General features: G+C 40.1%; 1 long non-coding RNA gene across 1 annotated transcript in view; it reads left to right on the top strand.

Annotated features, from left to right (window-relative positions):
- The first annotated feature begins 137,634 nt into the window (after positions 1 to 137,634).
- Positions 137,635 to 144,179, top strand: part of LOC124291049 — an 8,845-nt gene continuing 2,300 nt past the window's right edge. The window contains exons 1-2 of the long non-coding RNA XR_006902130.1: positions 137,635 to 137,984; positions 144,122 to 144,170. This is a non-coding gene — a long non-coding RNA (uncharacterized LOC124291049). The remainder of the gene's footprint in view (positions 137,985 to 144,121; positions 144,171 to 144,179) is intronic.

The following is a 144,179-nucleotide window of genomic DNA, read 5'->3' as shown; positions in this document are numbered from 1 at the left end:
AGGGATAGAGAGTGTTTTGTTTACAGCCAGATAGAATGATAGATTTGTTTGTACTGAGATCAGGATACGTAATCACGATCACGAAATGGCATAATGACCATAATAATCAACAGCAGTAGCAACTGGATCACCACCATTATCATCATCATCAGCAGCAGCAGCAGCACCTTCACCACCAGCAGCACCACCAGCAGCACCACCACCAGCAGCAACCGCAGTAACATATCTTATATCATTGTGGGGATAGGCCATATTTGCATCATTACCAGGAGACGACAGCCACTGCAACAGCAGGAACATTGATGACAGCAATTTTGCCATCAGGGACACCAACAACCTATCATAAATAGTTTAACAATCTTCTTTCTTCAGTTTAATATTCCGTACATGGGTTACATCTATAATGCAACACATGCCGAAGGGTGTTACAATATCTCAGATGACCAAAGCAGTTCTGGGACCGGCATGTCAACATTCTGACTCAGTCGTGACACGTAAGGAAAGGTCAACCTTTCTGCTGTCGGTGTTATCACCAGCGTGTTTACACTGTCAAATTACCATTCACACGCACTGACAAAAGATGCAGAGAAACAATTGCATTTCAAACTGAAATTACTTGCACAAAAGGTAGTCCGGACCACTGGGCCACGTGACCTGAAACCTCTCGCGTGACCTTCAAACACACGAGGGGCCAAATCAGTAATGAATAGAATCGTGAAACGAACCGAAATTTGAGTGAATTTATGAAGTGATGGAGAGTGGGGAAAAGTGGGGAGGAAATAGTCGGAAGAAGTTACCCATGGAGGTCGGCTAAAGGAAACGGTTGGTACAAAAACGAAGAACGTGCTATGAAAACGTAAAATGGTAAGGACACGGAATGTGAATCGGAGAATGTGAATGTAAATCGGCACATTCACGTGAAAGAATAAGCAACAAGGCCTTTTTGAGAAGGTGTTGGTAGGGTAACGTCAAACTCGCCCCAGCAGGGCAGAGAAGAGGGGCGTGACAACAGAAGGGGGAGAGGGTAATCTGTTGAACGTCTCCTCTGACTAACGCCAAGGGCTACTCCACCTGAGAGCAAATCTCTCGCGGTGATAGGGTCGGTTTATTGTCTTACCCTCTCACTTATCTTGATTTGTTTGCTGTGTGTGAGAACAGATTTGACCATGTTTACCGCAGCACAAAAGCAAGACGAACCACAACACGGCGTGGGGCAATAGGACGAGGCCAGAGTTAGCGTGTTAATCCCAGCAGGTAGATGGGAACTGTAACTCCATAACACCAACAACACCTGGACTCTGTTGGCAGCTACAAAAATATTCATTACATTTTACCGTTATGGTAAACAAGATTTCATCATTTCTTGTTTTAAGCCGAGATCCGGGCATTGGTTCTTGCTTGGAAATCAAACAATGAGCTATTCGCGGATACAAACTCTTTGCCTCACTCGGCATTGTGACTTGCCACTTTCGTCACACTTTAAACAAGAAAACCCACGAAACACACTGATTTCGCATGACGAATACATTCTGTTTAATCAGACGTTAACTTCAAAGCATTCTTTGATTCTGCCATTAAATATCCTTGGCATTTCATGTAAACATTTTATGAGATATTTTCCGACCGTCTAAGCTTTGACAAGAAACAAGAACAGTTTATTCATCAACATGATAGAAATGGCTTAACATGTAAACCAGGAACTCTGTATCCCAAGGAAGACTTCAGCTTATCCTATCTTCAGAATTTCCTGCTTTGAACAAATTTCTTCCGTTTGATAGAAATAATTCCGGGATATAATGTCATTACTGCAAACAAAACGTAGAATCTTTCCATTCGTAACTGAAGGGTTGAGATTACGTTAATTTAAAACATGAATAAAACTATGTAGATTTATTCGTATATCATGTCTCGTGTCACATGGAGAAGAATTAAAGTAACCATATAAAGTAATTATCATAAGCATTCTATTTTGGAACAACTACAACATAACAACGCAGTAAAACAAAACACTATTAAAATATTTATATACAAATAATAGTATTTAAAATCTATGAAATAGGTAATTACATTCCGCTAGGTTGAGCAACGTTAAGTTCAAATAGGTTAATTGTACCATTTCTATTTATGAATACTTTGGAAAGGAGTTGTGTAAATGTGAAAAATAATTATGTGGTTATGAAAGTTATTAGTTATGATCTGATGAACATGTACCCATAGTATACAAACACGCTTATATACCTTCAGCATTTGCTAATGTATTATAAACATCCATAGTTAACAGCGACAAAAGTTAACCGTCGACATTTTGTCTTCCGCTAATATGTCTCATCTTGTCCCATCTGCCATGGAGCAGTGAAAATGTCACCGCCTCGTTTTGAGACCAATAGCTCTAATGATCGCAGCCACTAGCGCCCTCTACGGGCTCTGTCTGCCCTTGGGAACCGTGACACTCTTGTAGTGGCCAATTAAGCACTATAGAATCATCTAATCATTGGGAGTCGGGATGGGCAAATGGTATTAATTACTTGAGAAAAGCGCTAACCCCTCTGTAATACATGGGGAAAGGAAAGCGATAGTCGCTGGCCCATTGGGCTCAATGGGCAGATAACACACGTCTCTCTCATCGCTGACGTTCACGTGGATCAGCAATCATGGCTGATTTTGGGGATAGGAGCTTGTGCCGGCAAGGGGCTATTAGGGACTTGGGGTGGGTGATTTTGCTGGCTTGAGGGAGGGGTATGGGTGAGTGAGTTGATTTCTAGATGGACGGTGAAGACAATATATTTAGTTGGTTTTTTTAGCAAAACATAATATACAATGTTGAGATTTTGTATCTGTTTAACAGAAATATAGAAATCTATCTGTACTGTGATTAAATTAACTCTGAAATGTATAAGGAACGGGGTTTACGTGAGAGCTTTATACGTCAATAAACAGAAGTGTACAATCGATTCTACACAGATTATGAAAAGAATATTCACACAAGTGCACATTCTGATAAATGAAGGTTTCTTCCGTGTGGACAACATGACACGTTGTACTGGGAAAGTACTCGTTTGTATGTCACATGATTCCTGTCGATGGTCCCGAAGAACACTGTAGATCTTTCATTTGATAACCAAGACATATCACCTTATATCACATTTCCTGTATTGGGAACTATCTGTGACACAAACCAGCTTAGCTTTACCCGAGGGTGAATATCATAACATCTCTAGCAATATGTAAAATAAGAGTACTTCGATTCTATTGATGTAACCGGGTAGAAGAACAAGCGCACCTGTAAAATATCCTGCAAGTTGCCCAGTTGTCAGAGTGACTGATGTGGTTGGTGTATGTCAACTCGTCTCGATGCTCATGAGGTCAAACACTGGGAATCCTTCCCATCATCGATAAAATAAATACAGACAGGCGTATCCTGTGAAGATCAGGATTAAAACTGATCTTCAGCAACCCATGCTTGTCGTAAGAGGCAACTAACGGGATCGGGTGGTCAGGCTCGCTGACTTCATCGTATTCCAACTGTGTAGACCGATGCTCATGCTGTTGATAACTGGATTGTCTGGTTCAGACTCGATTATTTACAGACCGCCGCCACATGGAATGTTTCTGAGCAACAAACAAATCGTTCACTCCTAGAAGATGAAACAATCTTGTATAGATGTATTGTAGTAAATATCCAGATGGAAGGTACACAATATCAAATTATGCTTCCTCAATATATCAAATATCAGCTAGGTAACAAGAAATAATCTCATATAAACAACTTCAAATAGATCTGAAATAGTCATCATAGAAAAGAAACAGAGATGAAAATGATGCTTGTGTAGCACATAACGCATACACTAGTATGCTCATGCGACTAAAAAGATATCATATTTTGCATGGCTTTATATTTTGTTATCTTGACATTTTGTAATATGGAGAATATTGTCAGTGTTTCTGAACGGATCGTTTGCAAGAAAAATGTTTTATATCTTGTATCCCGAGTGAAATACAAATACGATCTTCAGCTGCAACCTACATATAGGCGTACGGTCATTCAAAATACCCACGTCCCGATCTAGGCACGTTTCACACGGTACGGAACTAAGACGGGACAGAAACCACTGGAAACAGTCGTCTATTTCAAGTTCATTGTTACGTATTGTCAACATCCTGCTTATAAGTAGCAGCGGCTAAATACGTCCTTGCGGTCACGTAACCCTCGTGGATAACATTCCCAGACATAAACATGCACATTGCCGGGAATGTGGTTAGTATTCGATTATTGTCACAGTGAATCAGGCGAGATCTCCACAGTATTTGCCTTGCCGGTACGGCGACGTGTCTCGCGCGAGGAACCCATTGTGACAGTTCTCGCAACATATACTACTATTATAACATTTACTTGCAACACATGCTACACTAACCTTTACGCGCAGGAGATACTACCATATTCGTAAAAATTAGCTAACTAACAAAAATGCTCTTCAAAGGTCATTATTTATGATTAGATAAACGAGATGATGGTGACCTTTTGAGGAGGTTTAAGAAACGTCAATTAGTCTCAAAGAGAGCCTTTATTAGTGTCCTTTTACATTTTCCAGAAACCAATCGCAGCTGACGAGCCAAAGTATTTAAGTCTTTAAATGGCAATGTCCATGCGAGATGACTCATGTGATGTTTTGATTTGACATACTTAAGCCTGAACATTTCCTGACTACACAATTCAATCATTTGATGCTTCAGCAATCATTTGATGCTTCAGCAATCATTTTCCCTGGTCTGCACTGACGGCCAAAAGAAAGTATACACCTGAAAATTGATTTGGAATTACAAAACGTTACTAAGCTTAAAACAATCGCCGAAACACGGTCGTACTTAATTAAGGTCCAAATAGCCCAAGAAATTAAACGGATTAAAGTAATGATTTCAGGATTCAGATCCAGATTTACCCAGTCATTCTAGACTTGAGCTGGATCCCCTTATCATATTCTCAAGGGTATGAGAGATAGCCAAGGTCCGAATACCTATGACACCCGTATCAAATGTATTGCCATTGAATAACCGTTTCTTGTTTGTTATATATATTGTCATACATATAAATATATGGGGCGGTGGTAGCCTAGTGGTTAAAGCGTTCACTCGTCGCGCCGAAGACCCGGGTTCGATTCACCACATGGGTACAATGTGTGTCCCCCGCCGTGATATTGCTAGTTGGGATATAGCTAAAAGCGGCGTAAAACCAAACTCACTCACTCACTCATTGTTTTATAATTAGCCACCATCAGACATACGAGTATACTTTCTTATGCCCGTCAGTATGTCATTATCTGTTGATAGTTTCATCATAACGTTTCATGTATTATAAGAAACTCATGTGTAAAGAGTCGAGTAGATGGTCCTACACGACTGTTTTGGCAACACGCAGGGAGCAGCAAATTGTCAGAAAGGAAGTTAAGGTACTACATGACAATAACCATGTACTTCATTCAGAATACCAGTTTCTATCATCTGGCCGGCGGCTTCGGGACAGCCTCGTTATTGGTGTCACCAGAGGAATATTGCTGGAATATTGCTAAAAGCGGCATAAAACTTCACTCACTCACAAGTCTGGCCGCTAACTGCATGCGGATGCTGGAAACAAACAGGGCCCGGAAATATTAGACAGTATTCATTTCTTAAATGTTCATTTGTGTAATATTATTTAACAGTTCGCTATACAGATATCGTTTATCTTGCTTTTATCCCTTTTATCAAAGCTTACTATAGCTGGGATACAGTGTATACACATGCATGCATGCATGCATGCATACATGCATACATGCATCCATCCATCCATCCATACATACATGCAAACTTACATATTATATTTTCATTAAAATTTTAGTGCTTATCAACTGTGCTATATGAATTTCCCTTGGGATAATCAAGTCTTATCTTAGGTATTTCGGCATATCGCGTAGCTGATCTTCGATTCCATGGCAAATAAAAACATATTTATCGGCCCCTGGTTTGTGTGCTCCAAGCGGCAGCTAGTTAGGCGAGCATAACTTCCGGTATAAACGTACACGCACCGGTCGCTTACAACAAAGGTGTTTTGTTACTGATTGAATAGCGCAGATAAGAGTGTTCATTCAAGCATTTTTATCGTTCATCATTAACTTTATACAAGCCAGCTTCCAGTCTTGGTTTACAAGTTCAGTCTTTTAACTCATGTTAATAAATACCGCTTTGAAATGTCAAATTAAACGTGTTTCAACGTTGCTGAAACCTGTACCAGATGCTATCTTACCTTTGCGCATAAATGCAATATTGATGACAATCTATATCTAGCGCCTTATAGATTTGGTGAGTATAATACGTGCGTATTTGTACTCTCATCTGGAGAAAAGTATTGTATCATATTGTATATACTAGTCTCTGTCTGTGTCCATTTGCATACGCTTTATCTTTTTAAAGATTTACGTAGGTTTAGACATAAGTAAATTAAGTGTCTATTTATCTGTTAACATTTTACCTCACAACAATAAATTCTCAGCCTCAGTTTCCATCTCTCGTTTTGTCTTTCTCTCATAGAGGCGGTGGCATAACCTAGTGGTTAAAGCGTTCGCTCGTCAGGCCGAAGGCCCGGTTCCGATTCCCCACATTGTGTGAAGCCCATTGCTCGTGTCCTCCGCCGTGATATTGTCGAAACATAGCTTAAGAGCGGGGTAAAATCCAACTTATTCTCTCTTTCTCGCATTCTCGGTCCATCTCACTGTCCGTCTCTTCTCCGGTCTCTTCCTCCCCTCCCTCATTCTGTACAAAATGCAAGTTAATCCTCCAAACTCCCCAAACTCTCACCCAAACCTCTTGTATATTACCTACAAACTAACGCTGGGGATTGGTATTAACTGGATTACTCGTGGTGCTGATCGATTGTTTGAACGTGTAGCATCTGATTACAGGAACGTGGCTAGACTTTGATGTTCCATAGATCTCTTGAGTAGTATTGATCCTCAAGGTGTCGAGGTTAATTGTCAACACGCTGCTACTGCCAATATGGTCTTATGTTTGTTTAAATGACTTCTTGGGAGCATCATATTTATAAACACATATCTTCATGACGATGCGATTGTAATGATAACGGTAAATATGTTATAACCTACTCTATTTGTATATGATTATATTATCAATTACCTAACGCACGTGGGGCGGTGGGGTAGCCTAATGGTTAAAGCGTTGGCTCGTCACGCCGAAGATCCCGGGTTCGAATCCCCACATGGGCACAATGTGTGAAGCCTATTTCTGGTGTCCCCCGCCGTGATGTTTCTGGAATATTGCTAAAAGCGGCGTAAAACCAAACTCAGTCAGTCAGCCTAACGCACGTGCATTGCTGACATATAAGACACATGCATAAATGCTATAATCTGTTGTATCACAATATAATCCTTGTACATGACATTTTACATTTTGATATTGAACACAATGCCATTGACACATTCAATTGGTAACATTTATGATTTGGTGGCATTCCATTAGATGCACAGGCCCATATATCAACTTGTACACGATATCAAATCTCGTCAATGCAACAGCTACGACGACGACGACGACGACGATTGTGATGATGCAGATGGAGATGGGTTTTACACGCCTGTGACTGACTATATTCAGGAAATATAAAACTTAAGTGCAAAGGAGTACCCAGTCGCAACTTTCCTTGGTGTAAAAGGCAAAAGTGCTGTAAAAAGTATGTGAATGGACCACTGAAAATCAGTCCTGACACCAGGTTTTCGCGGAAAGGGGTAAGCATGTCTTGCCTTTCGGTATTACTCGCCATTCACACAATGGTGAAATATGCAGACATCTCAGGTACCAAGTTGTGTTACTACCAATTGTTCTGTACCTCCGACTCTGTTCACGGGCATTGGTAAAGTACCCGCGTTTGTTGCGGTGGACACAGCCCTTCTGACGCTGATAATGAACAAGGTTGTATTGTTAGGGGGTCTTCACATTCTCTAAAGGGTTCTTGCTGGGTTGGACAAGGCAATGCTCCCTGGGAGAAGTCCCATAGGCTGTCTGGGATACGTGCAGAGGGGCCCTGAGCTGATGGTGAATCTAACCAACTGGTTTTCAGTGTAATGTAAAGCATTGAGGATGAACGACCTTTGTATGTTCATTTGCGTGAATATTTGTATTGAAAGGTCAGTTTTAGCTATCTCGACTTCCTACAGTTATGTGATATTTATAAATATATTTTACTTTTTAAATATCATGTATATTTTACAGTGCAAACCTGCTTTTTCAAGAAGAGATATTCTATTGGTGATATGTATTATTTTATATCTACGCCTTTTACTTTACTATATGTATACTGTTTATACAGTGATATATTTAAGCCTATCGTTACCTTATGGCTCGCAATTATGTACTTATATATGCACATATGTAAATATTGTTGTAGTGTGAGAAAATAAACAATCTGTCTGTCCTCGCTTATTTTGTATCTGTCGATATAGTTTACAGAATATTGGCAACCTGTGTACAAACTAGTGTGGAATATATTTTTTCTAATATAAAAACAAAACAAAAACAAATGTCTCGATTTATTTACAAACATATTCAGCTATATTAACCATCTATTTACCTCTAATCAACACCAGGAGCTTTAAAAATATATATGAAAAATGTATTGTGTAATGAAAGATTTCATAAACTATTCGTTAGTCTACCTTTTACCAATATAACATACATTACTTTACCATATAATTTTATTACGTCGCATCCGTCGTTTAAAATACCGTCAACAAGATGACCCGTCACCATACACGCCAAAGACGGCCTGATGTTTAACCTGTACCATGAACCATCAATAAAACGTAGAGGATCATGGTAGAGTACATGCCATTCATTACCCTGAAGCTCTGACAGTAAAAATGTTCCGAGCAGACAATCTGTTTTAATCCTCTCCTAAATAACGGGGAACGGGTTTAAAGATTATGGTCTACATTCCGAATATATGAGAGCTTTGTGTACCATCCCCTCCAGTTGAAATAAACCCCTCGAGCCTTCGACCGAATAAATATCACTTGCCGAGTGTGCTTAATATCGGGGCAGCTAACATAAGATCCCAACTCTGTCCTTATCTAACGTAATCAAACGCTGGGTCTCAATCGGCGTTCTTTGCCGATCCCCCCTTGCTCTGACCTTTTACGCTGTTGTATGTGTTTTCTGAAGAAATACAGATATGTTTGTGATTTTAGTTTTTCATCCTGTGATGAAAGCCATCTTAGAGAAACTTTTGCCTTTCTTTCGGACGTTTTAAATCACTAGAGAATTCTGTCAGATGGAATAAAACGTATACTAGGTTTGAGAAAAAACAGAGATGGTTGAACTGAATACAACAGAGCTTTAATGTGGGATATATCAACGAAATTATATCCTTTATCTAACTCTGTGTGAAGGTTTTAACACATGCACCCAACATAGTCCTTTGAAATGTCATAAGTAGAAGTGAAAATATCAATGTCAGCCTTCCCGTTTGTGTGGTTGTAAATGTAATGGCGTTGTCTGTGAAGTCGCAGAGGCATAACAGAGCCCGGTATGATGATGACGTGGGCCACTGTTTCTGTTGTTCCTGTGTCTGTGTTTTTTCTCTTTGATGTAGTACAAATGATGTATGTTGGAATGTTCCGTTTTCGTTCGATGTGACATGGGACGTAACATAGTAAAGCCAAACTAAACACGATATAAAACACGGAGTTGTGTTTCTGCCCACGTTGATGTTTGTGTCTTTGTCTTTGTCTATAGCCTTGCTGATAAACTGAATCAGTACGGAATATCCTGATAACACTCCTCGTGAATTAGCTTGGGTGACCATAGATTAAGGACATATTAGTAGTCGTTTCACTTCTTGTGACGTCCGCACGTAGATTACGTCCGGTTGATAAATATGTAGCCTTCCACGAAGTATATACTGAATGATAAGCCATGGATGTATTGTTACTCTATCCTCATAGGCAAGTCTGGGTAAGCGGACAGTTTAAGAGCGGCCGTCTTTCACATGCATAACGTCTCAGAGACCTGTGCAGGTATATTGATCATGTGCAATGTGTTTTTAGTTCGTATTATCTCGTAAACCCATAAACTGATTTGATCTGACAATTCCTCCAACACCCTGAAGACGACCAAGACTTACATTCCTTAGATGACCATTGCCTACATTCCTCAGATGATCATGACTTACATTCCCCATATGATAATGATCTACATTCCTAAGATCACCATGGCCAATATTCCTTCGCCCTTCAATCCTTGGATGACATATTTCGATGAGTATTTCTACTCATACTGGCAAATTCAAAGCAAGACAGTTTTGCCAAGACGTTCAAGTTCAGGAATACCGATGACATGATATCGGTCAAACAGCCAAACCCCTACCACTGGTTTACCAACCTGAACTTGCTAAGAGGAACCAACAAAACTTCCTCCCTGTTCAAATTTGATATATTTGCCTAAAAGTTCAGAATGACAACAAAATCTCCACCAGACTGCATATGACAAGAGGAATGACTTCAGATTTTAAATACAATTATAGTTGTCAACTTTCTCTTTATGGAGAGCAATATTCCAGCAGCTTCAGCCTTTGCTTGAACAACGGGTGTTGGGGTACAAAAGAGCATGCACTTTCCACAAAGATGCCTAGGAACTTTTATACGACTCCTCCTGCTAAAAGTTGATGAATAAATTTTATTTTTTCAATTTTTAAACATTCAGTAAATCATTCAAACGTTTTGGTAGACATATGGCCATTTCCAAAATGTAATCACTGACAAATATGATATCCAGTGGAATAAACCAGATATCTCGTGTTGTTTCAGGTGGACAATTGGCTTGCCTTTGTATTTGTAATAGGTGCCACTGGTGGGGAAGAATACGTTAACCTTTTCGCCAGCATATGTTATTGATAGAGATTCATAACCATATAGTCGGAATCATACAATGGACTTCTTATGATTCTGATTATGGAAAGAGTTAAGTTGGTCATAGATGACCATTACCTACATTCATCAGATGACCATACAGGCACCTACATTCCTCAGATGGCCATGACCTATATTCCTCAGATGATCATGACCTACATCCATCAGATGACCATAACCACATCCATCAGATGACCATGACCTACATCCATCAGATGACCATGACCTACATTCATCAAATGACCATGACCTACATTCATGAGATGACCATACATGTACCTACATCCATCAGATGACAATGTTTTATGTTGAGTTATCAAATAGAAACCTTCTTGCTCCGATGCTGGACATAGCTTCGCTGCTTCTCACATCTTAAATGAATAATTCTTCAGTTTACTAGGACATTATAAAATGTAACCATTGACTGTCAAAAGAAACTCAAACTTCTGCATTTCAACGGAAGCTATTCAAATTAAGGAAGGATAAAAAATAACATGACCGACAAAAACAAGCGTGAGAACGAAATATGAGTTGTCAGTACCCAAGCTTGTATTATCTGCAGTTTATCATGGTGGCAAAAAACGTTTCTTAAAAACAAACTATCATACTTTTGTCACAAAGTTAATGACGTTATACCTGAGTGAAAAAAAAAACAACTTACGAAATTTTTATTTCTTTCAAATGTCAAGGATCTGTATCAAGATAATTGGGATTTTATTGTGTTTTTTAGGGTATTATTCCAACCAGATGCTTCTTTGGGAAGGTTCTCAGTATTTGCAGTATGTGTTTTCTATTAGGGAAACCTTGATAAACCTTGAGAGAACATTTCCAAATTTCAAGCATCAGTGACAACAATTCTGTCTTATGATTCTCATTTTGAATTGTGTCCACAATTAGCAACCATTGTCCCTCTCGGTTTTGGTTTTAGCATGAAGCATCTGATTGATTGATTGGTTGATCGGCTGACTGGTTGGTTGTTTGGTTGCTTGGTCAGTCTATTGGATGGTTATATTGGTTGCTTTCTTGCTTATGTTATTGTTTTCACCCAGACCCACATATTATAGTTTATTTTTAGACATTTATAAACCAGTTTATCGTACACGAAATGGTCTTTAAATAACCCTTGTAATGACTTATAGCTGCCATATTGATCCATTTCCGAAGAAAACGAGAGACGCTATATTGAAATATGTGTCTCAGTTCCATGGAAAAAAAAGATTGGGTTGCATACATCGATTACACATTAGTGCTGATTCAACGTTTCGAATAACATCATATGCAGTTTGGCCATAAAAGTGTTGGGGACAGGATATTAACTTATGTTATCCTCCCGCGGTCGCTTCTGAACGTGAAAGTTAATCATGGAATGAAATAGGAAGGCATTCATAACTTATTTATGTTCGCAAAACTATTAGAGCCGTGCTCGATAACAAAAACAATCCGTTCAATTTGCTGCAGACATAAATGCGTTTGTTGTCCAAATGTCAAAGTATAGAAATGTCGAAGCAGTGTATAAGTGATAAACAGTTGTAAGATAAATACTTGAAGCAAATTACTTCTTACAAAGGCGGCTGTGACTTCAAATGTGATCGCAACTGATATGAAGACGATAGTCTTTCTCGTATAAGGCTTTCGTAACATAACTCCAGAATAATTAACTGCAGATCTGCTTTGATATTACATTGTTGGAGTGGTTGTTTGCACAAAAAGGATTCGAAATGATGCGTATTAAAGAGATCATTATATCTAGGAGGCCTGATAATGCCGCTATCTTCAATAAAATCCCAGACAGAATATGCAAAAACAACAACAAACAAACACAGTTAGCGACAAATGGATTTGTGTTATGTACCTCGCTTTGCAAACATACTAAAATATAAAACAATTGTTATTATGAACACAACGTCTCCTTTACCCATTTCGAGGGGCGGTTGGGTAGCCCCGTGGTTAAAGCGTTGGCTCGTCACGCCGAAGATCCCGGGTTCGAATCCCCATAGGGATACAATGTGTGAAGCCCATTTCTGGTGTCCCCCGCCGTGATGTTGCTGGAATATTCCTAAAAGCGGCGTAAAACCAAACTCAGTCAGAGCCATTTCGATATTTGAGTCATCCAGCCTGCAATCCAACCTTAACATCATGCCAACAGTAACTTGTTGCCGCAATTGGTTTACAAAAAGCCTCCTGCTAATATCATGTAGCCTTCATAATCTGATCTTTTTATTGTTTACGTACACGAAAATATGTAGCACTATTCACTAACAGAATTGAACCAAGGACACGCCCCTGCTGTACGCCCCTATCCAGCGTCATCTTGGGAGTTTGAGATGGATATACCGACTAATATTGAACACAAAACCGATATAACACGAGTGTGTGGCCGTAAGCCCCGACATCAGTATTGACACTCTCGGGTGATCAGTTATTATAAAGTCTAGACAATCGGCAAGACATAATAGTACCACACACAAACTCAGCACGGGGCAGAACAAGATCGTCTCGCATCAAACACAACGTCACATCAGCGTAAGGCAGTCTGTGATTAGAGGGAACATGTGCACTCAAACAACCACTAAATGAAAGCGGTATTGATCTGTAACAGGGTCTATATAGAAAACATCGATATGCCATTTGATTCGCGTAGATTATAACAAAGCGCTCAGACGGTTGGCAAGTGTAAAGTATAGTGAAAGACGTGGTCCGGATACAAGTTCTTCACAGAGCATTAAGTAACAAAGCAGCTCGCGGAGATCCAGCATGTGTTCGAGGAATTAGGGAAGGATCCATGTGGGTGAGGGTTCAAGGCGGTGGACGGGATGGATATGATAGGGCATACGTGACTGGTGGTAACTCTATCACACATACACCAAAAGAAATATCACAAACCTTCAAATCCTCTCCACAATACTTTGCCAGGTCCACATAACTTCAGCTTCTTAGGCTTTTATATGAAATAGTTACCGACAAATACAAAATATCGTTAATACAGTGTTATTATTGGCTGTTAAAAACTAAATATACATAAGGAAACCAAGTGAGATCTAATTTGCCTAAGCTCAAGAAAATCAGCTATTGGTCTCCACTTATAATTTATCTTTCTATTCTAAAGATATATATCTGGGACTGAATGTGATCCTAGATGGAAATGGTATATGTTGGTTTGAACAGCGAGGGACTAACTGGGATAATGTGGTTGGTGGACGTTGGTTTATATGAAACGGGGATAATGTGTTTAGGAGATGACAATTTTCTTAACATGGTTAAATGCACACACATGAGAACGACCTGATATCAGTGTAGGGACAAAGTAACCTGCCATCCGTGCCGTTCAGCCTCACGTGTTTAACACTGTATATACATAATGCCTAGAGTAAATAAGAGACATGTTAAGCATATCTGTATACACAGCTGTATGTTGAAGTCACACCGTATGAACAACAAAACTCGTCAACCGGGGACCTAGTTTCCTGAATAAAAACCGGGCTGTATTTTGATCTATAAATCCCGTTCTAGGTGAAGGCGCTATGGAAATATTGTCGTTTTAGGACTTACAGGTTTAAGCCGGGGGAAGTGTTCTCAGAAGCATTAATCATTCTTGTTTATCGGACCCAGAATCTTAGGATTCTCCTCCCCTTCTCATTCTCGCCCCTGTGAAATTAATTCCGCCTCGCGAGGTACAGGTGTAAGGAAATTTCCACCCTGAAACTCGTTACCCATGGTTACGAAAGCAGTAAATCTCTCTTGTCACCTTGTCACATAATAGCAGGAATCTGTGATTAAAGATTACAGCTAAATGTACCATGAAGTCGGGAAATGGGGGAGTGCGTTGCGAAATGGGCTGAGGGACTGGAGGGGTGGGGAGGTTAAGAAGGGAGCGCAGTTGGGTGGCGGAATAATATAATATGAGGGGGGACAGGAACTGAAACAGACGCAATGCCAAACGATAAAACCCAGCTCATTTCAAAAACGAAAATCATGGTGTGTGCATGTGATATATACACATACATTTCTGATAATAGTTTCATTAATAGTTTCAGGCGTTGACAATATCTAACTTAATTAGACAAACAAGCGTCAGTCTGTCACAGTAATCTTTCCACCTGCTGCTGTTATGATTGAATAAAAGAACAAATAGTATCATTGTATATCTCAGTGTAATCATTGTACGAAGGAAACTCTCAAATGTGTCAAGCCTATAGTGAACGTGTATATTAAACAGCACAAATCTGCCATGTCAACTGTCAAACCTTGACATCCTTCACCACATCAAGAAAATGACCACTTCTTAAAATGTATATTTCAACGGCTGAATATCGACGGAAACGGAACATTTTGTAATTAAATCATGTCAAACGATAAGAGAGAAACCATAAACTACAGCTTAACAAAGACAGAAATTATCTTGTCGATAATACGTGCTTAAGGTGAAATGTGCAATGAAATCAATACGACAATCCATCATTATTTGTCACATATATTGTACACTGACAACCATGACACGTTGTACCTTTCAATAACGAACCGAGTCAACCGGGCTATGGGGGAGGGGTAGCTAGGTGTATTATAGCGTTCGGGGGGTATGCAGGGGGATAATATACGATCAGGTAGGTATGAGAGCCTAATACCGGTATCCCGCGGGGAGTCTGCTGACTCACAGCCCAGCTATTTGAGAGGCTAATCATGTCTTTCATGTTACTTCTGTCAAAGGGGATCTAAAACCCATGAGCGAGGAATGCCAACCTGACGGCCATAATCTGTGCGGTATGAAACCTCACTTAGGAACATTATTTGCGAACAATGTGTAATATGTATATAATGAACACATATAGAATGCCATTTTAATGGCAGTGCATCAACAACAATACTCTATTCATTGATGGCATGATATAGTGACTCGAACTTCCCGGCCGATATTATCATTACTGCTTACGTTCCCCCCAAGCATATATAATTGCACCTGAATATTTCTAATCCCTAATGGATGAATTATTAAGTATGACAGTATTTGCTAGTAGAATTGTTGACATATAAGATCGCTTTGAAAGATACCTTGTAACCAGTGTATCAGCTATATCACAATACCGTCGTTAAGGCAATGTCTATATTCAATAGACATTCGACTACAACGGTATGTGATGTACTTGTTGACTGAGGTGAAATACAATTGACACATTAACAAGTTAACCTCTGGTTTAAAGTCTCACTGACAACCTCGTCTCCATCTATCTCAGAATATTTATTTCGTAATTGTCCCAGTAGTAATAGTTAACACCTGGTGTAATCCCAACACGATTTATGCTTGCCTTTCACTGCTAATATTCATAAAACAGAAATACGAATATGAATAACCTTTCTTCTTTTAACATTACGGTCTGTCTCACAGTCCCTGAACCACATTAATTTCCCTACTGCCAAGCCCTCTCTGCAGTGCTAAAGCCCTAAATAAAGCAAGTCTAGATTTCCTCAGGTCTGAATCTCTGGTCTCCCTAGGGCTCCTTTTCAATATAAATGGGCTTGTTTGTTACTATCAAAATTATATATATTCAGAGACTAAGCCTTAGTCTACGGTTCTGTGTATGTATAATTCTAACACAAAAGACTTTGTTCACTGATAATACTAAAAACATAATTGCTTAAAACATAGCATGTAAGCAATAGTGTTTGTTTTCGACAGTACGAAATGGAAATTTTTAGATCCCGTTCTCCATTACACATAACCCTTTGTGACGGGCGTCTGACACGCGATCACTGCTGGCATGTGTCTTTGGCCTGTCCGATAATATCTCTAGCAATCATGTACACGCTGGATGAATATAACATGAGCTGGTTTAGTATTTCATCTCACTTAGTCACAGGTTAATTCAAGTGTGTATGGCTTGACTTTGTCACAGAGTAAGATTCCAACACTACTTTTACCTCTATTTCTTCAACTCCTCCTTCTATTACTACTGCTGAATTAATTTCCAAAATATGTCACCATCTTTACAACTTTGAATGAATTCACTATCTTACCATAGTCTCCTCATATATTATTTCCATGTCATTTTACCACATGATTTCTAAAAACTTGTTATAATGTACATCATTTATGTGTGAAATGTATCTATATTTCTTGTACCTGCTGTGTTTATATTTGTAGATTACAGAATATTGCTACTGTTTCTCCATGGAATGCTATGCAATAAATATCTTATCTCTCTACTACTACTACTACTACTACTACTTCTACTACTATAACAGTTGATTTTACTACTATTGCTCCTACCATTAATAATGCATACATTACTGCTCTCACTGTCAATATTGACATTACTACCACTTTCGATCGCTACTCCGACCCATCTTCCCATGTGTAAAAAAAAATAACTGAGTTATCACAGACAACTAATTGAAATGGATGGAAGTACAAGACCACCTACTTCTTTGGAGGACCGTCTCTGTGATCAATGCTCTGTCCTTGGGGATGAAGAACACTATTTCATGTCTTGTAATAAATATTAAGATATAAGACATTCCTTATTTAATTCCCTTCCCTCTCAAATTAATTACTTTCAAAGCCTATCACAGACAAAAATAGCCTCCTGTTTACAAATATTGAACCAGATAGATTAGAAATAATCTGCTACCATATGAACAAATTCAAACAAATCTAGAAGATCTCTACATTGTCCTAGGTTAATATACACATTTGTGTTAGTATATGTATTGTTACTCTGACGTATTATATACCTCGTTTATGTAGTTTATAGAATATTGTCACTGTTTCTACATGAAACGATTGCGCAATAAATATCGTGTATCTTTAACATACATAACTTAAAAGTATATTAACTTAAAAGTTATGAAACCTCTCATTTGAGATATTAGTATCAGCTAACACAGATGTCTCCTACACAACAATGCCACCCATCACATAGAGACTAATGCATCGGTTACATACATGTATCGGACATTTGTACATAAAACCCGACTCATTTTCAAAACGGGAGTCAGATAACGTGCTCTGAAACTGACAATGATCACTAACTCGAATAACTGAAATTAACACCATTAGGTTTCTGAATACGAATGACTGAAATTAACACCATTAGGTGTCAGGATACCTCTCTGAAAAGGCAACATGTTACCATGATGACAGTTACTGTGAACTGCACAATACAAGTCAGGTACAATAAACATTGTATTGGTCACACCTATCTGCATTGTTTCACCTGTAGCGCCTGTCCTTTTACGTCACCTGATAGCACTACATCCACAGCTTCAATGGCATTTGCACCTGATGACGTCGGTGTACCAGTTTGTCACACCGGACAAATTGTTCACCTTATACTCAAATTAAGTCAAGGCCAATATATACAACATTTTAAAAAATATATAAATATTAACATATTAACAGGTAGTTGTTTGATATATTATATTTTAACGAATAGAACACTGAATCATAAAATTCCACATGTAATATAAATTGCCATTTGCCATTACATAGTATGACAACAGTGTATTTAAAACTCTGAATTAACTTTGAATTAATAGCATAGCATACCTCATGAATTAAACATTGGGAATAGGAACAAGATGGTCGTCGAAAACTGCCCTGGTCCAAACTTGATGTAATTAGATGCAAAGCATGACAGAATGTTCTTGACAAAATACATAAACCTGTAGCGGTCGAATCATCACTATGTGTATGAAAGAAATCATCACTATTTGTATGGGTCAAATATTAACACAAGTGTAGTGTCTTAAATGATAACGAACTGCTTGAACAAGCTGTCGTATTTAACGAGGGTATGACACAAGGGCAAACAGGACTGCTAGTGGCTTCTAAAAATGTGATGAAAACTGTTTGAAATCCCCCTTATAAGATACATGATACAAAGTATTTTATTGCGCAAATGTCCCCTGTTATAAATAAATCCCAGATGACTGTGTGGGTATTAACTGTCAAAATACGCGTCTGTTCCTGTTAATAGTGTATGTTCAGTCTTGTCTGCATTAGCAGCTCTCGACACTGTCGTTCACACCTCACTCATACACACAGGGCCTGTCGGTGGATACGTGCAAACACATTTAGCTATACGACGGCCTTTCCATGGCGGGCATTGTTCACACCGGAAATCCCATCAGTGTTACAATCGCTCACTTCCGGTTTCGGCGCAGTGGCTGCGAAAACCTGACACGATCTCGAGCAGCACGGGGTAGACCAGACATCACCAAGCTATTCAGCGAATAGGAAAAGGCCTGGTTTTAGCAAATCCTTGTGTCTTCTTACGTCCAAACGTCACTTGATACATTCACCGCTTTTGACGCAGGAAGGAGACTAGCTGAATTGTTGTACCCAAGTTGACCTTTTATTAGGAAATTAATTTAGATCCCCTCTCGAAACTGACGAAAGCTCGTCCACATTCGTCTCGCATAACACATAAACATTTTTTTAAATGAAACGCGCCACATGACGTAAGTGTTACTGAGGTTTATTTCTCTCAAATGACTTCTAACGTTAAAGAAAAAATCATCATCTGTTTTCTAGATCAAAATAATCAAGGTCAATGTTTTTAGCATACCAAGATTGCATTTCAGAGTGTTGAAACCACATGCTCTTTATTTATCAACACACACATATATACTTAACAAAAGTGTTTAACGCGTAATGAAACAGCTGTGGACTTTGCTGGCTCACTATAGCCTGCAACTAGCCACCAGTCCCAATCCCAGCTAGTTGAATTATTTAAATTTTGACTGGTCCTACAGCAGCTTGAACTTCAGTCATTATAACCATAAATTAGAAAAAGATGAGATTGCACTAGACTAACGCTTAGTCCCTGAATACATACAATTTCCATTGTAACACATAAACCTATTTAAATTGAAAAGGAGGCCCAGAGAGGCCAGAGATTCAGGCCTGAACCTGGAGAAATCTAGACTTGCTTCATTTAGGGCTTTAGCATCGCAGGGAGGACTAGGCTGTAGGGAACGAATATGGTTCAGGGACTGTGAGACAGACGAGGACTGTTACAGTGTAAAACTAAGATTGCGCCGACAAGCAACACATTATCACGGATGACTGCCGCCGACGCGGTACAGACCGAATGTCCATAAGTCGTCATTCGCAACCTACATCCCATGTTTAGTTATACCTACACAGACACACACCATGGTAAATATAGCTGTAAGAAAGCATGTCCCTTTCCCGTGGTAACCTATAGGCATTGTGTCATATATATATATCACAGTACACAGCGAGGAACTATGTGTAATTCCTCTTGTCGTTGTACCTGTTCAGGGTTGTCTTTAAGAAGAACGTATAACATTCACTTTCATTAGTTTTATGAAAAGACGAGAAGCTATCGACACCAAGGGCGCCTAATGTTCTGTTATGAGGCTCACGGCCATGTAAACAGATCAGTTATGCACGTTGAACACTCGGGCGAAGATTTTATAGTTTCAGTGAAATTCTTATTGGATTCAGCAAGTTTCATATAAAGTTCATTATGACCGAGCTTCATTGGAGCAAGGGTCTGGTAGTCCGATTTCGTCATATGATATTTGTAATGCACGTGTTTTCCCCATTGAAGATCATTTGGTGTATACTGACAGGATTCAAATAACAATCGTAACACGAAGAAGACTTAAACATGAATTGCTGAGGGCAGTTCATGCCATTTGAAATAGTACTACCTCCTGAAGTGAATTCAGGACATCACTTATGTGATGATACATGATAACCGCGGAAGTAATTCATGATTCCATCATTTCTGTAAAAAATGGTGACATGCGTTTCCAACACTGATGAAGTCTCAAAATGTGTGAAATAGCTTCAAGATGAAGGAACCATTCATTTGAACCGGTATATCAGTCACCACACCAAAAACATTCCAAAAATAAAAATAAAACTCATCAAAATATAAATCAAAGGCATACTGGTTGCTGTATTAGCAGATGTCTCAATATTTTATGGAATTAGAGCCAGTGGAAGACGGTGACATGAGCAAAGTATCCTTCAAAGCTATTTAAGTATGGTTGCATTATTAGCATTCCCCAACGAGAATTTCTTTGTTCCCTAAAAAGAAAGCAAACATAATTTCCCCAAAATCATAAAATAAATTGCGAGATGCTCGGGGCATCCTCTAGCAATGGTTACCAAATCCTGAAGACGCAAAACGCCATCATCATCACCGCGAACCTGGAGCTACTGCTGTTGCTGTAGCTTAAGGGTCCGCTAATGAAGAAGAGGACAATGTTGTAGAGCTACTGCCCTCGGGGACCTGGGTGTATTATGTACAACTCTCCAGCATCAGCCATGGAACTCTTGTAGAAGACGAGAGAATAGCAGTTATCGACTGCCAATGTTAACGACCAGCTTGTGACAGCGCGGGGTTGTGTAGGGAGTTTCTACTCCACGGTAACTTGATAGATTTCTGTAGTAACAAAGGCGAGCGGGCTGAAAGACACTCGCGGATTTCATTAGCCTCAATGGAAAAGCGCTCAGGTTGAGGCACGGGGGATCTTTAGCCTTGGATCAATACTAGAATATGTTCAAGGGGGTGGAGGGAGGGTTAGGAGCCGGCTTGTCGTTAATGTGTTTTTAATCACGAGCTGTTTCATCCCCTTCGTGGGTCTGTTCTTTTGAATTTTCATTATTTTGGTGTAACACAAGATATAGAAAGGGTGATAAATTGATCAATGCTATTCTGGTGCGGGAACAAAGTAGCAACTGAAACGCTATGAAAGAATGCTTAAAAGAAATATTGCTTCTGTGGGAAACAACGTACAAGGAAATGTTACTTTATTGAATAAATCGGTAGATTTCTTCCAAGTTGAACGCAATTTCAATGTGGTTACGATTCTTCGTAATCATTTGTGAGACAATTGCGCATCATAAATCGATTTGAGAATGATAACTTAAAAGTATAAATGAATTATGTGCAACATTTTCATTGTTAGCTGGTACATAGTCTCCAATATTAGCCTGAGCAAGAGCGGGTCTGTTGGTGTTTTGATTTCGTGATTAAGAGGTTACAAGAGATCAGTAATATTGAATAATATGATGGATATGAGAATGACGTTTGAGAACATCGGCTGATGAGGTAAATCACACCTGCCACCTCCCGGGGGGAGACAATCACAACTTCAGCCTTGATTCCTCTTGAAGTACATTGAGTTCCCATTGAATCAAATTTGATTTTCTTGGCAAGCACGAGGCATCAAAATAAGAAGCCTTTGTGGTAAATCGTGAATCTTTAAATCCATCTAGAGAGGACAGGATTTAAAATTCTTACGAAATCGATTATTTTTTTCTCTTCGAAACGACAAATTACAGTTTTTGTCCGATAATTAGTATGTTGGTTTGTTTGCCATGGTCTGACAGAAGCTTAGTCTACGAGGCCTTCAATCACGGGCCGCGGGCGCTAATTTGAATGCCGCTCGTCTCTCAAACTCACTGGTCTCAGGAAAGGAAAGGCGAGGCTCTCCCGAAGCGTATTTGTCACTCGACAGGATAGCCCTTAGAAGTGTCTTAGGGACACGCATGGTCAACGACGCAAATGGGTTTATTTTATAGTCGTCAGTAATTTCATTACGGCTTCTGGTTGGGTCTTGGTTTGTTGTTGGCCCTAAGTTGTGGGGATAAACCGAGTCTGTTGATAAAGGAGAGGGGCTGGGGGGCAGATTTGTGTATATAATGCTTTGTATTATGGACGGTCCTAATTGAATACTGAATAGGAAACTTGAGCATGCAGGCCAGTGTATGAGAGGCTCTGTGTTATGAATTATAAAGGTTTCGAAATGTTCATATTTTAAAAATTCATTCGCATTGATCCACTTGAATTAAGTTGACTGCAAAAAACGTACAATTGATATATTGTGGGGACATCAAAGGAAAGCTGAGAAATGATTTACAGCATGAAAAGTAAAGCACCGGTGACTGTTCTTGTAAAACACACTGCCCACAGTGCATACGTGTAAATGTTTAAAAATAACCAGTCTTCAATTTGGACCGAACCGGATTCAGATTAGTGTAAAGGCCAAAGAGCGGTAGACATTATATGCTCGGGTCACTGGAAATCAGTCATGACACCTGGTGTTCGTGAAAATGTTCCGCACGTTCTGGCCAACGTAGCACGCCCATTGTTAACGCTTCTGTAGGTTGACCTCTTCCAGCCCGCGGCGTTTTCCGACAGCTGATCGTTGCGTCCATTGTATCTGCATTCATCCCAACTTCTGTATGAATATAGGAAATGATTGTAATATCTCCCGGCAGACTGATGTGATTAGTACCACCTAACATTTAAGTCGGTGGTTACACCCTTTTCGATGTGCTGAGATACATTGTATTTAAGCCCTGCGTGTATGAGCGCTGATGACACTAAAGCCATGTTTGTGACGTTGTATACAGAATGTTGTATACAGATTGCACGTATGACGTTTCGGTGAACGCAGTGTTTTGAACCACCTGTCACGTTGTTAATAGTGCTATAAACACACACACGTGGGCTTCTGGCCCAAATACAATTGTTTCTATAACAGCTGTGTGTAGCATATAGACAACGGGTCCGTGTCATCGTCACATGAAAAGAATGGAAATGAGACGGGGAAAAAACCCAGCATGATTGCTGAATGTCTCTAATAAAAACCTGGCTAGGTTATGAAAGCAGGCAAGTGAAGCTTGCTATAATTCAAATCGGTATTACCAGCCAATTCGTTGTGGACAGCGACAAAAATATGTATAATCGTTTCTTCCGTATCTGATGACTTCCACATCAAAGGCAATTCAATCTTAGTTTCTGTCTTTCTACCTACACCTGACTTACCCCTTATCCTACAACCACCTCCCCACCCCAGCCCACAATCTCACACACACAATAAGGATAACAGACACGACCCAACCTCTCCCATCCCCTTCCCCAACATCTCAGTCAATGCCGGGACACCCTTCACCCCTAACCCAATTCCCTTGTGACTGTCATCCGGTCTCTAACCCCCACGTCCCGCACGAAAACCACCCTCTCATCGTGTTCGAATCAGACCCATGTTGCATGTTTCCCCATCTTCTCCCAGCACAGCTGACTATTAGGCCAGCCCCACCCACCCCTCCTCACCCCCCGCTGGTGATTGCTATGTGTTTATTGAAGATCACCCCTGAGGGGACTGCGGCCTCCTGCCTGCAGCTAAATCAGCCCATGCTATTGAATTCCCTAATCTTTATACTTCCTAGAGGATATCGAGTAAATAATCCGCCAGTCTTTATCGTCAGACGGCCATAGCTCCGGTAAAATCGACAGGAGTCCCCGGTCTAGCTTACACAAACACTTCTCTTGATTTCGCCCTATCCCATTAACAATTCAGAGTATTTTACACCAAATGCTATTTACAACATACAGTCAAATATGCTAATTTAGATTTTGAAGTCAAAATGTGATTTCTTATCACCAGCGAGGAGGACAAAACGTGCCAAAAAGTAAACACGCTGGCTTTATGTTGTATACTTAGCAGTTAATGGAGCCCTGTTGATGGTGTATAGCCAAGTAAATCTATCGGGAACAGTCGGACGAGAGCCACTCATGGCTTGTTGAGCCAAATCTCCTTTGTGAAAACTGGTACTGGTTTTGTTGGCTGGAGTGTATCTCCGGCTCGCTGCCCGGCGAGTCATCAATCGTTTGAAATAGACAAGCTGTTATTGGCGTGTCAGTTGATCGTTGCTGCGTCTGCATATCACCATTGATTTTTTTTCTCTGTAGAAATACGTGTTATCTTTACATTTCACAAGCCTGTATTTCCTTCACAAAAGCATGTAGTTTTATGAGAATTTACAGTCGTATAGCTTCTCCTGACCTCCATCACAGACTACATGAAGACAAACTTCGGGAAGTGTATTTTGCATATTTCACTCTTACTAAATAAATCAACAAAAATGAGTGAGTTTTACGCCTTTTTCAACCAATATTCCAGTAATAATATTTTACTGGAAAACGTTAGAATTGGGCATCACTGTCACCACATTGGGAGTCGAACCCTTCTTTAGATTGTTATAAAACAACGAGTATCATCATCTGCTATGTTACAGTCGGTTAGTGCAGTTAACTTAAAAATTGATCTATTTTTGTTGTTGTAAAATGAGTTCGTTTAGCAAGGTTATTGATTGAAATGTATCCTTGCAGATAATAATAAGCTCCAGTTTTGTTTGATCTTTTGAACACCAACGCATAAATACCAAGCTCATGCTCATTTGAAATGCAACAATGTCTTTGTTTTTGTGAACAGAAGCTACAACTGTCTGCAACAAGGAACGGTTTTATTGTCATGGGGAAAATGCCAGTCTTTGTACATTCCACGATGATATAGTGAACTGGCCAAAAACATCATGTGGGGGTGCTTGAAGCACAATATACCAAGTGCTTTTTGCTGACATCGAACACTGGTAATCTTCAAAAGAATAGGAGATGAAGAGCCAGGCCCACTACCCTCCACCCAACAAACTCCACTCTCCGTCAACCAGGCACCTCCCAGTGGAGAAAGGTATTTAGAGTGAAGCCCAAAACACATGTTCTGCATGTGGTCTCAAGGATTCATAATGTGAAAGAAATTCAGGTTTTTGAGATTGTTGTTATATTACTATTTAAAATAGAATGGAATTGATGTATTCTTAAACATGTTTCACCTTTGAAGAAAAATGTTAACATGTATAATTCAAAATCATGGCCTTACAAAGTCTGTCATAAAATATTCAGTGTTGGCCCAACATAAAGCATCTTCTACAACAACAGCAACAACAACAAAAACACAACAACTCGCAAGGAGAGAAAGACAGGCGTGAGGTACTGGATATGGATGTGGTGACCAAGGATGCCCAGAGAGGACAGCACATACACGTCCTACTCTACCACACCAGTTTCTTCAAGCTAATAATCAGCAGAAATTGATATCTTCCATCAATTATTCTGAACATTTCACATGCAAAAGCAGTTTCCATCAATTTGACGCAGTATCGATTTCATTAAATATTTTTCTTCTGATGCCGCACGGCTGAGAGACATTTGGTTACTTATAAAATAATAAAGAACCATTGATGGAACAAGCCTAGTTATTTGGAATTAGATTACTACACCGAGCAGACTCTGCTTTGTATTAGTGGCACGCTTTTTAGTAAAACCCTAACTGCGATTGTTGATTTTGTTTCAACCTTTGACTGTACATCCTTATCAAAGATGTATTTCAACACAATGATCACAAGAAATGCACATTTCATCAGGAATGTCATTGATCAGTGTGTTTATTATGAAATAGACATGTGTAGATTTCAGCCGCGCTGTCTCTATAGCGCTGGGGACTCTGGCTTATCTCATGTCTGTAATGCTATCGATCTTCTACGCTCTTGACAGCCGCTTTATTAAAACCCAACAGAGGACGGGGTTCTCAGGGGCTTGGGTACGGATAACGGTTGACGTGGAAATTACATTTTGAAGCCACCCACTTCTCTGAATGAATACCATACAGTCCGAGCACCAGTGGCAAAGAAGCAGATATTTTCACGAGGGAGTTTGGATGAGTTACTGATGATATAGTGCACTTGAGAATCGCCATATTTCATCAGTTCCGTTTCTGGCATGATTGATTATGTCTACCCTACATGTAATGTTAAAAAGAATATTATTATGAGAACATCTCTATGCCTCATTTCGTATGACAACTTTGAAACGATGGAACATGTCGTTTACGTCGTTGACCGCTATGACACGCCCGTGTGGTCACATAAAGCTTATAATGGGATCAATATTTAATAACAATATCATGACTAATATGATGAAAGTTGATTCGTATTCGTAATTTGTCATATGAGGTATCATTCAATCTTAAATCAAGCATATATTGATTTGAAGATGGTGTAAAATTGTGTTTAGGGTTCGATAGGTGGGTTATGCTGTTTTCTGTTTGTTTATATACCTAAACATCACCGATGTGCCATACACTGATTCCCTAACATCATTGTGTTCCGTGCCTCATGTTTAATTGAAAGCCGCAGCAGCCTCTTTGCAGCCATTGATGAAGTGTTGAGCATCGTCTCCTGTAGCCCCAGATTTGACAAGTCTCGGCTTTAACTGAGTCGCACCCTCAACATGTGAGAAGGTCGTGGAAACCAATACAAAACATGCCATGAAATGGTTAAAAAAAGTAATTGCTAACTGCAGCGCAATGACAGTCGGAACACGCTGGAACAAGCGCGTGTCTCGAATGATGCTGAATTATTTATTAAACACGACTGAAATCAGTCTAATTCAAGTCGAGATCGTTAGTTAAAAAAGCCACGATGAGAAAGCACAAACATTGTTTCCAAGAAGAGGCGCTCTCAGCATAAATCTTTCAATTATTTCAAAATGTCTGACAGTTGGAGTCTTCGAGCCGATTTCCAAGTCCCTCCAGATCTACTCTCCATCTCGCCATTATTCGGAGCCAGTGGGGCAGCGAAAGGAAAGAAAAGCTGGTTTCCAAGCGAGTTCCAATAATTGCTAGATAATTACCCCATACCTTATAATGTAGCAAGCCCCTCACCGGGATCGCGCTTGTGCTGCAGCGACCGCGGTTCGGGCCATCCAACCGAAAGCGCACAAACACACTTATTTGCGTCTATATCGATCATTCCTAATGCCTATGTTTAAAACATGCTGTGAAGAACTATAATAGAAACGGCCGATTTAGGTTCCGCCTTGTCTTCTACATTAAATACAAGATACATACTCAGGCTTCATATATATGAAGGAACACATACCGTTGGGAATAGCACAGCGCAGGAAATATTGTCGGATACAATTTGCTAAAGCTGTTCTTTACAATGTAAACGTTGCACATGAATAATCACATAATCCAACAATAACAAAGCCACTGTGATAATGACTAGGAATTAATTAGCCTAAGTAGAATCTAATGACTTCTCCTCGATCAGGGCGAGGTGGCGTCGCTCCGCCACACCTACTCTGTTTCAATGTGGAAGTGACGAATGGGTTTCTGTGGCCGTATATGTGTATCCATGGCTACACCAATGCAATCAAATGGTATTTCACATAGTTAAGTGGCAATTAATACCAGTATACACGAACTCGGTAGCAGATGGACACGCGATGTATGAAGTCAACATATGTCAATTTCAACAGCTGACTAATCTATTTCAATCTGTCAAGTGACACATGTACATGACACTGGGCATGACAGGGTTGTTGAGTAAAACTATTTCCAACAATCGACCAAATGAACCTCTTGTCTGCGTAAGACTTCTATTTACAGTGGAATAATGACAGTTGAGGCCCTCCGTGCTTCGCTGTGGATGGTGATTGATGACGTGGCTCGCCAATACACCGTCACCTATTACATAGTCACACACAATTACAGACACAAGGGGTCTGGGGAAACACTTTTAGAAGAAAACACTGGAAACACGAGACCATCATGTTGGACGAGACCTTGAAGTAGCAGTTGTTTTCGCTAAAGTGTAGATTTACCAAATTTGATTGATTACCCATGTATCAGATGTACTGTCTTGATGCTGGGTTCAACTATGTATTTGCTATAATTTGTCCATCGTTCGAGTGTATGTTTGCGGTTACTAATGTTCTAACCAGCTGTATGTGTTCTGTTACTAATGTTCTAACCAGCTGTATGTGTACTGTTAAAAATGTTCTGATCAACTGTATGGGTACTGTTAAAATTGTTCTGATCAACTGTATGGGTACTGTTAAAGATGTTCCAATCAATTGTATGTATGCTCTTCAAAAAGTTCTGATCAATAAGATGTGTACTGTTGCAAATGTTCCAATCAATTGGATGTGTACTTCTACAATATTCTGATCTAAAACTGATGTTTTATTGTTTGTACACATAAGAGTATTTTCAGGGTCATCAAAGATAAACTCCCGGACAAAAGAAAGTACCCTCCAATGTTTGTCAGTGGCTTGAAATAAACCGAACAAAAAGTGGTTGTTCACTTGGAATGTCCATGTATTTGATACAGCTATCATTACTGTGTAACATTTTGATAACGTTTGTGATCTTTTGTTGTCAAATCCAATTTTCAAGTGTAGTCTTTCTTTTTGGCCTGCCGTGTATATTCTGAACCTACCAAACAGCATTGGTCTTGTGTTGCTTCAGAGTTTGTCTGGGTACCATATTGATCCAATTATGTGTAAAATATGCGCATTACTGACGATACACGTTATAATTATTACACATCTGTTTTCACTAACGATACTCATTGCACATACAGCCCCAGACAGTATCCCATTACCAAACCCACAGGACATTCTATACCTGAACAGCGAGGACACGAATATGGTCTTCAGGATCCTGCAATAGAAATGGTAATATTAAAACAAGAAATGGCATTGTATGAGAAAACGGCTTCAATATGAGGTCTCAGGGCCGTGTGTTTTATCACCATCAATCGTTAGACTATCTCGGAGTTAATGGCATATTGATCTGGGCTCTTCCCGCGAGATCTGATGATTAGCGTTAGCCCGGCCTTTTCCGCTTGATTAATCACAAGTGCGTGGAGACTCATTGTAAGGCTGGATTTGACAAATTCAATCCAGGATTTGAAATTTTCTCTTCGAGTACCAGTCTTGCCAATGGGGTGGTAATTTCGTACTGAGGACTTTTTTGATAGCGTCACAATGAATTACACAAGAGTGCTTTGGGTTTCGTATAATCGAATACTCAATATCTGTCGCCGTTTCAGCTGATTATTTCAAACAGAAATGCAGCTGTTGATATTCAACAGAATGGGTTTTTTTCAACCCAGAGAACAAGAAACATGTGACTACTGACATCATCCTAAATCATATTTCGTTTCAGGTATTCCCAAAGTTCAAAACGTTTTAGGATAGATATAAAATCTGAAATAGGATTTGATACAAAAATGTGGTTGTGGAAAGTGCCAATCGTCTTTACAGTGTTAAATCTTGGCAAGTCGCATCACGCTTGGCAGGAGCTGGTAATACGTCGATGTTTTAGTAAATTGAACAGTCGTTCCAGCCGCTGTAAAATTCAGTTAATAAACACTGCCCCTTGGGCATGAAGTCAATCAAACAGAACTCGAAATACCGGTGTCGGTGTAGTGAAATGAATATTAAGTAGATGAAGATTTGATGAATTCAGATCCCTTGACAAGAAGTGTTGGATTATATGTCATGTCAAAACGGACTGGGCACTATTTGATTGCCTGTTCATCGCCAGTCGCTAGGTGGCGTGTATTTTCCGAAGACCTGCAAGATAACATTTCGGGGTTGCATTGCAATGTATAATCCATCGACCTGGGAAATGTGAAGGTCAGCCAGTCGTCAAAATGACCGCTCTGATGATCGATTCAAGCGAGAGATGTTTACTGCAACCAGTCACTAAACAACTAACCAATGACGTCGTCATGTGACAGTTCAATCCTAAATAAGCCGTGTTGCTAATTGTCACTACCGAAGACAACACTTTACTAATTAGATCTTATTTGGAGCTGTTGCATTTTTTAAATATTTAGCATCGGTAAAGATGTGATGATACCCATTCATTACAAAGCAACCTTATCCTTTGTTGCCGAACCACTGTTTATCTTAATTTTATTCATAAGATTACCAAAACGATAAGGGTCGACGTTGTTCTGTAATGAAATGTTGATGATGTTGTTTTTAGGGTGTAGTTGTTCCTGTTGGCAATGCTGTTTATGTTGGTGACGTTGTTATACTGCTGATTTGTCGTCTTTGTGTTCTTATTCGTGTTTTTGTGTTCTTATTCGTGGTACCATTTATCATAAAAGCACATGCTCATACAGTTCGCCTTTGATTGTTTTTTGCGCGCGTTTATGTGCCACTTTACCTATATTCACCGTTGTTATATTGCTGCAGCTGTCAGTCAACACGTGTGACCTTTCACCGTCTCTATTAGAACCCTTGTCTATCGTTTGTCTTATGTCGGATAAAAATATCACCCCGATATCCGATAGGTTATATATCTTAACCACTTCAAATAAACTCCGGGAAAAGATTTATGTAAATCCGAAAGCCAACAGTCTCGACACGTCATGCAACTTTACCATCAGCTCAATATATCAACAAAATAAAAGTAAAGATTTATTGTAGATGACTGCAATACCCCGGGATTGATTTCATTCAAGCCATATCAAAATCACTCTCCCCGTGCTTGTTTTCCAAGACTGTAATTTCCCCAACAGGAACAAAGACTCGGATTGACGCAACCTGCCTCCCGGTTGATCCAATCGAACACGCTTAGAGGCAGTGTGTGTGTAATAACCTCATACTTTGCTCGTCCATCAGACAAATAGAGCAGCGCCCTCATTACCGCTCAGCTTCAAAGCGCCATTAGGGAACGCTTGATTTTTTGCTTTCTACTTGACAGCACATCAAATGTTGCACATTCACCGCCAATGCCCACGGACAAAGCCGCGTTGAGCCCTGAGCGGGTGGCAATGGCCTAGGTAACAGGCGAAATGTCAGTGTACTTTTTGCATGTATGATAAAATGATACTTTTTCATTTTAGAATATATACATAGAGTTGCGTTGCATTGACGCTAAGGAGAGTATGCAGTTAAAAGCGATTGAAAAAGATTAGTAACGCTTGATAAATTAAACTCATTTGCCCATTCAGTGTGTTTCTTTTAATGTTTAATGAGGCCAGAGATGGCTATAATCTGTGAACGGGTTTATAACGAGATCAACAAAGTTAATTAGGGATTTCATTTCTCCTTGGTGTCATTTATAAACAAAATGAACGTTTTTTATCCTTTTTTGTCACTTATTCAAATTAAATCAAAATTAAATGGCTCTGTGATCTCCTACTTTTATTCCTGTATAGCACAAAGGAAATCTAATATTTAAAATTAGTATTTGATAAAACCATTTTAATGGTCAGAAAATGAAAGAGGAAGTGACACGTCACACACTATATAAACATAATTATTCCAACAATATTCAGTGCCATATACAAGATATTTTATTGCGCAAACGTTCCATGGAGTGGCAATATTTTATAAACTACATAAAGTAGATATATAATAAGTCAGAGCAACAATACATATACTAATACAAATGTGTATAATGACCTAAGACCTAGGCATACCATACAGAACCTTTACAAGCTGCTGGAACCTTGTCTTGTACTACCTACTGGCAATACAGATATGGGCCACCTTATTTACCACAGGGACGATAAAGAGCACGACTTGTATACACCGAGGGATCATCGAAGCAAACACAATTTGTCATTCAGTCGTGTGAAATATTCATAATTATTGAGTTTCCTCTGACAGGACTCGAGTGCAACATAATATCATAGTGTCGTCATTTACCCTACAATGCGGCAAACGTTGAACTAAAATTGTAGGCTGTTCAGAATAGGTGTTCTACATGGGACGATTCTGTTATATGGGTGTGACGTGTCCTAGTCGTCTCAGCTGTCTAAGTAATCTGTGAGATCCTCTTTGCGCCCGGCCTGCTACAGTGAGATCTTCTATCCCCTAGGCGATTTATTCTGTGCGCGGAATTCTCCATGTTGTTTTGAAACAATGCCTGAATCATATTACCCGTGTTAATCTCTCTTTGAACTAACACGTGTTCGGTTGGCACAGCGGCAAGTGCACGGAGCATTAGACCCAAGAAAGTCTTTGAAAGTGTTTGCAAACTCATGTAGTATTTCGTAACCGAAGGCATTGCTTAATACTTTGAAGGCGGTTTCTATCATGTAATCGCGTCGAAGATTATTCGGATTAAATACATGAACGTACATGACGTCGGAGTACAAATATATAATACTCTTTAATTAATATAAGGTAGGAGTTATACACAAACTCACTGGTAAAACGCAAACAGAAGGTAGTAGACAGATAGTATCTGTATTGTAACCATTTTTTTTATTTTGAACTGGTACGAGTATGTGCGTGTGCGTGTGCGTGTGCGTGTGCGTGTGTTTAACATCACCATCTGGGTGATGACACATTCTGCGAAAGCGTAGTAAATATTTCTTTTGACTTTTTAAACCAGTTTCTGTTATCAATGGTAGATCATGTTCGGATCCTGCATTTTTAAATATGTGTGATTTCCCTCTTTTTAATCAGTGCACATCTAAATTTCAACAAATCGAAGTGGAGACGAGAAAAACATCTTTGCTGATTTCAAATTACACACGAAATGTCTTTTTAAAAACGAATCCATGCGATGTAAATCAATCCCGGATAAAAGCGCCATCTGTTGTGTATTACATCCGGGCAACTGCAGGTAGCTATTATCAGTCAATATGTTCATTGTGAATACACGAGAGATATTCAAACAACGGCGAGGAAGTTTCTGATTGGCTCACCGACACATCCATATCGAATGAGAATCTGTTTGGGGATGCGATATGTTAAGATTTATTATTGATATGAAAACAAGTACAGATATTGTTATGTTAATTACGATGCGTGATTTAGACACGGTGCCTTGTGCGTTCCTGACTTAATTAGGGTTGCTATTGATTTGGTTGAGAGCTAAACCGACATTGTTCATATCCAACTCTTCTGGACATGTAGTTGTGTGTAAATATTGATACAGTGATATAAACATGGTCGTTGCATCAGGGTCGTTGATATCAGCACTGTGAAACATCAGCATGCAATACAGGTGATGTGTTTCACGTTTACTGATGATGAGTGACACATATTTACAAATGATATGTTGCGTTTATTTACAGGGTCATCATTATAGAGTTTCACAAATGACAGATTCTCTTTGTTTACACGTGAAATGTTCTATGTGTTTACAGGTGACATGTTGTTCTATGTGTTCACAGGTGACACGTTCTCTAAGTTTGCAGGTGAAGAAAAAAATGAAATTGATTTGATTAGAACAAAAACAGAAGGCCATTTTATCAATTATGAAGAATGTTCCGGCGATTAACAAGTATTGCACTTAGCAAACCCAGCCCTGAACAAGTATAGTGGGCAAAATCTCCCTTCGTTTCCTCTTTCTCTGTAATAGAAGGCAAACCTTTCAGTTATTTCAGTTTTATTGCCCAATCACACCACTCTCAGTAAAACGGAAACAACCGAACAAAATCATTACACGCACAAGCCCACACGATAGACTCAATCTACATTCCACATACTGTCTGACTATGCATGTGTATTTGTGTACTGCATTGTATATATCGCATACAAACACATTAGCAACCTTTGACACAAACTTAAGATATATCTATAACTTATACACAGGTACAACTATATATATCGTGTATATTTTGGTTTGGAGACATAATTATGCCGTAATGAGATATCAACGACCTTTGACCCTGTATCAGGAAGGCCTTTGGCCTGAATGTGACACGGTATATCCTGCTGTGTCCGTCGGTTGATACACACACATAGGCTGGGCTAGTGCACCTGTGGGCGTTATCCACGTGCAATCTAATATGTGTTTAACTATTTACGTTTGCATGTAAACAAATGAAATTAAGTTTATATTTGATAACCTTCGTCTAAATTTAAGTCACGGTGGCTATCAAACCCTGAAATTAATCACATTGTAGATTACATTTGAAAACATTGTTATCATATTGTGAAATTTTATTCTTTTTTACTGCTTTGACTTTTCTAAACAATATTCAGGAAAGCCTGATTTTTTACCTCTGTGGTATCTTTGTATTTTGGAAAAATGAAGGACCAATTAAAACGAATGCTGCACTTAACTGAAGATTTTTCTCAGTCAGCCCCGTTCATTTTGCAATGTATTAACAGTCCAATGAAAATGTAGTAAAAAAATCCACCTTTCACTGTCCATTTCAAATCGACATAGAATTTATAATAGTCTCTCGTGTAATAAAAACACATTTAATTACCGCCGTGTTGCAATTAACAATACCATCTGTCAATTATAACCATGAACTATATCTCAAACGGTGTACATTGATTACATTAAGTTCAATAACAACTGAGAAAGCTCAACCACTTTGTTATCTGGGCGTGTTATTGATTACAAACACTTAGACTGACGTGCTCGTGTAGATGAAATACACAATGTTTCCTCGAGCTCCACATCACAGCTGTTTGAAAAAGGCAAGCTATTGAGCACAGCATGGCGTTGGGTGAGCGGTAAAACGAGGAGATGTGTTTCTTTCAGGCCATGTGGCGTTATATAGAGAGTTTCTCCTATTCATACCTACAGCAACGATAAAACTATTGTTCATAAGGTAAAGGCGATAACTCTCCAGGCTACAGATTTAAAGGGGTTTTGTTCAAGACTGAGAAACAAACTAAACGACCAGTTGATTCATAGATTCACTATGCTCCCTAAAATGTACCTCGCAACTATCTACATGTTAAGATTTGTTCACAAACTAATATTTATTTTGAATTTAAAAGTATTACACGCTGCCACTACGACAAAGGCGGTGTTTACAAAGCTGTAACACCTGTCAATCTCATTTGAAATTGCTCTCGGCTTTGATCTTGATGGAGGAATTAATATATTTTCAAATATATTCTACACAAATTGGAATGTTCGTTATCCAACTAGATGAATACTTAACATGAACCACGGTGTGTATAAACATATCTGATAATGAAATCGACAGTCACTTAGGTTTCATTACCAACATGTATATCAGCTGAATTGGAAATGGACACCACAACATGATTGCGTTACAGCTGGTGCAGTCAACACGTAAATTGGTAAATTTGGAGGCTGTATACACAAATACACCGCCTCGGACGTTTCATCGCATTATTTCTGGCATATTTTCGTTATGAAAACCGGAATTAAATCTTGAATTAATGTGTTCGGCGAAGGAAATGCGACTATTCAAACACGTCTCTGCTGTGCTATTGTGTATTGTGGCGAAAGACCTTAAAGGGTACTAGGTGCTTGTTATTGAGAGTTTTATTCACAAATACGCTAAGAAATCCGATTCACTGCGATTTTAGTGTCACCCGCGCATGGAAAGGCCTGACTTACCCCCGAACAAAGCGAACACACTTGGCCCGCCAGCTCTTGGTGATAGCGCAGCCTAGCTTTTATTGCCATGTGACACACAGTGAAATAGGAGATAATTCATTACCTCATTTGTACGGTACATTCTAGCTGTAAAAGGTGACTTGGCAGTCTGCCAGAGGACCACAGGGTAATAAAATCTCATTATCAGAAAGCACTTGTATCAAGTCTACCCTTTAAAATAAAAACTCCTTTGTCGAATGGTGTCATGGCGCGTCACGCCCTTCTGTCAAACCAACTATCTCGTTCGGGGGGCAATTAGGTCCGGTTTTTGTCAATTTCAGCCAGATTAACTCTTAAAGCAATCTACTTGGACTAATTCTGACCACACAATTGCAGAGCTTTGGCTCCAGGCCATAAGGCGTGGTAGGACCGGCGTGGTACGCATCTCAAACAACGGATAAACAAAGAACGCTGGTGTTGCTCCCTCATATAGAGCCTCACGCTAGGTGGGCAAATTCAACGCTTTGGTCGACACGGTGTCAATTGACTTTGTGTTGAGATACGTATAGAGGCGAGGTGACGACAAAAGGTAAAGTAGATGACAAATATTGCTACACATCGACCCGATCGGGGAATAAAGGACTTCATCATTGTCAATCAATCGGCGTGTTGAGTTGCATTAATACGCATTATGTCTTACAAGTGACTTCCTGTGTACAAAGAACCGGGACTCAATACATCACACATATACATACAGGCCAACAAAACAATAACCGAATATATATACACACTAATGAGCCTGCCGGTTAGTGTTTCGTGATTGGCATTTACAGTAATACAGAAATATACAGTGCTACTATAAGTAAGCTGTATGGAGCTCAAGTGTACGTGGCATGTGAGTGCGGTCTTATATCCTCGTTACAGGGTTTACAGGTTAAAGTACTAGTAATATAGACATATATAGTGCAACTGTAAGTCATATGTACGTATAGGTGGCACGTGAGTGACGTTTAAAATCCTAGTTAGAAGGTTTACAGGTTAAAGTAATACAGAAATATATAGTGCAACTGTAAGTCATATGATGTTCAAGTATAGGTGGCACGTGAGTGACGTTTAAAATCCTAGTTAGAAGGTTTACAGGTTAAAGTAATATAGAAATATATAGTGCAACTGTAAGTAAGTCATATGATGTTCAAGTATAGGTGGCAAGTGAGTGACGTTTAAAATCCTAGTTAGAAGGTTTACAGGTTAAAGTAATATAGAAATATATAGTGCAACTGTAAGTCATATGATGTTCAAGTATAGGTGGCACGTCAGTGACGTTTAAAATCCTAGTCAAAAGGTTTACAGGTTAAAGTAATACAGAAATATATAGTGCAACTGTAAGTCATATGTACAGGTTAAAGTAATATAGTATAGGTGGCACGTGAGTGACGTTTAAAATCCTAGTTAGAAGGTTTACAGGTTAAAGTAATATAGAAATATATAGTGCAACTGTAAGTCATATGATGTTCAAGTATAGGTGGCACGTATAGTGACGTTTAAAATCCTAGTTAGAAGGTTTACAGGTTAAAGTAATACAGAAATATATAGTGCAACTGTAAGTCATATGATGTTCAAGTATAGGTGGCACGTGAGTGACGTTTAAAATCCTAGTTAGAAGGTTTACAGGTTAAAGTAATATAGAAATATATAGTGCAACTGTAAGTCATATGATGTTCAAGTATAGGTGGCACGTGAGTGACGTTTAAAATCCTAGTTAGAAGGTTTACAGGTTAAAGTAATATAGAAATATATAGTGCAACTGTAAGTCATATGATGTTCAAGTATAGGTGGCACGTGAGTGACGTTTAAAATCCTAGTTAGAAGGTTTACAGGTTAAAGTAATATAGAAATATATAGTGCAACTGTAAGTCATATGATGTTCAAGTATAGGTGGCACGTGAGTGACGTTTAAAATCCTAGTGAAAAGGTTTACAGGTTAAAGTAATACAGAAATATATAGTGCAACTGTAAGTCATATGATGTTCAAGTATAGGTGGCACGTGAGTGACGTTTAAAATCCTAGTTAGAAGGTTTACAGGTTAAAGTAATATAGAAATATATAGTGCAACTGTAAGTCATATGATGTTCAAGTATAGGTGGCACGTGAGTGACGTTTAAAATCCTAGTCAAAAGGTTTACAGGTTAAAATAATATAGAAATATATAGTGCAACTGTAAGTACGTTTAAAAGTTGTAGTGAACGTGGCATGTGAGTGACGTTTAAAATCCTAGTTAGAAGGTTCACAGGTTAAAGTAATATAGAAATATATAGTGCAACTGTAAGTCATATGATGTTCAAGTATAGGTGGCACGTGAGTGACGTTTAAAATCCTAGTCAAAAGTTTACAGGTTAAAGTAATACAGAAATATATAGTGCAACTGTAAGTCATATGTACGTATAGGTGGCACGTGAGTGACGTTTAAAATCCTAGTTAGAAGGTTTACAGGTTAAAGTAATATAGAAATATATAGTGCAACTGTAAGTAAGTCATATGATGTTCAAGTATAGGTGGCACGTGAGTGACGTTTAAAATCCTAGTTAGAAGGTTTACAGGTTAAAGTAATATAGAAATATATAGTGCAACTGTAAGTACAGATGTAGTATAGGTGGCATGTAAGTGACTTTTAAAATCCTAGTTAGAAGGTTTACAGGTTAAAGTAATATAGAAATATATAGTGCAACTCTAAGTAAGTTGTAGTGAACGTGGCATGTAAGTGACTTTTAAAATCCTAGTTAGAAGGTTTACAGGTTTCAACGAATGTTGGAGTCTGGAGTGGTTATACCAGTTATTGTTCATCCATATATTGTTATCATATTTCATTGTTTGTATATCTGATATTTGGCACCAAGGCACTTAATATTCTAGGCCACAGTAAACAACATTTATTGTCATATTGGAGCCAACAACGGCTCATCAGCCAAATAAACATGTGTCATTTTCCCACTTGTTTACAAATCTGATACTTCATGTGATATTGATGTTGTCCACATAATGAGTGACTGGTTGACAGAAGCATGTACGTCAGCTTTAATTGTGTCAGTAGTTCTAGATACATATTTGAAAAGCACAATAATTTTTTTTCAATCTTGACAGGTTTTCAATTGTTTTATATGAACAGATGACGCATAAATATATTCATTCCAACACCCCGGCATTTAGGACAAAAATGTTTATAAAAATATCTATGACCTCAATCAAAAGGTGACTTCTTGGTCACCTCGGTCTTGAGATTGATCAGTCAATCATTGTGTTTGATTGTCACATTGCTGTATGCTAATTTGTTTCATGTTGCTTTCACTGAGTCAATCTGACCCGCACTTACAGCCCAACATGGTTGCTACTCTGATAAGATGAATGGACACGAGTAAAGTACATTCAAAAGCGCAAAACAAAATTGGTCCTGAAGTCCTGAAACAGACCAAGAATAATGGAAATGTAGTTCAACTTTCAGAACAATCTGGTGTACGCCCACATGTTTACAGACAAATATATAGTTACTTAACACTGATTTATACAACTTGTATTTTTAAATGAATAAAGGTTTTGTCAGTCAGCAAGCAGATCTTCTTTCCCAATCGAATTATAATACTTGTGGGGTGAATATGATCTCGTACTACTCCCTGACGACTACTATCATTTATCACACTTCTCTCTCCTCAGTTCGTCCAATAATGATGGATCATGCATCAACTTGTGAAATGCGACTCACAAGGAATTGTATCTGATAATATTTACGACTTCATCTGAATGGATATAACAAATTAGCGTTGCTACTCCCGATGGAGGTGTAAGGAGTTGCTGAAGACAAGATTAATCTAATACGATAAATGTAGACTCTGAGCAGGAGTCGACACCAACGTAATTGGACTACCTTACTGTGTTTGCCAACATGCCTGACTGTCAGCTCCGCAGAGTCGAGTTATCGCTGGTTATCTAAATGTTGTTTTTCTTTTCTTGATGTTTTAATGTGTACAAACATATGACATAAACTTAAGAACAGACGAAACTTTCATATTTTATAAATCAATATATTTTCAAAATCTTTTCGCTCTGTTTTGAAAAACCCCACAAACATACACATTACTATCAATACTAACTGCACACGCCTACCATGACGTTTTTATCGAGCGTGTTCAATGGACTGACATTCGTTTCAGCAAAACACAATATAAGGTTACAGAAAATGAATTCGACCCGCGCTTTGTATTGGTAAACAACTATACACAAAGTGTAATGGCTGCAAATACAGCAGATAAGATTACCAGTGGGATTCCCTCTGCACGTGAGTGGGATAATCACATTGTAAGTCGACGCAGTCATCAACTGTAACACAAGCACGTGGGGATACAGTGTGTACTTATTACACGTGAATAAAGCGTTAATGATATCAGTCCAGCAGTTGTCAGCTCTACCAGACTGCAGAGACGGCGAGGGGTAATTACCAACAGGTTTAGTGAAGATAACTCTATTTGTTGGCCTGTTACAACCAGCTAACATAATCAGCGGTCAGGCAGATGCTCCCCAGATGAACCTCGTGGGGAGCGGACCAGGTGGCAGTAGGGTGGGGCAGGGAAGGCGGGTGGGGCAGGGAAGGAGGTTAGGGGAAGGGAAAAGCAGGTAGAGTGGGAAGGGAAGGGTAGAGTAGGGTAAAATATAGACTAACAACTAGTCTCTGAAATGAACATATTTTACTGAAAAAAGTTCATAGTAAAAAAATATAAAATATAATGAAAAGGAGCCCTGAGATTTTCTTCATTTTCAGCTGAAGCTGAGGAAATCTAGACTTGCCACATTTTCTAGACTTGTGTGGGCTTTCTTGGATATATTTGCTTCAGGGTCTGTACGACAGACTAGGTAAAATAATGTAGGACAGGGAAGGACAGAGCAGGGTAGGGAAGGGTAGATAATAAAATAGGGTAGTGCAGAACAAAATCAACAGAACAGGACAGAGCAGAACCACAATATCACTGCGGTGAACATCAGAATTGGAGAGAGTTCAATGGATATACAACTTCTTTATCAGTAATATGAACGACCAGAAATGGGATTCACATTGTACCCATATGGGGAATCCAACCAAGGTTTTGGGCATGATGACAGATTGATTGTACCACAATGCTACTGCATCACGTAGTCAATAGTGTCATGCAGTACAAGCAACAACATAGTGTTCAAACTATTTATGTTACCAACATTTTACCCGAGTGACGGGTAGATTTATCAACTGACAAGTACATTTACCAGTTCAAATTTTAGATTTGGTTATAAGAATGATTGCCAGTATTTGGTTCTAACATCCTACAGAAGCTAAACCGCTTCAAGATTCCCTTTGAACTGCTTGCCTGCCAATACAACATTTAGATAAAACGAGGAGAAACAAAACTCTTTTTCTACCCCCGATGTAGTTTATAATTCAAGAAGTGTTGTTCCCCGCTAAACTGTGATTAAACCTTCATGGGGAACGTTAACAGTGGCCTCGCAGGAGACCAAGCCGTTCAAACAAACATTTGGCTCGTTAGATACTTTAACGATTTTGTTTGCTAAAACATGCAATTGATTCAAAGTTTATTGTCCCAAATGCTTTGCCAGTGATTTGTGAGCCACGGTCATATGCAGTATTTCTTCTCCGCAAGCTAAACACATCTTCTCCTTTTGAGTCTGAGTTCGTATTGGATTTCAGTTTATTGGTATTTTATAGATGTCAGACTGTCGTGCCAACATGCCAGTGATGCTTTGTCTGGCTGGGAGGAAGGTAGTTAAAATAAACACTCACTTTTTGTTCGTTTCATTTCCCCAGCCTTCTCCCTTAAGACACAGACAAAGTGAGGGAGATCAATTCTTGCTTTAGTTCTACATTGATCTTGGCGTGTTTTTCTGTCTTCAGATATTGCTTGAGTCCTTAACGAAGGTCCCGTCCCTAGCAATATCTGTGACTGGTGAAACAGCATGGTTGACGACGGTGTTAGATCTTCAAAGTACTGCTGTGATCGGGACGAGGTTAATTAGGATTGTTACTATGCAATCTCTACACGTTTGACCTAAAAACCTTTCTGAAGTGTCATGGCGTGAATCTTTCCGCTTTAAATTGGACTTCATGGGCCCTAAAGGTCACGGTCTTCTCTATCCAGACTAATCGACAGCTTTTAGTCTGCAGTCAAATGAACACACTCTTAATCGACCAGCTACAGTACTGATCAAAACAAACATCCCTTGATTGCAACTGGGACGTGAGTATTGTACATCATGTCACGACTGAACCGTGTGTCTTCATGGCTACTTGTCAGAATAATCGTCCTCTACATCTCGACAAACTCTGGAAATGAATGTTTGTTTGCGCTACAAGTTAAACTGCTTTATAAGGTATTTGCACAGCGACAGAACCGAGAAGATGTGACCAAACTAACAATAAGACTCACTTCCATAACGGTGAAATTTGTTGATTCGCTGAGTGTAATATTGTTTATTGAACCGTCGAGCAATCTCTTGCATTTACTGGTATATGTCTTTTGAATTAATCAATTCATGTAGTGGCAGTTATTGCGAATACCTGATGTTTAGTTATCCATCCTTTATTTGGACTTTTACTCTATACTCAATCTGATTCGACGGATTTTGCCGAATAGAATTTGTTGAATGACTTCAGAGTCGCCTGTAAGTTATACGATACACAGTGAATGACTACTACAATAATTCACTACTCAACCATGCGTGTGTCGCTTGATTTTGTTTTAACCCCCACTATTTCAGATGTATAACGGCGGTCGGTACACAATCGAAATCTGGAACAGACAGCCCCGTGGGCGACATCATGTGCATCATTGTACGCAGTTGAAACGACGGCAAGCATACACGTACAAGGAGAAATTGGGTTTGGGTTGAGTTGCATTGTCATCATATTTGTACGAATTGATAGAGCAATCATCTTTCATAACCTGATTACACCTCAACCTTCAGTCATGTAATAGCTTTTTGTACAGGACTGAGATTACTCCATTGGATTTAATGTTTTTGGTAAACAAAACAATTGCTCAACTTTGATTTGTAAAACGTTTATGCTTTTGGATAACCTTTAGTCTATTTCCGTCTCTTAACAGAGCCATCATGAGCAGGTAATCCATATTACCATACCTGTGTTTTCACACCTAGGTACGTTAAAGGTCGGATGAATGGCGGCTGTTTATCGAGGTCTTACCGCTGAGTGTGCATATGGATAGAACGCTCTTTTACCGGTATATTGCATATCGTGTATTTGTTTATCAAACTAATTCTGAATTCCGCACATTTGATTGCTTTGAAGAGATAACATTTATATGATATACAAAATAATGGTTTCCTCTTGGTATTGCTGTTACACTCTTCCTGGTGCACGTGCGCCAGCTGTGAGGGTACAGTTCCTTTTTCTTTATGACCAACATTTTTCCAGGCATATCTAGTATTTGTGGAATTCACATCAGCAGCAACCGGCCATGGTGCTCATTTGCTGACAACATTCCAGAAAATACACTTATCAAGACACAACGTCTTGTTTTTCTTACAGTGTCAAATGTGTAATCGTTGTTATCTGATTTGCTGTTTGTTTGTTCTCTAAGTAATACAACCGTTCCTTGTTCCACCCAAACAGGGTTTTACATTTTCCACGACGTGATATCGCTTCCTAGACTGGTTCCACTTCTTACACCCGAAGACGACAACAGTGTGAAAGAATAACTTTGATCCGAGAAGGAACCCAGTTTTTACCGACAAACTCCCCACACCATAGTTGAGTTGGGAGTATATACTTGAGCGTTAGCAGAACAGCTGCGCAGCAGATATGAAAAGAATTTTTCGTGGAAACAGATTCCAAGTTTCTGGCTGGTTGTTGGTGTCGGCTTGCTCATGTTCCTGAGGGGTGCCTGAGTCAGGCATGTGATGTTCCCCGCAAAGAGATGTTACATCTGTGAAGTCTGTTTCAGTTCACTTATGTCAGGGAACAAAGGTTTGGTATCTAACATCTTAAATAAACATGTAATGCATTTTCTATTTTGAAAATACTGACGCATGTTGAAAGCCTTATTGTTTGAAAATAATATCATGCACTCAATCGCAAATCTAAAAAAATAATAATAACAAAATAGAAGAGAAAAAGAGCCATGGTAAGAGTAATTCAGAAAACCGCATCCCTGGACTGTGTCGGTAAGATTCTGTATATACAAACGCGCAAAGAAACGCAACGTTGGTAAATGTTGAAGATCTAAACAACTGTAAATTCCGATCTGTTTTTTTCGTCAGTTTTATTGCATGTTTTGAAATATTAGCTAGGGAGTTCATCAATATTTGCGTAATGTTAAAAGGCGCAATGATAATATACCGAACAGGGCGTGAATCACTCGAATACACGCGGGGCGGTGCTCAACGCAAGATGGAGCATGTGTTTACATAACATCACAAACATGATCATTCAGATTATAGCTACAGAACCGACAAGATCAACGTAATCCTCTGTAAAACATGGTGAAAGATAGTAAAATGTAGTGAAACATGCTAAACGTATAATTATGCTATTAACAATATATGATAAGACAGAACTAAAACACTCGAGACGTACAGAACAGTCTCCGTTTCACTTTAGCGAAACAATCCTTTTAAAAGGCAGTTGGTTCTCCATAAGCCTTCAATCCAAACCCTGCTCCCAGTACACTGATCCATACCCTAGAGTCTCTTAGCTTTTAGACCGGCCTTCATTCAAATCGCCCCCTGGAGCAATGCACACTGTTCAGTGTTTATCTCAGACTCGGCTGTTACAATACAACTAATCTTGTATACAATAGCTCTTTTCCTCTGAACCATTTCGTTCCGGCTTTTAATGGAAGTGTCTTGATCTTTGTAGCCGGACCATGCCGGGAAAGTGCGTCTTTGATTGACGCCACGGAGTGTGTCGGCGCTTTTGATGTTTATTGATTATATCAGCATGATTTATTGCCATAATGGTCCCCTCAGTGGTCCTGGGATATCACTATTGCATTTCATGTCTTCGTATAAGAGCCTCATCCCCCAGCATACTCATCCACGGGTTCCTTTTACATTTTTTTCTATTTCATTTACGACACATGAAAAATACACCGAGACAGAGGATCTGTCACAACCTGGTTGAAGTAGTCAGTAATTCATAGACTTCCATGATATAAATAGAAGTTTTGATCTACGACTGTCGATGGCAGATATGAATCTCCTGCCTCTTCAGTAGCTATTCATTACAGGCAAAGAGTTACAATAATCGATGTCTTGGCCCGCGTTCCCCGTAATGGACATATTTACTGCTCTGTTGAACATAGAACCGTAGATGTAGACACACATTTCAACGATTAATCGACCTCGATAACAATAATTCAGAATACTCAATATCCGGTAGATTAGTGTTTATTCTTTTAATCATGGTCTGAATTAACATTAATGAATTTAGTTTGGTTTGAAATCTTGTTGCTGGGAAAACAACATGAGTATAAGAATTGTTTTCCAGATATATTTTCAAACTACTGGAAATACAGATGTCTGTCTGTCCATCCACAGGGCTGTCACGGTGACAACATTATTACATGAGTCGAGCAGTGAGTCCAGAAGCTCAAGGACTATTCAAGGACTATTCAAGGACTGTTTGTTGAATACGCTCAAAACAATCTTAACTTTGCAAATAGTAACAGAGTCATCCTTTACATCTGTGCCTCTTTGCACGAATATCTATCACCGAGTCATCATTAGAGTGTCCGTGTCGTATCATGGTAAGTGATGACCGTTCCCTGGTGGTCAGTATGTTCCCTGTGACTACAGCTAAGCTGAATGACAATGTCCACCGCTCCACAGGAAGCCATAAGTACACCGTCGGGGACCACCCAACAATGGCGTTAAAAGCAACGATTCTTTACTGTGGCTGTAAGGTGTGTCTGATAAAGGGATATTGTTGTCAGTTTCTCTAACGTGACTCTGCACGTCAATATTTGGGACATTACTTACAAATACGTTTGCTACATTATCACAGATTACCAATACCATGCATTGATTTATTGCCCCGGAATGGACACTTGGATATGAAATATTTCTTCCAAATGCTGTCTGATAAGGAAAATCTACGCCATAGACAATTCAGTGCTGGTTAAGCCGAAACAAATTCCATTTGGTCGAAATTAGTGGGGGAAATGTAATTATCACTGAAAATAAAAGATAACGGGAGATGTTCTAGAAAAGGGCAAGCATGTCCTGTTCCATCACCCATTATCACACAATCTGCACGGAACGTCTGTGTTGGTTTGCCGACTATCAGCAACATGCAATCATGATAGGAATTGATATAACGAAACGATGCATGTTCAACAAATTTGATATTAGATGATAAAGATTTTCTTTCACTGACATTTTAAAGAATAACTAATGAGGATGTTTATTTTCTTATCTCAGTTCCCTGCTTTGCTGTGTTATCCGCCAGGTTGTTTTAGGAACCTTTCTTGAGAGGAGCTGGCATATTTGACACATTGCATCAGGGCCAGAGGTCAAAGGCTATTTCGGGATGCTGAGGAAGATGATCTAAAAGATGAAAGTACACGTGTATTTCTGGGATGCGGACGCTTTATCATAGGTGCCAAAATCATGGTGCTGAAACAAGAGACATTAGTTATAATGCAATCAATGAACCAATCTGTGAAGGCTTCAAGCCACGGTCAGTTGGCGTGAAAAAGCTGAACATCACTTGCAATTGGCTAATATTTTTATTTCATAGCTGTACAAAAAAGACCTTCCCTAATTCGTATTTTTCTGCATTAATCCTCTATGTATGTAGCAACAGTTCGTCCAACTCACGAATTAATCTTGGAGAACTAAATTCTTGGCTATTTATATCGTGGTCAGATTTTAACACACCTTGCGCAACAATGAACTGGTCTTTTCGCCGTGGCAGTCTGTTCATTCATGAAGACGTCATATACTGTGGCAATTAAAACGACGATGGCGTCGTCTAACAAGGGTACCTGAGACAGATGTTGTCCAAAGACAGCGTGATTTATTGCCATTGCAATTACATCAGGAATCCTAGCGGCTGTGCACAAGCGACCAGTAATGCAAATCTGTTGTTTTTCACCATCACATGTGCAAACGGCTATTGAAACAGTGCTAGGCATCGTTCAGACCATATGTTCCCTGAAAGTTTAAAAAATAATATGAATCATTATGTTGTCATCTCTGGGAGCTATAAAACACATCATTTTCGAATTTCAGCTTTTCAAATGTGGTAAAAGATTGAAACCATATTACAACCTGCCTTCTCTCCTTTTCCCCTTTCTTCTCCCAAAAAAACTTCCCCTTGACACGAGGAACGCCATATCGATTGGCTCTTCCCGACTGCAAATCATCAAGATTGCAAAAAGCATGTGCTTGAAATCTTCAAACAGATAAAGCTTCATGCTTTGATTAGATAGGAACGCAGCAAAACCCCCACACTGATGTTTTCCCTCGCGGCAAGCGAACTTGTGAACTCGCCTTTACTGCTAATGCCCGCCTGTACAACGGTTGAAAATAACGGGTCAAGAACGATCAAATGTCTTGGAAAATCTCTTTACAGACGGAATAAACCCAGACCTGTGCTCCTGGGAGAATTATAAAATATTCCCTCTGTATCAGCTGCAATCTGTCATTAGGGGCAATGAAGACCCGAACGGATGGACGCAACATTCAAAGTTATCACAACTTAGAAGATGACAGTATCTTTTCCAAACTAAGCACGATAACGTTGTGATCTAGGATTGACACGTGACATTTTCTGGCACGCTAAGTACTAGGATGTGTTACCATCTTAAGATGGATTGGCTACCATCAAGAGCCCATCTCCTGAGCTTTGAAGTTGGTCTTCTTAGGGTCAGAGGTTGTAACTTGGAAACAAGTTCCAACACTCGTTTTGTGATCTTTCATACGATAACATCCCTCGGAATTAATGCTTACTGTTACCCTACACATGCATGCTCTTTGATTTTATCACCTGGTCAGATTTGGTTTTGTCTTTTAGACCTTGTAGACAATCTATGACAAAATACAGGAACGCATACAGCACTCAGAACTGTTAGACCGATCTCTGAGCCATGTTAAATTGATGACCCCAAGACCTTTACATCTATTGACGTTGTCTCGAGAGGAATATTGCCGGTCTCTGTTAAAGGTCCGATGTACCAAAATGTTTTGCTTTGTATATTGGACGGAGCCCTTGTAGATATGATTAAAAGCTGTAGCAAGGTACAGGGACATGCATAACGCATCATTGTAGTATTTACTATGTTGAATAGAACTTGTTTTATTCATATTGTAATACGCGACAATGTGTTCACTATATCATAATATATTATTTTTGCTCCATTCACAGTGTTATGGTGGTGGGTATCCTAGTGGTTAAAACGTTCGCTTGCCACACCGAAGGCCTTGGTTTGATTCCCCACATGGGTACAATGTATTACGCCCATTTCTGGTGTCCCTGCCGTGATATTGTTGGAATATTGCTAAAAGCGGCTAAAGGACGACTCATTCACTCACAATGTTGACCGATTCCTGTCATCCACTATGTTACATCTACTACGGTAAAAGCCACCGTGTTAGAAAGGCCAGTATGCTATAAACAACAGTATTACAGGCTAAGCTTATGGATCTTGAAACGTGTTCACAAGTATTGTCAGATCTACCCAGAACTGAAACTGTGTAAACACTTCCGCCCTGAACAATCCCAGCAGCAAGTCTGATACTTTGCAGGATATTCCTGTAAGCCCACGACCATGCATTCACACCGGCATGTACATGTCAGAATGAGGCACAACTGTAAGCCGTTACATGCCCGGGACGTTAAAACTAGGCCTCATTATCACCAGGCTCTGTCGTGGTGAGGGCTACCAGATGCACAAGCCAAGCCCCATGTTTTATCTAGTGAAAGGTCTATTAACAATCTTTCGTGTTTACTGATTCAATATTCCAAACACACAGCCCTACTGTTGGATATCTAAGTGCGAAATTAGCCCCGTCTCTCGATGACTTAATTCCTTCTATCTACATCGACGCATTAACGAAATGTCACATCGCGTAATGAGGTTTGTTCAAAGCACGATGCTAGGCGTTTCTTTGGCTGCCATTTCCACAGCTGATGTTAAAGATGCTTGTCAATTTCATGGGTCGTATGCAGCCGGAGGCAGCATAGAATAGAAAAAGCCGACTGTCAGGTTCAATTTGATATACAACAGAAAGATGGGTTTGTGTTTGAAGCCTAAAAACGCGTAACTCGGTTTGAAGTTCCTATTTGATACAAGAAGTGACGTTTGTTATCCCTGGCTGAAGTTGGTTTTTGCACTTATTCATAACAGGATGTGTCAAGATTGAAATCTACACATGATAAACACATGGCGTGTTAATATCACTTTAGTGGGATGATAATGCAAAGCCGAGTGAAATGACGGCATACATCACGCACGTTTATCCGAGAAATTTGTCTGTCATATTGAGATGGCGAGGATATTTATCTCTGAAAGAAATTCATTTCATAACCGAAAAAATCACCATGTATAAAAAATGGGGCAGTGCTCTGTTAAGAATTCATTTCCAACCTGTTCATTTCTGTTATCTCCCGCGCCTAATCGCTGTCACTATCTTTCAACATTCTACAGAATTCATGAAAATCAATGTGAATGTCGTTAATATTTGAATGATAATCGCTTTATTTAAGATTTCCAACTATGATAAAACTCGTTAATCCACATATTCTCTCTGTATTAAACTGCCTTTATTGAATTATTACAAGTTCAGCTATTTCCCCACCTTTTACATTCTTTGGTCACTGTATTTCATTGTTTTATTATATAGCCTTGACTCCCAATGAACATATCTTGGTGTCTACTACAAAGGTTATCAAGTCTATCTCCCACAGAGAATTGTTATAAAGCTAATGGACAACGTGAATAGTACTTATCAATGCTAACAGGATATAGCTGTCTTCGGTTGGAAGACCCTGTTCGCTGTACGTCTGGAGAAGACACGCACATTGTGGGTCAGCACAGATAGGAGAGGTCCATTGTGTAGACGGGGAGAGCATCCTACCATGCTTGTTGTGGGGTTTGTGTCAAGTGGACGTGAGAGGTGTGGAGATGGTACGTCTAGACACCGTCTACTCAGGATGTCCGAGGATCATTATATTTCTTCTTCAGCCAACCTCGCCAATGAAACTGGCTTTATAGTCGGGATCAATCACCCCCTTCCTTCCCCCGACCCCACGTCACCCCACCCCTCGGGTTTTGATCCGCCAGAATGTTATTTGGTTTTATCATTAGATTCAGTGACGGCTTGAGGTGTGGAGGATTACGCGTGGTGTTAACTGTAATGTTTTTATCCACTATTTTTAAAGATATGACGATTTTCACACCTTGACAAATGACATGTTTATGAAGTGTGGTAACCATGGAAACCAAGTTTACACATTGAGTATAATCTCTTCATAAGGGACCGTTCATAATTTATGGCTAGGGGGTGATGATGATATTTATGGAGAAGCGTGTACAATGTGAATGACCCCCCCAAAAAAAATTATGTACAGAGTAAGTGACCCCCCCTGCATGTCATGTACAAAATCAAAGACCTACCCTCCAACTTCCCATAATTTTTTAAGCATAATTTTAAAATACTTTTATGTACGAAATTGCTGAAACCCACCCCACCCACCCCAAGTACATGTGTACAAAATTGCTGACCACCCATCTCCCAGAACAAAATGGGTGAAACACACACACCCCAAAAATAAAATAATAATAAAAAATCATCATAACCCCCCAGGCCATAAATTATGAACGGTCCCTAACGATACCAGTTGGTCATCGGCGTTTGGGTTTGGCGTAATGACCTGTATGGAGTTAATATTTAACGTAACATCGGCAATATTGATTATCTAAAGAAATTAATGTAAGTTCTTAAATCTTCACTGACTCGGGTTCATAGATGGTTATAAGCTAAGCATAGCATGTTACCAAAATACGTCAACAAAAAAGAACTATTCATAGTCTATAGTCTTAACTTTCAAAGTTTATATTCTTGACTAAACATTTCTGGTGAAAAATAGAAATATATTTAAAATGGTATCAACATTAGCATCTGTTAGGTCACATGATTTAAACAGAACCTATATGTGGTGTTTTGGAAAATCGCTTTCTGTTGTTTAATACACCGTTTTCTTTAGTTGGCTGACATTCGGACCGCCATGTTGTTCGCCAGGTAAGTAATGTTTATGGTATCTCAGCGTGTTAACCAGCCAGTGGATAGCGAATACACGCTCGCGTTACATTCAACAGACGGTTGGTATAAGCAATATTTCAGAAACAATGTAACACGTGATTTCTAACCAGACCCACGTGTCAGGTGAAGCCATCTTTATCGTGTTATCGCGGCAACAACGAGGAACGGCGGGAGTTGGTCAAGTGTACAGTGCGATTTATAGATTGGGGACTTGTATCGCAGATTGTTTTGTTTGGAAATTTAGAAACGCTTCATGGATAGGCTGATGTACATTAGAAGACCGCTGAGTCGTTGTACATACAGTAGACATATAGACTAAACCTTTGTTTTGGTACTAATGTTTTTTGTTGTTTTTGTGATTAACCCCCTTCCCTTCTACAAGTTCCATATGAAGATAATTATATACATTTTACACTCCGTCGCTGGTGAACAACCGACTGTTGAACCCCGCTGTCTACGCCACAACAATCAACGGATTCTGTAGACTAGGTTCTGTCTATTGCTAAATTGGTAGCCACAAGGAGCACAGTCTGTCTCGGTTATCAAGATATTGAGTGGGCATCGTCTACGCAAGTGTTGTAGTTGTATAGCGCAAATGCCTCCTTTGCGAACAAGCACAAAACCAATCAAAAATACGGACTGCTTGGACCCCGGCCAAGGTATATAAGTTCTTTATATCAGAGCTTTATTTACAGCTCTGGGTTGGGTGGGGGTGGGGTTAAGGAATGAGGGTCCCATTGGTACTGCAACCTCATCAACGCAAGGACATTAATCTTACATTCAAGGTAGTCAGTTGGGGCACATCGTTTGTACTCTATTTCAGGGGACGCACAAGAAGTGGTATAATTGTTTCTCCCAATCAGCTCAATATAGTTTCTCATCAATTCCCAGCGCGGATGGTTGTTCATAAAGGCGTTTGCAGTAGACGTTTTGCCTGTAGAATAGCATCGACAGTGTGCTGTTGGGATGCTAATGTATTTATCTTAATCGCCTGTTTGCATGTGAAAACCATTCACTGGGGCCAAATATGCTCGGATTCTGGTTTCTCCTATCGAGTGAACTGAGCAGTCAGGAGTGGCCATTCTTAAGAGCTCTTTAAATTAACACTCATCTGCCATGTTCATTCAGGAACCATTTCCTGGCAATTCTCGGACATTATTGAAATGTACATACTTTTGAAAATCATTGACATGGGCAACAGATAAAACGGTATCTTTTATATTGTTCATCTCTATGTATGATTTACCTTTTAATCTTACTGAAAAAATAGATGTATGTGTCGGTTTTCTTTTTAAACACTGAGATTCTCCGGGTTTAAGAGACATAAAATGAGTCAACATAAATCTGTGTCTTTGAAATTCTCATTCTCATACAGATTTAATGTTAAATTCCTCATATTCTTGTGCATCTAAACACACAGGACGGTTAAACCTTCATCATTTGGGTGCTTCTAGGAAAACTCTTAACAACGATTATATCAAATGGCATAAGATGAATTCAGTTTCTTCAGAGGAATCTCTGCATGTGTGTCTAATACACCCAGAAATAGCCGTATCAATTAGCTTTCACTACAACTCTAACAATACATCAGCTTGCAAACAACATTTTCTAAAATGGTAAATTGAAAAACAAATACGCAAGACCAAACATCACCAGGATCAGTGTTGTTTCAAGACGAAGTGGCAACTGTTTGCCTTAACGTGTATGGAATTCCTCCAACGAACATACTGGTGATATTTGGCTGATATTTAAGCCTGAGATAATTACAAGAATATGTCTACTCGGCTCTGCGTACCCACCAGACAGGGGCTCTAACGTGTTGACTAATCGGAGTGATCTGTTAGCCTGTACTAATGGAGGGCAGACTGGCAGCAGGTTTTGTTCGGAGACTTCTCGGAATGCCATGTTTGCAAGTGGATGGCTGATGAAGCTAACAAAGTCCCTTTGTAGTCGTCTCCGGCGGCCACAGCATCGTCTCCACCGCCATCGGTCACCACCGTCTGCTCCTTGGAGGTATTCAAGTCTACTTTGCGATCAATACAACGACTATTAAAGCAGGGCGCTAGGGTTTCCCTGTTTCATCTTTCATGACCGACACAGCAGGTCTACAAAGGACCTGGATGTGTTTATACGATAGACTGTGGCGTATGTTTGATTAAATCGGTCTAGATGGCTGATCAGGAAGCATCGTTGCAGCATTTCGGTGGCACATGGCTGTAGACCTATTTGGATGCTGTTCTTAGAGCTTTGGGAATTGATTTGTTTGGATGGTGGTTTCAGTAATGGGCGAATTCCGGTTTTCCGAATCAGCCACAATTAAAACGTTTCTTTTGAAGCGGAGAGTTCAGTGATGGTCAAGGAAGTTCTAAAATACCTGATTAGTGTAGAACATGTCTGGCGGTTCTGATTGAAATTTAAAAAAAATCATCTTGAAACATTTTAATGACAATCGTGGACACCTTAGGAATCTTAGATTTATGGAATGAAATACAGGACAATCTTGGAGAAGTCATTACGTTTTATATGAGTAATGCAAGACATCTGATTACCGCGGGGAAAGCCACGTGTAAAAGTGAGCGGAGTATTTGAATACACAATAAATCACCACACTACAATCAACCCCAAAACAGATTTCTTTAGTTTCCTTCAATGATGTGATTCTCCAGCCGCCTGGAGACTGAATGTTAGTCTAGTTCCATCAAGGTAACACAAACAAGATAAAAATACAAATACCTTAAATATCTATTACAGAAATACATTGAAGGCATAATTATAACACATATGAATAAAAACCAGCAAAATACAACAATATAGATGTAAATGTAAAGAACATTGTTTTTTCAAACGAAGTAGACACTTTAAGAAGATATATGATGAAGGAAATGTTTGTATTGTGGTAAGAGATTATTTTTTATTTACCCTTGCAAACATCTCCATGCATCTACACAAAGCCAAAGTTGTGATTCGTGTTCACTCCTAACAAGATGAAGCTACTAGGTCAAAGTTCGGTTGGTTTTAAATGCAACCACCTCGACTGCTCTAGATGCGCCTGTTTTTTCTCCTAGCATTTCTCAGTGGTTGCTGTGTTTCAGCAGCCGGCGTTTACTCTGCACCGCGGTCGAGTTGAACACCCTCGGGGGCCTGCGAAGATTTATGCATAATGACAGATAATAAGGCCACCTCTCGCCACACAGTACTGCAGGCTAGTCGTTAACATGTAGGGAACAGAACAGGTGTGTTTTCATATGGTAGTCACATTCAGTTTGAAAGCTTGAAGGATATCTGTTTCAAAAATATTCATAGCCCTTCTTCGTCTTCATTTACGATATATCATAGGTGTAAATGTACTTGCACTCTGTGTACCTGTGGTGGTACTTAAAGCTTGAACCTTCAGCTTCGTGTAGCAAGGCAGCAACTTTGTATGTACTGTGAATGGTGCGTTATGACATTTTAATCAACCATGCTGCCTTAATGGCGTGTCTATATACATAGTACTTACTGCCCCATAACGACGTGTGTTGGGAGTGCCGTGTTCGAACGAGACTAACTCTGAATATACTAATATATAATTTTGATTGTAACAAATAAAGCCATTTAAATTGAAGAGGAGCCTCAGGGAGAATGGAGAAATATAGACTTGAGGGCTTTAGCATTGCAGGGAGAGCTGGGATGTAGGGAAGATAATATGTTTCAGTGTTTCAGGGTTAGAAGTGTGAGACCATGTTCTAACATCCGGGATACTTCACACGTATGCATGTATTGGTTATTGAATGAATACTTTTGACATTCTATTAAACTGAATAATTTTCGGATATATTTATTGTTGAATACTTTGACAATCATTTACACAGGATGATAAAGACTTTATTGCATAATTGATGAGTTTGACATTATATTAAACGGAATAATGTACTAGTGTATTGATTAATTAATGTTTTGACATTCTCCCAGACGGATATGGCGGAATGTATTGACAAATTGATGTTCTTGATGTTCTTGACGAGAAAAGGTTTTCAAGAAAGAAATGCAGAAACAATGGCCCCAACATGTATTTAAACCACAAGTTAACTATTAGTCTGGAGCCGCCACAATATCACGAGCGGTCGATGAACTACTTGTCAGACAACGTCTATTTGTATTTGTAGAAGAGATGCTATTCGAACCACGACTAATGTTAGCTGTACACTTATGTTGTGAGCCCCAGGCGAACAGGGCTTACCTATCACTTTATCTCTCGTTTCTCGCCAACAGCCTCTCGCAAGACTCGTCCAAATTGACTATCTTAGATATTATCTTCCAAGCGCTGGTTCCTTATAATGATTCAACTGGCCATAATATTCATCTGGAAGTCCCTGTTAACAAATCAGAATTGGATGCTTAAATATAAGTGGCATTATATGCACTTGGTATTTGATACATAATACACTATATCTATGGAATTCGCTATCAGCCATATACTGAATTGAATTGCAGTCGTAGAGCAAGTGCAGAGATAGAGAGAGAGAGAGAGAGAGAGAGAGAGAGAGAGAGAGAGAGAGAGAGAGAGAGAGAGAGAGAGAGAGAGAGAGAGAGAGAGAGAGAGAGAGAGACGCATACAATCGCAATTATTGATCAAAAGGTTCATATCGACCTAAAAGTGAGTGAGTTTAGTTTTACGCCGCATTCAGCATTATGACCTAAAAGAATAATCAAAGTGATACTCTACGATGGTGACCCCCACCATGGCTCCCACCTCTCCGTATCAGCTGTTTACAATCTACATGACAATAGATAGCCGCTACCACAATGGCGCCGAAATAACACCACTATTTATATGCATAGGGTTGCTTGTCAACAAGAGCACGTACATAATCAGCCGGGAACATGGATTTGTGTGATTAACATTTCACATCCGGATAAATATAATCTTATACTGCACTGCATCCATGGATTTTATTCCGTTCAGTAGAGTCATCATAGGCTGTAAGCAATCCTCTCACATTCATCGTCTAGGCGGTTCGGAATGAAAAACCGATAGAAGGATGAATGTCAAGCGGTGGTTGCCGTAAATAGCCGAATAACAGTAACCTTTGCTCGCCCCTTATCATGACCTTTGCTTCTTTGACGTAGTAATTTCTGTTTACACATCATGACCAAACCCAATATCCTTCCCTTGCACTTAGCGTTTTGGGGCTTGTTTTGAATGGACTATAGACACCTGTCTATTGACATGGTCGTTTTAACGAAACATTCCTCTTCACTTGAGCTTAGCTTAGTGGTTAAGGCGTTTGCTCGTGAAGGCCCAAGACCCGGTTCGATTCCCTATATGCGTACAATGTGTGAAGCCCATTTCCCTGCCGTGGTATTGCTGGAATATTGCTAAAGGCGGCGTTAAACCATACTCACTCACCACTCATTTGTCCAGGGGAAGAATATTCATCTTGTTTCCAGTACTTACCTAAAAAAATATTACGACCCCGACGAGACTCGAACTCGCAATCTTCTGATTCGAAGTCAGACGCCTTATCCGTTAGGCCACGAGGCCGACAATAACTTCGCTTCAATTATAGTAATATACCGGTGTAGTGTATATCTACTCCCATGCTCTATTGATGACATTGTGTGTAGTGTGGTGGTGTATTGATACAGGTATTGTGTGTGTAGTCGTTTAACGTCGTGTTACTGTAACGTGAGGGCAACCAGCAGATGATCTGTGTAGCTTGTATTTCTATTACAGTATGTTAATACTGTAAAGTTTTTCTTTACTGATAGACTTGTCATGCATTATAGAGCAGAGTGAGAGGTTCAGGGATGGCACTGGTGTTGGGACTTGAGAAAAAGTAACATGTATCGTGTGGGGCAGGACAATCTGTTGCATAAAAGAGAGGGGGTCGGGAAAATACGACGAAAACCAGCTCCATTCCCCGTCCCCCGTACGAAACGACCGTAAGTGATCCTGATAAATGTAATATTATGCAGATATGTCTCCATTTAGACAATGCATGTATTCAGCAGAAAAGTGGGTCACACCATGAGCAAATTACCATATCCCAGTTTAAGTATGTAAATATAACATTAACATTACGATCATGAGAGCAACATGAACCGTGTTGAATAATTCATGGGAGGTCTAATGTACCATTAACGTCCATGACAATACTGGCCATAAATCGCTGCACCGTCCACGCAACAAGGAAAGAAGCGTCTAGTTAATATTGAGCAATGTGTACGTTGTATAGTCGGTTTGTTCGGGTACAACGTACACTTGGTATAATTGTCAGATCAGACAGTACACGGCTGGCTGGTTTCTAGTCAGATTTACAGTTGGCCAAGTTGACCCAAAGTTATAGTTGGTTGGTAGAGGTTACTGTCGGCCTGGTGATGTACGGGTTACTGTTGGCTTGGTGAGGTACAGGTTACTGTTGGCTTGGTGAGGTACAGGTTACTGTTGGCTTGGTGAGGTACAGGTTACTGTTAGCTTGGTGAGGTACAGGTTACTGTTGGCTTGGTGAGGTACAGGTTACTGTTGGTTTGGTGATGTACAGGTTACTGTTGGCTTGGTGATGTACAGGTTACTGTTGGCTTGGTGATGAGGTACAGGTTACTGTTGGCTTGGTGAGGTACAGGTTACTGTGTTACTGTTGGCTTGGTGAGGTACAGGTTACTGTTGGCTTGGTGAGGTACAGGTTACTGTTGGCTTGGTGAGGTACAGGTTACTGTTGGCTTGGTGAGGTACAGGTTACTGTTGGCTTGGTGAGGTACAGGTTACTGTTAGCTTGGTGAGGTACAGGTTACTGTTGGCTTGGTGAGGTACAGGTTACTGTTGGCTTGGTGAGGTACAGGTTACTGTTAGCTTGGTGAGGTACAGGTTACTGTTGGCTTGGTGAGGTACAGGTTACTGTTGGCTTGGTGAGGTACAAGTTACTGTTGGTTTGGTGAGATACGGGTAATAGGTTACTGTTGGTTTGGTGAGATACGGGTAATAGCTGGCTTGGTGATGTACGTGTTACTGTTGGCTTGGTGAGGTACAGGTTACTGTTGGTTTGGTGAGATACGGGTAATGGCTGGCTTGGTGAGGGACAGGTTACTGTTGGCTTGGTGAGGTACAGGTTACTGTTGGTTTGGTGAGATACGGGTAATGGCTGGCTTGGTGAGGTACAGGTTACTGTTGGCTTGGTGAGGTACAGGTTACTGTTGGTTTGGTGTGATATGGGTAATGGCTGGCTTGGTGAGGTACAGGTTACTGTTGGCTTGGTGAGGTACAGGTTACTGTTGGCTTGGTGAGGTACAGGTTACTGTTGGTTTCGTGAGATACGGGTTATAGTTTGCTTGGTGATGTACGGGTTATAGTTGGTTTCGTGAGATACGGGTTATAGTTGGCTTGGTGAGGTACAGGTTACTGTTGGCATGGTGAGGTACAGGTTACTGTTGGTTTCGTGAGATACGGGTTATAGTTGGCTTGGTGATGTACGGGTTATAGTTGGCTTGGTGAGGTAGAGGTTACTGTTGGCATGGTGAGGTACAGGTTACTGTTGGCTTGGTGAGGTACAGGTTACTATTGGCTTGGTGAGGTACAGGTTACTATTGGTGAGGTACAGGTTACTGTTGGCTTGGTGAGGTACAGGTTACTGTTGGTTTCGTGAGATACGGGTTATAGTTGGCTTGGTGATGTACGGGTTATAGTTGGCTTGGTGAGGTAGAGGTTACTGTTGGCATGGTGAGGTACAGGTTACTGTTGGCATGGTGAGGTACGTGTTACTGTTGGCTTGGTGGGGTACAGGTTACTGTTGGCTATGTGGGGACTTATTCGGTTTCGTAAGTTAACAGTTGCTATGGTTGGATGTGATTTGCATGTGTCGTGATGGGAAGTTGTCAGCTTCGCCACGAGGATCAACGAAGCTTTAAGGACTGCTAGAATCAGACTGTCCTTTAATACTGGCAATCACTTATTGCTGGTGTTAAAACCGTATGTCTGTGAAGGGACATCTATGATAATAAATTATAAAAGGAGGACCCTTATATAGTAACCGAAACGAAATAAGTTATGCAAAAATAGTATCACAAACTAGGTCATGATGATATTCCGATAACGTTTCTGTGAAAAAAATACTTTGAGCAAAATTTACGAACAAAGATTATCACGACATAAAGTCATATTTTTGTAAATACCGTACCATCATAAAGGCAATGAAACTACCCTTAATGTGCTTTCATGGAGCACTGACGGTTTCATGTCCGGATTTACAGCCTTGCGATAAGAACAAGGGGTTCGTTAAAAACACATTCCGTTTCCTATCAGTTGTCAGTTTTGCCAGCGACCTATATGTCAAAGCGAACAGCGCTCCATTGCCAGTGGAGTAGACACAGCTATTACTACCCTTTCCGCCGTGTAAGATCGCCGGATTCGTTGTAATTGTTTTATGCTTTGTCGAAACTCATTATTGCCCTTGGCAAGAAATCGAGTCTCTTGCTTCGAATAGATCGGATTCATATTGGATGTCTCGTAAATGATGGTTTATTTCACATCAAAGATGAAATGAACACTGGGCTGTGTTATGAGGTTAGCGTGTTCGCTGTACTTTATCGATTTTCAAGCTGACAATGGATGTCAATATCAAAGCATTGCACGTCGTTATATATGGTCTATTACGACTAGCAGGAACATATTGCTCGTGATTGGCTGTCGGTGATATTATGATTAATGTATATTTCAGGGAGAGTGATGGGTAATACATGCTTACAGTTTTATTGCAGGTCTGACTGGGGCAACAAATCAGAATTTGGATGAAAGTAAAGAAATGAATGGGATATGATGGATTGGACTGATATTACCATGGCTTAACATGCTGAATGTGCCTGAGGTTTTCACCTTTAGCAGCACTACTACAGCACTAGCATTACACAGCACTATCATCTATAACCCGTCACTGGTACTTAACAAACACTAATGCCACTTACACTAAGAGAGTAATGCCAATGGCGCTAAAGGCACTAATTCCACTGACACTGAAAACACTAGTGTCACTAACACTAAAAGCAACGCCCATAACACTAAAACAACAATGTCAGAACAACAAAAACAACGTCAGTAACACTACGATCGACAATGTCAATAACACTACAAAACAACAATGTCAATAACACTACAAAACAACAATGTCAATAACACTACAAAACAACAATGTCAATAACACTACAAAACAACAATGTCAATAACACTACAAAACAACAATGTCAATAACACTACAAAACAACAATGTCAATAACACTACAAAACAACAATGTCAATAACACTACAAAAAACCAATGTCAATAACACTACAAAACAACAATGTCAATAACACTACAAAACAACAATGTCAATAACACTACAAAACAACAATGTCAATAACACTACAAAACAACAATGTCAATAACACTACAAAACAACAATGTCAATAACACTACAAAACAACAATGTCAATAACACTACAAAACAACAGTGTCAATAACACTACAAAACAACAATGTCAATAACACTACAAAACAACAATGTCAATAACACTACAAAACAACAATGTCAATAACACTACAAAACAACAATGTCAATAACACTACAAAACAACAGTGTCAATAACACTACAAAACAGTGTCAATAACACTACAAAACAACAATGTCAATAACGCTAAAAACAACAATGTCAATAACACTACAAAACAACAATGTCAATAACACTACAAAACAACAGTGTCAATAACACTACAAAACAACAATGTCAATAACACTAAAAAACAACAATGTCAATAACACTACAAAACAACAATGTCAATAACACTACAAAACAACAATGTCAATAACACTACAAAACAACAGTGTCAATAACACTACAAAACAACAATGACAATAACACTACAAAACAACAATAACAATGTCAATAACACTACAAAACAACAGTGTCAATAACACTAAAACAATTAAGTCCACACTAAAACAGTAACACCAATAACCCCTTACTAGTACATAACGAACACTTCACTTACTATTTCAAAATATCATTCACACAAACTTCATATAAAAAACACTAACTTCACGAACACTTAAACAATGACCCCATTAACACTAAAATATCTCATTTCAATCACACTTAAACACCGATTTCATTAAAACTAAAAACAAAAACTTCACTAACAATTAAAACACTGACCCTGCGAACACAGTCAATAAAAACACAACAAAAAGACGTAACCCGATACGAACAGCGGTCATTATAATCATTAATGGCATCAAACAACTTCATTACTATTGTTTGTAAAATAATGGCGCGATCAATAACCATAACGATAATCATAGTCACTGTCCACAGCCTAATTGTTACGTTACATATGCTGTTAGTGTGTTAGTTAACGTTAGTGGGAAATTAGACTCTTCTGGAGTGGAACATGTACAGGAGTCTTGATATGCGGGCTAGTCTTATTAATGATGGCCTATCTCGTCTTTATGACTCACTGGAAATGTGTCAGGGTGTGTGTTATCTACGTGTCCGCTGCCGATAAACACATTACACAACATCCTCTGTTTACGAGGTGTGATAAAGGACAGATGAACACGCTGACAACGGTTTCCGCGTCTGTGTTGGTGAAAGGTACATGGCGGTGTAATGGTGAAATGGACATGCCCCTGGGGTCGGAGTCAGCCGAACAAGTGACACGAGTCATCCCCGTACCGTCCTCATTAGTCAACCTTCCCAACCTCCCCGGGCATTAATCGACATAATCGTTCTTCTGAATCCTTACATATACCTCCCCTGTTCGAACAAACATTAAAAATATACATAATGAAAATACACGTGAACTTGAAGTATAGATACAAGATACAAGTCTCAGACAATTTATTGCGCACTATTCTATAAACTACGTAAACGAGATTCATAATGAGTCAAGCTACTCTTATTTCCTCCATAGTTTGAAGATTACAAATGTATATATATATTATTAAGGAACAGTCATATTAATGGTACATGATACAACAGAAATGCACATGAAATAATTTATACAGGGTTGGTAAGGTGAAATACAACAGTTATATAATATCATTTTCCATTTAGATACAGAATTTGAGACACATATTATAACATTTGCCCACACATCATAGTTTAGCTGGTCCTTTACATCTTCCGGTATTCCGCCAAGTAGAAATTTTAGAAATTCATCATCATCGTAGGTCCATAATTTTACAAACATATTAACATCAAGTAAGTCACAAATTTGTTCAAATAAGACATTTCTTTCAGCAATATTAATCTTACAAGTCATAAAGACGTGCTTTAAAATATCGTGCGCCACAGTACCACACTCACATTCCTTCGACTGAATGGGGACAGAACCCAGTTTAATAAGAAAACCAATACGTTTATAGTACCTTGGTCTGTCAAGCGCCAGTTGCCATAGTCGATTTACACCGTCCGATCTTATTGACTGATACCGTATCAATGACAGCCTTGACTGCATGGCATACTCTGCTGCTTTTCTATCACATTGTAAGACCTTTTCCCGTACCATTCTTGACCATTTCTTTTTACATAAAAATTTAGAACATACTACATATTGTTTAATTTCTTCCTGGATACCATATTTAGCTGATAATTCCAACATATGAAATATAGGAGATTTCATATCTCGTTTATGCTTTCTGCCAATCATAAGTTCATTGTCATATTGCAAGATTCTATGTAAAAACAGCTGTTTGAAAGAAAACTTAATACTGCTGTTACATAATCTGCCAAGTAGCAACAGAGAACGTTGATTTCTATAAGCTTGTAATGATAAAATACCAAGGTTATCCACAGCAACTTCATTAGGCATATGCCTATCAAAACCCTGTATTCTTTTACAGAAATAACGTTGTGTGATTTCCAACATATCATATTCCCCCATACACTGCATCCATATACGGTAGGCAGCATGGCAGTATACCTCTATCCCATATACGAATTGCAGCAATAGGATTTAATCCCCCAAAATGGAACCCTGGGTCATGATTAATATTAATCATTTTTCTCAGTTTCTCACGAACAGTACCTGTTCTATAAACAGATGATTTGGAAGTAGTAAAATACACTCCGGCATAACCAATGAATTGTTTTACGGGTACGTGGATATTACAAAATAAAAGGTCATTGGGCGATACATTTTTGTTGTTACCAAACATCAATACAGCACTCTTACTTACATTATATTTCAGCTTCCATTTGTTTGCATAACATTCAGTTACATCTAGCAAACATTGTAGTCCCTTGGGGTTGGAACTGGTAAGAGTTGTGTCATCAGCTAACAATAAGCCAGGACATTTTCCCCATGGGAGGCATAATCCACAACTTGTTCTATTGAGATCATATAATAAATCATTTATGTTCAGTGAAAAAAGCCACGCTGATATAACACGGCCTTGTCCGACACCTTGTTTAACATGAAATTGGTTCGATGTTAACCCTGCAAAACCAACATAAGAGTGCATAGACATATAAGATAAACAAAGGAGTCTCCACATTTTACCAGATATACCAAGTTTGTCTAATTTATAAAATAGACCATCAAGCCACACACGATCAAACGCTTTCTCATTGTCGAGAAAAGCACAGTATACTGGTGAATTCTTTTCATTGTAATATGCAATGGTTTCAGTAAGTGTAAGCGCTGCCATCTCAGCTCATGCGTGTTTTCTGAAGCCAAACTGGAAAGGGTGGGGGAAGGAAGTGTTATTATCTGTCCATTTCTCAATTCTATCTAGGAGCAGACCTTCCAGGAGCTTACTCAGCGTAGATGTTAACGTTATGTCACGGTAGTTAGATGGATCAATTTTGCTTTTGCCTTTAACTTTGTGTAATGGGAGAATTTCGCCAAGATTATACATAAGTGGCATGTACTCATATCTGATGATGTCATTAAACAAGGCGACAATATGAGTGATTAATGATCTCCCTGCGTATTTGATATGTTCATTGCTCAGACATTCTGGGCCCGGGGCTTTGTTGTTTTTTAACCCTTTCACTGCATTTAGTACCTCTCTAAATGTAATATCACATGGTAAGGGGGAGGTAATATCATCTGCTTCAGATTGTTTGGCTTCAGTTTCAGAAACATACTTTTCGCATTCATCTGAAAAAGCACTATCAAAGGCACTGTCTAATGGGGAATCGAAAGATGCTTGAAATATTCACCAAAAATATTGCATATGCTTTCAGCAACTGAGCCTGTATTACCATCATATACTAGTTTGTTAATAGTTCCAGAATTTCGTTTATACCGTTTACTGGCCTTAAAATATTCATGAATATCAACTTCAGCAGCGTCACAAACTTCATCAAATCTATTATCTAAAACAGATTGTTTAGATTTTCGATGCTGCCTTCGAAAGATACGTTTTGCATTTTTGTAAGATGCATAAGAACTATCATTTTGATTATGTGATTTCCCATTCTCTATCCAGAAACGTCTTTTGCAAAGCATATCATAATTAAGATCTTGTAAATCATCTTTTTTCCAGTAAGGTTAAAGATGTGGGTGGAATTTGGAAGAAGGGATATACATGATTGCAGATGCAGTAAGTGCATTTGTAATTGATTGATTATTTGACTCAGTGAAGTCGGCATTGGATGAAAAGTGGGAAGGGTTACATATATCCTCCAACTTAATTTAGATCCACCGTAGATAAGATTTGGGGTTTCTAAATCAAGACATACTAGAATAGGTTTATGATCAGATACATTATATGGAATAGTATACTACAGCGTATTGATGTATCTGCGTGTGCTGGTTGTTATAGGTGTAAATATACAGAATACGCTCGCTCTGTTCAAATTGATTCATAAATCACTTTTACAATATTTGGCTGTCGGTGTAACTGAACACCGAGATAACGGGACCTCATAACTCGTCAACAATGTTGCGCCTTCTCCTTATAAATGCCCCTAACCCCGTAATAACAACCTCAACGCAGTTCTTCCCCTAATTCGCGCAACAGTAAAAACAGGGTCCGAAATTTACAGCACAAGTAGTTTATTACTTCATTATTAATTGCTAATTTAATACGTGTCAGAATTAATAGCGCCATATTAAACGGCTGGTTCGGAAGGTAGTCAACCCAGCGTCAACGGAAGAAATATGATCGCGTATATTTCGAGCTCCGCAGCACCTCGTCGGCTTAAGTAGCTCCACACAGTGTGTTATTGCTGTGCGTCTTTATGACTGTCGACATAATGGATTCACTTAGCATAAATTGTCTGTGCCGGTGTGATAATAGTGTTATAAATTCATTTAATGTCCGTGAAAAGAGTCAACTGGAACAGACGCCTCTCAATGTCAAAATGGGTTGTGATAAGACTCGTGTGAGGAATCACCATGTACTGGAATCGCGGTACATCATTTAAGTAGCACCTAGATCTCAATGTAATGAGTGGACCGAGTGTACTGATATACATTAAACACGCAACATCCTCGACGAAACAATATTTTCAACAAAGCACACGGTTTACGTTAGGGGGAACTGGTTTACCGTTTTCCAGGAATGGCCATCGAAAACAAACTGGAGAAATTTCGGTAGTAAAATGTGTTGACCGCGCAATACATTCTCTAAGTCCGAGGGTAATAGCACCAGTTTTACCATATGCCTGAAACACATTCACCAGTGGTCTCATACGTCGATATTCTCCGCCCTTGTACGCACAAGCAGTTCAATAATGAGTTCGAATCCCGGTTTTCGCCTCGATTATGTTTCTAGGTTTGTCTAAACCATACCGGTGCTCACTTAACGTATATAGTAAACGTTTCCGACGCTGACAGCGTCACGTCACGTGACGTTTCCTCCATCATCAAGCCGACACACCGTGAGATAACAGGAATACTGTTACCACCAGCGTTAAACACAACCAACGCTCTCAAACCCCAGGACACCAAAACAGAATAAAAAGTGGTTAGACAATATTCTCTGCATATCTTACAGTCTGACAGAAAGAACTGTCAAATACGCCCCTGTTTGAAACTAATCGTCTTCCGGGACAGTATTTCATCTGCATGTTTTTGACAAACATGGACTGACATTCTCTGCCCTGTGACACGTCAGCGTTCCTGCCAGTACTCGCAGTAACCTTTAATCTTTAATAAACTGTTTGTCTGGTACCTATAGCACTAAATTGTCACCCTTAATAGAAAACCTACATTGGTAGGTAATTACATGTGGTTTGGCATGTTATGGTATATGTATATATCAGTTGAACACTTTTCTGAAATTGAAGTGTAACATTATCTCATTAGGGCATGCCGGCGTAGCCTGTAGTTGTTTAAGCTTTCGGTCGTAAAGCGGAAGATCCGGTTCGATTTACCACAAGTGTACAGAGTGGAGCCCTTTCCTGGTGTCTCCTGACTTGATATTGCTGAATATGTTAAAAGTGGCGTAAACGACACTCGCTCACTTTTCATTAGGGCCAAGGCTGGGTAGAGATTGTAAATTTGTGTTTGGTTCCATATTTGAACGTTGATGCATTCAAGCATCGGGATAAATAGGCAATTCATTATACAATCGACATTATTTCAGACACCGCTGCTAATGCGCGATCAGCATTTCACAATTTCAACTTATCGAATCGAACCATCTTTTATGTGACTAACGCAATTTGCGCAACTATATCCCCGCAGCAGATTAATAGATTTTCGATAAACACGGTAACCGTGCTCTTCAACAAAACCCTTGGGGAATAACCTTATGGTGTTGATATCCCTACCATTTTGTGGGAGTCCATCGAGGACGTCTTTCCGCGCAGTGAAATATTATAGTAGATACTAAAATTGTTATCTTTCTCCTGACTGTGTTAGTTTGTTTGGGAGATATAAACCAGCACCGGCAATCTGTCAGACTAAATCAAGCCGGAGATGGTATATAACAGTACATACTGCCCCTCCCAGCGTGCCGAGGTTAACCGCCTTCCGCGCAAACTGGAGGATTTAACTACAGTTTTATCGAGTTCACTAGGAACACGATATGCTTAATCAGCGCATTCACATCATTTGTGAATTATGTCATATCATATCTTGATGCACGTGCAACGATGATACGTCTCATAGAGGATACATCGGGTCAGAGTAAGACATTTTATTCCCCCCAAGAGATTGAGCTTTGGTAATCAGCTTTTCTCCATCGCTCGGGGTCGGAGAGAAGCTCTTGGGCATAATTCAAGTCAGCCGCTCGTCTTCAATCAATCACATTCCGGATTCTAGTCCGACTTTTAGACAAACCCGATCGATCGGCAAATCTCGCGAGATTGCCCAGTCGATAACTTCGGCTGTTGCACGCGACAGAGGGAGATTAAGGCTGCCAGGAAATAACTCACGAAACTAATAGAACCCATATCAAATATTATCAAAGTCATAACTGGATCTATCGACCAAACTGATAGTGACACGTGAAATAAGTGGTAAATCTGGATTAAGCATCTCTCTCGAAGGACATGTAGATGTGAGCGACCGTTGTCAGATTTAGTTGAAATTCCCTCCAACACGCAACACCCTTAGTTTTCTCATTTAGAGTAAGTGATATTGGACGTCTATCGATTAGAATTTATTTTGATTGATTTGGCAGACAATTTTGTTCGCTTTTCCTCTTTTGAAGAATTCTTCATCAGTTGCCCGCAGCTCTTGGCCCTAGCCATTGAAGTCACCAGCAGATCAAGTCCTGCCCTGGTCTGGCTAAAGGCAATTCAATTGAAACAATAATGGACTGAAATGTATAGGTACTATGGCTTCAGTCAACATTTCAAGAGAACTAAGGGTGAAGATGAAGTGAAATTCGATCAGGACTTTGAAGTAAAGTAGTTTCTTCCTCTGTTACAATGAAACCGATTAAGCCGGCAACCAATTCAACAAGGGCTTTCATTTGTTCCTACTAGGAATAATGAGGTGGGAGTGTGATACAGTCTGTTCGATAGCGCCGCGTTATATCGGGGCTGGGTAGTAACGCGAAACCATCATGTTTATTACGTTACATCTCTGTTATCGGATGTATTGATATCATTTATCAATTGGAGAATCGACGGGAGACTGGCTATACAAGCTGCTACGCCATGGCACGTTTGTGATAACTCAAACAGACATTGTATAAAGATCAGAAATCCACGTCAGAAAGTTTTCACAATGGGAATTACCAATCATCTATTGCACTCAGGAAATAATAAATTTAGTGTCACATTGAAATCGGAACAAAGTGGATATCTAGTTATTGATTTCCGCGTGGACGGTGAGGTAGTCTAATGGTTAAGAGTTAGCTCCTCGAGCCGAAGGTCTAGTTTCGATTTTCATATAATTATATCCATGCCCGAAAACACCGAGATCGTTAAAACCAATAAAAACAAACACAAATAAACCCATGTATTGGCACTACACAGTCGGCTTGGAATACGTTGAGCTATATCAAACGTTTATTATAAGTGTACATAGTCAAAGGAGCTATAACATCGGTAGTAATGTGATCCATGATATATGGCTGTGTCCATCTTGGTGAGAGCCCAAGTTGTCTGTAATCTGGGACACATCAAGAAAGCACGGCCAGTGAGGCATCAGAATGCTTGACAGGTTTCCAGATACAATCAAATACCGTTGTGTCGATCTTTGATGAGTCGAACTCATGGTTGTTTCGATGGAAACGTTTGGTCCCTGTGTATGCATTCTAATTCCATGTTCACACGTTCAGCATCTCGGATAACTTTAAGTGTGTACAGGTACATCGTTCCTTTCAGCTTCGACTCTAGTCTGTCATACAGACCCTGAAACAAATATATCCAAGAAAGCCCATGCAAGTCTAGAATATGTAGCAAGTCCAGATTACCACAGATGAAGAAAGTATTTAGGCTTCTTTTCATAAGGTTTTATGATTATTACTTAGGAGCTGTTTTGTTTTGTAAAATATGCTTTATTTCAGAGACTAGATGTTAGTAATCTTCAACTCAACCATAGTTGGTTGTATCTTGACACATCAGGGATACAAGACGAAGCGAACCTTGGATTAAAACCTGTAAACAGTGCATGCTAACGACAGCTATAGGGCCTAACATAGTGTTCTAATAATTTAACAGACCAGCGAATAACTTTAAACATCCAGTTCAAGTCTTGATTTATTTCGCAAGTCTAGATAACCTGAACATTTTCCTGGGCTCCAACTGGATTGGATTTTGTAGACATAAATAATTTACAAAATGTACCTTTATATCTGTAACAACATGTTTATTCAAGCAACAGCAGCTGTGAACTGAGTCGTTTTTGAATACAGGGCCTAGATTTCCGAAGCTCTCTTAGCGCTAAGATAGTCGTAAGTGCCATACATTAACATTAACTTACGACTATCTTAGCGCTAAGAGAGCTTCGAAAATCTAGGCCCAGGACGTGGTCGTCTCATTCTGTGGTAACCTACAAGGGCAGTATGGTAGTGGAGTGGTTAAAGCTCTTGTTCGTCACGCAGAAGACCCGGGTTCGATTCACCACATGGACACAATGTGTGAAACCCATTTCTGGTGTCCCCCTCGATATATATTGCTGGAACATTGCTAAAAGCGGCGTAAAATTCACTTGCTCACTTCGACCACAAATGTTGTTTATTTACCCCAAAGGGTAAACACTAAGAAAGAAAAAATACAGAATCAAGACAAGTGTCGGGTAGTTTTTAAACTGCCGGGTTGTGCTGTTTTATGTTAATCAACACAATTTTGGACTCTCGTTTACAAAATCCCCTTCCTGTGCAACACCGAGTATAATGTAAACAGTGCAACATGGGTAAACATTTCAGCGTTGACAACTGGGCTATGTATAAACACTATGCATGTCTCTGAAGGCTGAATGCCTCCGTAGAGGAAGATGATTGAAGATGACAAATTGCCCTGTGTAGATTTCACTGTCGACACCTTTCCATTGCAATCCATTTCCAACACTCCACCACGACGACTGGGCAACCAAAACATGCCATCGCAATACCTCCACTTTCAATCATGGAAATCCCATATAATCTTCCTGTTGTTCTATATATAATGCCATTCAAAGACCATGTTTGATAAATGTAAATCTATCCATTATACGCTCGTAATAGCATACGCAAACAGCGGATCTATCCATTATATAGATATGATGTATGTTGTCAATTAGCTTGCTATAGCCAAACCACTGGACTTACTGACATCTAGGCCAACACCGTTCTCTAGACATCTATCGATTTTGTATCTGTTAATATGTACTTCATTAAAAGTAGACGTGCTGACGTCAATAGATCTACATTTTTTAAGAAATGGAACACAGACGTCCAACCGGTTGGTATGAGGTAGTATGGTGATGAGGGGACTAGTTGTAGTATTACGTCGTATCGGTATTGTTTCAACCATATAGCGATGAGACCAAGTCTACGTACGTATGAGGTAGTATGGATAGATGTACAGGTGTTTATTTTGTACATGTATTCCCTACAGAAACAGTGAATAGTCTACGTTACACGCACATATATTCACCGTATATTTCACGGATACAACGTGAGCTCACAAGGTGTGTCCATTGTATCGATCATGATGAGCATGGTAACAAATCAATATTAATTTGCTCCCTGATGAAAAATATGAAGCAGAAGATTTCATCCATGATTTCAGTTTTCAAAACTGACGGGAGGGAGACAAGGAACGTCTACCTTGTTTGTGTTTACAGGGGATTGAATAACATTCCTCATGGTCAAGGACAGAACAATGATGACCAGTGGACTTGGGTTGTATTTGATATTTATTCATGCATCTGTCTAACTATGTTGTGTTATGATTAGGAATTAACTTGACCAAATTGGTCTGTATAAGTACAGAGGGCCGGGGGCCTTGCATACCGAATAAAGAATTTCGAATCTTGAATCTTGACCAACGCATTTCTGTAACTGTGTAGGAGGTTCCGGTCATTTCCAGGGTTCCAGTATGATTTGCCGACAACTTATACACCCATGTTTGCTGGTGGCTGGGATGGAATAAATAGTATTGATTATTCAATAGTTATGTATTTGATACGGGCATCTGTGATACAAGATATCGTGTTGTATGCTGGTTTGCAGTATTTCGGTGTCTGTTTTTAGCCTAGTAACATTTGTGGTATTTTGGTCAAATCCAATTTTGAAGTGTATACTTTATTGCAGTAATTGACCAACTTGTCACGCCAATTTCGTTTCTTGTTAACATACATTGAAGACATATTTAATCAGCCAGTAATTTGTTTTGGTAATTATGAGCCACAGGCATACTGTTCATGAATGCAGTAGGAGATATGAATCATGTATGTTAGATTCATGGTTTATGCTGTATCATAAGGTTTTATAGCACCAAAGATATTTACTCATTTCCATCATTTATCACATCTGGAAGTACATTACAGCAGAATCAATGCAAGTATCGGATGTGGTACGTATCAAGATAGGGGTCGGATTACACGTGGCATTAATGATTGACATGATTGAAATGATAATGACCAGAGTCTATTTCATGTAATACATTGATCAATATACACCAGCACTGTGGCTCGGCCAACCACAGCTGGTTTATCATTGCTGAATCCACTGACTTGGTAATATATCATAAATGAGTTGTAGCCTGGTGGAATGTTCTGCCTGGTAGCATGTTCTGTTTATGTCTTTCAGAGCCCAGCATCGTCCAATTAATCAGCCCACTGACCACTGATGTGCAGTGACCAGCAAGCTAACCCCCGGGGCATGGACTGACCACACAAACAATGGCGGACAAGCTTGAAGCCAAGGTCTATTGACATGGTCAGTAGTGCTGTGATGTATTACGTTTCCTGATTATTGTCAGATAGTATTATGGTCATCTCGATGCCATTAACGTCGTCAGATGTGGAAATCCATCCCTTAATGTAATGAGAACAGCGTTGGCGGCACGCAAGCCACGTCAGTGCGTCGCCATGCGTTGTGAAATTGTCCAATAGCCTTCGGTTATTGAATTGTAAAATCTAATGGTCATGTGACAGGTTGATGGTCATCTTTAAGGAGTGGACATAATAGAAAATGGTCACAATTAGAGAAAACCGATACCTCTGTAAGGGAGGCGTATATTTATCGGAAAACAAGAAAGACATTCGGATCAGACTCTGCGGTATTAATTCCTTAGCTCAACACGCACCTTGCTGCTGGCTGAATAAGTCGCCTAATTTTATTGCAAGCGGCACAACATCAAAGGAATATAAACTAACTTTGATTAGATCTAAGATTGCTGGTAATTGCTTCACGAGTGGAACGTTTACACAAACTATCTTGCCTGCATTCCCTCTTAATTATAGAGCAGATTCCACGACACTGAGGCTTCGGATTACAAGCTCGAGATTAGCCAGTGCGAAACAAAAACACAGATTTCAAGATACGGAAAATAAATTATTTCCAAGTTGTAGACTCTTATGTCATAGTTCATGTAGAGTCATCTCAAATTATGCATATTAATGTTGATCTTTCCCTCTCTTATCACGGAACAGTCACGTTACCGGTGCTTGAGCTGTGCAAACGTCGTTTGGGATCTTACAAGGCAGCAGTTAAACAGATCAAACGCTATGCTTACCGACTTATCTTTATTATTATTTTTTATCAAGTAAAGTACGTTTTTAATGTCAGACAGTGAATCCGTCTTAGCACCAAAGGTAAAACCCCCCTGCTGGCAATGTTAAAATCCGGTACAGCTCAAAATCCCAACTCTGTCATACCTTATCGCATCTGTTCTCTCCTCTCTCGTTCAGTTTGCTCTACTATTACCCGTTGCAGTTAGTTCACTGTTATATGTTGCACTTTGTTACACTTTACTATTATGCGTTGGATATTTCAGAGGCCGTTGCACATGAATCATAACTGCGTGTACAGACGTATCTTAGACTATCGGTGGCAATGTGTACGTATCCCCTTATAATTATATAAATAACTATAATGACAATTCTTTGCCTTTTTGAATTTCGTATTGTTTTACGCCGCACTCAACACTATTCCACCCCAGTCAAGTCAAGCTGTAAACAATTACGAAAAAAACGAGCCGCAAACGAGCGTTGCATCCGATCCAACCTAGCCCCATCTGAAGACAAGCAACAACTTGCGGAGGTCGTGTTATAACCCGAGTTTCATATCAGAACCTCACCCCAACCACCCCACCCAACCCCACCCCACCTCTCTCTCTCTCTCTCTCTCTCTCTCTCTCTCTCTCTCTCTCTCTCTCTCTCTCTCTCTCTCTCTCTCTCTCTCTCTCTCTCTCTGTCTCTCTGTGTGTGTCTATCTATCTATCTATCTATCTATTTATCTATCAAGCAGTGTATGAAGGGGCTGGTGACCTGATCGTTTTGGAATTGAGCTTCTAATATCGATACTGAGCCTGTAACGAGATACAGGAGTTTATAGCATGTGTGGTGTATACAAGTATGTCATGACTTGTGTATACAGTTAACACTCCCACTACCAACATCCTAGTGGTGCTTGTGAAGCTGTGTTTCTCGCTGTATAAATACCGCGCCCTAACAACACTACGAAATTCCACTTGCATCTAAATACTACTTATGAATCACGCACAATGTTCATGAAGCAATTGAAAACGTAAAGCAGTTTAATCACACGTGGTTACTTGTGACAGCTCTAGTGGCACGACTTCATACATGTCTTGAGCGTAACATGTGCGTGGACATGGCAACATGGCTGCCTTTATATACAGCTGAGTCTGAAATGTACAACATTCCAGCTCTCGCAAGCCATTTTCTCCAAGGAACAAACGTTAGCAAGCTGTCGAGGAGGGGAATATAACAGATATAAGCATCCCTCTGAACGCTTACAGCCGCCAGCCCCTGTGGCGGGGGTTGATGTAAAGTTTCTGTACAATGAGATTCAGAGCAGACTTCAAGAACGTTTCCATTTCTCTGACGCTGAAGTTCTTCCAGCAATGGATCACCCTCAGCGTGATTAATAAACATGGTTATATGTGGCTACGTGCGTGCTGTGTTGTCATTAGTTGTAGGACAAGAGCACAGGTGTATGGTGGTTTTCTTGTGTTCATCAGCGCGGGGAACAGAGGATGGCAATCTGTAGAATATGCACGTCTTGTTGCCTGATTAATTGTACTTGCACGGATTACAACTTTTGGTTTATTGCATTTAGCAAGGTTCCGATGTAGATTCTTACAACCTGTTAAGCATAGTATCAGATACCATATAATAGATATTATTAATTATATGGTCTCTGATAGTATGCCGTTCTGTACTACTCGCCAACTTATAGAATGTAGGTTTAACTGCTGGTTAATAGATGGTTTCAGAATGTTAGAGAATATGCGTGCCTTGTTGAAGAGCATATGCGTATGCTGGCGTTCTAGTATTTATCAGTACGATGAATAGATAGTTTCAGAATGTTAGAGGATATATGTGCATTGTTGCCTGAATACATATACGTGAAACGTGCAGGTGCGTGTCCTTGTGTACAGTTAATAGGCACTGTAGCAGACTTCAATACAACTGAAACTTTTGTTATACCACAACTACGGTAGTGCTGACTAGGGAATATGATGTGATATGATATGATGAGATGTGACGTGATGTGACGTTGATTGATGTTATACTGAAGCAAAAACAGCTCTGTACTACATTAAGCTGATAATTGGTCCCTGAAGGTTTCAGCCAATGAAAACAGCATCTGGAAAAAGGGGGAATTAGAGGAAACAAACGTATCTAATAGACCAAATGTTAGTCTGCGTTATCTGAACTACTGACTGTCCACATCTGTTATTAGCGTCAGAAGGACTCCTACCACCACTACCATCAGAGCGACTACTACCACAACGACCACCATAATCCCAACCACTACCACCACATTACTACACATAACTACCACACGCCAATGCTTCTATCTCTGGCTAAACCTATGCTCCCTACTGAATCCCTTCGTTAATAATGCATCAAAAGACATCTTTATCATGGAAGACATATCGACTTCACAAGCCACCTTCGCGTTGAATGAACACATCAGCTTTCCTACAACACCTTCAACACTTCCACCTCTTGTCCTACCAGAATAAATTGGCCAATTTTCATTGGTCGGTGTTTCTCCGATACCATTACACAACAAGCTCACGGAAAGCCAACACACTAGACAGATGACTCTTTAAGAGTTTGTTAACCTTGAAATGAAGCCTTAAAATGTAACTGTGTTCCAGTTGTGATTCCATGTCCCTGCTCTTAAAACAAACATCTCAGGAACAAGTTAACCCTTAAATGACGAAAGCCATTAGGGACACATGGTAAAAACGTTCTTCCAACTCATATTTTTAAGAACAAATACCTATGATCAATCGACCTAAAAAACCAATAAATCCAAGTACTGTCAGGTAGTAATAAAACTAAGGTTATTGCTGCTGATGTTATTTTATGGGGAGATGAGACCGGCTTTTGTGGTAGTTTTTGTTTGAGACAGCGAGTAATCACTTTTAGATCCCTGGGGCATATGGACGCTGCGACAAGAAGATGCTTGGAAACTTCTATAACGCGCATGTCAGCCACGTAGCCAGTCATAGCCATTATCGTGATCGATATTCCAGACCGGTTGAATGACCGTTTTTATTTAGGCGATGCCCCAGGGCTGAAAATATCATTCTAGTCATTTTTAACATGCACAACATAAAGACAAAATGTAATGAATACCTAATAAGTCGTTAGGGGCTCTAATAACTGATGTAATTTAAAACGTGGAAGATAAGAATGAACGGAAATGTATATTCTACATTCTATTTAGTAGGATCCAAACAATAAATAACAGATTCAATCGAACACTGTATTCGTGTACGCTGGAGCTCATGCTACTGTAGAGTTGGTTATATATACTCATGCCAATAATGGTTGTCACTCCCTTCATTTTTTTTTATTGGAGAGGGTGTGTGTGTGTGTGTGTGTGTGTTGGGTTGGGGTGGAAGGGGGGTGACAACCATTATTGGCATGAGTATATAACCGAATGTATTGCTTTATCATCCAAAAGAGATATCAATTGGGTTATACCGAGGAAGTGAAACAGCAGCACAATTTGCACAATATTGTGACATCAAAATGACATTACAAATCTCTCTGCCAATGGAGCTTGCCAAAGAATTATTTTGGATGGTCAATAGAATCATACCCGAGAGCCTTTTGATATCCAATATACCAATACATATATTCAATATTAAAAGACGTAAGGTTAGTTGCTTTATGTATCTCTCGGGTACATATCCTTGAGGTGTTTAACATTTTTGCAGCTAGTCTTGATGAATTTAATATCAGAGGACACTCGGGTGACCTTCTCTGTGTATCAACCAGGTTGGGGCCTTGGTGGTTTTATTATAGACGGACATTGTACGGTTCGGTTCTCACATGACCCGAGAAGTATTGGAAGACTCTCCGGAACCTGAAGGAACCCTCTCGACGAATGTTTCTGAATAAATACTGCAAATAATCTATAACGATTTTAGAAATGTTACTATTGTTTGTATAAAGAAACGCTTTCCACTCAACCATCAAAGTTAAAACGTTATCTCTTAGGTAACATGGGGAAATGAACTAACTGTACATTGGTTTACTTATCACCGGTGCACCTGGGCCATCATCCTGGTTGATTAATGTTGGAAAACACCAATCAGCAATGTTTACCAAGCCTTCCAGTCTGTTGACAAAGAAATCACGAAACAATATTATTGTTGCCAAATACAAAGAAACTCTGTTTGGAAACATTACAAATCTCATAACGCAGTTTTATATCTGAAAACAATCTTTTAAATATTCCAAAATATACAAATTAGTTAAATGTCATGTACATCAATGAATTCCAATTCAGCGGACAGTGGGTTATTTGTGAAGTATGGCTTGAAAAAGATCAGGATTTGAAAGAAAACGTATAATGGGCTTTCAGGGGGCACTGTGCTGCATTGCTTGTTGCAGAAAGGGAAGGGTTATTTGCCTAATGTGTTTTTATACTTGACAGATGGCAGGCTGCGTCACTGGAGCCTGATCATGCAGCGTAGACGTCAGTAAACGTCATTACGCTCCTTGCTGGTGCAACACACACGTGCTAGGTATTATAACTCAGACCGAGCTCCGTCTGTAATGACGTTAAACTACATAATTTCAAAACACTTGGTACCTTAATTTTATGTGCCCCGGGAGTTGATGCACTTTGCTGTATTCACACTTTTAATGAAGACGGTATGGTAATACAAGAGACAGTAATAACCAAATAAAGAAACAGCCATGATCAAAGTATTTTTTATTTCTAAAATGTTAGAAGCAACTCCCACCGGATCTGGTTTAACTTCATACGGCCTATATTTATGCAAACTGTACATCGCAGCTTTGTCTAGAAACCAGCCTTTAAAGCTTTGGCTCTTGTGACATTATAATTGATGTTGTTGAATGCTCACTTCAAAGTTAAATTGCCAGCCTACAATGAACAGTTCCCAGACTAGGGATATAAACTTACCGCAGCGTTCCTGATGCATTTCCCATGTTTCTATCCATCACTTACCGGCGGCTTCAGTTTAACCCCTGTCTTTAATTTCACTGTTCATTACAACCCCCGCGGTTTGATATTCCATGCAACGAAGCCATGATTCAGGGTGCATCCTTTCATGGCATCTTAAACATGTCGTCAGTTGAATTATGACTCATTTTTACGAAACGATGTGATAATAAGCATCTTTCTTCTTTGGCAAAAATGATAAATCATGACAAATAAACGTGAAAACACAGATGCTCTGTTGATTCGTGTTTTGATCAAATTCTTTTCTACAGTCCTACATATAGAACCGGGGTCATTGTCGGCAGCTGGTATCAAGTGTGATATACATGTTATTGAAATAGGAGATGGGATTGACCAAAGACGATGTTACATCTGTCAAAATTACTAGGATAGGCGACATCGATTGTTTAAGCTGACATTAGACCCTCCATCAGAGCTCGAGACAATTAGAGCTATTGTTTGTATGAATGGCTCAATTTGGTTACAGTAAATAATTGAAATGGCTACAAGATGATGGGTTAGAAACTACTCATGTTAATGGTAATTTTGTTGCTACTTCCTAGAGATAAATATATCACCGTCGTCATCATCATCATCATCATCATCATCATCATCATCATCATCATCATCTTCGTCTTCAGTTGTTATTTTTGTCTTCGTTATTAAATTGTTATTTTCGTACAGGCTTATAATTGTGTTTATCCTCATGTTAATTATCATCATCAGTTTCATCATCATGCTTGCAGACAGGGATAAAATCTCATTCACTACGAACGCAATCACGCACTTACACGATTATGTTGCCTGCTATCACATGGATAGAATATGTTGAAACGTCCGACGTGTTAACGCACGTCTAAAAAGCCCAACAACACTCACTCACGATGATGTCACTTACTCACTCTCTCGCCACTATGCCCCTGTTTGGCTACAGTGGACCTAATGTGTTCTATATCCTCACGGTATATGTTACCCCTGAGTAAAATGCGTCCAGTCTTTCAAGGCCACATACTATAAAATACATCATTGTGGGAACTCAGAGAAGCGAGATCCACATTAAAAGTCAAAGGGCAGTCAAGTGTTCAGTTGGATGTACATATCACCCAGTTAGCACGCTTGATGGACAACCAGCCTCACATGAACACCTGTGGAACGTGGGAACAAGGACCGGTTCTCTGTATTCATGCGCGAATAGGCTTACGCAAATATAAATGCTGATGGGCATAGACAGGAGCCCAGCCCAGTATTATTATTTTCATGGGCTTATTTTGAAGTCCTCTACCCAATATACAATTATCTGTTTCTGTTCAGCAGGTTGTTGTATTGCATTAAACTTGTCTATAAGTCAACCATTGCTTAACATATAGTCCACAGTATCTTATGTTACACATTGTGTTTTCCTCCTCTAAAATTGTTTTCCTGATGCTAGTCAATCCAGAGAGAAAGAAAGAGAGAGAGAGAGAGAGAGAGAGAGAGAGAGAGAGAGAGAGAGAGAGAGAGAGAGAGAGAGAGAGACGCATACAATCGCAATTATTGATCAAAAAAGAGAGAGAGAGAAACGAATATCGAAACAAGGCGAACAAGGCTTACTTATCACTTTATCTCTCATTTCTCGCCAACAGCCTCTCGCAACACTCGTCCAAACTATCTTTGATATTATCTTCCAAGAGATACTATATTCCTCCGTTTAAAGTACAATTGTCCCTACTGTGCTTTTGAATAATAGATTCGTCATTTCTGATTCTGGTTGAACCCAAAACACGACAGAATTATTGCTGAAACGTTACAGCCTGACTACTACATCACAACTAACTTCCCTCTCGAGTTGACATATACTCCTATATTACGCACCAACTGTCAGACAGGATTCTAACAACTGTTGAGGCCTCATTGAAATTCTGGGGAAAAATAGGAGAGAAGGACTCATCTGTGTTGTAAAACCAACAAACTTGGAATGACATGCCTGATTTCCTATGACTGTGAGTACTTTCGTTACTCGTGATATCAACCACTGTTTTGTGCTCGAACATGCGTTAAATCTGTAACATCGCAGTCTGTGGAGTAAACGACATCAAATCAATCCCCAAACAGCGAGTAATGCGACTGGGGATAGCTTTTAACGAGAGCATAACTCGTGTATCATTTTCTGCCTGCCGAGGAGCTTTGACCCACTTCCTCGAGAGCCACAGATGAGATTATGGAGCCATAAGTGCCATCGCAGTGTCAAATAATACCATAAATCTTGTTTGCTTTACACCTTTCGTATGCTCTCTGTGGCTTTTTGGCGGCGATCGATGATTGCTCGGGGCAAATAATTCAGACTGCAGCTGATATCCTTGCCTTAAGCCTCTCTCGACGCCACAGGTGTGAATACATTCTACTGTTTCCTTCGTCACAAAGTATTAAATGATAAGTAGTTTTCAACACGAGTTATGTGCGTAAGAGTTATGAAATATGTGAAATCACATTTCACGAACAGCTTATGAATTTGACTTACTTACACACGAGGCATATACAAACACGTTCTGTGTACATGTATTAAGTAAGCATAATGATAATTTTCATGATTGGACTGAAGGAAGTTTAAAGTGGTCATTTCAGTTCATCAGACATAAAATGTAAGGATTAAATTTGTCAGAGTGACTTCCACTCCTGTCCAACATACCATGCCATGATTAAAATAGCAGGCATATATTATGTTTAGTGTGAGTTATAATCCAGCAGTTCAGATTGTACACTTTTAAACTTTTGATAGGTATTTTAGCGAAGATACAACACATGCAATACTGTCATGAGATCAAGTACACATTTTGTGTTATATTTACATGTACAAAAAAAAAAAATCTTTTTAGAGAAATGATATTAGTTTTAATAACTCTAAACACTGCGTTAGGGGAACAGCATATATACGGATCAACCAGTAAGATCACATTATGCAATATGTCAAGGCTTTAGATCAACATGCAACATTGATGTAAGATATATTATGTAGCTTGTGACAGCTGTAACAGATAGTATTTGCCTTAAGACTTGCTTTACATCCTAACACCAGCCGTAGCACCAACTAGGCTACTTTCCTGTCGACCGCTAATGTAACGATGACAAGGGATTTCTACTTTTGTCCGTTAAGAGCAGGATTAGCGCGGATTATACCCCATTTCGGGTAGGTCCCCTGTTTCCGGTGTTCTAGCTCAAAAAGTAACCGTTGAGGTAAAAAACAAGACGTAACGTTAACGTTTGTGATGGTGATTGTTGTGTTAACATTTTCTTCCTTCTTCAGTATCACAGCTTGATATTTTCTCCACTGGGCACGATCTCAAACTGAATATAATTGGTCGAAAGGAATTTCATAAATAGGTTGATGCATTTGATAAAAATAACACTTTACTGTTTAGAATTAACTGTTTTATTGTTAGTGAAAATCACACTTAAATATTTTTATGGATGTGTGACAACATGTTGCCATGGCAACAGGAATCTGTTGCCAACCTATGGATTTAAACATAAAATATAAAACAAAAAACATACAAATGACACTGAAAAATAAAAAAATGAAACGAATACTTATACCAGTGAAAAGAAACTCGGTGTCAAGATCCACTTAGGGAAGATTGGCTTCTTGCAAAAAGGTTTACAACATACTGATTAGACGGCCTGGAAACAGATACCATTCAGCGTCGGCTTATTTCAACAGCACTGCAGTCTTAATCTTCCAGGCCTAAAACCACGCATCATATTGAAAGATAAATAAAGTATGTGAACGTTATATTTTTCAGAGTTAAAGAAGAGCTACTGTGTTTCTTCGGACCAAGTTCTCATTTGATAACGTAGGCTAAAAACATTGATTATTCATTAGCCCTAATCACAGATACACCAGTGCTTTTATGTTGTTGTAATGATGCCCCATGACACAAATTACTTGCCTACAAACATTCTAAGAAACCTTTGTAAAATTTATGATATTAAAAGGATACTTCATCTATCATTTCAAAAGTCACAGAATGTCCACCAGTTCCCCACTATGACAAGGAAATCTGATGAACGAAATAAAATCAATTAAAATGACATTTTTTGTACTGTAGGTGGATCTTTCTGACGTCTGTTGCCGAAGACAACGATTCCTGTCACGCACATCGTCGCATTCACGCAAGGAAACTTGGATCGTAGAGACAACGATTGAACAGGCATGAATGTAATTCTGTCTTGTTCCATATCTCTTCGAAAACTGAAACACATAGTTGTTACAGTCATCAAACTTCATTTCGTCTACTCAAATGATCTTAAGAAGCCCTGATGTTAAAGACCAAATAAACTTTTGTTTTTTTTGTACTCTTTTAACCATTACATATGAAAGACGTGTGCTTAGACTTAAGCGGAACACCAAATTCGTTTTTAAAAAACTTGTCATGCATTTTTTATAATCTGTCTGTTATATTTAGATATATACATGTATAATAATATAACACATTTGAATCTAAGCAGAAACAGTGACAATATTCTATAAACTACATAAACAAGATATATAATGAATCACATATATATGATGAACAACAAAACATATAATAATACAAATGTGTATAATAATAAGATGGGCAATAACTAATAAGCAACAATAACTAAAACCTTTGCAAACTGGATTTAGACAGAACTCAAACTACCACCAACAACGCAAAACATTGTGATGTGAGCTCTTGGTAGTCAATGGATGTGATTTTCCAAAGGTCCTGTCGCGTTTGTTGCTGTACAACGAGGCTCCCCTTCTGGAGCCTCACAGGGGTAATTAAAGGCCGGCGGTCATCTCCTGTCGGTTATCCCTGGGGGGTTAACCTGACCACACTGATGGACTGGCACATAGGGGGATGTCGCCTATATAAACCTGTCACAGTGATTGATAGGCAGCAATGCGATGTTGTAGATAACAAGCTGACCTACACAGCAAGTGAAATGTAAACCATGCGTTCACAAGTGTTCTCACCCTAACTTTGTTACGCTTTCGTTCAAATTGCACTTTGCTCAGCCGATAACAGTTTATGACCAACTGCCATGATTGTTTGCGATGGAAGACATTTATTACAGTTTATGATAATTCTAACGTTGTAAAATATCAATAGCCTTACTCATAAAGCCATTTGTCTGAATATTGTAGAGATGGACGAAGGACCAACGTGAAAGCTTCATGTGGTTAAGCCAAAATATACATTTAGTTATATTAGACCTAAGCAGAATCAAGTCAACCTATGTTATTTGGGAACCCATTAGCCAAGAAACTCGCTTTACGGGCCATTATTGTTCGGGACGCCTAGACTCCACACATAAAGGTCCATTAACTTGTGACCGGGATTTATTCATTAGTTAAACTGGTCGAATTCTCGTCGGATTGACGTTCTGTATCAATAATTCAATCAAATTACAATATATGTATTCTCAAATTTGTCAAGGGGTAGGTCATGTTTGATGACCTCATCTCTTTTGTATATGAGTGAGTGAGTGAGTGAGGATGGCTCCAGCAATATCACGGACACCAGAAATGGGCTTCACACATTGTACCCATATGGGGAATCGAACCCGGGCCTTTGGCATGACGAGCGAACGCTTTAACCACTAGGCTAAAGCTCCTCCGTCCCTCTTTCTATATGACTCCTAATGGACAAAATATGTGTTTTTAAAAGGACACTCGCCAGTATTTCATCCAGACTTCACCTCTACATATACCATCGTCCGAGTATGGAATCCGAGAAGGGACATTATCGCGTTGTCGCATTGTCTTTCTATATGACTCCTAATGGACAAAATATGTGTTTTAAAAGGACATTCGCCAGTATTTCCTCCAGACTTCACCTCTACATATACCATCGCCCGAGTATGGAATCCGAGAAGGGACATTATCGCGTTGTCGCATTGTCGCGTTGTCGCCCTCTCAAAAACAGGCAAAATGAGGCACAATTAACCAAAGCGCGACAATACGACAACGCGACAATGTCCCTTCCAGGATTCCATACCCGAGGGACATAAAACATACATATCGGACAGGTACTAGCGAAATAACAAAGGTTCTTTTGCACCACGTGTTGCCTCCTAAAGTATCGTCGATAGCAATACAGTCGGCGTGTGACTGAGATATTGTTGACGCCACATGAACACCGTTCACTCACTATCTTCAGTTGAAATAAAAATAAAATGAAATAAACATATGTCTGTCAGACTCAGCAGCCTGTTATACGATTTCAAAACAGCCAAAAGCCTGTAACATTTACCAGTGATGTTGGCTTTGTTTACAATACCGGCTAGACGTACATCACAATATTCCATACGTCAGCTATGATAAAACCATAACAATTCTCCACACATTCCCGAAACATATTGACTTGATGGGTTACGTGTCTGCTATCTACAACACATCGCCCTAGTGTATAATACCAAGTATACAATGTCTATTTCACCGGGTCTTGTTGAGATGAATATAACTAAACAAATTCCTCGACAAGAAGAGCGAGTCTCGCGGGGCTGTCTGTGTAGCACTTAGTTCGTACAGCAATCTCTGTTGGTTTCATAGCCACAGCTAGAATTGTTTACAGCATTACACTGCTGTGAAGGAGTGTTGATCTTGTAAGGCAAACTCTTTGCAATAGACAACGCTTGCCTCTTGACGCCGCCAGTCAAATGGTGCTTGCTCATTTCACCTTCAAAGCAGAGACGACCGCGTGAATAATTCATGCCCTTTGATAGATACAACACTCGTCCGGATTACCTGCTTGAAATTTACACTACAAAAGCTGTCATTTATATAAAACACCGACTATGGCAAGAATTAATATATTAATGGTCATTAGTGTCTCCAGATATAAAAACAAATAGAGGCAGTTCAGCAGGATTTTTAAACGGTCCGAATATACTTCAACATCTATGCACTGAAAACAGAATGATTTCTGTTCTACGTTTCTAATGTACTTCGCGTTACTGTAAATGTTCGACTGAAGTAACCATGGTTTCCATGAACAGATTTTCACACGTTGTTCATGTATGTATTTGTTCTAATGTTAAATATATTGGTTCGAGGTATACGATATATAACAACACACAGTCAATACATAGCCATGTGAACTGCTTTCAACAACATAATGTATTTTTGTCCTCTTTTTATGGCAAATAAAGCTTAATATAACTCATTCACAAACAAACTGTTATACCGAGTGTCGAGAAATCTCGTCCCTTACTTTATAGTGGAGGCCGTTGGAGTCCCCACTGGGAAAATTACCCGATAGCTGTTGAGGACGAACGGAGTTGAGGGGGTTGGGGAAAGGGGGTTAAGGAGGGGTAAGAAGGCCAAAAGGGACACCTCAAGGACTGAACAGGGCCCACAATAAGAGTCCTTTATGCTTGATAAATCGCCCAAATCGCCTTAGCGATGTCAAAGCGAGAGGCGGTAATTAGGCTGCAGATACATCTATTTCTAGTTCTGTGCCGTTGATGGTAGTCGGCTTTTAGCAGTACTAAGAGTCGGGGAGACAATCTCCAATCGTACGTGTCTGCACCATATGGTAGCAGAAACCCTTCCAGTCTGCACGAATATTAAAACATGACACAAAAATTACATATCCACAAGTTTTCATGACCCACATTGGAACTCAAACTGCCGGTTTGGTCGGACTGATAACACAAGCACTATTCTCCTAACCGTTTACTGTTAGTCTTGCTGTATGATGTGTGTTCGTTCAATTCTAAAATCTTCCTGTTTTTTGTCTGACGAAAGGGAATATTGAAGATCTTAATGTTTGATTAACGGTGATGGTAATGCGGATATAATTGCATCTGGAGAGATAATTATATTGGTGATTATATTCATAAATGCAGATGCACGTTTTTGCTCAATAACCGCTGAACGAAAAATAGCACAAAGAAAGAGAGCTAATAAATGTAACTAACCGATTCGTGAGAAGTGCATACAAACGCTATTGAGTTACGATCAAATATGAATATTCCTATTTCTATATTTATTTATGAACCTGCTGTGATGAGGCACATATTGATAAAGAGATAACTGTTCACGTGAACACCTTGATTATTCATGCATTACAAAGTAATGATACATGTACTAGCGCTGAATTCAGATACTACTGACAGATGTCTGACCTCTTAGTATCAAATTCATTTTCAAACAAAAAAAGAACAATCTCCTTAACAAACACCTATCTATCGATCTGTCCATCCCTCCATCATCATCCACTCCATCCATCCATCCATCTACACTAATACATAATTATAATATCATTTATGCTTAAGTTTTATAATATTAACTGATATTTATCCACGCTGAATATGATCCTAAAGTTCAGTACAATTTTATGGTGTCTTCCATTTATGAAATAAACCGATGATTAATTTGTCATAATATTCAAACATTTCACCGAGGGTCTAAAATACTTAATATCAAATTCAATTTTTATTCAAAGCAGATTAAAAGCACTAATGAAGCTGGTAAGTAGGATATAAACCCAGGCAAGACTTGTTCTGCCACTTCTAACTGATCTCTGTCTAGCCCATCACAGAAGAAACCTCGCATCTTCTCGTGAGACGAGAGTATGGCAGACCCACATGAAAGTATCTGAAAATCGATCATTGCCCGAGGCCAGCAAGGCTTCAATCAGTGCTTGTTCAAATACAGAGAGGAATTGCAAAGGATTGCATTTCGCTATAAAAAATGGAGAAATGATCAGTTGTCAGGAAAGAAAGATGCCGTGCAAAATGAAAATGGCAGTAAGAGTTATTTTAATGACATTGAAGCTTCGCGCCTCCTCCTTGTTAACTCCGTGGGGAGAAGAACGTCTTCTTAAAGACATCTTGAAGGTCAAACTGGTGTGACTTCAGTTTCTTCAATAATGAAAGGAAAATATGTACATATTTATTACATGTGTGTAAGTATATGTGAAAACTGACCTGGGGGTGATTTAAAAATGTCACCCCTTATGTTATTTGTTTTTGAGATTCTCGGAGAGCCTCCTACCGAAATATACTTGGTAGCTAATATTTATTTATGACATGCATGTCATATAAAATACACTCCATTAATATCGGAGTTTCTATGAATTATATGATCGTATTGAAGTAAGGAATACGTGTCAGATTTGATGTACTCCAGTTTGGGCTAGTATACTAATTATAGTGATTGTGGTAATAGGGCTGACATCATGTACTTTGAATATGATCATTGCATCTTTATTTTTTTAACAAACGTGGATATCTAGAAAATACTGAATTGGAATAAAAGCGAACGCCATCATTTCCACATTTTGGACGGGATGTCAAACTTTTTCAACCAATGCAAATTCTGAACCGTATATTTTGAGTCTTGAGTCTAAAACGAATGCTGTTGAAGACCACTTTGACTTCTGCGAGGCACACGCATTGCTGTCGACCTGCTGATTGCTAATAACATTAGAGCAATATCCTAAAAGCCGCGCTAATCTCGCGCCAATGTTGAAATCTGTTCACGTCTGCTCGCAGCTCAGGTCGTCTGCTGGACACCGCCAGAATCAGCCATTTTGAAATTAACGTCACGTCAAGGGCAGATGTTTTCAATATGGCGGACTGTCGGCCGGAATTTGATAGGCCCCGTTGCTATGGTAACCGCACACCTCGGCGAAGCGCTGACATGCGATTTTGATCTCATCCAAACATTAAATTGTCGGGACGATATAGAAGGCAGGGCTGTGTTACGTGGAGATGGGGGCCAGCAAAGGGATGTTATGCTATTTTTCTTGCCCCAGGAAACCAATCACGAGATGCTGGTATGATTGGCGGGTCACATGACCTCGTACTGTCCTGAAGCCGGTGTATCAATTACTCCGATCAAAGCAGGGAAATGTGCCGTCGAGTGTCTGCAGTGAGGAATTAAGAAGAGAGAAACGGGGGGAAATGGGGAGCTGATGAGGGGGAGAGGAAAAAAGGAAAGTGAGACGAGGCGAGCATGAGAGAGGAAGAGTGAAGTAGGTTCATGAACAAGAACTAGACAATGATGACTACCATTAATGTCTGTTTTAAAGCGCACATTGTGTAAGAAGTATGACGTCTCCCCATCCTGTTACTCGACACTTGTCAGTACCCCCCCAACCATGATTAATCATATAAATTATCAACCCGGATTCATTTGCCGTAAGGACCAGCCTTCAGTAATGACGGACAATTCCTATTTATAGAGAAGGAGATGATTTATTGAGATTGGCTTACATGCAAGTGGAAAGACGTATGATGTGCCAGGCGGTGCTGGCAAGGAAGACTACTATCGTTACTGTAATAAAATCATTGTCTGTTACTATCGTCAGTTCCGTTTTTCAGTGGTCATTTCACCACGATCGTCACAACAGAGAAAACAGTTGTTTCCATTATGAAGGAACTGGTTTGCGTTCAGGAGACATCAGCCTATATTTCTAAATCGTACCAAAATGACTGGGCACTTTGTTTGCAATGGATCCTAAAAATTTGGCTAACATAAAGATCTTTGGTTGCTTAACAAGAAAGCTATCCACAATGACGTACGGACCCATTTCGCGGAGGCGAGGTGACATAGAGCTCATTACTATAACAATATCTTTCATGTTTTGCCACTGTGAAAAACATTTAAATATCCACATCAACAAAGGGACGCATGTATCAGTAATTATATTTATTACGTAATTTGCATTACAAATTATCATAACAAAGAAATGGTTATTTATCCAGAATATAATTGATTCCACAAAGTATTGGCGTGCCATGTTTATCAAATAAAACATGTATAACTTTTTTTTTATTGAAATGGAAACAGCGTATGCATTCAATTTTTAAAAAACCCATTATAAAATGTATGAACGGCTTTTAACGTCTACCTTATCAGATCGATTCTCATGTGATCCCCTGAATTGGTTACTATATTAAATGTTAAATGCATTAAAATGCAACAGTTGGAACTAGAATAGTAATATTCTAGATAAAAAGAAAAAAAAAAGAGAACGCCATACAGTTAAAGCCGGCTGCTCAAAACCTTCACAATGAAGCAGGTGTAATGCTAGCTCGGAGCTCCAGCGGTCTTGACAGAGACGCGCAACGTTTATTATTCGCAGATTAACAGCGTTTGTGTCGTATTTGTTTATGGAAATCGCCGGATTGTAGTTGAATTGAGAGTGAAATAATATCCCAGTATCAAGCGATGAGTCAAACAGTGTAGGAGATCTTCGGAACACCGTGAACATTTGAATAACAATTGTCATATTTTACGTCAAATGATAGCACAGGCTTGATAAATACAAGTGGCTCATGAATTATGCAATCCAAATGTCACAATAGCGACTGTTATATATTCTACAAACATAAATATATCTACCTCAGTTTAATTAAAGAACGCCTGACTTGTTATTGAATTAGTATGGCTATGAATATTTCTGCGCAAACGCATAACTGGGCATGCAGAGCAGAGGATGGTTTGTTTCTCCTATTGTTGAGAGTAATTAAATCCATTGTTCAATTCTACAGTCATATTTTACAATCTCCAAATACCAATTTAAGACATGCTTTTAATGAATCAATAAAGATTGCCAAACACAAAATTGGATGGTACTGTAAAGTCAGCTTCCTCTTAGATAAGTTTGACATCAAGGAAAGTAATCTAACTTCTTCCTCTGTACTGAAGGACCTCCAATTGAAATTTACAGACATGTTCCACTCATCTATTCAAGATAAACCAAATACATTAAATTCAAGGAACGAACTTAGAACACAGAAAATTTAAATCAGAAATTAAATTTGAACCATACCTAGAACACTGCAAGATAAAAACCCCACCGTATCCACTTCACAAAGCTAAGACTGAGTGATCACAGGCTAAACATTAAACTGGGTAGAGGAACAAGACCACCTACACCTTTGGAGGACCGTCTCTGTGATCAATGCTCTGTCCTTGAGGATGAAGAACACCATTTCATGTGTTGTACTAAATATTCAGTTGCAAGAAACTCCTTTTTTAACTCCCTTTCCTATCAAATTAATAACTTTCTAAGTCTTACTACCACAGAAAAATGTAACCTCCTGTTTAGAAATAATAAACCAAATAGTATAGAAATAATTTGCTACCACGTGCACAACTTTAAACAAATATGGAAGATCTCTAGATTGTCCTAGGCCATTATTATACACATTTGTATTACTATATGTTCTGTTGCTCTGATTCATTATATATCTTGTTTATGTAGTTTATAGGATGTTGTCACTGATTCTTCATGGAACGTTTGCGCAATAAAATATCTTATATATCTTATCTATGCTGGTTTTGTTTGCTATTCAGTTTAATTATCAATAGTAATTCAGATGGTTATTCGCACAAAGCATTATTCGATAGACCACAAAAGTGTGTTAACAGCGCACAAACACATCAAGAGTTTCGACTAATGGAATAAATAGTTTCCCTTGCGATGTTACATCTACTAATATCATTATTTGTAATTTAATCCGGGACATTAAACCAGCAGTAGTTTGCGTGTGAAGAAGTCATTTGGACGTCGTCCTACATGGGAATAGCTTCCTTTCTTTGAGGCGTTCGTTCTCTGCACTGTCGTTGCGCATACGTCAGGTTTAAAGGGAATGGGCCACGTGACACAATGAATAATACATAGAGTAACACAATAATTCGAATTCTCGCAACATCTCATGCGCCGAGATCTCGCCCGGTGAGGGTAAAGCGTGGACTTGGGTCCGCCTCGCGTGAACAAAAGGCCTAATTACCATTTGCCGATGAATGACGACGATAATTGCCATATTATATTCATTCATTCTTAATAACGAATTATGGGACTGTGATTTCAGATTTTACGGCGTAATGTTGGCTCCGTTTTGTATTTTCCTCCAAATTGATAATAATTGACGATATTACCCAATAGCCTTTGAAGTCAAATGCAATCAGCTCAAAGGCAGACCAGGCGAGATCTGGATGGCCTCTAAAGTCACGGTTTATCCGCGCTTTAATAAGAGCACGTGTGTAACCATAGCAACACTTTGAGTTACATTTCCTGGATGCGATTTATCAATATTAGCCTTGTGGGTGCGTGAGCGTTTTGTGCTGAATATGGGCAAATGGTGTAGTTGTCTCTGGTTAATATTTAAAACTCAGTGATTAATTTGGGATGTATTTAATAAATTACCTTTCCATGAATGCTGTATTGATATAAGGTTAAACATAAACGACATAAAAATCTAATATCATATTTGTGAAAATTTGACCACGTCAAATACACAACATGTACCCTACGTTTGACAATATTTTTCCACGTGACACGTGGATACTTTTGAACTGAATATACGATATACTTGAAATAATCTGTCATGATTGGTAGGTATAGCAACAATGTGGGTATACTGTGGGTTGTGGGTTTTGAGAAGTATATATCACCACTGAAGTTGCAGCTATATATTATGACCTTGATAACTAGTTACTGATCTGCATGGAAAAAGACACTGGCAAATTTAGTTATAAAGTAATAGCAGGCAATCTTGTTCAGACATTCAGTTTATGTGACTCGCATTCATATGACAATTAACCAGTGCCCTCAATTGTCACCATCCCAAGTCGTCGGTATTAATACGTACAACCAAAAATAAATCTTCATCCTGAATACCTTATTAAACATACTGCTAGGAAAACCACATAACAGTCTCAGTATTTACGCTGCAAAAGAAAAAGAAAGAGAACAGAAATCCTCTTTGTTGTTCTGTTCAGTCGGTCCCGGCGCCATCTTGGAAGCCAGTCTGCCTCGCGACCTACCATCAAGCCACAAGCAAATAGTCCTACAAATTGTACACTATGTGTGTAAGAATATTGTTCCCCATTCAACTTGTCCCGGTCCTTTATGAGTGTTTTACAGTCCTTAGTGCGGGCTGTAGCATAATTACACAGCTTATTCATACAGCGACCCTGTTCAGAGCTTTGAAACACGACACCGGTGTACCTAATCTACGCATGGACGTGAACTGCGTGACCCTGAGCGCGCTCTGCTTCCCGCTAAATCACACACGGCTTTATATATGAAAAGTTATGGGTGTGGGTTGTTTCTTCTTTTCATCGCGAGAGATGGAAAAGACGAGCAATTTATATGCAGGGCAGATTAGAAATACAACAGCCCTCTGTATGAGCTCTTGCGAGACCTGACAAAGACGCGCTCCATCATGGCCCAATTTGATCGATGCGCATACCCAATGAGATTACGAGTTTTGTGATCTCTGTGATATGATTGGCTGACGCTATGGTCCGACGAACTTGGCGGCGTGCCAACGACGTGTGGTATGCGGGTTGGAGGTTTTATCACTTTTCCCAAGTCGAGTATGTATCATATCTATGGCACACAAAGGATAATATACCTTTGTTCCTTTACTGCAGCGGCGTTGTCGTTCATGAACGATACCATCCAAAAGTAACAACAAGCTTTGTAGATAACAAATAAAACAAGTCATCAACACTTTATCCACTTGCCATAAACCTAGAACGGGGCTACATAATCAAATAATTGAAAGAGATATAAATGTAAAACGAATTATTTTCACTACAAAAGCAAAAACTGATCAGCCAATTTCAAGAGATAACGAGGAGTTTCATTGCTGAGATGGCGCTGTGATAGTGGCCCGGCATCTCACACATTAGTGTCTGCAGTCACAAACATGATATATATTCACTCAGATTCATTTATTACATGACGGAGGTAAAGTCACCTCACTTGTGGGAAAAAGTAAAAGCGATTCTGAGGAAATTCATACCATTTCATTACGCTTTACATTATTTGAGAAGATACAGAGAGAGAGAGAATGAGAGAGAGAGAGAGAGAGAGAGAGAGAGAGAGAGAGAGAGAGAGAGAGAGAGAGAGAGAGAGAGAGAGAGAGAGAGAGAGAGAGAGAGAGAGAGAGAGAGAGAGACAGGTGGATTGATTTGTTTCCTATTGTTTTGTCAAAGAGGACGAGATTAAAGAGGCTTGGCATGGACAGGACATGGTAAATTCCTAGGGAGAGAGATCTGGCGTAAAAATACCACATTTGATTAAAATAAATCTCTTTGTACATGAAAGTTTCAACTACTCATACAACAAAACCTTACCTGCAATTGGTGTTTAAATGTAATGTTGTTCTTGTCTATTGTATCATTAAGAGTTGATTATATTTCAGTAGAACCCGTCCACGATACCAGCATGCGAAACACCAGTGTATGAAATAAGCCAAAAACCCAGCCAGACATCTGGGCTGGTAACTTCAAAAACTTACCACCCCAGAAGAGATTTAACTAGTCCTTCTTAAATCCTAAATAGGCAGTGCCAGTGGACACGTTTTCTGAATATTTTTTTTCACCCGTCCATCGGGCTGGCTAGCTGTAAAATTAGTCCGTCCGGCAGAAATCTAGCCCGTCTCGTCTATTTATTTCATAAACTGGAAATACACTTGACGTTTGCTTAAACGAACAGATAATATGAGAGCCTAGATGTAAACGGATCGATTACCTTGTTGACCGACTCATCGTTTGTGTTTTTGTAGCATTTGATTCTGGTTTCCCATATATGAAATGGTCGATCTGAATGCTACATGATATTGATGAAATGAAACGTTGTACTGCTGTTTTGGTGATGGCGACGTGTCAAGTAATTGTGTCTGTCTTATTGATTGTTCCAGTAAGTGTATTGTTCGGATAATTTGAATGTGAGTAATGATCGTATCTCCAGACAGACATTAATTTTAATACATTTAAAAAAAGGTATTTTCTGGTAATCCTATTCAGCAGAGTTAGCAACGTGTTTCGGGTTTCATAACAAAGTTGACTTATGGCTCAAACGTCAGCTTTCATTTCATACATTTTCACTTATGCATGTTTGCACGTACATTGCAGCTGTGCTTTAAACTATTCTGTTCAATGGAATGCATCGCAATCAATATTATTTTATCAAGAAGACTTATTCCTTTTAACGAACGTAAAGTGGATCGCGTTTGGGGCTATTTGTGAAAAGCATTCCTTATATTTATTCATTAAAATTATCAAATAAAACATTCTTTTACCATATGTTTATCTATTTGGCACATTCCCTTACCGGATAACACATTCCTTATTTCTGGAACATAAAAGCATTAGACCATCCATAACAATAAGGGTTCATCAAGTAGCCATATATTTCTATTAAGAACCTTGATGCAGAGTTTCTTTCTGGATACATTACCATCCAAGTTGCATGATTAATCACTACCAAATAGAATACTTGTTCAGAAAATATAAGGTATTTCAGCCTAACAAATAGCCATTTATTTTGCTGCCTATTGTACTCAGTTATCTATGTCAGCAATAAGTAGATGCCTTCTGTTTAACCAAATAAGTAAAATAACGTATGTAAGATCTCCAAATAACATTTATGAAAAGGAATTGAGTACGCTTCAAAGTAATCACGTCAATGGTTTTTTTTGGCAGTAACACAATGTTACCTCATGTCATTAGCCATGAGGCAGGACCACTCCAAAACACAGACCCATCCAAATTAGGGGGGTAGCGAAAGAATGAAACATCTATAGATTTTTAAAAGATTTTGTTTTGATTTTGATTTTCAATCAGTAACTAGAAGGTCTAACTGCGCAGGTGCGGGTCTGGAATCCCCACTGGGACTGAAAAAACATTATTGAGAAAATTGTCCTTGCTCAGCCTAGGGCCATTACTTCTCTGCCGGTACCTTTCTTACTCCCTTCACCGATGCCTAATGACTATGACTGTTTTCTACAGACGCGGTGATGCAGCAGAGTCCATGCTTTGGACTTTGTTGCAGACCGTGCGTGGAGCTCAGGGAATCAACGTTAATTCTGCCTTAATTCAACGTCACCCGGTTTAGTAATGCCACATGGCACTATTTCCTGTCTGGCTTTCGATTAGCAATTTTCGGAGTAAGGAAAACTGGAAGGGAGGTCCTTTCTAGTTGAGGCCTAGACTAGCTGGGACATCATTAACGACATACATTTGGCACAAGGAAAGACGGCATTGTTTGCTGGGAGGCAGCTGGAATGAGCCGGTAAATCTCATTTAGTGCGGGATCAGCACGCCTGATAATTCACCGCGGGACAGCTTTGCCAGAATGATCGTCCTCGCACACGGGTTATGTATGCACGAGTTGAAGGTATAGATTTATTGAACTATTTGGCCATGTGTTCTGACTAGAGTGGAATGTCTAGTTTTTGGAGATTATTTAGATATTTGTAGATTCAAATGCCGTGGGAACAATGTTAGTTGTAACTTCCTGTCAGAATTAACATTTTGGGAGACGCTTTATGTGGTTTTAATCAAAATAACATCTCGTGCAGATGATGTCATTATACTACAAATATTTCTTCAAGTGAAATTGTTACACTATACTTCATTCATATGTGGAATGTATCTGTGTAATTTGTATATCTTTGTACCTACTGTGTTTATATTTGTAGATTATAGCCATTGTTTCTTCATGAAATGGTATGCAATAGATATCTTATCTAGACAGATAGTTAAAACTATATGGCATATGAATTGTTTCTAAGTACTGTGTTTGAGAATAAAACAAAGACATATTTCTGTATTTGGTTTTCAGTTTGTTTACCATTCATAAAAGGGGGGGGGGGGTCAATATACAAGGAATATCCTTCCTCTTCGTGTTTACTGCATGATCTATGACTACCATCTGGCACGATACTAATTAAGTTAATTACCTTATATATTAAGCCTTTCTAGATTTATTTCTAAACTGAGTTATTTAAATCTAGCTCCATCTGGTTGAATCACAATCATTCCGATTACACAAAGGAATATGTTATGTATTTATTAGAATTAAATAAATTGTTTGCCTGGAAATATCTATTTCACATAATCCTGAAATATGATAGTTTGCAATGAGCGAAGGGAAATTTCATTACAATATCCAGTACCAAGCGTAAAATATGTTACATTCAATAACACTATCTCAAGGGAGTAACGGCTGTAAACATTTAGAACATGTGGTATCCATTTCTCAAAGTGCAAAGCCGTCCCATCGATCAACAACACTCAACACCAAGCTGAAGGACGATGGCGAGTTATCTTCTCTTGGTGTTGCCACATTCACATGACCAGAGAAGGCTTCAATAGATTGTCAACTTGCTAAATATTTGCAGTTTCATATTGGCGTCTAGAAACAAAGCCTGTCCCTGTACAGAGTTAGCATGCCTCCTGCTGAGAAAGACTCCGCCAATAATCTTGCAAAATGCTTTGTATCGAGATTTGGCGAGAGTAAATGGCACAATGAGATACAGAGGTAATTTTGCCTTGCGACGCGCCAACGAGTTGATTGGGTTCTGCGAGGACAGGACAATGACAGGCTTCAGATGAGCGCCGTGCTCTCTGTCTCTCAAAGTTAGACATGTCACACGACAGGGTATTTTAGGAAGCGTCACAGTAATAATAGTCGAAATTGAAAATCGATAGTGTGCATAAATAGGGAGGTTTGATTAATTGTATTTGGTGTGTTACAAGGATGGTCCGTGTGTATTTAGCATCGTCAAACACGGTGTTTATGCATTAGTGTTAGGAATATTGTTTCATAAACAAAGTGCCTGTAACATTTCAAAACATATCTTAACAGTGATTAAGCATGATATATTTTATGTTTAATATTTCAAGAATGTTACGTGAATGAAAAATCATATATATAATCGCTCATTACAATTTGTTTTGAAAGTATGTATTCGTTCTAAATATGTTCAGTAATGTGTGCATTTTATTTACAATGCCCTAAGAATTAACCAACAGAGATACTTGACAAAGACAGATATAAAATACAAAATAATATTTCTACTAAAACATTTTTAAAAAAATGAAAAATATGGGCGATTCGTCTTAATTAAATTTCATACTTCACTTGAACGTCCAGACGACGTGTTTACATGACGAGTGAACCTGCTAGCCTGTGAAAATGCTACACTGACACCAGCAACAAATTTAATCTATTGCCACCAAATTAGTAATGGCTTGCTCACTTCAGGAGCCTTTTTGATCCAGCGTCAGCGATCGATGAGCACCCTGCCCTTGCACGTGGATCACGGACTGATCGACTCGGCGTCTCCCACTTTCTTGACACAACAATGCTGACAAGGGTGCTGATAAGACTATTGAAGGGTTGTGTCAATTGCAGACCACTGCTTGAAGAATGGCTGAAATATAGACAAAGATATTGATTTCAGATGTGTATATTTCTCCCGCGTCAGTTTTCCTTGACAGTGACGGAGGTGATTGTACACTTTGTGCACTGAACTTTTTTCTGTTATTTTGAAATCCATTAATGTTGAACCTGTAGATTGTTTTTATGTTCAGTCTATTTTATGTCACCGAAATTTCAATCTATTTGAAAACGAAAATCCACCGCTATTTATGGTAAATTCTAGGGATTTGAAAAAACAACCTTCTCAATCCAAGTTATGCATAATTAAACTAAAACCATTTTGGATAATTGACTTCGGATGAAATATGATATACCATCACTAGGAGCTGCATGCCTGTCTACAGTGGGACAATTTCTCGATTACGAAGCTGAAATACGATCCTTTGTTAGCGAGAAATGGATCTACACCGAATATTGCACTCCACAGAATTAATAACATCCCTTGAAATCCCCTGAAATACAAACCCAAATCTTTCTACGATAGGGGAGAAGGACAGGTCGTACTGGTCGATAAAGTCATTTGACACGGCGTGTTCGATTACGATCGTCGAGAAGTCCATGACAGGGATCAATTAAATGGGTTATCGGCCGCGATACTCCAGCGAAGGAAAACAACGAGTCAATATGAAAGTGCTATCAAGACTTCCTCACTACGACTTTCTGACATCTCAACAATCTAAAAAACATCACGAATCGATTTTTTAATGTTTGTGGATAAATCGATCGCTTTTGAAACATAGAAATGCTATAATTCTGTTATAGGCTTAAAAGGAAATGCTAATTCATGTTGGCAGTGTTAAGAAAGGTTAAGTATTTTAAATGATTTATACCATGTATTATATTTTTCCTCAAAGATATCAACCATTTGCAAAGGTTCGCATTGATATTTGTCGACATGTGCCTAAGATATATAACAAAAGTGAGTTGGTTTAATTAGATTTCAGTAAGTGTGTACGTTGATGTACCTTTGTTGAATTTATAAATCAAATAAAAAGTTCAGTATATATCTCAACGCCAATTAAATGTTTTAAAAGGCCCATTATATACATCAACACTGACTCATCTTCGTTACGCGTATTCAAGAAAATAGCACATTAACTGGGCGTTAAGCATGCACTTAACGATTTTCAAATTGGACTGGCGCAAGGGGTTTGAATATTCTATCCTTGCAGCACTCAAAACCCCGATTGCTGTTTCAATCTGAAAATCTTAGAAAAACTCTCGTTTCAAATTTGACACTGTAACAGGGACAAAAACCTTCAACATTCTTCATCTTGACAAGAGACAGATTTCTCCTCGGTTTCTTTCAGAGGGTAGTGCAAATAAACTCCTCACAGTGCTATATCTTCCCTAGTGACTCCGCCACGCGATCTGACTATTCAAATATGCTCGGTGCAATCTCCCCACACCGCCAATACATCCTTTGTCAGCGCCATTACCTCGGCTCCACGTCGCCTGAGATATTGATCATCCAAAACCTGTCCCCCAGGGTTTTTGGAAAGGGGGACCGGGAGTCACCCTCGGGTTTCCTAGCTGTTTCTAAAATTGACTCTCTATCATCTGTGAGCAAGGGATTTCTTCTAAGGTGAAATTATATAGCCCCTAACAGTTTAGCGCTTGATGGTCAAGTATGATTTATAGCTTCAATTTACAATTGATTGGGACGAAATAAAATTACATTGTAAGTATGCTGGGGCTGTTTTCCCCGCAACGCCAGTTGATGAGATTGATATAGTAATTGCACAGCTCTATAGAAACAATTTACGACTTGTGTAGGAGATCGGCACACTCCAAATCTTGAATCAATATCCCGCGATTCTTTTTCCAATGCGCTCACTCGCCATTGATCGAAAATGTCTATTTCACCGAGCAGAGAACAGCAAGCTCGAAACCCTGGGTTCACAGTCAGTCAATAAGTTCATTCTATAGTTTCTCAATGCCCCTGGCCTCACTGAGTGCTGGGCTTGAAAGCAAGACGAGAAGCCATAATAATAACACTGCGCCAGAGGCGCTCAACCGGTTTGCACTCTAAGCCAATGAAATCGCTGCATTTATAAAGCATGGTTTCCCATTGGCTGATTACTAGCCGCGAGCACTGCAGCGGAGCGCGGGACGTTCGATGTATGGAGTCTGATGAGACAAAGGGAGAGCTAAGAGGAATTATGTGGAGTAATAAAAAGCCGGAAAAAGCAGACTATAGTCGCAGCCGGGGTTTGAGTGAACACTATTCCCCCGGGATCAGCTGCATGATATGGAGAATTTATTTTCATAAAAGGAGAAGGCTGAAATTTATGAGAAAACAGCATGCAGAAAAACACTCATGGTTTAATTCAATTTAAGGTTGTTTTAAATTTGTTATTAATGATTGCATTTATCAGTTTGGCTTGAATTAGAATGCAGATGTAATTTATTTTGTTCTCAGCAACATAATAGGGTATTGTCGTGAGTTGTGTGTTTGGGGAAGAATTGGTCAAAATAATGTTTTTGGAATCCAATTTGATTTTGAAGTTTCGAACATTGTTCTGCTGAAGTATACACAACAAAGTAGATCTCGGGGCAACATTTATTTTGGTTTTAAACAAATTGCTTTCATTTTCTGCAAACACGCGTGTTGCAAGTCCACTGAAAGTCGTCACAATTTGCCGTTGCTTAATTCCTGTCATATCTTATTCAATTTCTTCTCTGCACCAAAATAACAATTCCACAGTATGTCATAAGGATCCAGGCGAAAGAAATCTAAGGAATGTACAAAACCCATTTGCTAATGATTATTATCACCAGGTCATCCTAAACTGTGGATGTGTACTTTCAGTCAGAGGTAGATGTATACTGATAATCTTGATGTTGAATTATATCTTAAAATAGAGATGATGAGAGAGCGTAACATGTTATCATATAGATATTGTTGGTTGTTTTGTTACTTTAGTATCTAATTGCATAATTATGGAGTTTTGAGAATTTCGAACATATCTGGAAGACATAAAGACACACATTCACTCTTTTCCACACCAAAATAACAATTCCTATAATTCATTAGGTCGATATACTCAAACGAATGTTTGAATAACAACTGTCAGTCAAGAGGGGGTATAGACTTGAAAATGATTTCGATGAAATATCACAAACGTTGCTAAACTGAAAATACTGAAACATGGGTGTACATGTATACTGTCTGTTTGTGTGATGATGGGAATCACTAGCAGAGGGTCACTAGTGAAATATTTGTCTGTCGTACAGACCCTGAAGTAAATATATCCAAGAAAGCCCACGCAAGTCTAGAAAATGTGGCAAGTCTAGATTTCCTCAGCTTCCTTTTGCTTGCTCTCAAAATAGATTTGGCGACACTTGATACTCATTACCCCACATCGGCCCACACCACTGGCAGTAGGACCAGGAGGCGGTGGGGGCAGTAAATATTCCTGTCACACACAATTAAAGCAGTAATGGGTGATAAGAACCTGTGTACATGTTGTGAAATTCCAAGAAATTATCCCTCTGCAGATTTGTTTAGTCTCTGAAAATGAAGAAAGTCTCAGGGCTCCTTTTCATTATATATATATATTTTTATACTATGAACTTTTTTTCAGTAAAATATGTTCATTTCAGAGACTAGTTGTTAGTCTAGTGAAATATTTCAACATGCAGTTGTTTGTATATACTGGGAAACAAAGATAATTAATTGATGTGTTCGGGTATGTTGCTGTTTTACTCATCTTGTCAGTTTTTGTTATCGTCTACCATCTGAACTGTAAAAACGCTATGCTAAACCGTCATCAGGGCAACGCAATTCTATCAACTTAACACAACCATTACAGTAAACAACATCATCGTTGTCATCTCCCCCGACATTTCTTAATTCCGTTGTTTCTTTATCGTTACAATCACCACATTTTTTTATTACCATCACCATTGCTGTCGTTCCATCGTCATCATCATCATCATCATCATCATCATCATCATCATCATCATCATCATCATAATTGCTGTAATAATGTTAATCGTATAATCGTTGTCATCACAATTTTAATTGTCATATATCATCATCATCATCATCATCACCACCACCAAAACCACCATCATCGTCGTCGTCGTCGTCATCATCGACATCATTCAACCAATTTTATCCCTTCACACACACTGTAAGGCATTTCTGTTACTTGAGTCACCTTTGTACTTACACTTTCCAAACAACAATACCGTGTTGATGTGCTTCAGCGTCATCTATTGTCCCCACAAATCTTAGTACCCCCTTCCTGTCAACGCCAGCTTTATACATGCAGGAGTTGAAGAACATGTCCCACTGACCTCCCACCCCTCGTGTGAGGTCACTGTTATCTCAGCTTGTGAGGGCCTGTGCCTGACGGCACATCTCAGCTCCATCCACAAGTACGCCCTTGACTACTGGGCTAGGCCAGATTAGATAAACGCCGACGGCTTCAAACATTACAAGAGGGTCCACTTTGACAATAGTATATGTACGACACACACTAACTAGTCTATAAATCCGGTTTAAAGAGTGCAACAATTCGATAAGATAACTGAATGATGGACTTTGGAATCATGAGTATACTACCAGGCCTGCATTAATGCGATTGTTGATTATGTGAGAGTGATCTTTGACTTTTGTCAGACAGGTGAAATGCTTGTTCAATTTGGTGTTATTTAATCTTGCTTCTATTTATCCATTGGGTACATGCGAACACACACGAGTACAGACACATGGCCATTGCTATCAAACAGCCTTTGTATGAACGGCATGGGTTTGGCTTCGTGTAACACATGGCTTTACCATGTTTATGCGTATAATTGTATGTTTTATTTAGAGAGATACGTTCAATATAAATGATGTACTACTGGCATGTGCACAATAGGTATTTCTTTGCAAAGCAGTATTGTCATGTGTTCTGTTAGGTATTGGTTTGTTTCTTCTATCTACAGGTACTAACGTCAACAACGTGTTTATGTAAACATATTGTTTGTACGCCTACTACATTGCATCTGTTTCATAGAAGAATTTTAAAATAAATGTAACGTGTTCATCTTAAGAAAGCCCATCTCAACATGCACAGTTGGAAGGTAGTAGTACCAATTACTGATGCCAGAAAATGTTAGGCAACAAAAACCCAGTGAAAGAAGGCATAACGCTGTAAAGGATCATTAAGACTCACTTTCACTCGGCATTGTACCGTGTAAAGAGGCGTAAAAACATAATATTACTTGATATTTTACTGAGTAAAGGGGCGTTTCATTCAGTATGTTACACATTCCCAGAACAACAAGAGCCTTCTAGAAGAATTACATGTCATCTTAACGTGAAAGATCTCAAAGAAACGCTGGCCAGAAGCCAGTAAATAGACAGCGCCGTTTCTCTTGATTACCACCAGTACTGCTGACTGTGGAATGGGAAATGCTGCACCGTCAGATTCACCATGTCACTACAATTTGTATGCGGCTGGTGTCACTGAGTATAAGCCAGACAATCCGAACCAACAATTTGTATGCATCAGCAAAGCTAGTTACGCATATTATATATTCATGACATACTTTCACTACAAGGCTAGATGGAACATTCATGGCAGTTATACATCTACCATACTGCTCTGTTGTCAACAACAAGTCGCACAGTCCATGAACCGCATTATTTTCCATTCCACCCTTTCTGCAATGTTATAACCCAATATGAAGCAAGTCTAGATTTCCCCAGGTTCAGGTTCTGAATCTCCCATCTCACTGGGGCTCCTTTTCACCTTACAAGGAATTATCTGTTTCTTTCAAACTGATATGTATTGGGAGACTAAGCATTAGTCTAGTGTATATTGTTATATGTCCGTAACATGTGGCGCATGCGCTTCATGTATTCCCACGTGCTCGTAACACTGAATGATGCTAACTCGTTGCTTTATCCCTAACATTGTTTTAGTGGCTAAATAAACATTAATATCATGGTATTGTCAGCGAATAAATGTTCTTTTGTCAGTACATGTCAACCTATATGGCATGTCTGCTGGAGTTGGGTCAAGACAAACCAGTGGTTGACATGGAGAGCAACGATACACGCTGTCGAGGCGCTTAAACACATACTGTACCCTCCTGACCCTTAACACCGGGTTAGAATTGATTTTCAGTAACCCATGCTTGTCGTAAGAGGCGACTAACGGGATCCGGTGGTCAGGCTCACTGACTTGGTTGACACATGTCATCGTATCCCAGTTGCACAGATGGATGTTCATGCTGTTAATCACTAGATTGTCTGATCCAGACTCGATTATTTACAGACCTCCGCCATTTAGCTAGAATATTGCTGAGTGCGGAGTAAAACTAAACTCACTCACACTCACTCCTAGCCCTTAGTATTCATCTCCACAGACTGGTAGTCTCATCTGGAATCCAGGCAAACCATTCCTGTGGTGATATGCGAGGAACGGAACCGGGTTATCGAGCCCAAAGATTTGGTTGATACATATCGTCGTATCCCATTTGCGTAGTCAGATACTCATGTTCTTAATCACTGGATTGTCTTGTCCAGATTTACATTCCGCGGACATTTACCTGGGATATTGCTGACTGCGGCGTTAATAATCAAACAAACAAATCTGTAATCCGAATTCGTGCTATCCATGTAGGTAATCTCATTTTGTACTAATGACATCAATAATCAGGGTGGCTATAGCTGCATGCATACATTTATGTTCCACAATATTGTAATCTGGGCCACGAGAACAACAATGCTTAATAAAATATTTGCATTTGAATCTCTACATCGTACAGAACAATATAAATTAATGATAAATGTTAATTACTGCATATAATGTTTATCGGCGCAGATTGTATGATAACATTCTTCTAGATGGATATTATTGGAGACAAAGGAATTAGATATGTGTCCATTAAAGGAATTGTTGATGAATGTCTTTATCCAGAGGATGCAATGTACTTGAACATACTTGAATGTCCACATATCATGGCTGTCAAGACATGAACTGTACAACTTCCAATGCTACCAGGATACAAGATCGACGTACATGAATTTCTATTTCAGACTTATAAGATATATATTATTCTCACAGTTTCAAGATATATAATGCAGTTGCCTTAACGTTTGATGCCAAAATTCCCTTGATATAACATATCACCTTCTGCTTAGCTAATAACTCTCTGCATGGCAACCAACACATGCTGTTCTTGTTTAACTCCCAATATGGCTCGCCACGTCATATTGTACTTGAATAACTCTCCATATTGCCCTCCATGCCATATTGTACTTGTATAACTCTCCATATTGCCCTCCACGCCATGTTGTACTTGTATAACTCTCCATATTGCCCTCCATGCCATATTGTACTTGTATAACTCTCCATATTGCCCTCCACGCCATGTTGTACTTGTATAACTCTCCATATTGCCCTCCATGCCATATTGTACTTGTATAACTCTCCATATTGCCCTCCACGCTATGTTGTACTTGTATAACTCTCCATATTGCCCTCCATGCCATTTTGTACTTGTATAACTCTCCACATTGCCCTCTAAGTAATGTTGTACATTCATACCTCTCCATATTGCCCTCCAAGTAATGTTGTACTTGTATAACTCCCAACATGGCTCTCTGAGTCACATTGTATTTGTATAACTCTCCACATTGCCCTCCAAGACACATTGTATTTATAAAACTCTCCACATTGCCCTCCAAGTCATGTTATACTTGTATAATTACCCACATTACACTCCAAGCCTTATTTAACTTATACAACTCCCCAAATTGCCCCCAGTCATACTGCGCGTGTATAACTCTCCCCATTACCCCGCAAGTAATGCTGTACGTTTACATCTCTCACCATTGCCATTCAAGCCATATTGTACTTATATAACTACCCACATTGCCCTCCAGTGTCATGTTGTACTTGTATAACTACCCACATTGCTGTACATGCAGTAAAATACCATTCTCCGTGAATGCAACAGAGCGATGATGAAACTATGTATATGAATATTTTTAACAGATTTATCATGAACTTGATGAGTGCTTCCAGTATTTACCCACGAGTTACTGGCATCTCAGAGGTACAAATGCCTTTCACTCGAGCAACAATACCTTGTATGAAATTTACTAGTTCCGCACAAACGTGATAAAGTTCCCCAGCGTGCCGAGATCAAAGCATGGCGATAAATCCCAAATATGCCCCCACGCCCACTTCACAACGCCCCACGTGAGCCCAACAACGCATGCTATTGTCCAAACAACTAAAGACTATATTACCAATTTTCTTTTATTATGCGAGGTGTTTGTTGCTTTTATAAGGCCAGGTTCGCCCAGCAACGAGTACGCCAGGTAACTGGAGAAGAGAACTTGTGAGACATGTGATCTGTACACTTATATATATACGTACAAGGGTCACACCATTAGTACATAAATTATACAATAAGACACTGATAAGAATAATGAAATGGTTTTCACTGTATGTTGGGGTTATATGGAGGCCTTTACGTCTAGATAGAGATTCTTAAGTGCATGGTAGCATATGTGTACATGTTTATACAGTGGAATAATATTTACACGTATCCGAATTCATTTACGAATTACATGCACTGCATGTAGTGTTAGATACGAGTTTCTTTGGTATATATAAATGGCTGAATGTAATGAGCTATTCAGGACGTGTGACTGTCTGCAATGTGGTTTAAATGTTTGTATGTGTTTACATGTGTTATGAATACCAATGACAATCGATGGTATTTCTATAATATTTAAAAGCATGAGTAGTTGATATGTCAGTGTGTTCATGTACTTTACTGAGTTCACTCAATCGTTTTGTTGTTGACTAACGCTTAGTCTCTGAATATATATGATTTTAATAGTAACAAACAAACCCATTTACATTCAAAAGCAGCCCCAGTAAGATGGGGGATTCGGTACCTGAGACAATCTGGACTAGGTTCATGTAGGGCTTTAGCATTTAGGGGGGCTATACAGTATGTGGACAATAATGTAGTTCAGGGACTGCGAGACAGACTAGGCTATGCAGTATGTGGACAATAATGTGGTTCAGGGACTGCGAGACAGACTAGGCTATGCAGTATGTGGACAATAATGTGGTTCAGGGACTGCGAGACAGACTAGGCTATGCAGTATGTGGACAATAATGTGGTTCAGGGACTGCGAGACAGACTAGGCTATGCAGTATGTGGACAATAATGTGGTTCAGGGACTGCGAGACAGACTAGGCTATGCAGTATGTGGACAATAATGTGGTTCAGGGACTGCAGAGACAGACTAGGCTATGCAGTATGTGGACAATAATGTGGTTCAGGGACTGCGAGACAGACTAGGCTATGCAGTATGTGGACAATGATGTGGTTCAGGGACTGCGAGACAGACTAGGCTATGCAGTATGTGGACAATAATGTGGTTCAGGGACTGCAGAGACAGAGTTAGGCTATGCAGTATGTGGACAATAATGTAGTTCAGGGACTGCGAGACAGACTAGGCTATGCAGTATGTGGACAATAATGTGGTTCAGGGACTGCGAGACAGACAGTATGTGGCAATATGTTCAGGACTGCGAGACAGACAATAATGTGGACAATAAGGTTCAGGGACTGCGAGACAGACTAGGCTATGCAGTATGTGGACAATAATGTAGTTCAGGGACTGCGAGACAGACTAGGCTATGTGGACAACAGTATGTGGACAATAATGTAGTTCAGGGACTGCAGGGAGACAGACTAGGCTATGCAGTATGTGGACAATAACGTAGTTCAGGGACTGCGAGAAAGACTAGGCTATGCAGTATGTGGACAATAATGTGGTTCAGGGACTGCGAGACAGACTAGGCTATGCAGTATGTGGACAATAATGTGGTTCAGGGACTGCGAGACAGACTAGGCTATGCAGTATGTGGACAATAATGTGGTTCAGGGACTGCGAGACAGACTAGGCTATGCAGTATGTGGACAATAATGTGGTTCAGGGACTGCGAGACAGACTAGTTTTGCTGTTATGCGACTGCTTTTGATTTAAAGAGCTGCGGTTTGGGAGTGGCCGAAGATTAATTATGGACGCACTCCGGTCAAGCATTGGGTCACTACGGTGGGACAATATGTACGATATGTAAAGTTGGTTATCAAGGTTGCGTTGTCTTTGGTGTTAGCGTGGAGTTTATGGATGTGCTATTTTGGTGTTAGTAGTTAGGATGAAGTTCATGGACGTGGTATTCAGGTGTTGGTGGTTGGGCTATGTCGTGTGGAATGAAGGCATGTGATATTCAGGTTTCAGTGGTTGGGGAGTTTCAAGATGGAGTTAATGGACATGATATTCAGAGAGAGAGAGAGAGAGAGAGAGAGAGAGAGAGAGAGAGAGAGAGAGAGAGAGAGAGAGAGAGAGAGAGAGAGAGAGAGAGAGAGAGAGAGAGAGAGAGAGAGAGAGAGAGAGAGAGAGAGAGAGAGAGAGAGAGAGAGAGAGAGAGAGAGAGAGAGAGAGAGAGAGAGAGAGAGTAGGTGGATTGATTTGTTTCCTATTGTTTTGTCAAAGAGGACGAGATTAAAGAGGCTGGGCATGGACAGGACATGGTAAATTCCTAGGGTGGCAACAACAAACTCGCCTGAACAAAAACAAACACAAACATATCTCAAGAGATTGCAAGAGAACTGAAAACAAGAACCGCAAACAAAGCAGGCTTCAGAATAGGAAAATGGGTTCCGGGATAAAGAACGGGAAGGGGGTTCTAGTCAGTTGATCAGTCAGAACTACTGAAGGGGAGAGGGTGTTTGTTTACGGGTAGGGTGATAACTGACACATTGTAATATTTGAGGCAACTGTAGGGCATGGCGACAAATACCACATGTAACTGTTCCACATACCTGCAAACACTCTCGCCCCCACGTCCAGCGGGGTGTTTGCTCTTGTAATTCCCCGACTTTAGCTTCCAGACACCTTCCATTTACATTAATCACCAGACACCTGACGAGATACACGAGCCAGCATTCTGGGAGGCACAGGCGGAGATATGGTCTTTCTGTGAGGGGGAGGGTAGCGTAATGGATGTTTAGTTGAGGGGATGGGGAGGGTAGCGTAATGGATGTTTAGTTGAGGGGGAGGGTAGCGTAATGGATGTTTAGTTGAGGGAGGGAGGGTGGTAGCGTAATGGATGTTTAGTTGAGGGGGTGGGGCAAGGGTAGCGTAATGGATGTTTAGTTGAGGGGGGAGGGAGGGTAGCGTAATGGATGTTTAGTTGAGGGGGGGAGGGAGGGTAGCGCAATGGATGTTTAGTTGAGGGGATGGGGAGGGTAGCGTAATGGATGTTTAGTTGAGGGAGGGTAGCGTAATGGATGTTTAGCTGAGGGGAGAGGGAAGGTAGCGTAATGGATGTTTAGTTGAGGGAGTGGTAGGGGTAGCGTAATGGATGTTTAGTTGAGGGGGGTGGGGCTAGGGTAGCGTAATGGATGTTTAGTTGAGGGGAGGAGGAGGGTAGCGTAATGGATGGTTAGTTGAGGGGAGAGGGAGGGTAGCGCAATGGATGTTTAGTTTAGGGGAGGGTAGCGTAATGGATGTTTAGTTGAGGGGAGAGGGAGGTCAGCATAATGGATGTTTGGTTGAGGGAGGGAGCGTAATGGATGTTTAGTTGGGGAGGGTAGCGTAATGGATGTTTAGGTGAGGGAGGAGAGGAGGGTAGTGTAATGGATGTTTAGTTGAGGGGGAGGAGGAGGGTAGCGTAATGGATGGTTAGTTGAGGGGGAGGGAGGGAGTAGGCAATGGATGTTTAGCGTAATGGATGTTTAGTTGAGGGGAGAGGGAGGGCAGCGTAATGGATGTTTGGTTGAGGGGAGGGTAGCGTAATGGATGTTTAGTTGAGGGGAGGGTAGCGTAATGGCTGTTTAGTTTAGGGGAGAGGGAGGGTAGTGTAATGGATGTTTAGTTGAGGGAGGGAGGGTAGCGTAATGGATATTTAGTTGAGGGAGAGGGAGGGGTAGCGTAATGGATGTTTAGTTTAGGGGAGGGTAGGTAATGGATGTTTAGTTGATGGGGTGGGGTAGCGTAATGGATGTTTAGTTGAACAGTAAGGGTTTATGTTGAGGGATGGGGAGTTTAGGTGAGCGTAAATGTGGATGTTTAGTTGGGGGGTTGAGTAGCTTATAATGGATGTTTAGTTGGGAGGGAGTAGGTAGCGTAATGGATGTTTAGATTGAGGGGTGGGGCTAGAGGGTAGCGTAATGGATGTTTAGTTTAGGGGAGAGGGAGGGTAGTGTAATGGATGTTGGCATGTGGATGATAAGTTGAGGGAGAGGGAGGGTAGCATGTAATGGATGTTTAGTTTGATGTAAAGGATGTTTAGTTGATGGGGTGGGGTAGCGTAATGGATGTTTAGTTGAGGGGAGGGTAGCGTAAAGGATGTTTAGTTGATGGGGGTGGGGTAGCGTAATGGATGTTTAGTTTAGGGGGAGGGTAGCATGTGGATGTTTAGTTGAGGGGAAGTGAGGGTAGCTTAATGGATGTTTAGTTGAGGGGGTAGCGTAATGGATGTTTAGTTGAGGGGGAGGGAGGGTAGCGTAATGGGTGTTTAGTTGAGGGAGAGGGAGGGTAGGTAATGGATGTATAGTTGAAGGGGTAGCGTAATGGATGTTTAGTTATGAGGAAGGGTAGCGTAATGGATGTTTAGTTGAGGGAGAGGGAGGGTAGCGTAATGGATGTTTAGTTGATGGGGGTGGGGTAGCGTAATGGATGTTTAGTTGATGGGAGGGGTAGCGTAATGGATATTTAGTTGAGGGGGATGTGGAGGGTAACGTAATGGATGTTTAGTTGAGGGGGTGGGGGTAGGGTAGCGTAATGGATGTTTAGTTGAGGGGGATGTCGAGGGTAGCGTAATGGATGTTTAGTTGAGGGGAGGGAGGGCAACGTAATGGACGTTTAGTTGAGGGGAGTGAGGGCAAAGTAATGGATGTTTAATTGAGGGGAGGGTAACATAATGGATGTTTAGTTGAGGGGGAGGTGGATTGTAACGTAATGGATGTTTAGTTGGGGGTTGGGGTGGGGTGGAGGGTAACGCAATGAATGTTTAGTTGAGGGGGAGGGGGTCACGGTGTGTACCAGTCATGGTCATATTGTAGCATGACCATTGACAGGAAGGGAAGCAAGGAGAAAGGTATTCCTTTTGGTATTCTGTATTTTATCGAAGAAAATATATTGTTTAAATTGCCTGCCATTAAAAATAATATATTTTTCCTCAATATTCAGACTTACAGTCCGAATGTAAAAAATATCTGGTTTTGCGTCTGTAGCTGAAAAATAACACATGTAGTCGCCATACAAAATCTCATCTAACCACCAACCACATCCCCAGAATAACTTATGGCCCGTTATTTACTGCTGTGGTATACGTTATTGTTAACCTTTTAAAATCCTTTCCAAAGATTCACCGCAACGCAAACTGTAGTGTAATTTTGTCGGATTGGATTCCATGTATGTGTTAGGTCATCTTGCTTTACTGTCCCGACACAATCCTTATAGGCTCTGTGGCCCGGCGGTTAAATCCTCTGCTTATATCGAACTCCGGATAATACGATATATCTTCTGTGTTCGTCTTTACTCTTTTATGTTCGTCTGACTCAAAAGATTAAAATAGCTCGTGCTGCTTCATAATATGGAATTACATAACGAGTGTGCCTTTTGGCAGTCGAGCAAATATACACACTTAAAACATGTTTAAAAACTAAATTCTACATACAAACAGACCGCTGAAGATTGCATTGAAGCCTGCCATCGATACAGACACGCGATTATTCAACCCCATAAACGAGATATAAAAATGTCATCGTCTTAAAACGCTATTAATGAAGCCATCGTTGCACTAAATATTTGATTTAATCTCTTGTAAAGTGAGACTGACTAGTTTCTGCACTTACAAACCCTAGATAATGGGCAGATAAAGCATAGAATTAAATAACAGCCATTGACAAGGGTTATTTCAAGATGACGGAAGGGCGTGCTTCCCCGAGCGTGAGATATGTTAGCTGTCTCGCTAGACACGCCATCAATGTCAACCGAGTCGTGTAATGTACATGAGTATTTGACCAGTGATATCATCATGTGACACCCGGACGGTGATATCTGACTGCATAGCACTTGGTCGCATGACTCACAGACGGGAATTGTACGGATATGTCTGGGCCTTTCATTATTTCTCGGAAGTGTGAGGCAGCCATTGCCTCGCGAAACAAAAGTAATCGTTTCTTACGATATTTTCGGAAATTAGGTGTGCATAATTTATCTCTTTCTTCGATTTTCTGATTTTATTAACATCTCTATAGTCAAGTTATTATTGGTATCAATAATACAGACATACAGCAAACCTAAATTAGTTCTGGCAGTGACATTCCTCGTCAAATCGCCCGGAATAAAGAAATTCCTGGTTCAGCGAGTCATTGTCAAGGGGTAATTTGAAGAGGCGGACTCATGCTTTCATTCGCCCGAGTCTACATACAGCTAATGGTGGTTTACATGTAGGACTGAAGTGAACGAGAATATTTTGACACAAAGAGTGATTCAGTGTCACAGCTTGTGGGCTTTTCAGTTGTTTTCCTCTAGTTTAATATCAAAGATATTAATCAAAGGTCCAGTTTCTTTCACTTTTAGCACATATTCCCCGAGGACCATTTTCCCCTAACCTTTGGACGTCATGATATATGTGCACCCCCACTTCTCCAAACTCCAGGATCCGCCCCTGCCACGGGTACAAACAGCTTAATCACAACGAATTTCTGAAAAAATAATGATTGATAGGATCCTTGCAGGCATGAGTACACAAAAAACATACCTGAGATAAAATGTGTATGCAAATATGTAGCCAATGGTGTACAGATATGTACCTGCAGTTGTGCCCTCGGTCACAATGTTTATAGTAAGGGCATCATTTTTTATGTGTTTCACGTAGCCACCAAATTCTGAACATCGGTCGGTCGGTCGGGGGAAAAACACAAAAAAAACTTAATAAAGACAAAATTATCAGAATAATGTTCTCGATTCTCATTTATTCTAATTCTTATTACAATTTCTCGCGTTCTTTGAACTTGTGGCAGCGACTGATTAAACATTGCATTTAGATAAACATTGAAGAGGTGGTACGTTTTAGGTCCGAGTCGGCGATGTTGGAATGAAAAGAAAGAAGGGTGTTTGGTTTTTTTACATCCATAATCTTTACTTGAGGTCTCATTTCAAAGATACGGTTTTGCAGTAACTGCTCCGAGAACGACCCAAATAGCGCATGTGTAAGAAGAAATTATATGTGTTTCCGTTTGTACTATTTGAACAGACATCCCTCCATCTTTTACTGAAATATGTGTCAAATCATTTGCCCTGAGTTGTATTTAAAAAATGGTAATGATACGTAAATAACGAGCCTGACTTCCGCTTTAACAAGCAGAGCTGACAATACTGATTAAGACATTGTTTCACACACACAGTTGCATGTACCTGTAACCGTCAGACATGCCAGTGATCACGTGTCAGCTACAATTAGCCTCAGCAGGACTGGTAAAAACGCGAAGACGCAGGAGAAAGAAGAACCCAAAAGAAGAAAGCGTCAACACGGCCGATATCTATACATCAGCCCTTTCCTTGCCCTGTTCACGATTACATTATCGTACTGCAACAACAAAAATATGCTGAAAAAATACGACATAAACAGCACCTCCAGACTTCAAACAGACCACCCTCCTAGTCATACATTGCACAGTCACCACGAATTGCGCGGGCTTTGAAACGGACGAGCTGAGGACTTGGCGGATCGACGGTGGGTCTGTGGTGTTGATAGTGAATGATCTGGTCCATGAGTCGAGTTTCAGAACACAGCCCGTATTGACACGTTGCCCAGCTGTGTTGGGGATCAGAAAGCCGTGAGGTTTTGGGGAAGGAAACAGATAGCTCTTTCTACTTTATCTACCGTTGAGGGAGGATATTTGAAAACCTATCCCTTGACAGTAAATGAGCCGATTTGTACGTATTTGTTTACAGAAATGGTAATGGCGACTGTAAAAACAACATATCGCATCAATAAACAGTATTACTTTATGTGTAAATTAGACAGATGTTTGTCAGACCAATTTTTATTTTACTGTATAAGAACCACACTCATTATTTTATTGACAGATATCCATGAGCGTAAATAGAAGACGACGTTATCTACAATGTGTGGTGATCTCTTTATAAATGGTTACATGAGACATTCTCCTCGTTGAAAGACGCGTTTAAATGAGGCTGTGAGGTATATGTTGCCACATTAACTCGGTGCGCCTGGTGGCTGCAAGAGTTGTATGATCCCCAGGGAGTTGAAATTGATAATAGATGTGCCGTTTGAGATTGACATCCAATGATCGGGGCAAAAACAAAGCGCCTTTGAGCAGCTGAGCTGGATGTTGGCGCTATACAAATATTATCATATTAATAATAACATTCAATTCTTTGCATTTGACTTATGACTATTATTTATGTGGTGTTTGTGCAGAGTGAACCCCTCCTAGTCCGAACCCCGTTGGACGCACTATTCCTTTCAGACACGTGTATTTGTATATAAAAAAAATACTCACCTCATTACAATCACTCGTTTATCTTGTTGTTGTTTTTTAAATGCTGGCACAACAATCAAGGCTACGGCCAAGATGACTGAGTTTTAATTGAATTGACAAACGTTTTTTTCACCATGTTGATTTATTGATAACAGCCATGAACGCCAAACATGCGCGTTCTTTATCAGCAGCGTTGGTATGATTTAAACGCCAGGTAAGATCAATTTTGATAACGTTGAAATAAAAGCAAATTTTGCATCAAATATCAATGGATTTATCAATCTGACACTTTGTCGACATCAGGTTCGTCTCGTTAATATCACTCTTTGGCAACAGCTTGTTCAGGATTGAGGAACTTAACAGGAAATCGATATTAACACGACGCGGCATATTGGCTCAATAGCACCTAGATAAAGCACGTAAGCCCCTAACAGTTAGTATGATCTCACTTGAATCAATGTTTAATCTAGTGGACAAGATTTATTGTTATACAAAATAGAATTGATTTCTTCAGACAAATCCCATTAGCTTCATTTCGAATTTACATGGATGGTTTGTATTTTGGTTTGTTTTCGATATAACAAAGAGACATGGTCCAAACAAGAACGTAAAATTGAACAATAGCCATTCAAGAAATTGAAGTTTGTCCCAAACACGAGGGTTTAGAAGCTGTGCTCTGGTTTCACAAACACCCTGAGGGGCAATTTCATGGCTAGATAAACTCGTGCACACTTAAGAATTTCTAAAGAGCCCCAAGCAGAATTTGACAGTTGCGATGTGACATTAATTATACATTTCGGTCGGTAATTTAATCTCAGTAGCAATGAAACCTCCCAATGCCACAGGTTTCTCATGCATGGCCAAGGGGCAGTGAGTTTGTCATCAGGCAGTGCTCGCCAGTGCGTGACTGTCACCAGCCTGAATTTTTTTCATTGCTGTGAACAAGTGCACTCTGTGATAGATCATCTAATCGAAAACGCCCAACAGTATGTACGTCCGACGGTACTGCCAATATGTTACCTACATTACTTCAATGGAGTTTATTCCTAATTGCACACTATATTACCAGCATGCACCTGCCTATTCAATGTGTAAATTCAATTTGCAAATTTACATATTCATGCAGGGCATATTTATTGAAACAGGTTTGTTTCTTTACAAACACTATTTGCTGAATTTATGACTAGTTATGCGAGAGTGTTTGACTAGATGACGTCCTTATTGACTGCATGAAAGCAAAATCAACAAATACCGGGGACGTGCAATACATGTTAACCAAAAATATTCATAGGTCAGCCAATGAATAGGGCATAGAAATATGTTAGCAGGAATGTAGAAAATAGGCTAAACCTACTCAACCTAAGTTCGTTTCGGTGAGTTGGTAAAGTGGTTTGATTGAAAACCCGTTTAATAATAACTAAGGGATAAGCATGAAATAACACAGGTCGTAGATATTTTTCTCGTGTGTGAAACTAACGCGATAGGAAGGCATGCTGCCAAACACAGCATCAGATGCTAGGCGAGACGCGGAATTATGCTTGCTCTTCCAGTTGACACTACAACATAGAAAACAGGTTATAAAAAGGTCTTAAAGGATTAAAAATTCATTCCCGTCAAACAATCAAACGTGCATCATATAAATGTGTGTATGTAAAAGAGCCACCGTAAACCTCTGACACTAAATACGCAGTGAACTCAATATGGACGCGCCCCAGTTCCAGTCAAGTGCTGTACTCTTTGTTAAAGGGAAGTCGTCAGCCGAAAGCCCGCCAGTAGAGTGTTCCACACCGCAGGGCTCGACTTTTTAACTCTTAAACTGTTGTTTGCTAGCGTGCACGAAATGACACCCTGTCAGATGCAAATGTTTCTGTTCTTAGTTTGTCAATTTCACAATCTAGAGACCTTCCTTCGTTACGTGTCCACTACTCGCACTGGGTGCTCCTGAAATGAAACACATATGGTCATATCTACATAGCTGCCAATCATTTACCGGTAGGCGCAAGGCACTGGGAGAGTGTTACCTATTGCCCGATTGCTGTGGTCGCATATGTTGCAGTGTTCCGAGGTGTGGATACATTGCTTTTGAGATCCGATGCCGATAGGCTGCAAACTACACGAAGTGCACTGGAGCTTGTAGATCGATCCGTTGAAATAAATGTGATTAATTTAGTGGAAATTTGCAAGTTAGAACATCACAGTTTCATGGTCAGCAGCTTGTGGCTTCATTTTTCTTTTGTTAAACTCGAGAACAAAACATTAGTTCGATTAGCTCATCCTGCATTAACGAAACCATGCTCACTAAGTAACAGGTTAGTCGAACTGTAGTTGATGTGTGTGAAACTAGTGGTTTTCAATAATCTATTGAAAGGACGTGAACACATCGGCGTAAAAAGATTGAGATCCGGTGTTGATGATTGTATCAGTCCTCCAGGTATATTTGATTCCATGTTCGAAAACACTGCTTGAATGAGCTGTACCTTGTAACATGTATTGACAGTTGTGACATGTAACATGCATAACACCTAAAACTGATTATCGGGAAGTGTTAGTCTGAGGGAATTGTTTGTGGTACGCAGGGGCGGATACAGCTTTTTGGGAAAGGAGGGGTGCACACGCTTGAGAAAGGGGGAGGGGGGGGGGGGTTGCACACTTCATTTTCAACCGTTTTCAAAGGTCATGTAATAAAATTTCAGGACAAGAGCGGGAGTGCGCACCCTGCAAACCCACCACCCCCCTCCCCCACGGATCCGCCTATGGTGGTACGGTATTATGTTCATAGATCAAGAAGGACGAGACGGATCTTTTTCAAGTTGGTGTTCAAAACACTGTACACCGCTTTTGGGCGGCCTCTTACGTTGAAAGTGTGTGACAACTCGCCAGCTGTGAACCCAGACTGCTCGTCTAACTGCCAACCTTGACAGAGAAAGACACGGATGTTTCACAAGCACACTGGTGTATAAACGAGAGCACAATGTAGTTATGAAAAATTAGCCCCGAGAGACACCTTTACTTGATACCATATTTATGGCACACGTTTTTCGCATACATGTATTTTTAATGTTTCTTTGTAAGTCTGGTTTGATCTGGTTTATAGCTAATGCAGTCACGGGACAATCTGTCTTTGTTTCGTGTAGGATTTTTTGTCAAAAATAATATGAAAGCTTTTGGGGATGTGCTGGTGAGAACAATAATGGTATTACTAACACTGTCTTCCAAATTATGTATACTGCTCAAAACAAGTTAAGGAACTGTATTGCAAAGGGCGATAGCCATGACAGATTCACTAAAAGCAAAGATATGCATATGCATATCACATATATTGTAATGACCAAATAGAATACGAATTGGGCGGAATGATCCTGTTAAACGTCAAACGCAGCAAACACGTGGAGACGGGCTTTATTGTTGTTTTATTACCAACGCAGGTTTCATTCAAATGCTTCTTTGAAGTAAGGCCCATTTACACAAAACATTTTGTTCAAACATTCATTCAACGACCTCCATCAACCAAAGTGCTTCTCCACTTGAGAACTGCAACACTCGCCAATTACAACGCTAAAAATAGTGGATAATTTTAATCAATTCAGATAAAATCAAACATGTTTCAACAGCTGAATATCACTAACATATGGCTCCTTGATTCTGATCAATAAGACCAGGCATTTTCTCCCCACCATATTTAGCCGTAACCGATTACGAAACAGCTGTAGAGACTTGCCCCTAACGAAACAGGTTCTGTGAAACCTATGTGGGTGATGAGAACATGGCGGGCTGAATATTATCTCTCCAAGTCCAACATGGCGTGGTCTAAACCATGAGACGATAAAGGACTTGAACCCCAGCTTCAGTGAATACGATAGCGCTGGCCTGAAAGTAGGTCACCTGCACTGCAGCTTAGCCTGAGAGGTAACATATTTCCCTCCAGCCAATCATAGCGCGAGAATTGTAAATTGGACGCGGTGATTGGTTGTTGATAGGCAGCTGACTCATCACTCAGAGCTCCTGGCCGCGCCGCGATCTGCCAGCCTGTTTTTCGTTTGCAAAGCACCAGACTATCGCACGGACTTCCAAAGGAGATAATGAGTATTTTGAAGTGTTTATTTCACAGATTGATTGCATTTTAACACGTGTACGTTGCACTTGCCGACATTGAGTTTATCAGGATTTTAAATGACTGCCAAGTTTGAAATTATTGAAATTACCTTATAAACATTATCTGCATAGATAACTCTCTTGAGATAAAACACTGAAGTTTACATGTGCATAGTTTTTCTGCTGACGTGGCAAACTGACTGTGTTTGTAATTATGTGTTTAAGTAATTAGCATATTTGATTTCCGTATCATCTGAAATATAATATGATGCAACATAGGCTTATAAATAAAAGACAAAAACGTAGCTCATCTGGAGTTGTACTTGCGATAGATAGATAACAACATATAAACAAACTTCTAGTGGGTGCATGGAAGATAAACATGAACCTTTAGATGATGAATTCCTTTGGCTTTTTGTTTTGTTTGATTTATGAGGATGGGCAACATGATATATTGCTTCGCTTGCATTTTGCTATGCATTCTTTAAATATACTACTCAAAAAAGCTTAGGATCACTCGATTTTGCATATTCATGCCATGACAGATATACGAAAATAACAAGGTTTCGGATGGTCCTAAAGTTCCTTTGAGTAGTATATACTGGACTTATGACAGTCTTCGAAAGTGGCATTCTATTTGCCAGCTTTGGCAACTCAGATTCAAGGATGTTTTACGATCTATTAGTTCGCAATTGTCCAAATTGCACACACAATGACAGTCTGTCTCCCAGAGCCGAGAGAATGAATTAAACAGGCGTCCTACTCAAGTCAAAAACGATTTGGCAAGTCAGCTAAAGAAATCAAGGATTGTTCTGAACTCCGTTAGGATATATTTTGTAGTCAAATACAGTTTTCTTATAGATTGTTTCTATAAGATAAGATATATTTCTGTGATAATTTTCAACCTCCATACCCACACAGGACATCGAGAAACATACCTCGAAGCATTATCCAACTTGAAAAAGAAATACAGCGTGTATATTGATTATATATAAACAGGTATACCAGCCCCAACTGAATACTCAGTAGTCTCAGCACGAATGTCAAATATTATTCCTTCTGAAGACTGTTCGCTGCAAGAATAGCCTTGCTCCATGGCTGTACTGAATGCTGATCCCATGGATGTTTAGAAATTCTATCTTTCGAGGAGGCAAGTCTAGATAAGCGGACAGTCTTAGGACCCAGGTCTGTTATTTATTATTTTTTAGAAATTATCATTTAAACTATTAATGTTTTCCTTAGAGACCTGTGCAAGTCTATTGCAAGACGTGTGGCAGCGTTTATTCCATGAATAACGTGTAGGACAGCGCACATGCAGACTGGGTGACAGCCGATACACGTGCGATACAAGAGCAGTCAATAACAACTGCAACATATAATACATTACGTTTATATTCACGATAATAATATGTGTTCATGTGATAGAATTTTAGGCAAAATGTATATTTTAAAGTGTATTCGTAAAACCACATGCTGTGTAATGCAAAGAAAAGTGTAAGTGTTATTATTATATAGTATTAAATATATTTATTGATGTGTTCGCTCCGTTTGTTGTTAAAAACCTCACTCAGCAATATTCCGGCTATATGGCGGTAGTCTGTTAGTAATCGAGTGTCGGGCCGGGCCAGTGATTGACATCATGAGATTTCGATTCAGTGACGCCACCAACCAGACTGACCATCCGATTCATTAATTCTCCTATAACAACAAGCATGGATAATCGTGTCATTAATCCTGTAATTTCGTGGCGACTGAATTGCGCAAGAAAGCAAGAAAAACGAAGGATTAGTTACATCTTCAGATGGCGATGATGAAATCTATACCCGCTTACGACGTACTGAACAAACTAGATTGTGACTAGATATTGGTCATAGCTAGGTAATCTTAGTTTACTGCTTCAAGTTCTTCTGAAAAGAGTAACAAACCATTACTCATAATAGTTATGAATTCAAACATAAATAGCTAGTTTGTCTGTCCTTGCACGCAGTCTAGTTTACATGACAAGGCATGGAACCAATCTTAACAGATGACACTGAACCCATATATATATTTTTGTTTTTTCATACATTTTGTTGGGTTGGGGTTCCCAGCACGCATAACAACGCCCGCTTTGTAGGATTCTATATCCCTGCCAGAATCTCGACCACTTGGTATTCAGAGAACTGTTCTAATATCTAGCCTGTGTACTGTTATATCTGGTGCAATACTGTTAAACAGTTGAATAGATGGTTGTCTGTCAAACAGACCCTGAAGCAAATATATCCAAGAATGCCCCCGCAAGTCTAGAAAATGTGGCAAGTCTGGATTTTCTCAGCTTCAGGGTCTCTGAAAATGAAGACAGTCTCAGGGCCCCCATTCATTAAATTTTCTCTTTTATACTATGAATTTTTTTCTGTAAAAAATGTTCATTTCAGAGACTAGTTGTTAGTCTAAATAGGTGGTAGTGCTTGTAGTTGTAGCTGTGGTATTGGTAGTGGTTGTGTAATTTGAGTAGGTGTGGCAGTTGTATTAGTGAAAGCAGTTGTTGTTGTAGTAGTACCAGTAGTAGTAGCAGCAGCAGTAGACTAACGCTTAGTCTTTGAATATATATAATTTTGATAGTAACAATAAAACCCATTTGAATTAAAAAGGAGCCCCGGGAAACCAGAGATTCAGAACCTGGGGAAATCTAGACTTGCTTCATTTAGGACTTTAGCACTGCAGGGAGGGCTAGGCTCTGTCTGTGAGACAGACTACAGCAGCAGCAGCAGTAGTTATATAAGTAGCAGCAGTAGTAGTAATAGTTGTGGTAATAGTAGTAGTAGTAGTGGCTGCTGTAGTGCTAGTAGTAGTAGTAGTAGCAGTAGTAGCAGCAGTAGTAGTAATAGTTGTGGCAATAGTAGTAGTAGTGGCTGCTGTAGTGCTAGTGCTAGTAGTAGTAGTAGTAGTAGTAGTAGCAGCAGTAGTAGTAATAGTTGTGGCAATAGTAGTAGTAGTGGCTGCTTTGTGCTAGTAGTAGTAGTAGCAGTAGCAGCAGTAGTAGTAATAGTTGTGGTAATAGTAGTAGTAGTGGCTGCTGTAGTGCTAGTAGTAGCAGTAGTAGTAGTAGTTGTAGTAGTGTGGCTAATAGTAGTAGTAGTAGCAGCAGTAGTAGAAGTAATAGTAGTAGTAGTGGCTGCTGTAGTGCTAGTAGCAGTAGTAGTAGTAGTAGTAGTAGCAGCAGTAGTAGTAATAGTTGTGGCAATAGTAGTAGTAGTGGCTGCTTTGTGCTAGTAGTAGTAGTAGTAGCAGTAGCAGCAGTAGTAGTAATAGTTGTGGCAATAGTAGTAGTAGTGGCTGCTGTAGTGCTAGTAGCAGTAGTAGTAGTAGCAGTAGCAGCAGTAGTAGTAATAGTTGTGGCAATAGTAGTAGTAGTGGCTGCTGTAGTGCTAGTAGCAGTAGTAGTAGTAGTAGTAGTAGCAGCAGTAGTAGTAGTAATAGTTGTGGCAATAGTAGTAGTAGTGGCTAGTTTGTGCTAGTAGTAGTAGTAGAAGCAGCAGTAGTAGTAATAGTTGTGGTAATAGTAGTAGTAGTGGCTGCTGTGCTGCTAGTAGTAGTAGTAGTAGTAGTAGCAGTAGTAGTAATAGTTGTGGCAATAGTAGTAGTAGTGCCTGCTTTGTGCTAGTAGTAGTAGTAGCAGTAGCAGCAGTAGTAGTAATAGTTGTGGCAATAGTAGTAGTAGTGGCTGCTTTGTGCTAGTAGTAGCAGTAGTAGTAACAGTTGTGGCAATAGTAGTAGTAGTGCCCGCTTTGTGCTAGTAGTAGTAGTAGCAGTAGCAGCAGTAGTAGTAATAGTTGTGGCAATAGTAGTAGTAGTGGCTGCTGTAGTGCTAGTAGCAGTAGTAGTAGTAGCAGTAGCAGCAGTAGTAGTAATAGTTGTGGCAATAGTAGTAGTAGTGGCTGCCTTGTGCTAGTAGTAGCAGCAGTAGTAGTAGCAGCAGTAGTAGTAGTAGTAATAGTTGTGGCAATAGTAGTAGTAGCAGTAGCAGCAGTAGTAGTAATAGTTGTGGCAATAGTAGTAGTAGTGGCTGCTTTGTGCTAGTAGTAGCAGTAGTAGTAACAGTTGTGGCAATAGTAGTAGTAGTGGCAGATTTGTGCTAGTAGTAGTAGTAGTAGCAGTAGCAGCAGTAGTAGTAATAGTTGTGGTAATAGTAGTAGTAGTGGCTGCTGTAGTGCTAGTAGCAGTAGTAGTAGTAGCAGTAGCAGCAGTAGTGGTAATAGTTGTGGCAATAGTAGTAGTAGTGGCTGCTTTGTGCTAGTAGTAGCAGTAGTAGTAACAGTTGTGGCAATAGTAGTAGTAGTGGCTGCCTTGTGCTAGTAGTAGCAGTAGCAGTAGCAGCAGTAGTAGTAGTAGTAATAGTTGTGGCAATAGTAGTAGTAGTGGCTGCCTTGTGCTAGTAGTAGCAGTAGTAGTAGCAGCAGTAGTAGTAGTAGTAATAGTTGTGGCAATAGTAGTAGTAGCAGTAGCAGCAGTAGTAGTAATAGTTGTGGCAATAGTAGTAGTAGTGGCTGCTTTGTGCTAGTAGTAGCAGTAGTAGTAACAGTTGTGGCAATAGTAGTAGTAGTGGCAGATTTGTGCTAGTAGTAGCAGTAGTAGTAGCAGCTGTAGTAGTAATAGTTGTGGTAATAGTAGTAGTAGTGGCTGCAGTAGTAGTAGCAGCTGTAGTAGTAATAGTTGTGGTAATAGTAGTAGTAGTGGCAGCAGTAGTAGTAGCAGCTGTAGTAGTAATAGTTGTGGCAATAGTAGTAGTAGTAGTGGCTGCTGTAGTAGTAGCAGTAGTAGTAGCAGCAGTAGTAGTAATAGTTGTGGTAATAGTATAGTAGTGGCTGCTGTAGTGCTAGTAGTGCTAGTAGTAGTAGTAGTAGTAGTAGTAGTAGTAGTAGTAGTAGTAGTAATTGTAATGAAGCATCTTTTAATATGTTTATGCAAAATGCCCAATGCACGAACCTACCTGTTTTGTACAAAGACATATTTCTTAAGTTTGTGATTGATCACTTAAACATACCTCCCTCCTACAACGCAACACAAAGAGGTTTCCAGGCAACCCCGTTTTAACGCATTTCCTGCTGACAAAGACAGGACATGAAAAGCACGTTCGTAATGTAATGCCGCAGTAATCCCGAACATCAAAGCGACCTTTTTGCAAGCGCTCCCAGCATGGGCGCAGACAACAGAGAAAATCTCATGGTGTATTCATAATAATGTTTTGCTATTGATTAATTCTGTATGAAATCCAACAATGCACGCTTGCAATTATGTGTAGTTATTAATACCAAACAATTGTCATTTCAGCGGCAATAATACGAATCTGCCCGTATAATTTGTATGAAAATAATTGGATAAATTTCGATTAGCTGTATTCATGAGGGAGTTCTGTAACATGACGGTGTTAACGGTTGTGGAAACTATTACTTCGTTAATCTCTTTAATGATAGGTAGACACGTGCACATTGTTGTGACGCGCCTCTGTAGTGATGTAAATGCGTGATTGTGAGGACCGGTTCACGCATATGTGAACAATCTCGTAGTTACGGAAGAACACTTCATCTCCTCAATTCATCCTGATGGAGACTCGAACCTGTATTTCATGAATATTTCAACCATCAGGCTAATAGTAGCCTTGCTCCAAGGCTGTACTGAGTGCTATGTCCATGGATGCTTAGTAAGTCTAGCCTTTAAAGAGGCAAGTCTACACACGCGGACAGTACAGGACCCCAGTCTGTTATTTATATTTTTTAAAGAAATTATCAATTAAACTGTTATTATTACTTTAGAGACTTGTGCAAGTCTAGGCTATTAGGTACAGCCCTAGTTGTTCGAGTGAGTGAAATAACGTTTCTTGTGACAGCATTTCAATCTTAAATAATAGAGTAGTTACGCTCTCTGTCTGATGTTGTATGTTGTTTTACGCCGCACTCGCAGTTGTTCCAGCCTGTAGACTGGACTAAGCGGTTTATGGACACGAAGTCGACCTTTTGAAATTTCGCTATGGACATGAAGTCGACCTGCGGCTAACTTTGATGTCGAAAGTGTTGTTAGAGTCACGCTAATCCACCAGTGGGTGTTGTTTTAAGATTGTCGATAACTTTGGCGTGCAAAAGGCGTGAACATAGTTCACCCACGTAGTTCACACAAAATGTCATCAATGTCATAAATGTTATCATATGAGAGTGATTTTTACAATGATGAACACATTTCATTCAATTTGGATATATATAAGGAAAGAACGTGAGGTAGTTTACATTCAGTTTCGAAATGGCAAATGCTCAGTTGAATCAGCGATTTCTTTCTACATCTCGTGGTGCCAGATACCTGTGTGTTGGTGGCTTTATGTACCGTGTGAATAAGAGGAAGAGAGATTGGATATCTTGGAAGTGCACAGAAAAGAACTGTAACTCAACTGCGTCAACCGTCAATAACATAGTGACAAAGGTGAAAGGCGTCCTTAGTCATCCCAATGTCGAAGTAGACATGAAGGTAAGCATTTTCTCAATGCCTAATATCGATATGTTACAAAGGAAAATATAAATGTAAAATAAATATATCTGATCTGAACCATGTTTTGCATAATTTACATTTGATATTTGTTCACAGGTGAAGGAAACCCGCACCAACAACCATTTAGAAGGGTGGTACTCTCGTCTCAAGAGATTGGTGGGGAAGGCGCACCCCAATATCTTTGAAATGATCAAGTTTCTTGCAAAGGAGCAGACTCACACTGAAGTCCGCCTGTTGCAGTTCGGCAGTGGACAAAAACGTCCCTTGAAGAAAAAGAAGTGCAGGGATTTGGAACGTCGCCTGGACGTCCTAAAACATGATCTTAGGAATGGCCTCATCAACACCAGAGATGCTGCATCTCACCTGCTTCATGTGGGATGATTTCGAATCAGAAATAAAATGGACGAAATATAATACTTTTCTCCTGTTGTCTGTGCTTTCAACCGCATAATCCGGATTATCACCTTGCGTAAACACTGGATTATCTCTGTCTTTTTTAATCCCTTGTTGATTAGTATAATGTCAAATGGACAGGACGTCGACCTTTTTTCTTACCTGAACCGTGACATGTCACCCAAAGGTCGACGTCCTGTGCAGACACCGACTAAGCTGTCTTGTGATCGATATTGTGATCAACGGTCCACGTCGGCGGGGTCGACTGCACGGATTCAAACCCGACAATTCCATAACATCATGAGCATCTGTTAATGTTAACTAAGGTTCCGTTTGAAGGGCAGGGTGGAACAGCGGTACACGCTTCCACTTGTCAGACTGCGCAGCTTTTATTCTTCATGAATTCAATAAGTGACTATTAGTATTTGCAAATAACAGCGTCACTGAAACCAAATGAAACATCTGCTTGCTCTGGCAGATCGTAAGACGTTACAACAGCACGATGTTGATGTGTGTCCATATTGGATGATGATGGGAGGCTGCTGCTGCAATTCGTTTTTGGAATTAATCATAGTTAATTCGACCAATGTGACCCGATCTCAGTAACTTTTATAACCAAAATTAATCCTTTTACTGTTCATACCCTTCCCTCTCCTTCTCTCCCTGAACCTCAACCCTACTCCCTCTCTCCCTGAACCTCAACCCTATCCCCTCTCTTCCTGAACCTCAAACCCCTCCCTTCTCTTCCTGAACCTCAACCCTACTCCCTCTCTTCCTGAACCTCAACCCTACTCCCTCTCTTCCTGAACCTCAACCCTACCCCCTCTCTCTCCCTGAACCTCAACCCTACTCCCTCTCTTCCTGAACCAACCCCAACTTCCTGAACCCAGAGCCAACCCCCTCTCTTCCTGAACCTCAACCCTACTCCCTCTCCTCTCTTCCTGAACCTCAACCCCTCCCTCTCTTCCTGAACCTCACCCCCTACTCCCTCTCTCTCCTGAACCTCAAGCCCACCCCTCCTCTCTTCCTGAACCTCAAACCCTACTCCCCTCTTCCTGAACCTCCAACCCTACCCCCCTCTCTTCCTGAACCTCACTCCCTCTCTTCCTGAACTCCCTCTCTTCCTGAACCTCAGCCCTACTCCCTCTCTTCCTGAACCTCAACCCTACTCCCTCTCTTCCTGAACCTCAACCCCTCCCTCTCTTCCTGAACCTCCAGCCCTTCGCTCTCCTGAACCTCAACCCTACTCCCTCTCTCCCTCTCTTCCTGAACCTCGACCCTACTCCCTCTCTTCCTGAACCTCAACCCTACTCCCTCTCTTCCTGAACCTCAACCCTACTCCCTCTCTTCCTGAACCTCAACCCTACTCCCTCTCTTCCTGAACCTCAACCCTACTCCCTCTCTTCCTGAACCTCAACCCTACTCCCTCTCTTCCTGAACCTCAACCTCGACCCTGCCCTCTCTTCCTGAACCTCAACCCTACTCCCTCTCTTCCTGAACCTCAGCCCCTCCTCCAGCCCTCTCCCTCTCCTGAACCTCCCCCTACTCCCTCTCTTCCTGAACCTCAAACCCTACTCCCTCTCTTCCTGAACCTCAACCCTACCCTCCCTCTTCCTGAACCTCAACCCTACTCCCTCTCTTCCTGAACCTCTGAACCTCAGCCCTACTCCCTCTCCTCCCTCCCTCTTCCTGAACCTCCCTGACCCTACTCCCTCTCTTCCTGAACCTCAGCCCTACTCCCTCTCTCCTGAACCTCAACCCTCCTCCCTCTCTTCCTGAACCTCAACCCTACTCCCTCTCTTCCTGAACCTCAACCCTACTCCCTCTCTCTTCCTGAACCTCAACCCTACTCCCTCTCTTCCTGAACCTCAACCCTACTCCCTCTCTTCCTGAACCTCAAACCCCACTCCCTCTCCTCCTGAACCTCAACCCTACCCCCTCTCCTGAACCTCCTGCTCCCCTTCCACCTCTTCCTCTCTCTCCCTGAACCTCAGCCCTACTCCCTCTCTTCCTGAACCTCAACCCTCCTCTCTTCCTCCCTCTCTTCCTGAACCTCAACCCTACTCCCTCCTGGACCTCCAGCCCCTCTCCTCCCTTCCTGAACCTCAACCCCCCTCTCTTCCTGAACCTCAGCCCTACTCCCTTCCTGAACCTCAGACCCTACTCCCTCTCTTCCTGAACCTCACTCCCCTGGACCTCCCTCTCTCTCCTGAACCTCAAGCCCTCCCTCCCTCTCTTCCTGAACCTCAACCCTACTCCCCTCTCTTCCTGGACCTCCTTCCTCCCTCCTCCTGAGACCTCCCAGCCCTACTCCCTCTCTTCCTGAACCTCAACCCCCACTCCCTCCAACCCCTCTCTTCCTGAACCTCAGCCCCCTCTCCCTCTCTTCCTCTCTTCCTGAACCTGGACCTACCCTCTCTCTTCCTGAACCTCACCCCTCTCTTCCTGAACCTCAAACCCTACCCCTCTCTTCCTGAACCTCAACCCTACTCCCTCTCTTCCTGAACCTCAACCCTACTCCCTCTCTTCCTGAACCTCAACCCTACTCCCTCTCTTCCTGAACCTCAACCCTACTCCCTCTCTTCCTGAACCTCAACCCCCCTACCTCCCTCTCCTGAACCTCAGCCCTCTCCCTCCTCCTGAACCTCAACCCTACTCCCTCTCTTCCTGAACCTCAACCCTACTCCCTCTCTTCCTGAACCTCCAGCCCTCTCCCTCTCTTCCTGAACCTGGACCCAACCCCTACTCCCTCTCCTTCGCTCCCTGAACCTCAACCCTACTCCCTCTCCCTCTCTTCCTGAACCTCGACCCTACTCCCTCTCTTCCTGAACCTCAACCCTACTCCCTCTCTTCCTGAACCTCAACCCTACTCCCTCTCTTCCTGAACCTCAACCCTACTCCCTCTCTTCCTGAACCTCAACCCTACTCCCTCTCTTCCTGAACCTCAACCCTACTCCTCTCTCCTGAACCTGAACCCTCCTCTCCTCTTCCTGAACCTCAGCCCTACTCCCTCTTCTGAACCTCCTGAACCTCAGCCCTACCTCCTCCTCTCTTCCTGAACCTCAGCCCTACTCCCTCTCTTCCTGAACCTCCAGCCCTACTCCCTCTCTTCCTGAACCTCAGCCCTACCCTCCCTCTCTTCCTGAACCTCAGCCCTACTCCTCTCTTCCTGAACCTCAACCCTACTCCTCTCTTCCTGAACCTCAGCCCTACTCCTCTCTTCTGAACCTCCTCCTCAACCCTACTCTCCCTCTCTTCCTGAACCTCAGCCCTACTCCCTCTCTTCCTGGACCTCAACCCTACTCCCTCTCTTCCTGAGACCTCAGCCCTACTCCCTCTCTTCCTGAACCTCAGCCCCCCCTCTCCCTGAACCTCAACCTCTTCCTGAACCTCACCCCTACTCCCTCTCTCTCCTGAACCTCCAGCCCTACTCCCTCTCTCCTGAACCTCAACCCTACTCCCTCTCTTCCTGAACCTCAACCCTACTCCCTCTCTTCCTGAATCTCAACCCTACTCCCTCTCTCCCTGAACCTCAACCCTACTCCTCTCTTCCTGAACCTCAAACCCTACCCCCTCTCTTCCTACCCGTCCTCTATCTACGTCCCTACTTCCCTCTCCTTCTCTCCCTAAACCTCAACCCTACTCCCTCTCTTTCTACCCGTCCTCTATCTTCGTCCCTCCTTCCCTCTATTTCTCTCTTCACCCCATCCCCTCTCTCCTCCCCACTCTTACTTCTCGATCTATCTTCGTTCCTCCTTCCCACTATTTCTCTCTTCACTCCTCCCCTCTCTCCCCCCTCTTACTTCTCCTCTTCTATCTTCGTCCCTTCCTACCACTATTTCTCTCTTCACTCCTCCCTTCGTCTTCCCCATATCTCTTACTTCTCCCAATCTATCTTCTTCACTCCTTCCCACTATTTCTCTCTTCACTTCCCCTCCTCTTTCTTCTTCCCTTCTATCTTCGTTCCTCCTCCCCACTATTTCTCCTCCTCCCTCTCTCTCTAACATCCCAACCTTTAGACCTCCAGACACACCTGATTATTGAAGACAGTGTTACACCGCTACAGAAGATTACATGTCTGTTGGTGTGAGTAATTCGGTCAGCTGATGGAGGTCGGGAGAAAATGAGACTATCCAGCATCGTCGTGGTGACGTCACCCGAACAATCTGACCAGGAAGGAGGCACTGTTAGCCACACCACGTGACAATGTACGTACAGTGGTACAGTTGTGTGGCTTCCTCGCCAATACGGAAACTCTAGAAATAGATCTGTACGTTTAGGACACAGTGTGTGAATTATGGAAAATGACATACATGCATAAATGAATCATCAATATGTAATACATATCTGTCAAGTATAGGTGTAATAAGTCACTAGTAATCAGTAGGTTTAACAAACACATTGTATTTATGGACATCAATTAACAATATGTTTGACAGTTGCATGAAATGTCATTGGTTGAATGATATTTGATTCCCATGGCTTTGTTATTAAATTACACAGATAATGTAAGCCTCAGCGGTATAAGAACACATTATTGGCTTTGTTATGTTGTATGGCAGACAGCGTCAGTCTCAAGTATACCATCTCATTGTGGTGGCTCTCAGGGGTATTTAACATTGTCAGTGTGTCTGGGAAATATAATACCATTTTATATAGTATTGGGCTATATCCTAGTCTATCTCCCAAACCGAGGGATCACATCAAGCCGTAGACTAACAACTAGTCTCAGAAATGAACATATTTTACAGAAAGAAATGTTCATAGTACCAAAACAATTAATGAAAAGGAGCCCTGAGACTTTCTTCTAGACTTGCGTGGGCTTACTTGGATATATTTGCTTCAGGGTTTGTATGACAGATTAATCAAACAGGAGCCCTGCTCGGGTCTATTATGATTTGGTAAGTCAAGATTGTATCAGCTTCTGGCTGCAAATTAAGATTCTTCAGGGCTCCATTTTGATTTATTTGGAAGATAAATCTATTATTTATAGTTTTAACTTAGATAACTACATTTCTGGGACTAACTGTCAGTCTAGGTAGATCTATGTTACAATGGGAGTTTGGTTATTGGATACAAGGATACGCATCTGTACAAAAAAAACATCCACACAAAATAAACTCTGCAACCCCCGCCCCCAAAACATAAGAAAACAAAACGGAACACAGCAAAGCAAAACAAACACACAAACTATACTGATTGACTGAGTTTGTTTTTACGCCGCTTTTAGCAATATTCCAGCAACATCACGGCGGGGGACACCAGAAATGGGCTTCACACATTGTACCCATGTGGAGATTCGAACCCGGGATCTTCGGCGTGACGAGCCAACGCTTTAACCACTGGGCTACCCCACCGCCCCCAAACAAACGATGAAAAATATAGACCCACGTATCTTTTACAGATTTTTAATAAGATACGTGTTACTTTGGATAGTGTGAGAGAGTAGTCCTACCTCGGTCAGGTCGAAGAGTTTAATTTCGATGTCAAACCGCGGATAACCTATCTGGGATTCGAACCAACTATCAGCGGGTGCCGAAACGAGCAAACAGCTTCCCATCATAAGCTTCATTCCACTACGCCATCTGAGTTCACAATGATGATGATGATGATGATGATGATGATGGAAGTCAGGTTTACTGTGCGTTTCATTTCGTGTGTCCTTTATATTCATGTGACATCGCGTGTTTTTACGACATCAACAAAGCCTACGCTGGCATCCAGATTAATAAGAATGCCTAAGATATTAACAACACCAGTGATGTGTCTTCCATAACAGCAGCGTAAGTCTGACAGTCACCCGTCTCATCCTTTGATCTCAGATCAGCCGGTTTCATGCTGTATATTTCATGTAATCAGCTGATGTGAGCGTGCCACGAGAAAACAGTGACATGTGACCTTTCAGCCAGAATGATTTATCAACAGAAACACTGTGTTGTCAAAAGTTACATGGAAGGGGCTTTTAGCTGCTGTATCCACGAGAAAATACGTCTCAGGGATGACAATTAGGTTGAAAACTGACAGGGCAAGCATAACGACATTGTGTGGTGGAGACGAGCAGACAATTTGATTGACGTCTCGCTAAAGTGCTACGGTGGCACGTCGGGGACAAATTCACATTCCGGGAACAATGGATGAAAGGCGTGGGAACATCCAGGGTTTGCGTAACACGGTCCGTCCACTGTGAGAAGGCTGTCGAAACACTAAACTTCTTGTTACATCACTCTGTACAAACAATAGTTTATCAATGAAACGCTAAACTGAATTATAGCTGAACACGAAACGCATTTCAAGACACAACTGGGCTCTCCTGAATTTAAATTAACACGTATAATAGAATTCAATTCCAATTTGAAGCTTAACAGAGATATCTATTACCTAGACATACCCTTTCTAGTATGTACGAAATGTACATTACGCCTATTTTAGAATATGCATCTGAGGTCTGGGATAATTGCCCTAGCTATATTTGTGATAAACTTGAAATGTTACAACTTGAAGCAGCAAGAATTGTAACCGGATTGCTAGTCTGTCTCACAGTCCCTGAACCACATTAATTTCCCTACTGTCAAGCTCTCTCTGCAGTGCTAGAGGCCTAAATAAAGCAAGTCTAGATTTCTTCAGGTAATCTCTGGTCTCCCTAGGGCTCCTTTTCAATATAAATGGGCTTGTTTGTTACTATCAAAATTATATATATTCAAAGACTAAGCCTTAGTCTACCGGATTGCTTAAATTCACTTCACGATATAGTTTATACAGTGAAACTGGTTGGTTACCATTGAAAGTTAGACGAACACAAAGGAAACTCTGTACATTCTACAAAATTGTTAACGTGCAAGCTCCTGATTACCTGATAGATTTACTTCCACCTTTTACTGAAACCATTTCCGGATACAACTTGCGCAACAAATCAGATTTGGCTGTTCCTAAATTTCGCACCTCAATTCTCCAAAAGTCATTTATTTATGATTCTGCAAGTTTATGGAATGCTCTCTCCTCTACAACAAAATGTACAAATTCATTATCATCGTTTAAATCAAAGTTACCTTATCAAAGCAATTGTGGTGCTCCGGTGGAAGATGCTAACCATTTCTTTTTAAAATGTCCAAAATTTGTCAGTTGCCGTTTTGATCTGAAGCAAGACTTTGAACTATCAAAAGTTCACTTAGACATTGATACCATTCTTTACGGCAACCCTGCTCTGCCAAATACTATTAATGAAAATATCTTTAGACATGTGCATAAATACATTGTACGAAGTAAGCGCTTCGATTAATCAATAATATGTCTTAATGTTATTATGTCCATTCATTACGTCCATTCATTATTGTTCATGTTTCTGATAGGAGCGGGCGGTAATAAGTTACATAACTTGTGCCCAATCCATTTCAACACTGAATAAAATATTGTCAAAAACAGAGAGAAGCACGCTTCCAGCATTACGTCGAGTGAGTGAGTGAGTGAGTTTGGTTTTACGCCGCTTTTAGCAATATTCCAGCAATATCACGGCGGGGGACACCAGAGATGAGCTTCACACAATGTACCCATATGGGGATTCGAACCCGGGTCTTCGGCGTAGCAAGCGAACGCTTTAACCACTAGGCTACCCCACCGCCCAGCATTACGTCGAATCGATATAATTGCCTACAGTAAGTAAATGTACCCTCTATATCAGACTGTGACTTTGTTAAACCTCACTGCTGGTCACATGATGAAAGCGTGTTTATTTTAACAAATTTTATTATCAATATTACCTATAATATATAAGCAAGACACTTAATACTTCAGGATTGCAATAGACATACCACACAGACAATTTGTAATGACAAATAAGATTTTTCTGATTTTGTAAAAGTTGTTTACATGTCTCTGGTACCTGGTTCATTATTTGTAGAAGACAAGGATAATTTTTTTCTGTGATGGTAGGCTTCCAAAATATTTTGATCAATGAAAAGGGATTAAATAAGGCGTGACTTACATCTGAATATTTACTATAAGACATCAAATCAAAACACAACAGGGAGAAGGGGAACAAGCGTTATACGTGCCGCGAATAGACAACATTCCCGGAGCTGAGGTTCGAATCCTAGATGGAACCCGATGATGTTTGTCAGTGCCTGTTTCTCCAAATTGGTAAGCGCAGGTTTTGCCTTCCTCTCGCACTGTGCTGATTCGTTCAGAGCGGCGTTAAACCCGACTCACTGTCACGTTAATACAACAAACCAACACACACACCTCTGCTCCCCACCCTCCCTCCCCCTCCATCTATTTCTCCCCGTGGCACTGTCAGACATGCTGTTTCTAGTTTGGACAATCACTAAACCAAACCGACGGTAATTAAAGCAAATTGTAACATACAATCTCGATAATCGCTGGTTTGGCTAGGTGTCAAAATGTCATTCATTCACGTTTGTCGGGCTTGATGTGACTAGTGCCAAATATTGAATCAGTCACGCTGAACGTCCTCGCGGCTACCTGCCCAGGTGTACCAGTAACCCGGGGGCAGCGCCTGTGTGTGTAATGGTTTGTGTGTTAGGGTGGGAAGTAGGGATGGGTTATTAGCAGAATGGAGAAGAAAATTAGGAGCTTGTAATTAATTTATCACAGTGATACGTGTTTCCCCTCTTAAACAGAAACTAATATAACTCCAGAACGTATAAGCTAAAACCTATCTGTTCTTATAGCGTGACTTGGGGTAATGGTTTCTCTATGGTGCTCAATATGGTTGATTATAAATAACTACAAAATCAATATCCTTTACTGAGAGCACCACAGAGTCCCAGAAAACATCTCAGTCATTATAAACTTGAGTTGGCCTATTTTATAAATCTGTTCTCTATGATCTACGACAGACAGTGATAAGGTAGACTAAGGCTTCATCTCTGAAAATATATGCTTTTATAGAAAAACACAAACAGAAAGATTTAATATGAAAATGAGCCCCAGTGAGATGGGAGATTCAAAACCTGAACAAAATGTAGATTTACTTCATTTTTGTTGTTGTTTTTGCATAACAGAAAGGGTTGATCGGAAGGGAACGTTATATGGGACTTCGTCTGTCTCACAGTCCCTGAACCGCATTACTTCCCCTTCTACCGAGTCCTCCTGCATGAAGCAAGTCTAGATTTCCTGATTCTCCCTTCTCACTGGGGCTTCTTTTCAGTTTTAATGGGATTATCTGTTTCTATCAAAATTATATATATTCAGAGGCTAAGTGTTAGTCTATATGGGACCAGGGACCGCCTGGAAGATATGATTATCGCAGCAAACATGTTACTAGTACAGAGTACGTACAGTGATAGCCTTGCTCCAAGGCTGTACTGAATTTTCGCCCATGGATATATAGTAATTCTATCCTTCGAAGAGGCAAGTCTAGATAAGCGAACAGTACAAGGACCGCAGTCTTTTATTTATTATTTTTTAGATATTATCGTTTAAACTATTAATTTTTACCTCAGAGACTTGTGCAAGTCTAGGCCAGTGGGTTCCTTCGCGGAGGTAAGTTAACGTCGTAACGGCTTTTTTAAGTATTGGAACAAACCTTCCATTGTCAACTGACATTTAGTTATCCGTCCATTTAGCCATATCCTCCATCTCGATGTCCATTTCATCCTAATTAAACCCATTTACTTCTGACATCTGTCAACATCAACAGCGTCTATCCATCATAATCACGCGTAAATCACACAAAAGGATATGCAAAATTAAACATAATTGTTGTATACCATAAGAAGATTTAATGGACAATATAGCGTTGTTAACAGAGCGTCTTTGTTACATCGATCGGTCGAGCGTTATCTAACGACTCTTTTCAAACTGCAAATGTCAATTTTAAATATTCACTATGAGTGACTTTTAAAGTCTATAATAGCTCCGGCAGAAAGTAATCGACACTCTCATTGTGTAGTTTGTACATAACAGATGGTCTTTGCCCTCTGTGCGCCGCGATGCTTTCCCTCGTTGTGTGGTCATTGTAATTTCCCTTAAAAGGAAGCGTCACGTGCAATGAGTAGCCATTATCCGCATCGGTGAAATGACTAACAAGTTTAATTGACAATTCATTTACAGCTTGCTGACTGATAATGACATTAGGTTGGGCCATCAATAACTTCAGCTCGAGCCGGCCTCACACACACAAGGCCGCTCGTTTGGAGCCGAAGACCCTTCGCCATTGAAGTTTTTATACCGCGGACCTTCATCCACGTGAGTCACAGCGTTCAAGTCTGAAAATCAAACATCATCAACGATTCATTTAAATGCACAGAAGCGGAATAAAACGAAAACTCCACGTGCTAAACACGAAACGTTATACTGGTTGAAATAAAAAGTCGATTATTCGAAGAAAAGCGATCCATTTTCTTAAATGAGTTGGTTTGTACTGTTTGAGAAACCCTCTTTGGAAGAGAGTTATCGATCTTTTGTCAGTATTGAAATAGTTAATGTGCGTTGTCATTTCAGTGTTGGAATAGGTTATGTTCCATTTCAGAGCACAACAATGCACCCAATTTGATAAATAACTCGCGTCCAGTGTGTATTAGTGAGTGAGTGAGTGAGTGTGGTGTTAGCGGCCAGAGATTCCAATGGGGAATACTAATGCAACGTCAATTGAAACTAACGCTATACTGTACAGCTTTTCACTAATATAATGTGCGTGCGTGTGTGGTTGTGTGTGCGCTTGCTTACAAGCGTGCGCGCGAGTGTGTGTTTGTGTGTGCGTGCCTGTGTGTAAGTAACACTACGATTGTCGATCAGTATCTTTAAATTGTCTTGTCATTGTGATTATATGTTTGTATGTATACCGCGTGACCTAAAATATCGCACTATCTTATCTTTTACAAAGCTACATGCCTTAGGTCACTGTATGGTTCAGCATGCGGAATACGGATAGCAATACAACTCCGCGACCTTAACCAAATGAATGCAACTTATATCAGCATGTATATAAGTCGGTTCTGTGCTGTATTACTTTACTCTTGCTTGACAACGGTATAAGAAGCTATACCGAAACGTCGCATCATAAGAAATAAAGAAGTTGTTATCCATAAAGTATTATACTTTTTAACCTATATCAGGGATTGTTTTGGTGTTCTGGTAACGTTTGCTCTGAGAGAAGAGTATTTTTAAAGTCGAGCACATATTTTGTTTCAGACCTAGATGTTTAACGCCTAACCCGAGCAATAGTCCAGGTACACGACGGCGCAAAGCAAATAATGTGGCCTGGGCTAGACAATCCAGTGATTGACCTCAAGAGAGCCGATTTACGCAGCTGTGATATGACGTCAACGACGACAGCGTCAGGTGACACTCTAACCTTTCATATGAAGCATGGTTTGCTGTAGAGCCCCCATAATCCACTAACATTAATGAGTATTTGAAATGGCAACTGTTAGTCTGCCAAATATTCACACTCAAACATATAATTTCAGTTAATTGAAAGATACCAATAAATGTGATGTTTAGACCTTATATCCAACAGATAATTGTGAACATTAAGTCCGAAATTCCCCCCATTACCTCTTGTTATGTCCCTTTAAAGCTTCCATAGCTGCACTCATCTCAAAACATGGGTTTAGAGGGAATTGAAAGTTATATTGTGCAAATATCAGATATGTCTGATGATAGATAATCAATAACACAAACTCCCTGGATTCTCTAGTCGAGTGAAAGCCTTTCTGTGAAAGCCTTTGTTTCGCATCTAAACTAAATTCGTTTTCATAAAACATTGACATGCTCTTCAATATGATAAGATTATTTCAACCCATTGCAGCTTGATAGTATCTGTATGACGGTATCAATACAGCAGCTAGTTAAGTTTTTTTCAAACAAAAGACAAAAATATTCTATTTAAATATTAAAGCTGTGTGATTAATTTTCAAAAGAGGATTGCAAAATGTCTTCCAATACATCTAATTCTAGGTAATCAAGTTTGTTTGGCCAAGATTTTATTCATATTATTTGTCTCTCATCCAGAAATAACACCTCTTTGTCCGAAGCGTTGTCAGGAGCTTGGCTAGCAAGGGACCTTTTGACCTCGACAGAGTTGTCACGGTTGAAACATTAATAAAGCTTTATTTGCCTAATTTAATTACCTTAAATATCCATATTGAGCGCGAGAGTTTGCACCGCCTCTTTAGAAACTAAAGCCTCGCTTTATTGAATAGAATTCTAGCTCGCAGTGAGTGTAAGTCCCGCGGGGAATCAGGGCCGAGAACTCGCAATAACTGCAGCATCCTCAAACCACATGCCATAAATATTGAAATGAATTCGTCTCATGACGGTTGAAATCCCCCAAGACTTTGAGAAAACTCATTTTGAAATGTGCTGATGAGATTTTACACAAAAGCGGGGCGAGTAGTAATATGTGTTTGCAAATGGATCCTGTTACTCTGGCAATAAATAGAATCACATAGGACGGCGTTTTGATTGATTTCATAAATATACGATTCTAGTGCCACTTTAGACACTGCCAGATGCTTCAATAGTAGAATGCCAGTTCTAAGTGGTTGTCTTTTAAAGTAGAATGATTTCAGTGATGTTTGGATAAGACATGACACTATTTGTTTTCAGTAGCATTAAACGGATTGGACGTAACAATGCTTTGTGCATCTACTTGTGTTATGGTTTTACAAATTTCCAAGTCTAATCATATCAAATAACGTTTAATCTGCATTTACTGAATTTTGTAAAACGCGGATTTCTTATTACCAAAACCAGTTGAAACAAATATCAAATATACGAATGCCTTTGATGTAACGTTACAAGCTGGGTGACCTTTAGTCGGTCTCACAGTCTCGGAAACATATTATTTTCTCTACTGCCCAGCCCTCCCTGCTATGCTCAAGCCCTAAATGAAATCAAGTCTAGATTTTTCACGTTCAGGATATCTTGTCTCCCAGGGGCTTCTTTTCTGTTTAGATGGGTTTATTTGTTACTGTCAAAATTATACATGTTCAGACACTTAGCATTAGTCAAGATAACCTCAACAAATGAAACATATTCATTTTAAAATCTAAACTGGAGGATATTGTTATCGAGAAATGTGATCACATTAAACGACAATTTATATGGTAGTGGTTCTTTCGAAGCCCTTAAACCGTGATTTTTTTTCTAAGGAGACAAAGTAACAAGAGGCTCATTCAGGTGATTTTCAAAGCCATGACACCCTTCAGCCAACACGCCAAGCAGACGCCATGTTGGATTGAGCAGACGATAGAGGCTTCGTTTAACACCGAGTTGTAATCCAAGGAAGACGTGTATTCGGAGAGTGAACTAGGGTAATTCTACTCCATCGAATGTTGCCACATCAAGCATGAGATTTGTGAATGTGACCCTCTTCTACTTGTGAAAGTTCGGCTGACACTTCCCGTGAGCAGAACAAAGAAACGCAGGCTCACGGGACCAGCCAATGAGAACGCAGCATTCCCCGTCCTCACAGCACGATTGGACAAAAGGGTCAGAGGTCGCGAGAAGAATGCGCTTCAACACAGGTATTGAATGCTATAATCCCACGGGCTACGTGAATATTACACCCATATTTTCACAACGCCTAATGCGAGTATATTGATGTATTATCAAACTTTATCCGTGCGTTATGACCAATTTAAGTGGATGAAAACACTGCTTGAAAAACGAACTAGAGCGGAAATCACACGCCACAATCTGTTTCACAGACTGAGAATAATGCATTGTCAAAATAGCTTATAGCTTTTTCGTATCTTTTGTAACAGGAATGGCAAGTCTCTTCCTGTAGTATTAAACCAAACATATGTATTTGTGTTTGTCCGATGTTTAATATGCTAGTGGTATTCATGGCACACAAAACACTACTGACTGTTGACCGAGTATTTAATATTGAATAACAAGATTGTTAACAGTTTTAAAAACTACAGGCAAATTGGACCTTGCATTTCGCACGGCAGTGACATTTCGCGTGACGTTTCTTATTAATATTGGGTTACCATGCAAGGATCATGGGGTGTAACAAATCCACAGAAGATATAAATCGCTAACAATGTACAGAGGGCTCCTAGTTAACATAATAATACGTTGTGAGCGCCTCAGATATAATTTCCATCACGTTCAGGCAAACATGACAGCCATTTTTATTGTCACGTTTTGTTGCTCGTTTGATTAAACTAGATTTTGGAACTTCTCTAATATTTCAGTCGAAGGTTGTTCTTAATTGAAAGTACAGCACTTACATAATATAGATTTTTATACAGAATGTTTCACCCAAGATTTGTCGCATAACAGTACTGGCTGTTTGGGTTTATGGGTTAACCAAATTGGCGTGTAAAGGAAACGACTCGCTTGTGTCTCAAGTGAAACACAAATCAAAACGAACAAGCACAATTCACCGGCATATTTAAAGACCAGGGGTCAGTGCTCTTGGTCCGTGTTGCGAGACGAGTCGCGTCCATCTCATGTCACTGACCATGTGTACCTTCTGGGTGTGGCAAACACCATGGGCGCAAACTGTCATGGCGGGAATAAGCAGACGACAGACAGGCGACTTACAAATGTCTTTTGAATCTCAGACAATCGAGACAACAGAGATGTTTGGCCACCATGTCCTATTTAGGCTGCTCTGTCATCCCGGCGGTGTCTTTTGATGGGCAGATAAAGGGGGGCTATCAGTTAGCCAGTTTTCTCGGCTTATCTGTGCGGTAAGAATATCATATGAAATACACCCGACTGAATGGCTCAACTCGGGAAGATTACCTGTTGGGGCGTCTGCGCTGTTTAAGTTTGACCCCATCCTGTTAGCCGATAGTGAATACTTACATCCAGTTTCCGCCAGCGCAACAAACAGGCTGGGTCTTGTTTGTGACACTGCTGGGGATGTTTGTTGCAGTACGGGTCGTGAACTGGGTGGGATGGTTATAATGATATGTAGGGGAGACAGGCTGATCATGTTCTCGGGATGAATAACACTAGGGTTGTCGAGAGTGTTAGAGTACAGGGAAATAGAGAGGGGTTGGCATGTGGTTGTGAGGAGTGGCTAACCTCAATGAGGTCGCCCACTAACAATGCCATTTCATATGTTTTTCCTTACTACAACTTCCACCTACACAACCATACGTTGAAAACCATCACTTGCTTGACAATGACATTAGAATCTATGTCGAAACGTCGCCTATACAGAATAAAGAAGTTGTATATCCATAAAAATAGTCCTCATCCTTCATCTACCCAACTTCTAGAATGCCAATCAAAGAAGTCAACCATACGTTGTTTCTCAATACAACTGCCATCTCCAAAACCATAAGCTGTTTCTCAACATCACTGTCTTCTCCACCGACAAAGTCATCTCTACAGTAAACATCCCAGTTGCAACAACAACCACCACAACTGACCAATGGCTCCATAGCCCTCCTACCTCAACGCACAACAACTCCATCCCACAAACATCGGCAACAACACAGATACAAGGCAACATCAACAACAAATGTAAACAATCACAATACATCGTTATCACGCCAACAGCAGACACCAAGGACAAGCACAGCACCGGGCCCATCATGTCCACTTTAAGGAACCATGTATGGAAGCAGAGATTTGATTATTGTTTGCCAGCACTTAGTATTGGTGTATAGAGACCTTGAGTGCGTCCGTCTCCCGGGGGGAGGCAGCCACCATCCCACCCCACCCCACCCCCCCCTCTAACCCTTCCACGCTCCCGACACCTGTTGTCAATCATCCCCGAGGAGGAGCATGTATTTTCCAGTCTGGCCAGGAAGGAATTGGGGTACCTCAACGCTGAATCTAGCCAATGGGGACCTGGGTTTATTAATTTTACAAAACGTGTTTTCAATTAGCGTCTACGAGTGTGATTTGTCCCACAATTAACACTTTGGCTAACCATTTAGGTTCGTTATTGGTCTAAATACCCACTGAAGTAATACAACCTGCTCATTAAACATCGTCAGCGAACTATCTGGATCTTTCATACACACATTAAGCACAGTCTTTGGCGAGTTGGGATAGGCATTGTGTTTTATCATCAAACTGAATCTGATACAGAGATGATTTTAAAAATGACTCCAAATATATGGATTTAATGGTGCAAGAAATTCGTGAACCTTCTTACAGTTATAAGCATATAACTACAGTGTATGTTAAGAGTCAATCTCACGCCTTGTATCTACCGCTACATACATAACCCCAATCTTGTTTCAGCACAGTATCACTGTTTATTATTCTAACATTTGCCGTAGGGAAAGTAATATCCTGTATATGCTGAGGAAAGAATGCGCATGTGTACCGCACACTCCCTGTACCTCCCAGACTGGCCTTCGTCCACATGCATGGGTTGCTTATAATACTGGCCTAACAACTACATCTGATAACATAGTCCGTGGCATTCATTAAGCCTGTACATTTCACAGCAGGTCTGACAGGTTGATTTGAAATAAGGCCCCTGCTCCCTGGGCTACTCCTTCTCTCCCTCCTTCCCCCCTCCACCACCACTTTCTCCCTACTCTCGCACGCACACACAAACACACACATGCGCACAACGTTAACACCCCACCCCACACCCCAATTATATTCAAGTCACAACTGTGGTGGGCGGGGGACCGGCACAAAGAAGACCCGCCAGATACCCTCGGTGAGGGGAACCCTACACTCCCGCATACTAATTTAAACATCCAAAACACGGAGGGGAACCCGAGCTCACTGATAACGCTGATCTTATCGAAAAGGAACGCGGGTCCATAGCGGCGGCCATATTGGCTTTTTTCTTTCACAATTTCTTTAAGAAAAACATGAGCTATATTTGGCGACGTTAATTTAATTTATTCCACCTAAAGAGTCTACTTTTAGGTGATAAAGGAACTTTAGAAGCTGAATTACTAAAACCCAGTTGCTTTAAACCTTTAGAAATCGAAACAGTAACTTTTGTCAAAGAATTTCATCAAGAACTTGGTGAAAATTAAAATCAATTATTCAATATTTAGCCGCCTTTGAGAGATTATTTACGCCAGCCTAAACAAAGTTTGATATCTGAGATTAGACAAACAGCAATATGTTAGTTTCATATCCTAGCCCACACGGTTTGCTCGAGGGGAGGAGGTTTGTTTACTTGGGGTCCTATATCCACATGTCCAAAAGTCTCTCGAATCACTTCAGGAGCTTCAAGGGGCTACCGCATTGACCGAGGGACGGAGACAAGGTTGATTGGCCAATATCACAAGTGGTCATTCAATTACGCATACTCTCAAAGACCATTGTAAGAGCTGACCACCCGCTGGCTCTTGTTGGTCAGTGCTAATTACATATTGGTCAGGTGTGACGAGGGGCTGAGACTGTACTGTAGCACGCCACGTGTAACAACGTTAGGGGCGGCTGTTAAAACGGGCATCGGCAGATGAAGCGTGGTTACCTGGTTTGTTTTCGAGATTTTTAGCGCGCGTGTGCGTGCGCTCGTTCGTGTGTGTTTGGAGAAGGGGTGGGGTGATGAATGTTTCTGTAACTCACTACGAAAGAGCTCACGTCCCAATAAACAATCTGTCTCTCTGTCCCATGTGCATAATTCGTTCTCATTCTAATCACAGTATAGTTGAAACACTGCCCACTGACTATACACTTCTATCCACCCACTCCCATTTACGTGTCCTTTCCTGAAATTAGATGTGTCCTCTTCATTAAATGCATCAAAGAAAGCATGTTTATCTGACAAAATGTATCATTTTCGCCTAATGGGCCAATATTCCATCTCCTGAATGATTGTAAAACTGACAAGTAAATCATGTTTTTTTGCCTGCAAACATAGGAGGTTTTTAAAAAAAAAAATGTACCAACAAAATGAAATTCACAAAAATGTGGCATATTGGTTTAACAAGATATTTCATTTAGATTGATGTGTCCTGCTGGGAGTTTTTGCCTCCATATGAGAGCATGCACTAAAAAACAGACATAAAATACCGCGGAATAATATGGCATCACTTTGTAATTCACATCCTGACAGCTGCCGCTAAGACTTCGACAGACGAGATTACGGAAAATAACGAAGATATCCGATCTCAACCGAAGATGCTCGATACAGTCACAACATTACAATGATTTTTTACCTCCACTGCAGCCAGAATGTGATTAGAGTCTTTCTAAATGGTAACTCGTTAATCTTTAATGCTGCTCTTAATTAATACAAGAAAATTCGTCTTCGGCTGGAACAAAGATCACATTGAGAAGTAGATTAGGCGGAAACTAAAGGTAGTGATGTCTCATTAGGCTTGGTTCCGTCTCTTTTATCTTCCTAGGTGAAGTAGATTAGTGCGTTTAATCACATTGCAGACACTTTCGGTCTAGTGTCGAGATGTGTTGGGCGTTGGGCAGTATGAATTACCTCATTTGTTGTAGCGTCTTGGTTTGTGTACTGAGAGTGGGTGAGTGAGTGAGTCGATGACAAGATGGTCAGCAACACAGTGATTAAGTAAGAGAGCGAGTAAGAGAGTGAATGAGTTGGTGGGTGGGAGAGACAGACAAAGTATTCGTATTGTATAATTGTATAAACTTAAATACCATTCTTCTACATATTTCCCTTTGTTCCATATGTTGTGTATCCTTTGCTTGATAACGGTGTAAGGATCTACACCAAAACGTAGCATCTATTGCAATAAAGAAGTTGTCTATCCATAAGAAAGTGTTCTTCTTCATCATACCAGCTTCTATATGCCAGCTTCTTCATCATGCCAGCTTCTTCATCATACCAGCTTCTTCATGCCAGCTTCATACTTTCAGCTTCATCATACCAGCTTCTTCATCATGCCAGCTTCTTCATCATACCAGCTTCTTCATCATACCAGCTTCTTCATCATACCAGCTTCTCCATCATACCAGCTTCTTCATCATACCAGCTTCTTCATCATACCAGCTTCTTCATCATGCCAGCTTCTTCATCATACCAGCTTCTATATGCCAGCTTCTTCATCATACCAGCTTCTTCATCATACCAGCTTCTTCATCATACCAGCTTCTTCATCATGCCAGCTTCTTCATCATACCAGCTTCATCATACCAGCTTCTTCATCATACCAGCAGCTTCATCATATGCCAGCTTCTTCATCATGCCAGCTTCTTCATCATACCAGCTTCTTCATCATACCAGCTTCTTCATCATACCAGCTTCTTCATCATGCCAGCTTCTTCATCATACCAGCTTCTTCATCATACCAGCTTCTTCATCATACCAGCTTCTTCATCATGCCAGCTTCTCATATGTCAGCTTCTTCATCATGCCAGCTTCTTCATCATACCAGCTTCTTCATCATCATGCAGCTTCTATATGGCATATTCAGCTTCTTCATCATACCAGCTTCTTCATCATGCCAGCTTCTATATGGCAGCTTCTTCATCATACCACCTTCTTCACCAGCTTCTATATGGCATACCAGCTTCTTCATCATGCCAGCTTCTTCATCATGCCAGCTTCTCCATCATGTCAGCTTCTTCATCATGTCAGCTTCTTCATCATACCAGCTTCTTCATCATACCAGCTTCTTCATCATACCAGCTTCTTCATCATACCAGCTTCTTCATCATACCAGCTTCTATATGCCACTTAAAGAAGTTATTCTTGTTTGTCTCAAATATTGTTCTTGTTTTGTTTTGTTTTTGTTTTCAGTTTAAGTCTATTGCAGTTTATTGCAACTACACTTGACTTAAGTATGCATGTGAGTATT

Source organism: Haliotis rubra, unplaced genomic scaffold (assembly GCF_003918875.1).
Source record: "Haliotis rubra isolate DU_JTF1 unplaced genomic scaffold, ASM391887v1 Scf48, whole genome shotgun sequence".
In the NCBI taxonomy this organism is placed as follows: Eukaryota; Metazoa; Mollusca; class Gastropoda; order Lepetellida; family Haliotidae; genus Haliotis; species Haliotis rubra.
The sequence above is the reverse complement of the archived record's forward strand: the minus strand, read 5'-3'. Positions and strand labels throughout refer to the sequence as shown.